Source organism: Gamsiella multidivaricata (assembly GCF_025024155.1).
Source record: "Gamsiella multidivaricata strain RSA 2152 chromosome Unknown BC939scaffold_60, whole genome shotgun sequence".
Taxonomy (NCBI): Eukaryota; Fungi; Mortierellomycota; class Mortierellomycetes; order Mortierellales; family Mortierellaceae; genus Gamsiella; species Gamsiella multidivaricata.
The window spans coordinates 1-124948 of record NW_026251768.1 but is presented as its reverse complement, the minus strand read 5'-3'; the positions used below and the strand labels follow the sequence as shown (position 1 = coordinate 124948).

The following is a 124948-nucleotide window of genomic DNA, read 5'->3' as shown; positions in this document are numbered from 1 at the left end:
CTGCACCAGGTGCAGTCGCAGAAACTTGGATATGAATGCTGCCGATCATCGATTCTGGCGAATTGGGCCAGAACCTCGCGCATGAATAGGATGCCACTCCAGGGATGTTAGTGAGCTATATAAGAAATAAGAAAAAACAATGGTCAGGATCATCTGTGTGTATCACAAGGATTGATGCATTACAACCTTGTACAACAACAACAACAACAACAACAACAACAACAATGACAGCAACAACAGCAAACTAACCTCCTGCAGAGCATGTTCAATGCTACCCAAGTTCGCGTCTGGGACCTCCAACATGAGCACCGCGGCCGAGTCCTTAATCAGGGGGATGACGCTCAAGAAGATCAAGATAGCGATGAACATGGACGCGATCGGATCAAATCCAGTCCACCCAAACCAATCAATCAAGAGCGTCGAGATAATGACACCGACCGATCCCAATGTATCGGCCATGATGTGCAAGAACACTCCCTGCATGTTCGCGTTGTGTCCATGTCCATGATCATGGCCATGATGATCATGTCCGTGTCCGTGCGAGTGTCCATGACCGTGCCCGTGATTGAAGGCAAAGATACCGACCATGTTGACAACAAAGCCCAGGAAACTGACCAATAACAATCGATGCGTGTTCATCTCCGGAGGGTGGACCAGTCGCTCGATGGCCTCGATGACGATGAAGATCGAGATCAGACTCAAAAAGATACCGTTCGAGAATCCTGAAAGGGTCTCGATCCTATTGTATCCGTAGGTGAAGGACTTGTTGGCGTTCCACTTGCTCATTACCGATGCAAACAATCCGACGCCCAAAGCCAGGCAGTCAAAAAACATATGAATTGCTAGAAAATATAATAATTCAAGAAGAAGATTAGAATACCGAGCAAAAAATTCAGATGATAACAGCAAAAAATAAAATAAAATAAAAAAACCTGTACCGAGAACATACAATCAGAAATGAGTCCCAAACTGTTGGTCCAAACACCATATAGCATCTGAACAAACATGAAGCTCAGGTTCAGCAACAAGAAGTAAAAGATCTGCTTTGAGTCCTGATCCGCCAGGATGGCCTTGACGTAAATGCCAATATCGCCCACGCCTCCGGATGAATACTGGCCACTGTGTCCTGAACGATCACCATGCGTCGGAAGGTCATTATGAAGTCGTCCCCCCTCCTCTGAATCAAACCTCGAATCCGACAACATAGCCTCCGTACTCAAGAGCTCATGGATGCCATAAAGCATGACGATCGCGATCAAAAGGTCCAGCAAATTGGCACCGACCGACTTTGTTAGCATCAATCCAGTGAAGCAAGAGCTGATGAGCACAATGGGCCATCCAGTCAAGACATGCCATAAAGGAACGACACGCTGGCTAATCGATTGGTTCACGTAAAAGTCGATGACAAACATGCCGATGCCCAGGAGCAGGTACGCGAACCATGAAGGGATGTGAGTATAGGCGCTGCCAGAATATGTCGAGACCATGCTCTGGAACAACGCTAACGGACAGATCACCACCGCCGCAACGGCCACGGCGACTGCGTTAAGCACCCTGTTGCTGCCCATCTCTGCTGAAAGTCGCCGTGCGACGCCTCGTTGGTAGATCGAAAGCTGAGTCGAGATCAAGAGCGCGATGTATCCTGAGATGATGAGAAGAAAGTTGGATCCTGCGGGCGCGTAGCAAATGTCCAGAATAAGACACGCCAAAAGTCCACCCAGCACCACAAACGAGTACTGACCCTACAGCCCCAAAGTATGAAGCGATTAGTCATAAAGAAGCTCAGAACCACGAAGGCATGAGCATGTGGATATTCAAAGGCTCTTTACCTGCGTTGACGAACGCTTGCCGACCAGGGCTGCTAGCACGGCTACCATCCAGATATTGGCGTACTGGGTCAGCATGAGAACCCTAGGGAGGTTCGATCCGTACAATAAGAATCAAAATTAGTATCCCAAGTCCTGATCGATTCCCTTTGCTGCTGTTGCCTCCAAAGACTTGGATTGCATCGTACCTGAGCGTCGAAAGTGTTGATAGACCCCACAGCCAAAGATACATCTGTCCTGCTAGTGCCGCACCGTACGCTGTAATTTTGTTCCACTGTCGTGTGATGTTGATGAAAGTAAGGACAGGCAGATATTAGCAAACAATATGGCGTAAAATGAAAGAAGTGCCTCTGGTCGAGACAACTCTCGAGAGCGTTCTTATTTATGTACCTTCCAGCTCCCCGTGGTTGGTCTTGACCATGGCCTTTCAATGACCAGCAAGACAGCGCTTCCTGCAAACAAGATCCACCAGAGAACAACTGCCAGAGGCTTGTGCTCCACTCGGATCCATTCCTTCAGAAAATGCGCGCAAGCAGCCTGGATCAGCTTGGCAATTCCAAGAAAGGCGATATGATTGAAGGGGATCCTGGTTAGCAGTTGGAAGGAAACAGTGTTAGATATCCAAGCTGCGACAAGAGCTCCAACAGCACGCCTTTCTGGACCACATGAGATGCAAGGCTGTAAAGATGAAGAAGCAAGTACCCTGATGGAGAGTGGTTCGTAATCTTGTCCAAGTTGATCATCCCTGGTTTGCGTCCAGAGGCTGTGTGTCCGTGGGTGTGAGGGTGTGGGTGTGCATGAGCGTGAACGTGTCCTTGTCCCTGTGCGAGCCCATAGTCCGTGGGTGGATGAGAGTGCTGGTGAGTATTGTACATAGTGACGGTGTTGCTGGCGATGGACCTGGTTCAGCAGTTTCCTTGGCTGGAGGATGAGGACCCTTCAGGAGGGAAAGAGAGGTATAGACGCTTGACAAGGATCGACAGCGCTTCTTCAATGACTGTACTGGGTGGCTGGCACAGACTCGGTCCAAGGCGGGGATAATGAAGAGGGAGTAAGGAGGAGGATGTGAAGGGGCGATGGGAACAGGGGATAATGATGATGCGAAAAGGGATCTATTAGCATCTGGAACCTTGAAACCTTGTTCTATGCATCCCTCCCCCTGCCGTTTTCCTTACTCCTTCCTATACATATGCACTTGTAGAAGCTATCCATATTCATAGTAAGCACTAGTCTACGCGTAACGACAACTGGCGCCGGCAAAAGACCTTGGGCTACATAAATCACACATCCAATCTTCCCATGTTCAGCACCACGTGCGGCACCCTGGCCCCGGCTGTGGGCGCCTTCGTCGAATAATCATTCACGTTTGCGCGTATGAATTTCTGAGCTCTCTTTTCTCGTTCCCTTCACGGAAACACTCTACAGAAGCAAGCGCCCGTGCTGTTTCCCTTTGGCTGATTCGCTTCCTGGAGAGAACACGTTTCCCTTATTTTGCTGCCAGGAACCAACAGGGAGAGGTAGCGCAACATGATTGGCCAGCAGTCCGTCAATTAAGATTGAATGCATCGTGCCACAAAGGCGGACAGCCTTCATTCTCTTGTGAACACACGCTTCACACCTCTGTCAATTGAAGTTCAAGGACGCCCTGAATTACACTTCCACTCTGGCCAATTAAGCTTGCATGGTGCCATGGTTTCTATGTGTGTCAATTATTTATTGTTTTTGGTGTTTGAAAACAAACAATGGGTTATCCTTTTTTTTTTTCCCTCTTGGTTCTTCCTGATCAAAGCAATTATAGTTAGTTTACAGTTCGTCGTGCTTGGTCTCAGTAGAGTCTTTCTCCTCCTTCTTGGTAGCCTTAGGCTCCTCCTTGACCTCTTCTCTGGTCTCCTCCTTGGCGACCTCCGGCTCGGCCTCCTTAGTCTCCTCCTTGGCGACTTCCGGTTCGGCCTCCTTAGTCTCCTCCTCGGCAACTTCAGGCTCACTTTCCTTGGCGGCCTCAGGCTCAGCCTTCTTGGCGACTGGCTCGTCGTCCTCATCGAGCTCGTCGTGCTTGTCCTTCTCAGAGGCTTCCTTAGCTGCCTTCTCCGCTGCCTTCTTAGCCTCTTCCTCCTCCTTCTTCTTCCGCTCATCCAAGGCAGCGACAATCTCCTTCTCCTTGGCAAAGTTCTCCTTCCACTGGTTCATGAACTTGTCAGCGACCTCAGCATCTGAGGTGACAACAACGTCATCAAAGATGCTGCCGCCCTTGACTTGCCAGAGATCAAAACCAATACCGCCGATCTTGTAGTGGGCCAGCTCGGGATCCTCCTTAAACTCTGGGTTGGGGATGTCCTTGGCCTTCCACTCGCCCTTATACTCGGGGTTGGGAATGTACTTGGGGCCCCACTCCTCAAAGTCGGGATTAGTGATCTCGGGTGCCTCCCAGTCGCCGTCAGCCTCAGAGTCCCAGTCCTCAGGCTGGGTGGCGTCAGGATCTGGAATGTAGCGTGGAATATTGTCATAGTTCTCGGGCTTGACGTGGGTGGGATCTTCGATCTGGTCCTCATCAACCCAGTCTGCAGGCTTCTTGTCGTCAGGGTCAGGGATGGTGCGAGGGGCATAGATCTCCCAGTGCTCCTCGAGCGAGACATGATCGGCCTGAGTCTCGCCATCGACCACGAGCGAGTACTTTTGATCGGGGTGGACAGTCAGGCGGTAGAAGTGGGTCTTGTTATCCCTGGGAACGGGATGGGTCTTCTTTGTGAGATAGTTCTTGCCCTTGTAGTTGAAGATGACATGGATGCGGTTCTCGGGACCGCAGACGTCGGGACCGAACATGATGGCGTATTCAGAATCGCCGTTGAAGGTCTTGGCGTCGTAACCTTCGGGAAGCAGCTTCAAGTATGATCCACCACACTCTTGGGCGACCTCTTGCTTGACAGTGTACTGGACAATGAGATCTTCCTTTGAATTGTCGGCGACGGTCGAGAAGGGAGCCGAGATGGAGTAGAAGCGGTGGTCCTCAGTGGTCTGCAATCCCTGGGCGTAATCCTTGTTAGGGTGGAAGGTCCCAGAGGAGAGCGCGAACTTGCCGAGGTTATCCTTTGATGAGGAAGTCGTCCAGCGCTGGGTTGCGAGGCAATTGAAGATGAAAAGTAAAGATTCAGGTCAGCAGAAGTTCAGAGAAACACATTTTAGAGCAGCAACACCAGCAGAAGAGCGAGGACGATGATGGAAATGACTTACATCCTCCCAGGAGTTATCGGAGAAGGTCTCCTCGAGGTAGGTCTGACCAGCAGCCGAGGCGACGGTGGCGATAGCGAGAGACGCGAGCAACAGTGTGGCCTTCATGGTGGAGATGATGCGATGTGTGTGTGGGATGTTTATGTGTGCGGGGGAGAAGAGGCAGGGAGCGAGGGGAGCGAGGGGAGCGAGGGGAGAAGGAAAGATGAAGAAGGAAGAAAAGAGATGAAGGATGAGGATGAGGATGAGGGAGGGCCAGAGGGGGACGTGTTATATGCGCGCTGGGTGTGGGTGGACAGGCTGTGTTGTCTCCAATGGGCAACGGGCGAATAGGAAACTCTAAAAACAGAGTTACCTTTCATTCCACTGGGCTTTTATTGTATTGGTATTTATATTCAAAGATCAATATCCGATGAGAATCTTCAGCAAATAGGAACAAGACATGTCAGTCGCCCCCCTCCCCTCCTCTTCTGGAAACCCACCGCGCGCCCCTTGCCAGAAGACTATATTCCGATCCTCAACCGTACGCGCCTCGCTCGATATTCCCTCCAGAGTATGATTTTCTACATATCCTTCCCCCCTTGGCTCTCTCCTGTTGGTTCAAGAAGAAATAAAAAGGAGGATGTACACGTATGTATTCTTGGAGCTGGGGAGGATCTTCAGCGCGCCAGGTCCAGACTGCTACTGGACCGTCCCTGTCCCTGTTTGAATTCCTTTTATCAAAGCCACCAGAGACTGGAAACGCGCACACGCCTCATTTGCCCCACGCTCTTCCCTCCAACGTATCAGGTCTAAAAGCAATATGGCATCGACCCCACCGACTCCACCAACACCTCCAACCCCACCGGAGCCAGCGTCTGCGGGATCAGTAGGCGGGTCAGTTCTGGGTTCGCAGAATGCACATGCGCATGGTAATGGTTCCAATACTGGACAATGGCAAAAGAAAACACCTCCACCAACCATGCTCTCAAAGGCCTGGGCAAACCGTGGCAAGATCACCTTTGGATTGTTTCTCATGTACAGCAGTGCCAACTTCTTCTAGTAAGTATTAAGTGCAGACGCCATATGTCTTATACAGTATGGGGCAAACCTATCAGATCAAACAGCGCCCGATCTACTATCTAACGTTATCAACCGCCTCTTTGTGCAACAGCAATTGGAGGTTGCAAAAGATCAGAGATACCATTCCACCAAACACAGTGCTCCATTGGAGGATCACGGACGGGTAAGACACAGCGCTCATGATTCGCTCTGTGCATCGATGGCTTTCATTTGCTCCGCTTCGCAGATCTAACAGTCTGATCATCGGCATTTCTTCATAGATCAATTGTAGAAACTGATACCGACAAGGGCGGCTACCAAAAGCTGCTCAGGGCTGCAGGAGGCGATTCGCCCTCACCAATTTCCTCCCTAATCGACGTTGTAACTGCGATCAAACATGCAAAGGATGACCCAAGGATCGTTGGCATCATGGCCAACTTTTCGACCGCAAACAACAAGACCCAGCAAGCCAAAGGTCTTGGACTTGCTCAAATACAGGAGCTCAGAAGTGCTATTCAGGAGTTCAAGGAAGCTAAGGCCAAGGCTCTCGGCGGCGAGGACAAGGTGTCGCTTATTGCCTACACTGACTCCTTTGGTATTGCACTCTTGCACTAAGAATTTGATCCGTACCACTATACTACGAAGACCTGAGGTGCTAACCTACCTCTATTGCATATAGACAACCAAACGCAATACTATTTGGCCTCTGTGTTCGACAAGGTGTATATGCAGCCTAGCGGAAGCATCCCCTTGGTCGGTCTGTCCTCCACTGTGCCTTTCTTTAAGACTTTGCTAGGTCGCTTTGGTATTCAAGGTAATGTAATACTGAGTTTTATATGCTCTACTATTTGCCATCAGAAGAAAACTATACTGTAATGTCATGCGACATCACTCTAATCGCTGTATCCGTAATTTCCCCTCGCAGTGCGCGCTGAGGCTCGTAGAGAATATAAAAGCATGGTCAGTCCGTTCACAGAGACGGAGCTCCCTCCACCGCAGAAGCAAAACCTGTTTGATCTCCTCAAGGGCCTGAACTCGCAGATCCTAGCCGATATTGCAAAATCGCGCCAAAAGACACTTGGAAGCGACCCCGTAGAAAAACTGAACCACCTTATCCAGATTGGACCATTTATGGGAGCTGAGGCCAAGGATGAGGGACTCGTGGATGGACTGCTTTACAAGCGAGATTGCGGAAAGATGGTTGAGGATAACGGCGCCTTCGGCATGGCCCACTACATCCGCGTCAAAGCCAAGGAGCACACGGACGCATTGGCCAAGACCGGTGAGCCCAGTCTTGTCGTTGGTATTGTCTATCTCGTCGGCGGTATCAAGAGGTAAATTCACCGTTGCAATCTCGGAAATTGTTGATGTCGCAGTTCATGCTAGTGGTTCCTGACCGAGTACTTCGTCTTATCTGTTTTTACAGGGGTGGCGGCCTTTTCGGAGCGAATACTATTGTCAAGGGCATTAGAGAGGCTGCAAACGACCCTACCGTGGATGCCGTTGTATTAAGAATCGATTCTGGTGGAGGTGATGTTGTTGCTAGCGACACGATAGGAGACGCCATTCGATGGTGTCAGGACGTCAAGAAGAAGCCTGTCGTCGTCAGCTTTGGAAACACTTCTGCCAGTGGAGGTTACTTTATCTCGACCCACGCTAAGGCCATTATGGCTCAACGTATGTTCCTCACCTTTGACTTTTGTCATTTTGAAAGAGCCCCGCTGTGTGATGCTGACCACGATAATACTTTATTTTTTGTCCAAAAAAAAAAAAAAAAAAAAAAAAATAGCAACGACTGTAACTGGAAGCATTGGAGTCGCTTCGTTAAGACCCTACTTTACACCAGAGTTCTTCAAAATGATTGGGGTTAGCATGGAGCAGTTCTTCACTGGTTCATCTGACACTTCTCTGTTGCATGACTTGGAGGGTGCTGCTTTGACACGCTATAAGCGACAGATTGACACGACCTATAACGATTTTATCAAGCGCGTTGCGGATGGCCGAAAGTTGACCATTGAGCAAGTCGAGAACGTCGCGGGAGGTCGCGTGATGAACGGAAGAGAAGCACTGAAAGGTAAGAAGTGCAAGTTCATTGACACCGGCACTGTATATTTGAGTCAGCTATAGGACAATTAACCGAAGTGTTATATTACGTTATAATCTTGCTGTAACTCTATAGCTGGATTGGTGGACAAGTTGGGTGGATTGTCCCAAGCTGTGCGTTTGGCTGGAGACTATGGCCTGGAGGCGCACAAGAATGCTGGCCGTCTACCCTCGGACATGCAGGTCGAGAATATTGTCGTCAAAACGTTCCCCAAGCCCAAGCCATGGGTACAGCAGATCGTAGAGTCAATGACGGGAGATGAAGCAGCTGATATGTATGCGAAGGAAAAGATTCGGGCGATGATGATGCGGGTCTGGAGTGGGGATATGATGGGTCTCATGTACGACTTGGGCCTGACTGAATCACCCTTCCAGCAGGGCCCTCACCAGCTTGAAATCGAGGAGCTGAAAGTTCAGTAGTGGTAGTAGCGGGGGAAACTACGTAGTCCGTGTTTTATACAAGCACTTACAAGCCATAAAAAAAAAAAGAGGACATAGACGATCGCGCGTTCGAGCCCTGAAAGCGTCATCCCAGGAATGGGCGTGATGGCCAAATGATCGATGGTATCATGGTATCCAGATTTGGACACCATCAAAAAATGGGCTGTTGCTCACAGCCTCTTCTCCACTCCTTCCTGACTGCGGGGCAAACAAAGAAGACTACAGGCAGTCAGCATACCTCACCAATGACACAGAAGAGAGCAGCAAAAGAGAAGGATAGTTGCTGGGAATGGAAATGAAGGGAGCAGCGGTAGCACTCATAGCACTGTGAGTGATCATTGCGTCTTGTTAATGAGGTGAAATGCAGGTATAGATATGAGTGTGGACATGAACGAGTATGAACGATGGATCCATGAGGTCCCATGGACCCTTTTCCCGTACACACAAGAACGACATAAAGCCTTCCCTTTCCTTTGTGTCCTTTTTTGAGGGAATAAGGTCCATCTGGGAGACAGTGCAGTGTTTACGGCGTGTATAGTGATGCACGGCATGGTTCCTCTTTTAGACCTCAAGAGAAATGCGTAATGGGGTGTAGACGGACAACCAAATTTCATTTAAACCCGCCTTTGTACCTTACTTTCTCACACCTTGCTTTCTTCACACATCTCTTCGCCTTTCTTTAACCTTTCTTCACTCTCCTTATTCTCTTCGTCAATTGCTTTGTATATATCTTCACCATCTCTAAATACCTACTTCCAAGCGCCTTCGCTTCACCACCACCACCGCCACCACTACCGCCACTACCCTCAGTCAGTGTCGCTTCAACAGTCTTCACTACTACTCAACTCTACACCGTACCAACATGAAGTTCTCCAAGACCCAGTCCTACTCCCTCTTCGCTGCCATGCTCGCTGTGGCCAGTGCCCACCGTGCTCGTGTTCTGCCCTTTGGCCCTGAACTGGCCCACCAAGAGTACCGCGCCCCCTCGACCGCCGCTGGATTCGCCGACAGCCACTCTTTCTTCACCGGTTCAAATCAGAACCCAAAAAAGGTTGCCACCGACTTTGTGGAGCAGCACTTGACCTCATCTGACTACATCGTCAAGAACGCATACACCTCCAAGCACAATGGCGTGACGCACGTCTACCTTCGCCAGGTCGTCAATGGTCTCGAGGTCGTTAATGGCGACATCAACATCAACGTCGACAAGCACGGCAACGTTATCTCTTATGGTGACTCGTTCTACAAGGCTCGCCAGGATACCGACTCGTTGTCGGTTCAGGACTGGATCAAGCAGGAGGCTGAGAACCTTGCAGAGCAGGGTCGCCAGCTGGCCTTTGGAGGCAGAAGACGCCGCGGTAGTCTTCATCTGGTAAGTAGTTTGTATATAGTAGCTGCTGCTCAACTGTTCTACATGAAAAAAAGAATGCCAAGACGGATATGGCGCAAATATACACTTCGGCCATAGGACCCCATGGCTGGCCAATTGTGTATGTGTCAGAAAGCATATGACGGACCACCAACCACGCTTCTGAGTACCAGCTGGGACCAGGATAGCGGCAACTGTAGTAGCTCCTTCCTATGTAGCATCTATATGATAGGATACGAAGAGGCACACGAACCTGGCTAGGGAGATTAGCATGACGAGCATAGACGGTCAAGCACAATACTGACCCTCATATGCGTGTTCCGCCATAATCTAATAGAAGCACATGTCGACCATCAAAGGCCCCGATGTTAAGGCCACTCTCTCGCCCCAAGATGCTCTCTTGTCGTTCGCAAAGTACCTCAATGTAAAGATCCCTCGCCCAGAGGACATGGATATCATTACGACCTACAATTTCAATTCAAACAAGGCAGAGGTTATCATGACCAACTGCCCACTTACTGCCAACGGCAAGGTCCCCGTCAATCAGGCCTACATTCAAACAGAGCAAGGCACCCTCGAGCTCGTTTATGGCTTCCAGGTCGAGATGAAGGATACTGACAACTGGTTCCATGTCCAGGTCAATGCTGAGACTGGAAACGTCATGCAAGTCGTCGACTGGGTTTCAGATGCCACCTACAACGTCTTCCCCATGGGCGTGAACGATCCCCTTGATGGCGAGCGCAAGTTGGTTGTCGATCCTGAACATTTGCCCGCCTCTCCTTTGGGATGGAACCGTCAGGGGCAGAACAAGAACTTTACGACCACGATCGGCAACAATGTCTACGCTGGCGAGAACCGCAGGAATGGAAACGACTGGCAGAACAACCCCAAGCCTGAAGGCAAGCTGAGCAAGGACGATCAACTCACGTTTGATTTCAAGATTGACTTTGAGAAAGATCCAGTGACCTATGTCGATGCAGCCATTACCAACTTGTTCTACTGGAATAACCAGGTCCATGATATCTTCTACCATTACGGATTCGACGAAGAGGCTGGCAACTTCCAGGAGAACAACTTTGGGCGCGGAGGATTGGGTAATGACGCTGTGATTGCCAATGCGCAGGATGGGTCGGGGTACAACAACGCCAACTTTGCTACACCTCCCGATGGTCAGCACGGTCAGATGCGTATGTATGTCTGGGATATCACTGAAGTAGCCCGCGATGGAGACCTCGAGAGTGGTATCATCATTCACGAATACGCCCACGGTATCTCGACCCGCTTAACCGGAGGCCCCGCCAACTCTGGATGTTTGGGATGGGGTGAGGCCGGTGGAATGGGTGAGGGATGGGGCGACTTTTTTGCGACGATGTTCCGCCAGAACGCTACCCACAATTATGAATCTGAGTTCGAAATGGGTTCCTATGCCAGCGGTGGTCGCGGTATCCGTCGCTTCCCATACTCGACCTCAATGAAGACCAACCCCGAAACGTTCAAAACCATGGACGGTCGTGCTTATTGGGGAGTCCATGCCAAGGGTGAAGTCTGGGCACAGATGCTGTTTGAGGTCTACCAAAACCTGCATCTCCGCCTTCCTTTCACTGACATCTGGTACACAAACGACAAGACCAGCTATGCCAATACGCTCGTCTTGCAGCTGGTTGTCGATGGCATGAAGTTGCAACCATGCATGCCTTCATTCATCCAGGCCCGCGATGCTATTTTGCAGGCCGAGAAGTTGTTGACAGAGGGCAAGTACCAGTGCGACATCTGGAAGGCATTCGCCAAGCGTGGTTTGGGCCCTAAGGCCAGGGTCATTGGTGCCAATTCTCCATTCGGAAGCATCCGCTCTGAGAGCTTTATCCTTCCTAACGGCTGCGATGCGTAAAAGACGACACCGCGTCTTTTGAGATACCACGTCTAACAATGATAATGACGAGTGCCGCTTCATTATTTATGTCCTTTTATCCAAGTGCGGGTCGCCCGGCACTCGCGGTATTGGCTCTGGTGCTGTTGTTTTCTGTGGGGTCTCTAGTCTATCTGTAACGTTATTATGAACTTATCGAATCGCCATTATTAAAGTTATGCTATTTCGATTCAAATCAAATGGTGCGGCATTTGTGTTTTGACATAACCCATGGGGTACACGCATCTCGCATCTCTGTGATCCTTTATCAAGAACAGCGTCTCCCACTCGATCCCCAACCCCAATTCCCCCTCTTCCGCTTTACCACACCCATGCACCCTACTTACCATTCCTCTGCGCCGCTCCAAATGGGTCAGCTCACAACAGAAAAATCTTCGTCGCTGCGACTCCCCAATGAACTGGTCCTCGATATACTCCTACACGTCGCTGGACGCCATCCTACAACCCTGCCAAAGCTCTATTCTGTCTGTCGAGATTGGCTTCGCATCATCAGGACATACGAGGATCTTCTCTGGCGACATGCTACTGTTGCTGCATTTCCTGGCTCTTTCTTCTCTCATTCGTTGGATGAACCATGGTATGACAGCAGCATTGTGTGCAAGCAACAACAAGACTGGAAGCACACCTTCAGCATCCATTCTGGATGGTTGAACAAGCAAGCGCAGGCTCTAGTTATCGAGCCTTATCGGGACACTAAAACTTTGACGCAGAACACAGACATTCCATCGTCACTTTCTTCTGAACAGAATCACGTTCAAGAAACCCTACACCACGAGTCCCATAATCATCAGCACCAGCATCATCTCCACGATCACGCCCTGCAGCCGCCTGTACTCGCTCGAGACGGCAGCTCCGTCCTAATTCTTGACTCGGCCATGGTGACATCTGCCATATCCAATACAAGCACGGACGCAAGTTCATCGCTGCCTTTTTTAATCTACCCTGTCGCTCATCACCGCCTCAAGTCTAAGTTGAAGGATACGATGAGCTGTAGTCTCTGCACCTACGCCGAGATCTGTATGATCCCTCAAGCCCGCGTGTGCGTGAGAACGCAACGCGACCGATCTCGTCCGTTGATCCAGGTCTTGGACTGGTCCATGCAGGAGTCAGTCGACATCGATGATTCCGTTAATAGTCATCAGGATCTGGTCTCGGGGATGGCGGTGAATCAACAAGGGACACTGCTGGTTACCTGTTCGATTGATGAAGCTATTAGGGTGTGGGATGTTCATCAAGGGTGGTGCTGTGCTGTGAATGGGGGTCAGATGGAGGAGTCCTTTAAGGACCTGGTGGCAAAATATGGATGTCCGATCCAGAGTCGGCGCGCATTGTTAGGGCATATCGGATGGGTCAACGGTAATTACTCGCCTAACATCCACTCTTTTATTTTTATTTTATTTATCGTTGTTACGTATTAACACTGCTCATCCTATTGAACTAATAGCGGTCGCTATCGAGAACACCACCGTGGTGAGTGGTGGGTCTGACCACACCGTCCGCGTATGGGATGCCATCTCTGGAACGCTCCTCCGTCTGATCCCGAACCTCTTTCTCTCCCGCGAGATTGGCCTTGGCGTCTATGCGGTCGCGATCCACGGATCGCTCATCGGCTCTGGATCCGTGATCGAGGGCTATCAGATCCATGACTTTACTACTGGAAAGCTTCTCATGGATCTGGACGAGCCTCTTCCGGCCAAAGATCACGTTCAATTCGAGTCTGTGTTATATCAGCAGTATGCATCTCGAATGGCGATTACGGATGCGGTCGTGGTTACGAACTCGAAGCTGGAGGGGATGTTGTGCGTGTGGAGCCGACAGACAGGACGGTTTCTGTACAGGATCCGTGTTTGTCCTCGAAGCAGGGTTCCTGCGGTGTCGACAGGATCGATGGATGGTGTTCAGCTAAGAGACATGGTAACCCATAATGCAAGCGAGCCAAGTGGAAGGGCGGGTATGGTCGTGACCGGAGTTGGAGCTGGAGACGATGATCGGGGCGAGAACACAGTGCATACATTTAAGGTGAACAGTTCTGGGTCTGTGCTGATGTGCACATTGTGCGACGGGCGCGTTTCGATGTTTGAATTTGGGATGATGCAATCGCAGGACCATGGGTGCTCGTGGGATGTAGAATCCTCGGTGCAGTCTGTAGACTCGGTCGATGCGGAGATATTGGATGAAGAGCATCAGGAACACCGATGTTCTGCGCTGGCGTGGATTTGGACGCGAGATACACAGGGCCACAATCGCCTCGTATCGGTGTAGAATTTTTTTTTATTTTTTTATTTATTTTTTATTAACATAAATCCCCATGAGCACGCGACGCATGGTCCGCAATCCTCGTATCGGTGTAGAAGGGACAGGGTCTGCAATAAAAAGACCTCATTCAGCCTGGGATCAACCCACTGCCTAGTACAGTAGCAATCCAGAAAAGATATCCTGCGGCTCTATGGTGTCGTGTTGATGGCATGACACGTAAAATCTGGATATAATTTGTGCAACTTGTACGTGGCTGGGATGCGCTCGGTTCAATACCTGCCCTTTTTCGAAGATAAAGATCATCTCTGGCATCATCTTGTTCGCACACCATCGACCTCATCTCACTTCCCATACTCTCTCTGCCTTACTTCAAATAACCACGACCATGAACTTCGAGGAAATCGAAGAGCAGGATGGAATCCGCTTCTCCTTCAACGCTTGGCCCTCATCGCGACTGGAGGCCACCAGGACAGTCGTCCCCGTCGCTGCCCTGTACACCCCGTTGAAGGAACGCGAAGATCTACCGCTGATCTATTACGAACCCGTCACCTGCAAGCAGCATACATGTGGTGCCATCCTCAACCCCTACTGGTAAAGTGCATCCATGGCACCCAAGGGGGCGCTAAGCGTGATCACGAGCGACGTAATCTGACCCTTTCCTATTATTATGATCTTTAGTCAAATCGATCCCCGAGGAAAGCTCTGGATTTGCCCCTTCTGCTTGCACCGCAACCAATTCCCTCCTCACTACCGTGACATCTCCAACACCAATCTTCCTGCAGAACTGCTCGCTAAGCACACGACTATCGAATATACACTCGCCAGGAGTGCCCAAGTCCCGCCGATCTTCCTTTACGTTGTAGATACGTGCATTGACGATGACGACCTCAAGGCCTTGAAGGACTCCTTAGTCGTCAGCTTGAGTTTGCTTCCTCCGCATGCTCTTGTTGGTCTGATCACCTACGGCACTATGGTACAGTACCACCTGCATGTTGTCGATGCTACGTCTACTCTCACAAGAGACGAGGGCTAATCAAATACATATGGCTCTCCAATCCATAGACCCAGGTCCACGAATTGGGGTACAGTGAATGTCCAAAGTCATATGTATTCCGCGGGAACAAGGACTATACCTCCAAGCAAATTCAGGAGATGCTTGGGCTAACCGCCCAGGCGATGCGCCCCCAGCAGCCGGTCAGACCTGGACAGCCAGCACCGTTTGTCCCCAGCGGCAACTCTCGCTTCTTGCTGCCCATTCAACAGTGTGAGTACACTCTGTCGTCAATTTTGGAGCAGCTCCAGCGTGATCCTTGGCCTGTAGCCACCGACAAGCGTCCTCAGCGCTGCACCGGTGTCGCTATGAGTGTTGCTGTTGGTTTGCTGGAGACCGCGTATCAAAATAACGGTGGCCGCGTGATGTTGTTTGTCGGCGGTGCGGGGACAGAGGGCCCTGGAATGGTCGTTGGACCAGACCTCAAGGAGCCTATTCGGTCTCACCATGATATTGAGAAGGAGAACGTCAAGCATTACAAAAAGGCTTCCAAGGTAGGCATGACGAATGATTGCCGTATAGTCCATCTGGCAACTGGCGGAATGATCATTGCTAATATTTTCTTGATGGCCTGTTCATCTGAACATAGTTTTATGAGGGACTTGCCACGAGAGCATCAACCAATGGACATGTCATTGATATTTTCGGAGGATGCTTGGATCAAATCGGACTCTTGGAAATGAAGGCGATGGTCAACTTTACTGGAGGCACCATGGTTCTTTCGGACTCCTTCACCACCGCTATTTTCAAGCAGAGCTTCCAGAAGATGTTTGAGAAGGACGGCGAAGGTCACCTGAAGATGGGCTTCAATGGCACATTAGCCGTACAAGTAAGTGCTCCTCGACAATCCCAACAGCTGCTTTTTGATGTTCGGAGGACGAGTCAACGATGCTGATAACTTTCTGTCTCTCTTTGAATAGACAACGAAGGAGCTGAAGATTTGTGGGCTGATTGGCCATGCAGTATCCGCCAACAAAAAGACAGCATCCGTGGGCGAAACTGAAATCGGAATCGGTAACACGTCAGCATGGAAGATGTGCGGTATCAATTCTAGGACGACAAACGCCATCTATTTTGAGGTGGTCAACCAGCAGGGGCAGTCCCTTCAGCCCGGCTCTCGCGGGCTCATCCAGTTCGTAACCCACTATCAGCATTCAAGCGGACACTTCAAGTTGCGCGTCACCACTGTCGCTCGCAGGTATGACTATGTTAATGAGGCATACAAAAAAAAACATCGACCAGTGCAAGTTAGGAAAGTATACTAATGCGGATACGATCTCGTCAATTACTTTTACGTGTAATAGTTGGGTAGAGGGAAATAGCCCCATCATTGGTCAGTCATTCGATCAAGAGACGGCAGCTGTTCTTATGGCCCGTATTGCTGTATTCAAAGCTGACATTGATGACGGCCCAGACGTGTTGCGCTGGTTGGACAGGATGCTGATCCGACTCTGCCAGAGGTTTGCAGATTACCGCAAGGAGGAACCCCAGTCGTTCCGGCTCTCTGAAAACTTCTCGATCTACCCGCAATTTATGTTCCATCTCCGCCGTTCACAGTTCCTGCAGGTCTTCAACAATTCACCTGACGAGACAGCCTACTACCGACACGTACTGAATCATGAGGATGTGAACAATTCTTTGATCATGATCCAGCCAACACTCATGTCGTATGGGTTCGAGGGCGAACCCGTACCAGTTCTGCTGGACAGTATATCCATTAAGCCTGACACTATCCTGCTGCTGGATACCTTCTTTTATATCCTTATTTTCCATGGAGAGACGATTGCGGCATGGAGAAAGGCTGGTTACCATGAACAGGCTGGATACGAGAACTTCAAGGAGCTCTTGGAATTACCAGTAGCAAATGCCCAGGAGCTGTTGGTCGATCGTTCTCCGATTCCACGATACATTGTGTGCGACCAAAATGGATCTCAAGCACGCTTCTTGTTGTCAAAGTTGAATCCATCGACAACACATGTCTCTGGAGGACAGTATGGTAGCGCACCGGCCGGTCAGGCTATTTTCACTGACGATGTGTCCCTCCAGGTCTTTATGGAGCACTTGAAGAAGTAAGTCTTTCTCGTATCTGTCTGATGCCTGGTATTATGCATTTCATCTTGATCGTTTTATTCACTCGAACGTGTTCTCTTCTGCTTCTTCCATATTAGGCTCGCTGTTGCCGGTACATCATAAGCCGTTTTTCTCGTCAGAAGTTTTCCCTACTGAGCCATTGCCAGCGCTAATTTAATAAACCTCTCCATTTTGATTGGGCGTGTCTATCCCACGAGGCTGTGCTAGTCTATAAGCTCGCCCCTGCAACCAGCGCCCCTGCAATCAGTGCCCCTACAACCAGTGTCCCTGCAACCGGTGCCCTTGCAACCGGTGCCCTTGCAACCCTCTTTTTATCTCTTGGGGCGCAAGTTCTATTGCTCATCACTCAGTCTATGATCGAGTGCTCGCATCAGGAACAGCAGCACCTGCACCTTGATCATCTCATCTTCCACATCACTGAATCCGCTCCAGCAAAGACTTTCGCTAGAACACATGGCCGGAACAGCTGCTCTTGTGGCATACCTCCTGTTCACAGCGATATATATATCATGTCTGCTCACAACAATCGCTGTGCCTGTCCGGGCTACGCCCCTCGCTTCTATGGGCCAATTCAACAGCAAGAGACAATACACAGACAATAATGATGTCGCTATCCATCGGGAGCATCTCTATTTGGCAAGCAAAGTCTTCAGTGACCTCGAAGATCTTCTCGACTCTCCAGAACTGGACTCTTGCCAGATGTGTCAGCAGGGTATGAGGATGGCCAAGACATTTTCATTAAAGGCACCAGAGATGGTTCCTGGAGTCCTTAGAGTTCTTTGTGCCAAGTACTCTTTCAAACGACTAGATGCCTGCGCAGGTAAGTACGGCCTTCGCTTCATGTTCCATCAGGAAGATTTTTAGAGACCATCCATCTTGTCTTACAGTTTTTTTTTTTTACTCTTGCAAAATCAAACAGGCCTGATGGAGCGACTGGGACCGCAGCTGGTCGGCATCTTTTCAGAGATGAATCTGGATGGATCTGATGGATATTACGCCTGCGCCTATTCCTTCCCCGGATCCTGTCCCGTCCCGCTTCACCGACCCAAGCCCATTGAATTCCCCAAACCAAAGCCAACGAATGCTCAGCAGCCTGCGCCCAGTGGCGAGACCATTCAGGTCCTACACTTTTCAGATTGGCATCTCGATCCGCTTTACAAACCAGGAACGGAAGCAAAGTGCAGCCATAATATCTGCTGTCGTGATTATGGGCGATGGAACGATCCAGGGCCTATAAAAAAGCCGGCATCGAAATGGGGCGATGGTAAATGTGATACGCCCATTGCGTTGGGGCTGAGTGCCTTAGAGGCCATCCCAAGGTTTGTTCCGAATGCGAGCTTCGGGCTGTTTACGGGTGATATCGCGAGTCATGATTCCTGGATGATCACGGAGAAATATATTGCAGACGAGGAGACGAGGAGTTACGAGTTATTCAAGCAATATCTTCAGGACTTGAAGCTGTATGTGGCCATGGGCAACCATGATTCCTATCCAAGTGACCAGGCGCCAGGTCGGATGCGGCCCAATTCGTACATCACCCATAAATGGTAAGTAGGCTAGACACTGGAACATGCCTGGCTGAACTCATTACAGGGTCAGTTAGAATACGAATCGTTGACCATATTCACAAACATCATATGTTATGGCTGCTGCGTAGGTTATACGATCATGTTGCAGGAATTTGGGAGAAGAACAACTGGATCACCTCTGTGGAAGCCGAGTATGCTCGCTCACACAACGCCATGTTCATGACGAGACCTATGCCTGGTCTCAAGCTGATTACCCTGAATACCGACCTGTACTATGTCCGTAACTTTTTCACCATGCTGGACACGGAGCAGGATGATCCCAGTGGGATGTTTCATGACCTGATCCTAGAGCTCCAGGATAGCGAGGATCGTAACGAGCGAGGTATAATAACGATCAATATCGGGGCTTTAGCCTTGCGGACCAAATTTTGGGATGATTTGTGCTGTATTTATTAACGCACTTATACGGTGTATAACAATAGTTTGGATCATGGGACACATGGCTCCGGTCACCAGAACTTTGCCCCGATCGTCTTTACTCTTCCAGAAGATCGTCGCCAGATATTCGCCACACGTTATCGCGGGGATCTTTACAGGCCATTATCACCAGGACAAGTTCATCGTCGTGCACGATCCAGACGCGGCTGAGCAGAATGAGGAGTCGGCTGTCAATGTCGTTTATCAGGGACCAAGTATCACACCGCTTGATAGATCGAACCCAGTGAGTTTCTATTCTCTATTTTTTTTTTTTTTTTTGTTCATACAAGTCCTTCATCTGCAAGGGATTCAATTACTTATGCTCGTTTTTCTTTTCTAGGCCATCCGGTGGTATGATATCGACGCAAAGACGTTTTCAGTGCTCAACACGCATACAGTGATTGCCGACATCATCAGCGAAGCAGCATATTGGGAGGCAAATGACATGAATCCTGAATGGAAACTGGAATACTCTGCTCGGGAAACATACAGCGATCCTGGTGCTCCCCTGGCTCCTGAAGAACCGCTATCACCTGCATTCTGGCACCGCGCTGTGGAGCGAATGAAGGACGATCGAGAGCTTTTTGAAACGTATCTTCAGTACGAGTCCAAGCTGTCTGAGGAAGCCAGGCCCTGCCATAAGGGATCTGCGTGTGAGACGGAGGCGCTTTGTCAGATGCAGGCCTCAACGGTGGTCCAGCACGAAGGATGCACTGCAGAGGCAGAGGCCTTGAGGGGGAGAAAGAAGAAGAAGAGGCCGAATAAGAAAGAGCCCTTTATGATCACTCGGGCTGGGCGAGAGGTGAACGTGGAGGATTATGACGAGCAACGAGGTTTTGTCCCGGGCCCGGGCATTGAGCGGCGGGAACTCCGGTCACCGGTCAAACGGAGGCTTGATATCGCGAAGGACGATCTTTGAAGATACACAATTGTTGCATTCATTCACTTATACATCATAGATACCAGTTAAATACCATCAAATGAATAAAGTATGCTTTCCAGCTTTTTTTTTTTACTAACTTGGACCAAAGGAGGTTGGGATAGAGACTGAGTGGCTTGGTTTTCGAGACATGGTCCTGGCGCGAGCAAACACACGAGAAACACGCACCTGGCACCCCTTCCCTCGTAAATACTTTTGCGACCTCTCGACCGTTCTTGCCAACCACCTGTGATTGCATCCATCCAGGACACCTCTCATCTGGACACCGACCTTTTGCGACTGGATTTCATTGGACTCGAGGAACGCCTCATACTGTCAACAGAGCGCTCACAGGAAGAACCAACAAAGCCTACGCAGGACCCTAACAGGATCGTCCTTGTTCTGAACTCAACTTTCGGGCAGCCCCCAGCAGGACCAGCACTAGCGCCAGCACCAGCACCAGTACCATACACTTTTCAACATGAGCTCGCATATAGCAGACGATGATGACGAGTTCTTGTATGGCTCGTCAGAACCCGCCACGAATGCCCCTACACAAGCAACCACAGGTATGTCATTGCACTCCCTCCCCCGCTGACAAAAAAAAAAAAAAGACAATGTCGATCGCGACGTTGCTTCACGCATACGACAAAAGGCAGTAGACTGCATGATATTCCTTTCACTTCATCTATAGTGCACTAAAACAATTTGATGCGTTTCTCTCTCTCTCTCCCTTCTAGGTCAAGATAGCGAATCGTTTGATCTCTATGGCGTAGGCGGTGAAGGAGGATCCTCGTAGGTGTTTGTATTCCATGTTCTTGGGGCTAGATACGAATTTGGATCCATAATGCTTATATCTTGTCTAATTGAATGATTCTCCTTGTTCGGGCTGCCCTTTTTTTTTCTTTTTTCTTTTTTTTTTGCTGGATTTTACACAGATCGACGGAGGTCAAGATCACATCAGGAACGACGAGTGCCACACAATCAGCAGAAGACAAAAAGAACAACGTCACTGGGGCCACGAATGCGAAAGAAGGTGCAAGCGGATCAGGTCAGGGAGATGGTGATGACGAAGAAGCAGAGGAAGAAGAAGAGGAAGAGGAAGACGAGTCTGAAGAAGAAGAGGATAGCGAGTCGGTAAGTAGCTTCCTACCAAGACGATCTCTTTGAGTACTTGGTACCAGATGGATGGTTTTAGGATCCTTGACTACCGATCGACTGATCGTTGTTGTCGTTGTTGTTTTGGATAGGATATTGAAATTGTCATGGATAACGAGGAGAACAGACAGGAATCAGCAGGGCCATCAAAGTACGTAGGGTTTCTTATTTTTCCGCCTCCATCGTACCAAAGCATTCCTTATTAATGGCGCATCCGGACCTTACCACATTCTAGACAAACGGTTGTGAATATCAAGACGAACACACCTGCGAAATCAGGGACGACAACAGTAACAAACGCCAATGGAACCGTGGATGTGATCCCGGCCACGAAACCTGGTGGGGTCGACATCAACGCTGTGGGCTCAATCGACGGCGTCGAATTGTACGATGTGGATCTAGATGGAGTCGAGGATAAACCCTGGAGGAAGCCCGGCGCGGATTTGACAGATTATTTCAACTATGGGTTCAACGAAAACATCTGGAGGGCATATTGCCATAAACAAAAGATGATGCGCGAGAATCCCTTTGCGGTAAGGCGCCATGTCGATAACAAACGTGAATGCTGGACACGATGCCGGAAGATAAACATGCGTTGGCTTGCTAATCTTGTAATATTTTATTTATCTCTAATCTGTATATCTAGGGCTTTGATATGGATCCCAAGCTACTGATGGACTTGCCTCCGGAACTCGGATTGGGTATGCCTATGCCAGGTATGCAGGGACTTCCTGGAATGATGTCTATGCCCGGAATGCCAGGGATGCCAGGGATGCCAGGAATGCCAGGAATGCCAGGGATGCCAGGAATGCCAGGGATGCCAGGGATGATGGGTCGTGGCATGCCTATGCCCGGTATGGGTATGCCTATGGGCAACATGATGAATGCGATGAACCAAAGAGGGGGCCCTGGTGGCGCTGGACGTGGCGGTCGGTTTATAGGGCCCGGTGGCCCTGGTGGCCCTAATGGTCCACCCGGAGGTCCTGCGAATGCTGGGCGTGGCCGTGGAAACGCAAATGAGGCTGGATCCGGTGCGGATCATGAAGGAGGCGGGGGGCGTAATGACAGAAGTCCGTCGTTTCAACGGAACAGCAGTGTGCCTGCTGGCGGCGACGATTCCCACGGCGACGGACCGAGCGGCGCATCATTCCAGAATGAATTCCAGCAGGGCGGAGTGCCTTTCTTTGGGGGTGATGGGTTCAACCAAGGTAACTTTAGAGGCAATGGGCGTGGAGCTGGTACACCTAATATGCGTGGGGGCATGATAGGTGGAGGAGGCATTGGCCGTGGAAGAGGAGGACCGACCATGGTTCAAGGACCCGATGGATTCAGACCACAGGCAGGCCGTGGAGGACCAGGCGGACCCAATATGAACCAGTGGGACGGTGCAAATAATTTTGGCGGTGGGCCTGGATTTCAGGGAGGCAGGGCTCCGTTCAACCAGGGCATGGGCTTTCAACAAGGACCTCCCTTTGGGGGACAGATGATGCCGTCCATGGGTCATCAGCAGGGAAAACAAAATGATCGTGACGATCATGACGACCGACGCAGTCAGAGCCCACGGCCGAGTAGTCTCGACCGCGACCAGAGGGACTCTCGGGAGGGCAGTAGTCGTGGAGACCATCGGGATCGCGATCGCAGCCGAGACCGTAACCGCGACCGCGACCGCAGCGACCATCGTGATAGCAATAGTCGCGTGTCAAGTAGAGAGGGGAGCGGAGGGGGCGGTAGTCGAGAGCGCAGCTCAAGGAGCGACCGCGACAAGGAGCGCAGTGACCGGGACCGTAGTGATCGCGACTACCATCGCTCAGACAGAGACCGGTCGGAGCGGTTTGACCGGTCGGACAGAGATGATCGTCGAGGTGGTAACGGCAGCAGCAGCAGTAAAGAGAAATCTCAGGCCGAAAAGGACAAGGTACATGCGACTGGTGGATATCGTTAGGATAATGAACGCGTACTCTTGCCTGCTCTTTTGTACTCCATCGATTCGTTTTATTCACACACACAAATATACCCGACAATGCGGATGTGCTTTAATCAATAGGAACGCTGGGATCGCGAAGATGAAGCAAACAGAAAAAGAAGCGCCCTTTCTAGCGGTCGTGAGGATGATCGCAAGCGAGGCCGTCATTAAGAGCGTGTGTGCGTTCACCAGACAACGTTGTAATAAAGTTGCATCTACAGAAACGAAGTGTTTTATTACAGAGAGATATCGATAGTCCGAGTCGCATTCAATCATCTTCATCGTCGTCATCTTCTGCTTCCCATTCTTCCGCGGATTCTGAGGATTCTGAAGACTCCAAGATGGCATCGATATCTTTGATGATCTTAGCCAGCTTTGAGTTCGTTGGGGCCTTCTTGGACCGAGTCCTATTGAAAAAAAAAAAAAAATGTGCGTTAATAAACAAGAACCTGTAATCGCATTGATTTGCTGGGTAAGCTTTTGCCACAACACCTACCTGCGACCTCTAGTGGTCGCGAGTGCTGGGATGACCTCGTCTGGTTCTACTCGGTGGAAGTGATAAAAACATGGGTTTGTCCCATTACAATTAGCGAATAACCCTCTAATAATAGTTTCAGACGTTCTGTTATCTGAAAGGCGAACAAGTAGGTACCTTCTGGCAATTCAAACTTGTCGACAAATGAGATTTCTTCTGTAAGTTCTACCAGTTTGTTCAACTCTGCATCATCCAGGGACTGGGGTGCATCCTCAAACATCTTCAAGATATTCTTCTCAACCGAGAGCAGGTACTTTTTGCTCATAGGTTCTGTAAAAGGACGTTTCTATAGAAACAATCAAAAGAAGTATGTGGTTTTAGCGCTCAATGGGATGGCCATCATCACGTCGATTTTGTGTTCGAAAAGATGTATGAACGCCCGAGTAGCCTACCGCTTTCAAGTTGCCCATGAGGAGCGTTAACTTTTTCAGGCGAATCTCGCCTGCATCCCCATCCAGTCGTGTCTTGTACAGGATGAGAGGCAGGTGCTTGCGAATATCTGTGCAACCAAACGAACAATGAAGTTGGTGATCATTAGTTCATATTTCAAGCTAAGAGCCTGCAGAGACCTGACCATTGCATTCCAATGCCTGGAACCTTACTGTTCGTTTCCGAGAACATAACCTTGACGATTTCGATCGCGATATTCGCTTGCAAGCCGAAATCGATCTTGCCATCAGCTGCTATATTTTCGTCGTCAGCTCTAAAATGGAGAAGATTTGCGCAAGTTTAGCTTCAAAGGCCGCTACACAGTTGGTGTGGTCGCTAAACCGTGGTTTTTAAAAACAGATGGCATACCCTAATACACGGCGGGGCTCACACCACTCCAACAACTGCTGTGCCATGATAGCCGGTACTGGCATTTCGTTTTTTGCCTCCTGCTGCATCTGAATAAGTTGAACCATGATCGGGACAAAAATTTCACTGAGCGTGACCTGATTGTCGTGAGATGAGTGAAAGTAAACCTGCAGAAAATAGTTGAGGCATTGGCGCAGGTGGTTGTTGCCAGCAGTCGTGGGATCAAAGTAAAGGATAATCAACTTGCGCAAGATCTATGGTAATGTCAGAGAGAAGAGAACAGAAGGACTCGTCAGAATACAAACTGTCCTATTAGTAAGGAAACGGGTTACAGTCGTCGCTGGACATACCTGCGCATTTTTCAGCAGTTTGGTGAGCATCAACTTGGCGATGCCCTCCGCGGCAACAGCCTGCAGTGTTGGTATAGGACTCTCCAAGCTCCTAGTCAGGTCCTGAATGATTCTTTCCTCCGTGACAAGAATGGACATGGCTGTTAATCCATAGGATAGGATTAGGTCAAACACGATCTATGGGCCATTCATCGACGGGGAGTATGGAATGTTAGCATTCTGGAAAGGGCACCGGGACCTAAATCTAGAAGCTGTCTTTAGATTAATACCTTGAGAGAAAGCACATGAATCTGAGCGTTTGCGTTCTCTGCAAAGATACACGTCAGAAACAGCTCCAAGTTGTTCTGGGCGAGGTTTTGATCCAGGACACAGATTAGGCCCAAGCATTGAAGACCAAGCTCCTGCATGACCTCTTCCTGCCTTGCCAGTGCGGGGATCACCAATTCGTTCAATAGTCCGTACATATACGAATTCTCCTTGAGTGGCTAAAGAAAACATACAAAAGAGCCATAAGTTGCTGAAAAGGACCTGTTTGATTTCATTTTGAGCCATTCAAGCTATAATCAATTACCTCTGTGCTTCGCTCCAGCATGAACTTTGTGATCGTTAGACACCGCAGCCTGATCAACATGGCATCAATCTCACTGGTGCTCTGCCCCATGTCTTCTACTGCAATCGAAGATCTTCTGCTTGGTGTCTTGTCTACTATGCTGCGCTTTCGTTTCCGTGGAGTGCTTGTCAGATCCATCGTCTGGTCATCAGGGGAGTCGTCGTCATCCTAGATAAAATGCAGTAGGGGGACTAAACATCAGCATTGGATTCATGTAAACTGTAAAAGATATCATTTTGTTAATAAAATAGCAACGCACATCAGATTTTTCGGGATTCCGAAGATACTCCTGCTCATCAATTCCGGTTCGGATATCGGAAATGATTTCGATAATAATGCGCGTGAAATCCTTTTCGTTAAGCGAAATCTTTCCCATTGTCTCCACGATGCAGTCCAGGTGCTTATCGGGGATATCGTCCAGCATCAACATCTCACCTAAAAAGCAAAAATATTGATCTTAGGCTGGTGGCAATAACACCGTCGGATTTTCGAAGTCGCTGCAAAAAAAAAAAGGTCGAGACTTACGAAGCAAATTGAACATTTTGCGGCGACCATTTTCGTCCGCATAATCCAGTAGCTTGGCAATCATTAGGAGTTGCGTTACAATGAACTCGGCTTCGGGCCGGTCGTCCTCGTCAGCTTCCTGCATGATGTTGCTGTATTTTTGAATGTAAAATGCATGGCGCGTCACCTCCGGTACCGCCTTCTCAAACTGAATGTCGTCGTCCTTGCTACGACAGAACTCTGCAAAGGCCCGCACTAAAAATGCGCTTTCCACCGTCAAGTTTACCCAGAATACATCTACAGGACATACAAGAAAAATTCGCATTAGAAACCACTGGTATTTGGTACATGAACAGTTATGTTCTTTCTAAACGCCCGTAGCATTGTCCGCAACATACCGTTGAACATCAAACCCCCAAGGATATCGGCACGGTAGCCAAAAAACGCCTTGAGCACATCATCTGCTACATTACTGCCCATCACATCCAGGCGCTCTAAAAACTCTAGAAGGTTATCGTCCGCCTGTTGAATCCACTTAGTGGCAAGCATTTTCGTGCATGCCTTCTTGACGCCCTCATCTCTATTTTCAGTATTTTTTTCAGACATGACATAGGTTAGGTTTCCAATAGTAATCTTTAGCACAACATCAAACATGTTTTTTTGTGCAGACAATGTACCTGTCTGAAAGACCATAGCGCAGCAATTTCTCCCTGTCGTCGATAGACAGAATACGGAAATCCGAGAGTTCCTCCATGGGCTTTGTGAAGACACCTCTCCTGTTGTATGCATCCGTGTCCCTGGCTCGCTCGAGAATGAAAGGCAGGGTGGTCTTTGTCTGTTCAATGTTGAAGAGTGCTGATCGACGGACATCGCTACATAGCAAAAAAAAAAAAAAAAGAGCTCAAGACGTCAGAAATAGTATACACAGGATCTATTGAGATCAAGGCAATATCCGCGATCAGAACTTACGCACTAGGGTCATACTGCATAAGATCCAAAAGCTTTTGAACCACAGTATCATCGTCATCGTTCTTGTCCTCGGTCTCTTCGCCGCCTCCTTGCAGTTTTGATAAAGCGAATACAGCCTGGACGCGAACGGCCGCTTCCTTGTCCCTGACTCGCTCCATCAGGCTGTCCTTGAGTTGTGTATACAAATCATCGCTACGGTCATGGGACGTATTGAATAACAGCGCCAGTATTAGATGTGTTTCTTTTTTGTTTCCAGCTCATGTATGACGAAATCAGTTCCTTGAGCTGTCAACATACTCCATGGCGCCCAGCGAGTTGGTACTCAGAGCAATAAGCTGGCATGATCTCAGGCGGACCTGCTTCTCCTTGACTCTGACGCCCTTTAGTAAATGATGCATCAGATACTCGACGAACCGCGATGAGATTCCCTCTGCGCCTTCCTCGTCGTCTTCTGTTGCCTCCTTCATATCTATGATTACGGACAAATGGGTGGGTTGTCTGTGTGAGATGTAGTACCTCATAAGGAAGAAAGAAAGAAAAGAAAAATCCTGCTTCGAGGTCTATTGGCATGCGTACGCACCCTTTTCTCGCGTGCAGAGAATAAAGGAGGACACGAACTGGATCACCCTGTCGGCGGCGGGCTCCTTCTTCTTGATAGCCAAGACGACGTTCAAGTTCCGAATGAATTCCTTGTTGAATGCCTCCTCGCCTTCCTCCCCAGCAATCTCGGCGCACTGCTCCTGAATCTTGCGAAGCATGATGGCGTTTTTGCGATGGTTGGCCGCTGTCTTTTGCGACTCCTGAAAAATGGTTGGCACAACGGTGCGAAGGGTGTCGATGGCGTTCTGCTTCCTGGGCTTTGTCGATGTGCTTGAGGACTTGCTGCCGCCGGTGCCCGCACCGCTGGTAGACTCGATTGTGGCCTGCTTCTTCGGCCTGGCCATGCTGTGTTTGTTTGGGTAGATGAGGGTTGTGGAACTGATTGAGTGCCTCGGGTGCCTGAAAAAAAAAAAAAAAAAAGAAAGGGCCCTTGAGCGCGTTTCTTGCAACACAAACGGGTCGGTCAATTTTGGTGGCAAGCCACTACTACAGAAACCAAGTTGAAGGAAGAAGCGCGCCTTTCGAACCCCCCGATTCCCTTTGGCGACACAGACGCGAACGCAACATGGACTCGGATCGATCAACACCAGGTTACGACAGCAGGAACTCGCCTGCAGCACAGGAGCGAGTCAAGACTGAGTCACAGCGTGGAGCGGTCAAAAGCATCGGCGTATGTGGCATCGTCCCATGGAGATCTACCATCCCACAACTCTATTCTTTGCCCGCCCTGTACAAACACAGGATCAACGACGCTAACTTCGGTTGTTATCCATTGCTGCAACATTGTAGGAGATATTGAATGCAGACCGCGAGGGTTCTACAGCATCCTCAGCAACAGGTGTTACAAATCCACTGGCGGGCCTATCTAAGGCAGAGCTCACCGCCATGCCTATCAGACCCTATCTAGACCAGACCGTACTACCTGTCCTACTAGAAGGAATGAAGCAATTAGCCAAAGAGAGGTACGGCAGCGACTCTCATGACACACGTCCCTGCCACTGCATCAATTACATACCAGGAAGGATGATATCAGAAGCGCTAATCAATACTCGTATGTTACTCGATTGTTATATAGGCCACAGAACCCGTTGGAATACCTCGGGCATTTTCTTTTGAACCACAGTGATACTATCGGTCGTTCTCCTGGACCATGATTAACCAATGTGCGACTCAACAACTGTAGACTATCCCTTCGCCCTTGTATATAAAAAAAGCAAAGCACCAGATCCAAATGTACATCCTGAACATGATATAAAAAGTCATCAAGAATGAGGTCTGCCTGCTTGAGATCCTGAAGAGTTTCGTTTTGGATACAATGGCATACTTTTTTTATATTTTTGGCATCGTTTTTATTCCTGTGCCCTCATTTTCCTTGCTTCTTTTTATTTATTTTCTACCACAATTCACGACGCTTCTGTCTCTGGACGACAATCTCCTGTGCTTTCCATCCCTTGCTTTCGAACGAACGTTGCTGAGCCTTGATCCTCGAAACCTGGACCTCTTTTGATGCTGGGATGTAACACTTGACAAACATATCGCTGACGTTGTATTTCTTGGCCAAATACGAGCGTGTGTATTTGGTGGGGTTCTCGAGTCGAAGCGCACGCATCTCTGCAATCTGTTCTGGGGTCAGATTTGCGAATTCTGGACGAGGTGCCTTGTGGGCGTTCAATGCTGGAGGGAGATCAGGATGTGAGACAGGGGTGGTCGTGGCGGATCCCGGTACCCTTGAAGAAACTGAGGCGGGGGAAGGGTTTGCGGAGGAGAGGATGGAAGTCGTTGGGCCGGCGGTGGGGCGACGAACGAACACCGAGCCATCCTTGAGAGGGGTCGCGTCGGACTCGTTCTGGATTTTGTGTCGAAGGCGGTAGTGTCGAGGGAACAATGTACGTGTCACATTGGTCGCATATCCACGGGCCAACGCCGGTGCAGACTGGGCGGCAGCTGATTTGAACATCGTGTGCAGTGCTTCCTGTGTATAAGACAATTAAAAAAAAAAAAAAAAAAAAAAGTTGATGGCGAAGGAGTTGAGGCCGTAGGTTTGGTGATCGGGTGAAGGCCACATATTGGGCATTGTTGTTTATGCTCGTGGCTTGTGAAGAACGGCAGTCCACTCTACTCCACGATCATTGGTTGACTGAAGTCGGGTCTCCAGTCGATTTTTTTTATTTGGTGGGCGAAGCCGTATCCGCTCCAGATTTCACGCGTCTTTCCAGTTTGGCGGCCGTTCAACCGGCGCCAAACGTGCAGAATGTATCTCACTTACCAACAACGGTAACGCTTGCCTTTTTTTTTTTTTTTTTTTTTTTGTTACTATACCCCCTTGCCCAACGGTTCGAAAGAATTAAAAGAAATTGGCCGGGGTCCAGACCAATGACTAGATAGGACATCAGCTGTTTAGACTCTTGAAGATAAGTCTATTAAAGGGGAGGGGGAGGAGGAAGAAGATGTACCAATCAGGCTTGTATGGACACGTTGATTATTAATTGAGATAATTGTCATGCGATACATCCAGCATGGGTACGGTCCCTGCAATGGCAAAGCTCGGCGCCAGAGGGCATTCTATGCAGGGGGTACTCAATTTGGATTGAGGCCCTCGGCCGCGCCGTAGTGGATAGCCCTCTTTTGTGTTTGTGCCATGCAGATGGGAGAGATTGTAATAATCAACACGAAAGCAACATGAATACAAACAAACGAAGAATATCTCGACTCTAGCAACCAGTTCAAGGAGTCTACCGAAAGGAGTGGCAAAGGCGGGGTGAGAGATATGCAAACAAAGGCAAAGGACAGGAGAGTCACCCCTTGGAGACCGCTGGACATTGGATGGTAAGCTACAACGGCAAGGGAACAGATGTAACGCGACGTTGAAGTCGACCTCGGCGTGTCGAAGGCTTTACTCGGCACCCGAGAAAGAGGAGGGGAGACAGACAGACGGCATTGTTTGTTACAATAATACGCTGTCGAGTCCAGGGACGGTAAACATGCGGGGGCTGTTTTCGTGTCGCATCTTTGAGGCGCTATGGCCGCAACGCAATTAAGCGCGCATCTTCTCGTTGGTCGTTGGTAGTTGATCGTTGTTGGTCTGTGTCCAAATTGTGCTTTGCATGCATAGTCACCCCATGTCCCTAAATCAACAAAAGGGCATTTGTTGCGATGATGAAAGGCGCGTTAGAATAGTCTATATGTGACGAAAGGCGATGCTCAAGAAGAAAGCCATGGAGGTGTAACGTTTGTGTGCATACCGCTCCATCTCAATGCGCCATTTATGGGCTAATTATTGACACTAACTCTATTATCGTACGAAACAGGGGCACCCTCATGCGTCTGCTATCTGTTGTTGCCACCATCTATACCTGTCCCATATTTCTGTTTGCGCTAGTTCGCGTTTTCTGGTACCCCAAAAATAAGAATTCGTGGCTATCCACGGTCACCATCCGTCGCCGGAGATTTCTGTCAGACGAATAGCGATCACTTACTTGCTGCCTCCTAGTCGACTAAACCTGGCAGCAAAGACTCGCAGAGGCTTGAAAAAAGCGCATGGGCCGCATCCGGGTCTTCGGGAGACTGGGAGATTGCAACGTTCGTACTACAACAAAAAAAATTGCAAGGGGCGAACTGAAGGGTGGGAGACAGCATAAACGACATGTAGATTAGTTTAGTATCGTTGTACATACCTTAAACGCACTAGGACTGAGATGATGAATCCCTGTAGACTAATCCGCAGTGGTGCATATACGACCTGCGTAGTTGTTCCGCCAAAAAGAAAGTACTGCCGAAAGGGAGGGGGGCTACATCAGGAGAACAGTATGCAGCCTGCAAGCAATCGAGGTGCCATTTGATAGAAGGCAAGGGCAAGGCGAGAATTGCTCCTCTCTGAACACCCATGTCTATGTGCAGCTCTCCCTTTGAAATGGCACTCATCCAAAGTCTCGGCACATATTTCTTGGAGCATGCCTTAATTCGAGGGGAACGAACTGGCCGCCAGGGGAAACGGCTTTCGAGGGCTGGAACCCTCACAGCCTTTTGGAGCACGGGGCATGTAGACGTTGGAGTATCCACGCATCTTTCAGATTCTCGATGCATTCTATTTTTGTGAGCTCTATGTTAGAGTAACGAGGAAGGTACTGTGTGCATAACAGAAAAAAAAAAAAGGGCGAACTTGGACTGGGTCATTCACTTCAGCGAATAACAGACAACGGGATCTGGGACATCAGCCTGGCTGCGGTGGAGAAAATCATGACCCTGCCAACGGACCGGGAAGATGCATCGTATCGTTTGCATGATCCACAGGACGCATCGCATGTATCCTATTAGGTACATTGCATTAGTCCCAACTCTGAGAGAAAAAAAAAAAAAAGATGACAGTTCAGCACTCAGTGTTACAGAAGGCACAATGAGACGCTTGGTTGGTGCACATCATCAACACTTGTTGGTCCATGCTCCGTTTGTTGCCCTGTCCCATAATTAGTCTGTCGATGCTTACTCCCCCCTCTTTTCAAATGTTTTTATTTTTTTTATTTTTTTTGCTTTGTTCCCTCCTGCTTCTTGCCCCTGAATTCTAGCAAGCCAGCCAAGGATCGCCATCCTGACGTCTCGCTAACCAAAACTCAGAGAACGATCCCAGTTTGTGATCATCAACCCAAGAGATCGAGCATGGGTAAATCAGTATATCCAGTTTTTTCAGGAATAGGTGTTTATAATACTGTTATTAGGAATGATATGCTATTATCTAAAGTGCTCTTCTTCGGTTGACAGGGCAGGATCTGAATAATTCCTTAAACAATCAGCCCACACTCCCTGCCAGATGTGCAAGGACGGGAGTTGCTCGATGCTGAGGGGTTAAAAAAAAAGACAGGAACAGGAGCAGGAACAGGAATTACGAGGGGAAAGAGGCCGATCTAGGAGAGGGTGGACAAGGCACGGCACGCGTGCCTCAGCCGTGTCCCGTTGCGAAGGGACGCGTTTGTTCGCGTCCCTTAACCCAGCTGGTGCCTGTGCGTTCTCCTTCCCTCGGCCCTCCCTGTCGTTTCCTCGTCCCTGCTCTGTATTTGGACGGGTGCATGGGAATGGGCCTTAGCCCTACCGGGAACATTTTCGCGTGCGACTGGGACAAATTCTTTTCCCATGTGCAAAATCTGGTGTTTTCTATATCGCTAAACAACCATTCATTCCTGAGGTCGTGATGCGACGTCAGATCGAACAACCATACTTCCAACCCCTCCTTCGTCATGGAGCAACAACCAGTCAGAGTGCTAGGGAAAATGATGACCGCGTTGCCGTAGACACAATGCAGCGAGTGTGAAAGGCACCAAGAGAAATGTGAACAGAGCAAAGCAAGAAGGCCCGCATAAAACTCAGTTAGGGATATAAGGAAATCGGAACCCGCACCAATGTTGCGGCTGGTATAGCTGCTGCAACATTTTCCCAACGAGATGGACTGGTCGACTGGAAATTTGTAATGGGGCTTTTTGTTCGCGCGACACGCAAAGCAGAAAGCGCCGAGATTTCTGCAGTGAGGCTGTGTAAGCAGCAATGACAGATCGCAACCCACCGATTAAATGCTGACGGGACGAAGAGAGGGAGAATGACAGTATCGCACCGCTTACCATCTTGCATTTTATGCTCCCTCACAGGATTCTATCCTCTGAAGATGATATTGCGCTTTGCGTGTAAAACTAAGGATGAGCAACAATCACCTACCACTACAATGGCCTGCGATCGGCGCAGTGATGATTCAATCACCTCTTTCTCTACAAGCACCCAGCATGGTTGCCGCGCCCAGCTGAGGCCAAGAGGTCTACGGCGCAAATGATGCAGAGCTGTGAAGACAAAGATCTACGCCGCTTCGCAGAGGGTCCTTCTTACCCTCCTGCTTTCTTATTATTGTTACTATTGTTCGAATACATTGCTGTGTGTGCATGAGTGTAGTCAGTCTACAATAGTGTGACGGACCATGTTCAGTGGGTGGTAGTTGTTAGAGATTCAGTAGTGCATTGAATTGTGCGACATGCAGAGTGAGAAGGACGATGGTATATAGACTCAGTAGTCAATGGTATAGAGTAAAGGTATTTTGTGCAACTTTCAAATAAAGGTTGGACATGTCTCTATGGACTCGTGTACGCATTCGAACATACCAACCAACCAACCTGCCAGCCAACCACCATACTCCTCCCCTTCCCTCTCCCTCCTTCCCTTCCTTCCCTTTCCCTTTCCCCTCCCTTCCCTCCCAATCCCTCAGTCCGTAAGGCCCATTGTAGACCAGGAAGAAGGGTATTCATACAGCAATTGTAGTCTATGTGTGTATAGTCTACATGTGTGTGGGTGTGTGTGCACATGTGTATGTGTGTATGTGTGTGTCCCTTGCTTCTGGGCGATTGCATTATACTTACAGAACGTACAGTAAAAAGAAAGCGCCGCCCGCCCGTTCATTCGGGTCATCGCCTCGTCCTTTCCCTTTAAATGGGATCCTCTTTTTCTTCTTCTTCCTCTCATTCCTCCGCCTTCGCTGTCTTCCTCTGTCTTCTCTTTTTCCTCTGTCTTCCTCTCTCTCTCTCTCATCCTTCACTGTCGTCGTCGTCGTCGAGTGTTCGTCCCTTCCTCTTCGCCCTCCCGCTTCCCCCTTCTGCCTCTGTCCACCGCTGCCCAGCGTCCCTCCTCCTCCCCCTCCCTGTCTCCATCATCCGCCCATTCCTCGCTCGGTCGCCGACCCTCTTCCTTTCAGTCGGTGCTGCTGTCGCCATCTCTTCATTTTCTACCTCTCTACCCTCCCTCGTTGGTGTGCCAAACACTCGCTCTGCTCTGTCTCCCGCCTCCTGCTCTCGGGACCTGCTCTTTCTTCTTGCACAGGTAAAGAACGTACTCTAATTATATCCCCTCCTCATCCTCGCACTGCTGCTGCTGCTGCTGCTGTGTGCGCCTTTTCCACTTGCCCATAGTCCCATCTCCCTTTTCCTTATTACTCCATCTTATTTTAAACTTGCGCCCTCTTATAAGCAAGCACCATTTCCCCCCTCTCCCTCGCCATCCTCACGCCTTTCGGTCGACTGTCTACGCCGGCTTTATTTCCCCTCAACTGTCCCTCTTCTTCACTCTCTTCCGTCCCCCCTCACGGCCGTTGTCCAACTGAATTTCCCTCCACTCTGCCTTTGGTAATACAACGCGGCCCTTGTGTACACCGTGCGCTGTGATTCCACACCGGCGGGTTACACCCTGCCCTGCCCTGTCCACGGCACACGGCACAGGCATTCGAGTGAGCTAGGACAGAATAACCTAACCTAACCTAACCTAACCATGCGCGTTTTTTCTTTGACTCTCAATCTCTCCGCATCTCGCCCCCCTCTCCCTCCTCTCCCCCTGCCTGCCCCATAGGAAGCACAAGGCCCTTATCCACATCACTCCCTGCATTTCCACCACTCCCCCTCGCTCCTCCTTCCACAACAACCGCACCCATCAGCCTCCTGGTCCCCTCCCCCAGCCCATCACCGATCCCTCTTCTTTCCTCCCTGGGATCCTCGGCTCCTGCTCCCTCCCCTCGGAAACTTCCAGAGTACACACGTTCCACACTCCTTGCCCCACCGCCCCACTATATAAACCATGTCCAGCCCCATGGATCCACCTTCCATCCACCCCAGCTTCGCGCCCTACCCCCCCTCCCCCTCCCCCTCCATTCGCTCATACACCACCGCACCACCGCCCAGGATGAACTTCCAGACCCGGTCCTACTCAACACCCTCGATCTCGCTCTCCTCGCGTCTCTCCTGCTCGTCGCTGCACAGCCAATACAGCTCCTCCTCCGACCGTTCCCTGTCCTGCTCGCCCGGACCATCGACGCCCCGCGACCTCATGAGCCGTTCCCCTTCATTCTCACACGAGCGTCTCCACAAGAGCACCCCCCAGAGGCTCCCGATGTCCATCCCTTTCTCCTCAGTCCTCCCCCAGCCAAAGGGCTTCTTCAGCCACTCGTCCCAGTATCAGGATAACCAATCAATCCATCCGTTCCAGCAACCCGTCCACACATCTGCGTCAATTCCACATCCCGCTACCGCCTCAAGGCAGCAGCAGTATCACGGTCAAACCATGCCCTCGCCCAGAGACCTCTTCCCATCCTTTTCCTCCGCATCGCGGGACCAGGTGGAGCACCATCACCGCGAGTCGCCCTATCATGCCCGAGGCGATCGTTCTCCCTACAATGGGCCTGGTGATTACTTTTCGAGACCCACCACTACGTCTTCTTATCACCATCACCTTCCCACCCCAACCACCCCAACCTCCATGGACTCCATCTCTTCCCGACTGCACTCAAACTCCCCCATGCCTCTAACTCCTCTCCAGGCCTCGACTCGATCTGTGCACTCGACCGCATATACCAATCCTCCCTCGGCTGGCGCTCGCATGGTAATGATGGACGAGGATTGCTCGCGTCCCATGTCACGCTCTCCCTCGCTGGCCTCGGACCACTCACACTTCTCGCCCGAGCTGTCGCCTTTCTCATCCGAGGGGTATTACATGGGACCCAGTCACGGCGGACTGGCCACGCCAGCGTTGACGCCCAGGGCCTCGATGTCCTCGCTGTCGTCCTCGCTATCGCGCAATAACTTATCCAGTGCCTCGTTGGCGTCGTCGACGACGAGCTCGAGCTCCACGGACCCGCAGCTGCTGATGTGTCCTGTCTGCAGCCGGACCTTCAAGCCGAGCAAGAACCAGAACTGCAACCTCCGACGGCACCTGAAGAACGTCCACAACATGTCACCGACGATCCACCCTCGCAAGTGCAAGTGGGACTCTCTGCCGGATGGCCGTGTGAAGGATGACAAGGACCGCAAGGAGCGAACCCGGAAGAGCAAGAGACTTTGGGCTCGCAAGTTCCGTCTGCGACGCAAGGTCGAAGAGGCAGCCGTGGTCCTGAGCATGCTTAGCCAGACCATGTAAAAAAAGAGGGATTTTTTTTATCGACCTTTGAGTTTAGGGAGGGTTCCTTGACTAGCCCGACCCTTATCGCCTCTTGTCCTCTTGTTTTTCTTTTTCTTTCCATCAATTTGTTTTGAGAATCACCCATACCAGTGTATCATACTTTTTGCTTTTCTTTCGTTCTGCAATGTATACTGCTCTCTATATACTACTGTACATACATAATAATCTTTTTCTGCTGTCTGTCCACGGCCTATTTTCCCTCCTGGACAAGCAAACAGTACATCCATAGGCTACATAGGCTCTTATACTACCACCGCTACCTCTCCTAATATACACCATATATTTTTTTCCTTTCTTTTCTTTTCTTCTTCAATAAAATATATAATAAAAAAAAAAAAAAAAGCATAGGCCCTGAACATCTCGGTGGTTTCACCAAACAATATAAACAAATAAAATTGAGAAACCACAAAAAGCCAGTCGAGCACAGCTGAGCAGAGCAGAGCACACAGCTCACGGCGCGCGCGCAAATTTTCTCGGGCGTGCTGTCTCAAACCCCCAGCGCACCGTCTCTCCCCTCCCCCATTGCGTTATATTGCATTCTGGAGAGGAAAGAAGCGAGCGTCGTTTCAAATCAAGAGCATTGAGAGGGGGAGTATTTTTTACCCTCTTGCCTGCCTTCCTCTTCACCTTCATCCTCATCTGTTCTCTCTTCCTTTTTCTCTGATGGTGATAGTGATGTTTTACTTCAATCAAAACCGCAGAAGGTTATGACTAAATCCAACACTTCTGGCGGTTTTAAACTAATGTTGAATACAACAATAATAATAACAATAATAACAACAATAATAATAACAATAATAATAACAATAACAATAATACATATCCGCATTGGACGACAGCTCACGCAGACGCGTTCAGCGATTTGAGGTCCAGCTCGGGTTTCGTTCCTTTCGTCCGCTTACTCTTCGCCCCAGCTGTACTGATATATCCACGGGCTCAGGCCCTGAGGCTGCAAATAATGACCCCCATGTTTATCCGACGCCTGCTTGCTCTTCCTCGCCCGCCTCTTCTCCTTCTCAAGCAACCTCTGCTGCCTCTGCACATCCTCGTCCCTCAGTGGCTCTATCAAGACATGTCTACCCCATCGCTCGCTCTTCCTCTCCTGATAATCCTTTTCCAACAAGCTGTCTTGCTCGCCCTTCCGCTCCTCGGCCAGAAACCTCCACCTTCCCATCCAGGCAAGCGTCCGTCGCTCCTTCGAGAGAGCCCTCCAAGTGTGCCATCGTTCGCGTACTTTAGTATAAATCTTCAATCGTTGCTGGAGCTTGTCTTGTGGAACGATTTCCGGGGCCGCGGTCGGAACGGACAACAAAAGGTTCTGCAACGGAGGTTCCTTGTCGTCCACGAGCTCCATGTTGGCTGCCTTCCGGTTTAAATGCTCGATCCTTGTGGCTTCTCCCTCCAAAGATGCTTTGAAATCCTTGCCCAGCGCGGCGATCCCCACGTCCCCACCGTATTCTTCCCTGGCGATCTTTCGGGCCACGCTAACAGGGTACTCGACCCACGTCTGACCTGCCTTCTTCCTGATCCTTCGGCCCAACACTCTCTGGCCGGTTCCTTTCCCGAGCCCAAACTTCGTCCCCATCTGTGAGAGGCTCAGGTATTCTTCCATCTCGGGCTTTTCGATTGGGGGCTCTGGGTGGATGGTGTAGTGTTCCTTTCGGCAAGTGAGGCACATTCGGACGGTCCACGGGTCCTCTGCCGCCTGGACTTGGTCCTCATCCGGCTCTTCGGATGATGACGATGATGATGACGACGATGACGACGACAATGGGAAAGATGAGGATGACTCGGTCGAGGACGGCATGATGACAGGCAAGGGGAACTGCATCAACGGTCCGTTATAATGCTTTCCCCTGTACAGGTACGTACATCTCTCACAAATCCTGAGGCTCCTCGCGTAGATGTACATCATATAGGCCGATGGATGCAAATCCGGCGGGTAAAAAGGGTTCGGGAGGAGACCGTCGAACCGACCGGTCTCGAGCAGGTTCCCGTACCAAAGACGCCACAGCGGCAGACGCGCCACCATGTCGTATAGAGCCGTACATGTTTGCGATAGCCTCGCTAACTGGGACGGGTAGAGATGGGATGCGATCAATTCCCATATCTCGACAGGGAACCGGTGCGGATACTGGGCTTTTGTGATGAGAGGTCCAGATGAGGCCGACTCGGTATTGCATAGGACTGCGGACGGAGTGCTCTCGAGTGCACGGATAGGGCTGTCTTGGGATGGGTGAGGAGTTGGCAGGACCTGCTCGGATGGATGGTCGTCGACCAGCGATAGCTGCTGTTGTGATAGAAAGCGGGAGGAGCAGGGTGCATCGACGCTCAGCTGTGATGTCGGCGTCATGGACAGGAGAGCTGTGACATCGTCGCCCGAAGGATCGTTACTATAGGCATGGACAGTCTGCAGATCGCTAGCCTGACTGGCCGTGCTGGACGTGGATAGTGAAGTGACAAGGGCGGGGACCGCGGCGTAGCTGTGGGATGGGGAGGATTGTTGTGGTGGGGATGGTGGCGCAGACAAAGACAGCCAATAGCTCGTGGCGGTGTTCGTGGTCTCGCTGTCGCGCACAGGCTCGGTGTCGATCTCCATATCTGTGGATGGCTCGGGCGTGCACGGATTTGTGGAGGCTCTTCTCTTGGACGGGTGGCCGTATTCGTCCAGGGCCGACTCTTCGTCGTCATCCCTGTCTCTCTTGGGGCTGTGTCTTACGCGGCAGTTTTGCGTGCTGCCATAGGCGTTGGTGGCGTTGTGGGAAAACATCGTTGGTAAGGAAAGTGGATGGCAGGTAGAATGCAGTGGTTATGAATGCAGCATGCAGCGAGAAATCAGCGATAGCAATAATCGTAGCAGTAGCAAGCAGAAGAAAAAGAAGGACAATGAGGGTGCTGAAAGAGAAAAGAAGAAAAGACAGAGAAGGCCCATTTTTGATTTTATACAAAACCTTCTTCCCGCACGCACCCCCTTCCTTTTCCTTTCACGGTACTGCGGGTAACCAGGCCCCGGTTCGCCCATGTGCCTGGGACCCACATCGTTGTCCACGCGTCACACTTTTCACCCCCTGGACCAGATGCGTCATCACCCACCACTCAGCACCAGGCCGTACAGTGGGAGGAGGAAACTGGGTCCGGCCATGATGCACCTCACCAGGTTAAAGAGCAGCAGCGACTGTTTCCAAGTCGGATTCCCTCATGTTTGTCCTTGTGGTGCATGATGATCACTGCTTCCCAAACCATGTAAACCTTTTATGGAAATAAGCGCGATAAACGATAAATTAAAACGTCCATAGTTTCAGCCCAAGACACCAACTACCAATACAGCTACACACTCAGTCCCCATCCCCCATAATAAGTTCATGCCCAGGAGCTTGCAACGTCTCTTCAATGCCGTCAAACGCGTTTATTATGGCAGTAGATTGTGCTGAATAGATTACAGGTGTGTATACATGGTAGTGGTATAAAGAAAGGGAAGAAGGTAGATGCAGTCGACACCATGAAGTATACAGGAAAAATAAACAGGGGAGGGCCAAGGACTCTACATAAGAATGCATGTAGTATCCGGAACCTCTGACCACCGTTGTCCCGTAAATGCCTCCATTTCCTCCTTGGCCTGTTCGCGACCGGATTCCTTACGCTTCTCCTTGATCTCCTTTGGAAAGTACATCTCCATAAAGTTCATCATCGACACGTCCAAGTTGCTGGCGTCCGCCTCGAGCACAGAGTTGGTCTGTCGACACACCGGACAGTTGATCATCCTCTTCCGTTGGGCCTTGATTAGGCACCTCACACAGAAAACGTGTTTGCATCGCAGTCGAATCGGCTTCCATGCCACAGCTTAATGTAGTCAAGTTAATAATGATGGAAAGGGAGGAGAAGAGAACAAAAGAAAAAAAAACCATACATGTTAGCAATCCGGAGTTGACAACACCATCGTCGTAGAATTCATCGTCAGCTGCCAGAAATTGACAAAGTTGCAGATAACGTACACATGCAGATGGGACACGAATAATCGTCCGGTTGAGGGATGATCGACACCAATTGGTTCCCAATCGTGTAGGTGAGCGATTTTGAGATGTTATCGGTGTAGAACGGTTCGTTCTGGAGATGCTTTGGAAAACCAGAGCTCGCGCTACTCATCGTGTTTAGTTAAAGAGAAAAAAAAATCAGTATATACTATCTTCCCCTCACACAATTGAACGCGTTTACATGTTACACGAGGAACAAAAAACAACAGAAAATTGCACAGCACACAAACACGAAAAATGAGCCCCTCCCTCCCCTCCAACTCAGCCTAACCCATCCCAACCACTTACGTAAGATTAGTCCGCTTGTCGTGTTTCTTGAGAATCTTTGTCATTGCCATCTGGTTCAGTTCCCTGAACTGCTTCATCGTGATCAGTTCCGAATTCAACTGAAAGAAGGCGTTGAACGCGATCTTGGATTTCGATTGCTTGAATTTCTGAACCAGTTTGCTGCGATCCATCTCCGTCAAGAACCACTGGAGCTGCTGCTGTGCCTTTTCGGATGATCGTGTGGAACGGTCCGCCTCGTTGCCGCCGACAAAGACCTGGGCATCCAAATAGACCTTGAGGATCTCTCTCCATGTGTACATGTCCTTGTTCTGTGGCGAAGACACAACAGTCAGGATCTTGCTGAGATCTTCGACTTTGGATTCAAACTCCTGTTTATTGGCCTGCTGCAGCTTGCTGAGCTGTGAAACCTCCTCTCCCAGTTGATCGAAAAACGCCGTGTCTGCTGTGAGCTCAATAACGAGAACCCTAACGTGAGTTGGGTCAAAGAGAAAAGTAGGCACAATGTTAGTACAAACGTCCCCTTCCATCAAAAGAAACCAGGTTCGCCAGAATATTCGAGGCTGCTCTGACATACTTTTTGCCGTCCTCTTCTGTTGTCAAGATTCTCGACCGACCGACGTGAGGCTGATTATGAGTTGTCCTCCCGTGCATAGCACCAGGAGTGATGAGGGTCTCCATGGATATTGCCTCTGAAGCGACCGTGGACGACGGCGATGACGGCCCTGGCGATGTGGATGCTGAAGAAGGTAAGGGTGGCTCTGCTGTTGGTACGGGTGAGGATGGTGCTGAGGTAGGCTGTTCGTGCGGGTTGTCTTGGATGTCGCCAGCCTGGATGGGAGGTTGAGAGAGCGGCGAAAGGACATCGGCAAGGGATGTGCCTGAAATGGGTCCGTGCGGGCGATCTTTCATTTTTGGCGCACTGCTGTTTTCGACTGTTCCTGCAGTTGTAGCAATGGAATTATTGGCTGCAGACATATGGTCATCTGCTTCGCCCTTAACCCCTGCGCTGTTTTCGTCACTGACTGAAGAGTTCTCAGGCGCCTCTGAGTTGGCTGTAACATCGTCCAAAGGGTCCTCTGCGCTATCGTTGGGGGCGCGGTCCAGTCCTTCATGCAGGTCGCTCGAGGAGGACGAGGCTGAGGAGTTGAGAAAAGCGAGTTCATGGGCAAAGAATTTCGAAAGGTGCCCTTCCTGTGTTGCAGGTGGTGGTCCAAACGCACTTGCACCGATTGTTCCTGGCCCAATAACGACCTTGATACAGGTCTTGAGATGTTCCTTGTCCTCTAAAGCGGTTCGCAAGCGACAAAGGAGGAGTGAGAAACACCGGGCGAATGAATGGGGGCCCGTTGATAGGCACGTCAACAAGAAGAAGAGGACCTACCGTCAAAGGAATACTCGAGTCTATGCATATCTCCCGACATGGACTGAGAGAGTAGGTCCTTGATAATGGGCGAAGGCAATCCCCGGTCATCGAGCTCCTTGACGATGGCGTTAATCTTTTTCTTGAGTGATTTGTACTGGATAAGATAGGGACGCCATTCCTCGGGCATGGTCTCTGCGTTCGTCTCGAGTGCCTTGCCGAACTTCATGGTGAATAAGGGTGTGTCTGTATGGATGGATCAAGTGGAAGGAGATGCGAATGGAGAAAGAAGGCGATGTAGGGATGTGGGAAAGATCGTCTTTGTTTCCCCGCCAAGGCTCACAACCTCAGATCTTATTTCGTTTTCTTCTGGTTATGGTCTAGTGGGTTCCAATGGATGTATGTCAGCAAGGATGGTGGGGTCCCGTCATTGGGGGCGGAGGAGGAGCTAGACTCCGCTAGGATCTGACATCCCCATGTCTTCATCCTCCAATGCCGTAGCACTCGACTGATACTCAGCGTTGACCCCTTCTGGGCAGTGGACGCCTTTTGTTGTTGGTGCTGCTGGACCGGTACCGCTACGGTCAACGATGGCCAACCCCTGAAAAAGATCTCTTCCCTTAAGGGTCCCAGGGGAGGGGCACCACGCTGAATCTTCGCCACGTTTCATGTCTGTAGCGCGAGATGTCTCAAATGCGTGTTGGTCCCTTGATACGCGCCCGTCCAGAGGATTGAGCAACTGAGCCTCCACATATGGCTGCTGTGCATTTGCGAACATACGCATCCCTTGCAGATCTCGAATTAATAATCGATGACCAGCATGATAGACCATGACCTCGGAAGGAGTCAGTGTCGTCGCATTATAAAGATAAACTGCTCCGGGGGAACCATAGTCGCTAACAAGGTATCTCATCCTGCCAAAGACTACGACAGCTGGACTTTCTAGACTATCCATATAAAAAATCTTTGCCGGCGACGCTGTCATCCCAGAGGTCGTTGAACCAAAAGCCGAACCAGGGCTCGCCGATCCATTCCAGGAAGACAAAGACCCTGGACCTGTGGATGAAAAACTGGCTCCTTCCCGGCTGCATCTCCCACATCCGACCATGTCATCTTCGTGTCCTCAAGATCCTGGACTAACAGCAACAACTCCACCGCCAAAGCGACGCCCAATTAGAGGAAGGACATGGCTCCAGTCCAGAGCTAGCCACGGAAGCCTGTTCGTATTCATCCTCGGATGGACTATCATCCCTGCCACAGACACCCCTGCAACGCATCTTTGAACTCATTTCAAAGACCGATGCTGCCGCCATCTTGTTCTGCAACGGAACAAAGTCGGTGGTTATGGGCATCCTACTGATCAAGATCCTCTACGCCAATAACCCGAGCTCCTCCTTGGCCGGACTGCTGGCCACCCCGCTGTTGATCTATCACGTCGAGCAGCCGTTCAGTGGTGCGTTCATGGTAGGCTGGCTCAAACAATGGGTCGAAACCAAGGGCCAAAACGCACCACCAAAAGGCCAAGATCAACATGACCAACATTCTATCGTCTCTCTGTCCGAAAAGGACAACGACACGGCGACTTCAAAAGGCATGGTATCCGCTATACACCAATACTAAAACTATTACGTGTCGATGCACACACATGCATTGGCTATGATATTTTTTGTTTTTATATTTGCTCTGTGAATTATGAGACCTGAAAGCACTGCTACTTCAAGACCTAATGTTGTTTTTAAAATCGAAAAAGAAAAACATACTCAACCACGTATCGTTCCTGCCCTCTTGTCTCCCTTCCATCCACTTAGGCAATGGCACCAATCAAGATCTGGCTGACATCGCCGTTGGCGGAGCGGATCGCCAACTGCAGGGTCACTCCCGTTGCCGAGTCATATGTCATGCGGCAGCGGGCCAACACACGGATGCCGCCAATAAAGATACCAGACAGAATCATCGTATGCACGTTCGAGCCCTGAACAGTTCCAGTATTCTCAAGTGCCTGCATGCCCAAAAGTGCAACCAAGTCACGGCACGCCTCCTGGAGACCTGGTGAGGTCGTCAGTGCCAAGGTCTCGACAACCTCATAATCAATGCCGAGCTCCTCCCAAGCCTTGTTGAAGCTAGGGATGTATGAGGGCAACACAAAGTCGGCAATCGCCAGCGACACCTCCTCAACCTGGTAGTCATCCTCGAATCCTTCCTCGTCTGGCTCGCCCGTCTGTGGATCACAGTCCTTGACAATGAACTTGAGCTCGTTCGAGAACGTGCCTGTCAAAATAAAAATAAAAATAAAAATAGAAGAGTCAGATTACTGTCGCCATGAAGGAACTACGAGGCAAATGCATTGCTTTGACTCCAATCAGCTTACATTCGGGATACTCCTCCAATAATGTTCTCTCGAACGCGACGTATGCGACGCCAGGAACGTCGTAGACCAACTGAGGAGCAGGGATCAGCACCTTCTCAAGCAACGACACCTCATCGTTATCGGGTGTCATCAGCACGTTCACATCCTCCAGTACACTATCGTTCAACGTGTTCCTGATGTTGAACTATTTCATAGCCGATTCAAAATATTGGTTAGCAAATGAATCTACATAAAGTTCATATGTGACACCAATAGCGAACGGTGACGGTACCTGGAAGACGACGTGGTGCGCAAAGACATGCTTGACGCAGGTAACAACGTATTCTGTCTCGGATTCGGTCAACTCCACAGGCTTAGCAGTCGACTTGAACAATGGTCCAAATGAAGCAAATTCGGGAATCTCTGCCAACTTTTGGGAATAGATAGCTTGCTGATCCAGAGACGGGGCCGTGGAAATCGCTGGTCTTGCTCCCGCCCCGTTGGAAGCGCTGCCCGAATGAGGCGGCGAGATTTTTCCACCAAGACTCTGGATGGCGCTTGCCTGCTCTTGCATTCCTCTGGATTCCTGTTCCTCCTGTCGTGAGATCTTGGGAACCGCCGAAAGGTCGAAGGGTGTATCAGCCAGTTCAGGGTTTGAAACGTAGTTGAGGAGTTGACGTTCAAGGTACGCAAGTGCATAAGTCGAATCTACAAAGACCAAGAAAAGCTATGGGTTAGTTGTTGCGGGAAAGAGGATATTCCAAGGAACGATATACTTTCGCCTCTTAGCTGCGGTGCGGGAACATACCATCCTTGACATATCCTTGATCGTCACCAGTCTTGATGACCTTCAGGTACATCGTAGCTCTATCGCGAACCTCGTCATCTGCATCATCCAAGCAGCGGCTCAACAGGACCTTGACGCTCTGCTTGACCTCCTCGTCCTCCACGTTGACACCAAACTTGGCCAAGGCGCTCACTGCAGCACCACGGACAACTGCATTTTCGAGAATGACGCGGTTGTAGATGTAGCGGATATATTTCGTGGGCTGCGGGCACTTGGGTCCCTCGACTCCGAGCAAGTGTAAAATCTTGACCGACAACTTAGAGTACTCGCAATCCTCGATAATCTCGCAAAGATGAGACAGAGCTGCCTCCTTGGACTCGGGAATGTACTTGACAAAGTTGAAGATGGCCTCCACAACAGCGCGCTTAAAATCGTAGCCGCCATCGTCGCGAAGAGCGCCGCTCAAGAAACTCAGCATAACATGGTGCTTGGCAGGGAACTTGATGCAGAGCGAGCCGACAGCCTCGACAACCAACACCTTGGATTCATCCGTGATTTCTGACATGAATCCGCTGATCTGTTTCATCAAGCGCTCCACCGAAGCCTCGTTTCCAGTCTTCAATAGAGTGGTGATAGCAAAGGTCGAGATGCTCCTGTTCTGGTCCGTGATCATGTTTTCCATGTCGATGTTGCAGGGTGCGACGGCCGCAGGCTGGGTCATAGCCAGCTTGTTCAGGGCACGAATGGCTGCGAATTTAATGCTGGGCTTGCCTGAGGACAAGAAGTTCTGAAGGGTGGTAACAGCAGGGAACAGTTCCTTGATGGTGGCATCCTTCATCTCGCAAATGGCCTTGGCTGCCTCTAGGTTGACCATCTCGCTCTTGTGACGCAACCAACCCTCCAACAATTCATAAACAGCGCGGGTGGAGCTACAGAATCAAGATGAAAAGCAGGCGATCAGTATGTAGCTTAAAGGGATGGCAAAGTTATCAAACTCATAAGCACATATCCATTCATGATCATCATTTCTCACCTTGGATCCTCCTCCATGACTTTGCACGCATAGCGGACCAAAAGACACTGAGCAAATGGAGAACGGAGAACAGAGCCGCTTAAACCGCTCTTGGCAGCATAGTTCTGAACCAACTTGGACACTGCCATGCGATCCTTCTGGCGAATGGCGTAAAGAAGACCGAGGGCGTGGTACTGCACAATGTTGGAGTTGGAAACAGCTGTGTAGGTCTGAGGGACATTGCCGAAGGATGTCACATAGGAGGTAGCGGCCGAGACAGCCGACTGGGGTTTGGCGTTGATGGCCTCCTGCGCTTCGTTAGCCCAACGCTTGACAACATCACGAGCGATGGCATACAGGTGGTAGGAAGAGACCAGCGCAGCCGAGGAAACCTTCGCGTTCTTGTCCACAATAGCCGCCTTCAAGAATCGCTCCAATCCTTGCAACATTGACGCCTAAAGATCAGGAGATATCAAGAATCCAGCATTGAATATCAACGATCCTGTCTGGTCGACACCATGATCCCACTGAACTTGTCTGTTCAAAATAGCGCGCGCGATCGCCCAGGCACAAAAAGTCGACTTACGTCCGTAATCTTGCGAAGGACTCTGATAGCATTAGCGCGATACATGACCTCAGATGTGGGCTGCATGTCCTTCATCAAACTGCTGGTGACCATGATGACATCCTCAGCGACCGTCGAGAGTTCCTTGATCACCAAATAGACCATCTGACGCAGGGCAGACTAAAAGAGAGTGAAGACGAAGGGCGAACACGCGCGAGAAGAAGTTCAGGGATAATTGTAAGCGCATGGATCAGCAAATGGCCGATGGATTGCTCGTGGGCGATCGTGATATGGCGAACGTACGTCTTTGGACTGGAACAGCTTTGTGACGCTGAAAAACAGCTCGGTCGCCTCCGTGGTGCCAAAGGTCTCTCCCAACGAGATGAGATAGAGGATCTTTGTCAGAAGGGCGCGGCATTTGCGGGCATTGATAGGCGACTCGTTGAAGACGCGTGCCTCCTGCAGCACGGTGGTCTTGTCGAAGTAGTGGTGGTAGCCTATCCTGCCTGGAAGATTGCATCACCAAGCGAGAGAAGGATAGATGGTTCAGATGAGTAACAGGGGTTACCATCAGAAACATGTTCATGTTCCTGTGAAAAAAAAGTGGAGCGGGTAGAGGGAGCACATTGAGCAAAGGCGGGCTGTTCGTGATTACCAGAGTCCTCATCTCTCTTGGAATAACTCATCATGAAAACCAATCACTCGAAATAGAAGCGGTGGTGGTGTGGGTCGTGGTTGGGGCGAGATGAGGCTGATCGAGGATCGAGGAGAGGGATTATTGGCCGGAAAAGCAGACGGTCGCGTGCAAGCGTTGATAGAAAGAGGGAGAGAGATAGAAGAGAGAGATGAGAGGTGCGGAAGGATGCAGGGTGCAGGCGAGAGGTGATGGCAAAAGGATGGATTGAGAAAAAGGACAAACTAACTGGACCTGGGATGATGACACGTCGCGGGTGGATGCCTGGCTAACCTGTGTATCCTGAAATGGCTTGAAATAGAGGGATTCTCCTCTCTCATCCTCTACATTTCATTCTATGTAGGTCAAGCTAATGCCATGCGCTTGCTTGTGTGCACTGCCAAGCTCGGTCCTCGTGTTCGACCTCGACCTTTGCACATTCCTCTTTTCCATCCTCCTTTCTCGCTTTCATCCACACAGCACCCTCTTCCGTCTCTTCCTTCTTTACTTCCTCCTTCTTCTTTCCCTATCTCTCTCGTCCTCATTCTTCACACATATTCACTATGAGCGACTATCAGCCCATCGACGACTCTCAGTCCTGGAGCTCGCATGACGTGCTCTTCCTGGGCTCAAGTGACCAGGTACCGCCCGTGAAAGTGGGGCAAGGTGGTCGCGCTCCATATGAAGCCCTCTGGAACTCAACATTCGACATAGTTTTTCAAGGGATACGGCTTCAGGAAAACAACATGGATATCAACTCAGGAATGCAATGACTTTAGTTCGGGCAGTCATATCAATCTTCTTCCCGCCAAATGTCAAGCCAACATAGCAAAGACAAACACCGGCATGTGAATTAGGCAGGATATGGATCTCTGACCTCTCTTTACCGCCTTTTCTTGCCACGTTTGCTTCATGATGCGATAAAGGAGCGGATGATCGAACAAGGAGCAGGTAACGTTTTCTAGCCCGGAGCTTCGGATCAGATGATGCAGGCATGCATCAATACAGCCCTACATCGTATCTAACCAACTCGCTGCCAACCTTTTTGGACTTATTAGGGGTCACTGTGCTGGTGTTTGTCTCGCTGACGCTCCTCTTCTCGATCATCAACACACATAAATCGGGAGCACATCTCATGCTGGGCTTTATCATCACTGGATTCGCACTTTGTCTGGGACACCTGGTACGTTTACGTTCACGGATCGAATGGACACATCGCTGTTCAGGAGCCTATGCAATATGTCTGTGTACTGGATCTAACGCGTTGTTATACCCTATTGGGGCTTCCTTGGTGCAATGGATAGCTCAGGGCATGGAGAAATGGCGATTTGGGTAAGTCGTCGTTACACTGCTGCTGCGCTAGGATTTGCACATGACATCTAACCATGCCCCTCTTTTTTTTTTTTTTTTTTTTTTTTTTTTTTTTTTTTTTTTTTCACTCGAATAGATCCAAAGTTCAAGTACTTTGTAATGAACTCGTTTGAATGTCAGCATAGGATCGAGGGACATTGTTACAATTGGAGCACACTGGACTGACGACCCATCTTCAAATGTGTTATACCTCTTAGATCCTCACCCAGACCGTCCTTCTCACGCTCCTCTGCATCATCGCAAACATTTACTTTTGGCAGTAGAGACCCTACACTTAGACCACAGTACGAAAAACGACAACAGAAAATATGCAATAACCAATACAACTTCATATATAACTGTGCCAATCCTATATATAATACACACGCCATGGTTGTTTTTATCACGATGAACAAAAAGAAAAAGAAGAAAAAAAAAAAAAAAAAGCGCGCATCAAGATATGCTCCTATGGCTCGCTTGCTGCTGTGAATCTGTTCACAGATCAAAAGAGCGGTCTGTCCTTTTACCACTTGACAACCTCGGACAAAGGAATGTCTCTTTCACCACGACGTCCACGCTTGCCATCTTCACCTCTGGACCGACCTGGGTTTTCCTTCCAGCTCTTTGTCATCTTGCCCTTGACATCATCCCATGAAAGCTCCTCCGCATCCTTGAGTTTTAATGGGTTCTTGACCGAGGCCCACAACCCCTCCAAATCCCTTTCCTTTCTTGCCTCGGGTGTCATGAAGTGAATAACAACGGATCCTGCATCGATTACGACCCAATCCGAGGTATCGCGACCTTCCATGACTGGGGGACTAGTGTGGGGTGAGCTCTTCTTCAGCTATACAGAGGACCAAGAGCGAGCAAAGGATTGTGAGAACATGATTTCATCTCAAACTCTCCATAAAAGATCCCGTCCGAGCCCACATCAGGAAGAAGAAAAAAAACTTACTGCGCTATAGACCTGATCTGCAACATTTCCAAGGTGTCTCTCGCTCAATCCTTCTGCAATGACCATCCAGTCGGTCCAGTCGCACTTATCGCGCATATCAATGACCTTGATATTCCTTGCCCGCTCCGACTCCATTAACTTGACCAATCCTGAAATGGAGTCCGCATGGTGTTCCTCCACATGATCATCCTTGTGTCCATCAACTGCCTCGCCGGGTGATCGCTGAGCATTCTTCTGCCAGAGTGGTACGAAATCGGATGTCGAGCCCGCCTGCGGTTGCTGTCCTGCGGCCTTGTCCGGAAAGGAATCGTCCACGAACCATGAGAACTCTTCCTCCGAGCGATCCTTGTCTGACAAGAGGACCGATGCTGATTTGGTTGTCTCAGATTCGGGTTCGCTGTCCGAATCATAACCCTGACGGATTCCCTCGATATCCTCCTCGCCTGGGTAGAGCTCTGGAAAGTCCTTGGGATCGATGGCCTCGATGCCTTCGTTACCAACCATGAGATCGTCGACATCTGAGAGCAACCTATCATCATCGCGATCCTCGGACTTGGCGTCAGTATCCAAGGCGGGCGAGGACGCGGCCTTGTTGATGTTGGGATGGTTGTGGTGGTCCTCGAACTTTCGGAACAGGGCTGGGGTGGTGCTGTAGCGAACGCGGCGGGAGATGCTTGGGCCGATCACGAGAGCACGTTGTCGCGGTTGGGTCTGGGACAGGAGCTGAGAGGACCTTGGACAGACCGCGCGACGAGCGGCCGCTGCCCAGAACTGTCTTCCTGGCCGGGCTAATTGTGTGCTGAACATGTACTGGGTTGTGGTTGGAGTATCGAGGCTCCTGTTGGCTGGGCGGGTGTTGTTTTGGTGGCGCGAATGTGGGCTGAACGGACGGATATGTCGGGTGTTCGAAGGTGCAGGCAGGATGGGGTTTCCCAACGATGACAGAAGAAAAAATACGGTTTTTTAGCCCTCGTGTTCTCAGAAAGGCATTTTGCAACAAAACAACAAGCCCTTAATTGCAGCAGGTTATATAAAGCAGCACGCAACAGCATCGACTGATCTCTCACCATCCTGTCCCCTTGATGCTGTACTATGATCATCTTCACTGGATCACTGTCGCTCGGCTGGTAGGGTGTTGTTCCCGCAAGGGACACACCCGCCGGACATTGTTGGGATCTGGTAGATCAAACCATGCCAGGCTATGAGTCCGACCCGGTTGCAATTTTCACAACAGCTGGATTGGAATTTAGCATTTTGGCACATCCTTCTATCCTTACTCGTAAACCAAACAATTACAACCAACGGGGCAGCAGTTGCATCCATATTGGATACAGCACGATGCGACCAGGAGAAGCATTACGCAGTTGCTTCTTCAAGATAGAAGAGGCAACGCGGTAGCTGAAAGTGCAGATGTGCTTCAAGAGAACCAATTCTTTTTATTACAATGTTTATTTACAAATAAAAGGATGTGCTATTGCGATAAGAGTATAGCCCAATTGATGCCCCGTATGCCTTCCTGTTGTCAAGTGGAAAAAAAAAAGTGCCTTTAAGCCTTGAGCAACTTCTCGACATCCTTGGCAATGGACTCGGGGGCGGTGGTAGAAGCGTAACGCTCATACACGGTGCCATCCTTGGCGATCAAGAACTTTTCAAAGTTCCACTTGATGCGAGCCATCATGAGGCTCTTCTTCTGCGACTTCAAGTAGGTATAGACGGGATCCTCATTGTCGCCGTTAACATCAACCTTGTCCATCAAGGGGAAAGTCACTCCGAAGTTGACCTGGCAGAACGATTCGATCTCTGAGATACAAAGAAAAAAAAATGCGCATGAGTACTTTTGGTCTCATTTGGTGCACTGCCAACTTATCAACTTGTCCATTATGTCAAATAAAGGAATCCTGTTGTGTTGGCTTACCGTCATTGTCCCCGGGTTCCTAAATTGAGCCAAACCCATTGCACAAGAAAAGTAAGACCAAGAGAGAATGCTTGTTAGCAAGATGTAACCGCCTGTAACGAAGAGGAAGCAGTGTGAAGTTCAGACTGCGACCGGCGAGAAAGTGCAGCAGCATCAATAGCATTGAAAAAACAAGTAGTAAAAAGAGGAGGAATGTATCGTACCTGACCACCGAACTGGTTGCAGGGGAATCCAATGATGACAAAGCCCTGGTCCTTATACTTCTTGTAGAGCTCCTCGAGACCAGCGTACTGCTTGGTGAAGCCGCACTTGGACGCGACGTTGACGACGAGGACGACCTTGCCCTCGAACTGCTTCATCGAGATCTCCTCGTGCTTCTTGTCCTTGGCGCTAAGAGCGAAAAAGTTGGGGGTAGCCATTGTTACTGTTGGTTGTTGGTTGTTGGTGGTTGGTGGTTGTTGGTGGTTGGTGGTTGGTGGTAGTTGGCTGAGTTGGTTGAGTTGGCCTGGTTAAAAATGAATGTAAAGTTCGAAAGGATGGAGAGAAGGAATGGTGCCTTTTTGTATTCGTCAAGAGACAAACGGACGGTGACATAACGACGTACAGGGACCGGAAACAGCCCCGTGCAACCGAATACGTGGTCGATCGTCTTTTTTATCATTATTAAGGCGGCAGAGCGTCATATCATATGCCGAATGAAAATGAACGGACCCGCTCGTTTCCTCACTCACACACTTTCGCACTCGCGCACAACACCAGACAACGCACTTTTCGCCCTTTTCCATTCAAACCCACACAATTCAGTCGATTATTCATCCATACAACACTCGTTTACATCCACACCTCCCGTCAAAATGTCTGTGGGTGATCGCGCGAATAGAATTGTGCATCGCATACACCTTCCCCTCCGATCGGAGAGCACCCGCGTAAACAGCCAACAATATTAGTGAGGTGCAAGGGATGGCCGTTGAACGGCTGCCTTGTCCAATGTACATCATCCCACTCATTCCCCGACCACCGATGACGATAATTTGCGCTACCCGCAAATAAAAAAAAAAAAAATCAGTCCTCGTTCTCGAATAGTTCATGCTTGCGGCTGATTGAAAATACCAACTGGCATGCTGTCCAAGTGATCGGAGCAAAGAACACTTTGTTCACCAAAAATGGCAGTTGAGTTCCCATGAACTTTCTGCGCTTAAAAAAAAAAAAAAAAGTCGCCCGTGCCTGGTTGGTCAGCAATCAAAGACACATATTGTTCTCTTATCTAACCTCTCCCCATTCTTTCTCTCCTTCATATATCAATCCACAGATGCATTAGTAAAAGAATAATTATATTTTGTATATAATATCACAATCCATCTTCTATGTGCAATGGGGGATCAAGGCCGCAAGAGCTCGATCAATGGACCCATGCCATCGACCCAGCCCATCTTCATCGAAATCGCACCGCCGACAACCGTCGCAAAGAACAGCGCAAGTGTGAAAAGCACAATGTTGTACACGATCGCAGAAACATCCCGCTCCGGTTTCACGGGTGCATATCTCGACCGTGTGCCCAACCGTGACAGGCCCCGCTTGAGAGGACGCCCTTCCGAATCATCCTCGTCCTCTGAATCCATCTGCGGCTTTGCCGTTGTTCCTGTAAACGAAGAATGATGTGGCAGACGCTGCAACAGCTCTGGAAGGTCTGTGCCCAATGCCTAGATGAACGTTAGAACAATACAACGCGTTAGAGATTGCATCAAACAACAACTTTTCTTTTTCTTTTTTTTCTATTCCAAAACAGAAGCATCTTTTACCTCATCAGAAGCCAGGAGCAGCTTCTCATTCAGGGCGCCAAACTGTTCGAACTTCATGCCAATAAGCCCCTCCCTGAACTTTTCAATATCCGGAAAGTCGCCCATGGGGAGACGGTACTTTTTGGACACGATCTTAAACTCCTGTGGCAGGTTCTCGGAAAGTTGTTTCAATGCCGCAGCCTTGCCATAGAACGATGGCATCTGCTCACGCAAGTGGGCCACAATCAATGCGTGCACTCGAGCAAGACGGGCTCGCTTCACGATCTCGTTCACTTTGCGGATGGCGGCGTTGATGGGCAGCTGCTGTAGATCCTGCAGCAGATCGTTCTTTTCAGAGTCAAGCAGTGCTCGGCAGTCGTCAAAGGCATTCGCGGGCTTCTCCAGCCAGATCGAGACAAGGTACACGCGCATCACCTCGGGTGAGTGGACGACCTTGCCGAGTGACCACATCAATGCGCCATACCTGTGCAGGGAAAATAATAAAAATATTTGAGTCGAGGCAATGGTATCTAATTTCCAAGAGATAAAGTGATATTGAATAGACGATCCCTTGCCCATGAACAAACTTACACCCTCATCAACTGCTGCTGGTTAACCATGTCGGACTTATTAAGGACCACCCGGACCTTCTCCTCATGTCCCTTGAGTGCATGGATCGCAGCCTTGAGCTCGTTCGAGATATCCAATTTGTGTGAGTCAAAGAGCAAGAGGACAAGGTCCGCGCGTTCTGCAAACCATTCGATTACAGATGTGTAGTCGTATCCACGGTCGCGCTGCTTGTCTCCGGAAAGAATACCCGGGGTGTCGACAATAGTAAAGTTCTGCAGGACTGGGGACGGCGTCTGCGAGACCTGGAAGCGGGACAGGAATGCCTGTCCAAACTTGTCGAGACCCTTGAAGGGCAAGGCTGAACTAACTGCCGCTGCGTTTCCTGGGATAACTCTCTCCGTCGGGTTGTCCATGACCGCCACAAATCGGTCCGTCTGCAGTGTCGCCATGTTGTAGTTGTTGGATAAAATGTTGATTACAACCCCATTGTTTGTGTTGTGGTTCATGCAGTTGAGTAGTATAGGTTAGATGCTGCCAAGATGTTGTCTTCATTGGACATGGTGAGAGCAAGCAATTGAAGGCGAGAAAGATGGAGCTGGACGTACCGTTGGCTCGACTCCGATGTGTGAGCTGGGATACGACTTCTTCAGGAGCGAGTTGATAAACGTCGTTTTACCCTATTGCAAAAAGCGATGTCAAAGGAAAATGGGTCAGATTCGCAAGCAATGCATCTGCTCCTATTCCAATTGAGGTGGTAAATGCTTACAGCCGGTAGCAAAAGAGACTAATTAAAGTGATAATACTCGTTGCCAGAGGAAGCAATTGAAGCAGCACTGCTTGTTGCTAATAGCAATTGAGACCAATTGAGGAGTCATACCGTGCTGTACTGTCCGATCAGGAGGACCATGGGCTTGGCAGCAATGTCGTCGTTACCCAGGGGTGCCGAGGACGAGAAGTGCTCATAGTTGTAGGCCTTCTCGAGCGGACGGATTTTATGAGAGTACACATCCTGGAGGTCGTCAATAACCCGGTCAAACTTCCTCACATAGTCGGGGTTCTTGAGCGAGGCGACCTCAAAGTCCGAGGAGATTGAGGTGGCCTTGGTGTCGCTGGGATCCATTGGTGATGCTGTGGTGTAGGTGCTGAATGAGATGTAGAATTGGAATGAGGGCGATGATGAATTTTTTTTTCTGTTCACAGGGCCAAGTGAGAGCAGTTATGAGCAGGTTTGTCGACCCTCAGTCTGCCACGCACCAGCTTAACGGTGCCCTTGCATGTTTGTGCCGGCCAATCAGACCCCCCGTTTCCCCTTTTTTTCAGCTTCATTGGGGAAAATCTAAAAAACACATGGTGCGAAACTGACACACTCAAGGTGCATTTAACCCTCCACATGGGTTTTTCAATTCCATTTAGAAATATATACCTATCCAAATGCCTGTTAAACATCGCCGGTTTTTTTCATTTGCAGATGGACAATATATTACGGCACTACGAGTAACTACTAAGCACGCTTAAAGACAATCCTGGGGCGGCCGTTTCGAACTTTGCGCAAGTCCTAAGATGGTCAAGAAGAATTGACGGTCAGTATGCAGACAGATGTCGTCGTTCAGTCGAGTCCAGGCCCTCATTACAGGACTGAAGTGTACTTTCCCCCTCGATTGACGACGATAGATGATATTCGCCACGGTCCCTCTCTCCAGATGACTGACGTACATTCCCTTTAATGCTCTAAATTCTTCTTGCGTCGCGCTCTAACGCAGAAAGCGACGTCGACACTGTGAGTGATCATGAGTGCCAACAGCAATGGTTCGTGTGTTCTGAACAGAACAGAAGTCTCCAGACATCAGCGAACAATGCAGAGTGCAGAATGATGCAGGGCGCAGTACCGGACAATGTCCCTTGGGGTATCAGACAAAAGACGCGACCAAGTCGCTTTATCCTGACAATAATCAATGGCGATTTTTCTGGACTTGCAAGGAAGGAGGACGAGAAGAGGCTGAGCCCTTTGTCTGTTGTGTTGACGCCAAAGTCAATAAAAAAAAAAGCATTTACTATTGAAGATGTCTCGGATGACATGCATGCATGCATACATCGCGATCTAGTAACGTGCCGCGAGTGAACTGCAGGCATTACTTTATAGAAAAGTGAATTACGGCGCGTGTGCGTCTTAGGGGTTTGGAGCAGTTTACCCACAAGAGTGAGCAAGAGTGGATCGTTTACTGAGGACCGATAACGGCCATTGGCCCTGAATGTTCCTGAATTGGCATGCGAAATAACTGGCGGATAGTCATCTCATGTTCAATCTATGTTATATACCGTCTAGTCTGTAATATATTGCTATGTTTGTCATGCGGCGCCTCTGTCTTTATCGACTGCCGTACGCTGCTTTGTTACGATCCTGTCCAAGGGTCTCCATGGCTGGTGTAGTTGTCGTGGAAGCCATATCCTTGACCACTTCCACAAAATCGTCAACTGCCTGCTTAGAGATCTGCCAGTGTAGGACCAATCTGACCTGTGTCTGGGTCTCTGGGGCATTACTATTGCCGATCTTGATTCCCTTCTCGGCCTCTAGCCGCCTACTCAGCTCGCTCAGCCGAATTCCTGAGCCAGCCAGATCCAGGAACACCATGTTGGTCTCCACAGGGATGTAGACCTTGGCCCCACGCCCCTCTCGTTCGAGTCCCTCTGCCAGATGTTTCGCCAATGTATGTGTTTCCTTCATGGTGGGCCAGACATTTTCAATGCACCAATGTGCTGCAGCGGCCAGTCCACCGGCCTGTCTCCATCCACCGCCAAACATCTTTCGAAAGTGTCGTGCCTTCTTGATCAATCCCTTGTCGCCGACCAGGACACTGCCGATGGGTGCACCAATGCCCTTGGAGACACAGAGAGAGACAGTGTCAAACTCGCTGGTGATATCCTTAAGTCTGCATCCCTCTGCTACGGCTGCATTCCATACTCGGGCGCCATCCAGATGCAGACGCACATTCCGTTCCTTGGCGAACCGACGGATGTTCTGGATCTCTTGCAGAGGCATGACTGTTCCACTCAGTGTGTTTTCGAGCGAGATCAAGCGTGTTGGAGCCATGTGAACGTCTTCATCGTCGGATATGAATTCGCGTTCGAGGTCCTGGACTGTGAGGTGGTGTCCCTGCGTGGCAATGGCCTCTACAGGATAGACAGTCGCGCTCGAATGGGACGCGAGCCCACCGGCCTCGTATCTGAACACGTGCGATCGGGTGTCACACAGGATCGATGCAGGCGGGGTGAGGAGTGAGGCACGGAAGGCAAGCTGGTTGGTCATGGTCCCGGAGGCACAGAAGAGTCCGGCCTCGTGTCCTGTGAGATTGGCAACATGAGCTTCGAGCGATTGGACAGAATCGTCTTCCTCGTAGACGTCGTCGCCACGCGAGGCCCCCTGCATGACCGCAAACATTTCGTCGGTTGGGCGCGTTACTGTCGACGAAAAAGAAGGGGTAGTGAGGCTATTAGTTCACAGAATTCAGTGAATTCAGTGTATGCTAGCAGTCGTTTGATTTAGGCACTTGCGAGTATCGCTTCGGAAGTCAGCTACTGTTCTTTGAGAAGAAGGAGAAGAGGATAGGGTAGAAAACGAAGGGGCGGGGGTGGCACATGGGGTATTAAGGACGGAGTGTAGAGAACAAGAGGCCAGGATGTGTGCAACCCTTGTGCGAGAGGGCACGAGGAAAGAGCGCCTTGTAAAGACGGGACTGAAGCGAGTGGGGATGTGCATGGTCATCGTGATGAGTACGGTCGACAAGTGATGCCGATGATGGATGATGGGGAGGAGTTTAATTGCAGAAGCATTAGATCGGGGCAGGGACCAACTGGGCTTATTCGGGCTTGCATTTTTCACATTTCAGTCCGACAGCAGACTGCTGTGGACTGGCACTGTTCTGGGTCCCCTTTGTCGTTCTCGTTGCCATGGTTCTTCATGCCGGCGGTGCATCCCTTTGGTGCTATCATCCACCATGGCACATTTCACAGCAACCACCGCGGCGAAGTATAGCAGGATTGGGACATTCGTCCGTTTCCTGGCTGAAACGAGCATGTGAGAGGACATACGAAAACATCACATAGGGACAACACACGGCCAACAGGAGCACGCACATGGTCTGCTGGACGAAGGCGTGTCTATTGTACCCAGCCACGTGACCGGTGACAGCCCAGAGACCCTGGGGATCCCGGGGAGATCCCTGGGCCCCCGGTGAAATAGGTACCCAAATGTGCAGATGTCGGTGGGCCAAGGGGCTGGCCACTCCCATTTATTCATTCACTCATTCATGTGGATATCGCTTTGTCGCTCGTCATTCTGTTTGCAGCTTTCGTTTTTCTGCCGCTCACATTTGTATTCTTTATCTTCTCCTCCCCTCCTTCCTCTCCCATCGCCCTTCTTCTTCCACCGGTCCTTCTTTCCTTCTTCTTTTCCCTCCTCCCCCCTCCTCTCCCGCCAACTCGTTTTAGTGTTCATTATCGCACTCGCTCTTGTCCATCTCCGCAGCATGGGAAATACCACCACAAAGGAAAAGGCCGACCACATCGATGGAGGCGCACTGCTGCCCCACGGCGTCTACTCTGGCCCACAAGACTATGACTTCCGGATTGTGCAACGACTTATTCTACAGCGCAAGCTGGCCCCCTTCTACAAGGGCCTCGATGACTGGGACGATAGCGAGGATGCTCAGGAGGAAAAGGAGAAGCAGCAACAGCAGCAGCTCAACAGAGCTAGCAACACTACTACCACTCCAATCCTCAACACGAACACAGCAACGGCAACAACGACAGCAGGCACTGCTCCTCATCACCATCCCCACCACCACCAACAACATCGCATGTCAGAAGCAGAGCGTGAAATGAGGCGACTTTACCAAGGCGCGATCGAATGTCCCATTTGTTTCTTGGTAAGAAAACTTTTTCTTCCACACTTCATGCCGAAATAATCATAGCCTTCTTCCTCTTACTGTGGACACTCGTGGACCTGCGTCGTATCATCTGCCCATTATATGTTTTGATACTTTAAATCCCTTCGGCCCTGCTGCCTTTTTTTTTTTTTCCGCTGTGCCGACGTCTTTATCGTCAGCCCTTTTTTTTTTTTACATATATAAAGATATTTCTTTTGGCACTTGCGTGCGTGGGGCGGGTGCACGTTTGAGAGCACAATGACCTCAACACCGTGAGCACCCATCATGTATCATTGAACCATGGGGCTCTCAGCAAAGCCATTTTGTTTCGTGTTGCTTGACTGGTTCACCCACCCGGTCTGTCTAAATGGCCTCGCCCCTGACGGACAGAGGGTGACAGACGATGTGCTGACTGACTGACTGACTGACTGACTGACTGACTAATTTGACTGACTTGGCTGGTGATTGTTGTAGTACTATCCCCGCAACATCAACCGCACGCGGTGTTGCGACAAGCCCATGTGCACCGAGTGCTTCGTACAAATCAAGCGCCTGGAGAGCGCACCGACCGAATCCCCCGCCTGCCCTTACTGTGTCGAACCCAACTTTGGCGTCATCTATTCCCTAGCCCTCCTGCCCAGCGGCCTCCTTTCCTCGCCTCCCGCATCCTCGTCGTCCTCGGCTGGCCAAACGGTAAATGACTCTTTTTGCTTAGTGACTTGCCTCTGACCCTTTTTGTGTGTGTCTTTCCCTTCTCCTCTGTCACTTTTGTGGCACTAGCAGTTGTTGATGTTGTTGTCATACTGTAATTGCTGTTACTGAAATGGCCCTGGGTGCTATTTAAAGCGGACAGACCAAAGGGCCAGGCAATGAAGAAAGAACGACGCATGCACCATGCACTAGAAGCGGATTATCAAATGCTAACGTGCCTTTAACGTTCTCTCCGGTAATTGTTCCTGTGCGCTTTTCCTCCTCGTTCGTCCCAAAAAGACGGTCGGGGGTACCTCCATGTCTAACTCATCCTCAAGCAACTCTATCGAAAGGACGCCAGAGATCCAAAGCCCATCGTCACCATCGGTCCGTCGCAGAAGCACTAGCCACAAGAGTTCCGAAGTGGTGACTGCAGGTAAACCAATGTCACCATGTTGTGCTGCCGGTTATCAATTTTCTCTTGATTCCGAAAGACGATTGACTGACGTCCTTTTTTTTTTTTTTTTTTTTTTTTTCATTGTTACTCGTTATTGCAGATGAACTTCGTCCAGACTGGAATCGCAGGATTTTGGCAGCAGCACAGCGACAGCCAGGATCACGACGTGCTTCAACATCGTCCACAATGAACGCGACGTTTGCACTGGGTCGACGCCTCGCTGTGGGCAGACAGGGAACCACCTCGAGGAGATCCAACTCATCTGCGGCCGCCGCAGATTACAATGGCTATTTGACAGTGATGAGAAACATGGGCACCGACCTGGAAGAACTGATGATCATGGAAGCGATGCGACAGAGTCTCCAGGATGAACATGATCGACTGGCTAGAGAGGCTGCAGCAGCGTCTGCAACTAATGCAGGAGCTGCGAGCGGGAATGCGGCTGGAAATGCGAATGCCCTGTCACCTGGTCTGGGCTCTCGATCCGGCGGCACAGAGAGAGCACAGACCACGATCACCAGGTCTCCGCTGTCGTCTCCGCTTGCGCCACCCTCAACATCCTTCTCGACCCCGACGACAGCCCAAGGCGGACCGCGGGGCACGAGAGCGAGAAGGGACGGGGATGGGCACGACGACAGTTCGAGCAGCAGTAGGAGTGAGAACGAGAGTGGGTCTGAGAGTGACCAGGACAGACCAGAGCTATTGCATAACCGTGCGATTCGATTTGCGGCTGTCCCTATACCACGACCGACTGCAGTCGAGACTACTGGGGGGCCCAAGCATCGGCCACAGGAGGAAGCGACGAATTCGCCTGAAACTGTTTGAAAAGGATGGTTGGATCGATGAAGAGGAAAGAATGAGATAGATGCCCTTGTACAGTCCCTTTGGCATTCGTACCATCACCATTCACTGAAGTGAGAGAAATAAGAAAAAAGAGAAAAAGGAAAAAAAAAAAGGAAAAAAAAGCGCAGCAGTCGACAGCACCACCAAAAATGCACAGGCAGAAGAGGGGGGAGGGGGAAAGCGATCAGACATGACACAATTCACACAATAAAGTAAACCATTTTCGCCATGGCAATTTATTCATTCACTCGAACATGATTGTATTGAATCATTTGGGATTGCAGAAAGAGAGGCGTGTGGCCTGATCCGGTTAGCCGGTTAGCAGAACTGGCAGAGGGCGTGGGATATTATGTGAATACAAGTATGTATATATTTATACACATTTACATTTGTTTAAAAGAGAGGGGAGAGAGAAATCGTTGGTTGTCGGTGCAGTACTTCTTTTTTTCTATGCCTGCACCTCGGACTCTACAAGCTTAGGGGAGGTCTTTGCTTGGGTCAGTTGCTCCGTGATCTCGGAGACAGGGACCTTGGGGGCGATAAAGAGGGCGGTAGCATCGGCCAAAAGGGTGCCCTCGATGGTCTTTAAGGTGGCCTTCACAAAGGCCTTACGACCCTCGACCGAGGTGACCTCAGAATGAGCAACGATGAACTGGTCCGCAATGCATGGGTGGCGATAGTTGATGTTCAGGTTCGCGGTGAAGCCAGTCTTTCCGGGGAGATTGGGGATGGCCTAGAAAAGAAGAAAAGAAGAGAAAAGAGTGAGGTTCAAAATCGGTGTGTTCGTTCAGTAAAGTAACGTGGGCGGAGAGATCGGTCGGATCGAGGGGAATTGTTCCTGTCACACATATTCACATATTGTCGTGTTCAATGTTCCTGATTACCGATCAATGAGAAAGAAAGGAGCAGAGAGGCACTTACAGTCATGGCAGTGATTTCACTAAAAGAGAACAAAGAAAGGAAATGCAGCAAACGTCGAGTTTAGAATAAGAAAGAATCTGGATCCATGTGTTTGCATATGCAGATACAGCTGAACAAAGAGGATGACAGAGAATGAATTGAGTATTGGGCACTTACTCGAGCATAGTTGCCAAAAGCCCTCCATGGACGATATTAGGGTGTCCACAGAGGGACTTGCCAACATGGAGAACAGAGATAACGTGGCGCTCGTCCTTGGACTGGAACAGTGCGGGCGAGACCCCGAGCTTGCCGTCTCCACGGAGGGTTCCAGCGGTGAGATGATGGATCCTGTAATCGTCCGTGACAAGAGAGTAGGCGGTACGGCGCTTCCAGTGCTCGGTGTCTGCGGCGTGGGCCTGGACGATCTCGAGGGCCTCGAGGTGTTGCTGGAGTTGCTGTTCCTGTGCGCTGGGTTCAGGCGTGGCAGTCGTGAGGGGGGTGGCGACGGAGTCTTCCCTGGAGATGGCCTCGACGAGGGTCTTGATGGAGGCGGAAGGCGCGAGGGCGGTTTCGGTTGCGAGGGCAGAGATGGGCATGGTGAATGAGAGATGAGCAAGGGATGCAAAGGTATTCAAAGAGTGGGGAGTGAGGGGGGGCGTGACTGTGGAATGAGAAGAGAGAAAGAGAGAGAAGAAAGAAAAGAAGAAGAAGAGTGAAGAAGAGGAAGAGGGAAGAGAGAGAGAGAGAGAGAGAGAGAGAGAGAGAGAGAGAGAGAGAGAGAGAGAGAGAGAGAGAGAGAGAGAGAGAAAGAGAAAGGCGGAAAAACTGTTGCTGCCCCTCACTCTGCCTCTGCCTCTGGGACCATGTCTTCACTCTCGAAAACGTGTCTCCGTGGGGGCAAAATAATCATCCACGCCACAGCAAAAAACGCAAAACGAACAAAAAAGAGTCTATTTTCAGACGACCCTCCTGCCCCGCAGCCCGGTACCGACCCTCGATCATTTCCGAGGATACAACACCCCCAAAAAAAGGGACACTGTTCTCTCCCCGATCTACTTTGCTTACTTTGCTTACTTTGCTTACTTTGCTTTGCCGATCGACCCCTGGATTACCTTGCTACTGAAAAGGGACCCCTCATTTTCCCTTTGTCATGTCTATTACCAATCTTGACCCCTCCCTCTTCTCTGCTGCCCCAACAATGCCCCTCTTATTCTCCTTCCACTGCGCTTTCCTCCTCTATGACCCCGGCTTATGGGTGGACCATATGCTCATCTGCCTGAATACATATAAATAATATGCGGCATGCTCCATGCTACCTACGTAGACTAGATGAATGCGTGTGTGTGTGCGTGTGTGTGTGCGTGTGTGTGCATAGTTGTGTCCAACTCGATTGTTGTGCATGCTTCTTTGGATCCCAACACGATCAACACGTGGCGCAACATTCACTCTGTTTGCTGTGTGCTGCACCCCCTCCTCCTCTTTAACACAAGTCCATGGTCAATAAGGCTCAACCCTAACGCCTTTTTATTTCTTAAAAATAAAAAAGCAAGGATTATTATTATAGAGATAGAGACATTCCTCGCTCTTGTGCTAACTTTATTACAACAACAGCAACAACAACAATAACACGGATAGAAAAGGCGTTTGAAATGAGAGAGATGAAAGGAACGAAGGAGGAAGGAGGAGAAAGAAGAGTAGTGCAAGCGAAATAAACATCAGCTTGTTCATGAAGAAAAAAAAAGGTGGCACTAGACGTTTAACCTGATCACCATGACGCTAATGTTGTCCGTGGTAAACTTTTGCAATGCGTGCTCTAGTAGGACTCGGCTGGCTTTTGTGGGGCACACCACATCCTTGATCAGTTCCACCGCCTCCTGATCGCTACATACATCCCACAACTAATCAACGCGAGCAGTAATGTATAGATGTATTGGTTAGAAAGGCCTTCTTTTTACTATACATACGCATTTCCGTATTCCTGATCATAAGGAAAGGGTTATCGACTTACTCCATCGCATGCCAGAATGAGATACGGATTATCCGTCCCGATCTCTGTCCTTGTTGTGTATGGTGATCCAATAATGAACTCCTTCATCGAGCTGTCTCCCAACGCTCGTGTCACAGCCAGCACGCCTATTGTGTGTTACAACAGTAAATATTAGTCAGATCAAACCGCGGCGATGCATTCTGCATTCGGTAGAGATAACGCTGTGATGCTGCAAAGTCGTACCATTGACACGGTTATTCATGACAAATCCTCCGACATCCAGAATTCGCTGCGCCTCAGTGTGATCACTACCCTTATGATCGTATGAGAGTCGCACTGCTTTGTTTTTGTGACACAACACTGCTCTCGCATCCCCTACGTTTCCAGTGTAAAGAACCCGCTATCCAATGTAATTGTTACGGACGTCAGTACAAGTATTAACGAATCCCGAAACAAACGATCGCTGATGTGTGAACGAGTCCAGGTTGAAGGAAATCCATTAACTCAACATACTTTATCGCCCTCCTTTCGGATGTAGGCCATGATGGCAGTACAGCCGCTGGATCGTCCTTGTTGAAGAGCCTCTGCGAGCTCCTGATCCACTGCCAAGAATGCATCATTAACAAGCTCCTGGAAGTCCACGCCTGGTTGATCCGCCTTTTCGTCCAGAATGCGGTTAAACACCTATAACAAAAGATGCAAAGAACAATATACTCCATCAGAACCAATACTAGCACGGGTCGAGTGATATGCCACAAACCACACGGAACCATAGAAATTCAACACAAGGACAACTGAAAAAAAAGCTCTCAAAGTTAAAGTCTAAAAACGAGAAACACACAACAACACCTCAGCCTGCGCCCATGTTGGCCACTCGTCCATCATTCATCGTCCTGTCCTGTCTGATCATGTAAGCAATACATTTTACTTGAGTCAGGTCCAATTCAGTCCAACCTAGCCCTTGCTATCCATGGTGTCGAGACCGGCTGTCCAAAGTTTGTCCTGTCCAAGAATACATGGTAGAACAGGTGCCATGTCCATTCCACAGAATAACGCAAGGATAAATATAGGCGATTGATGTGTGAATGCGACAGGTTACCTCGTGGAAATGTAGGCCACACCAGTCCGCTGCAGCCTTGCCTGCGTGTCCATCAAAGATAGCAAAGAAGCCGTGTCCGGTAATTCCCTCATAATTGTAAATGAACGCATGGGTATCCTAGTAAAAAAAAAAAAAAAAAGATTATGCAATTGCAAGGAAAAATTAGTCCCGTGTTCAGCCATGACGAGGGAAGAAGGGGGATATCGCCAGAATAGCAACACATAAAAAAGACACGCATAAAACTCATGTAGCAATGTATACTGGGCCGGCGACATGAATAGGGATAGGGGATAGGGAATAGAAGACGGGAAAACAGGACAGGATTCTGTGCAGTGCTCTGCTCATCAGCGTAATATACCTCCATTGTTCGCCTACATCGCCTGTTCCTGTCCTCTGAAACTCCTACAACAAACTCAAACTCTTCCAGGTCCTTCATCACGCATTGTAATTCGTTTGCATTGGTGCCGCTGCTGTTGGGAGCTGTGTCTGTTTCAAACGGGGTTGAACCCTCGATCGAGCTGGTATCGTCTGGACTGTCGCACTTTTCAATGACAGAGCTAGTAATGGCTGTCGCCAAAATGGGATCGTGTCTTTCTGAGGTAGAGCTTGGTCTCTGCCGAAGGTTATGATGGTGGTGATGATGATGGTGCTGCTGTTGCTGCTGCTGTTGCTGCTGCTGTTGCTGATTGTGGTCCTGGTGGTGGTGGTGGTGATGGTGGTGGTGCGCGTCTCCTGTAGCAGTGGTAGCAGTGGAGGGAGCTTTGTCGACTTCACTGCTATGGCGGGTCATACTCTTTGCTGCTCCTATTATTGAATGCTACGTTAAAAATAAATATAAAAATGAAAAAAGAGGTGGGGAAGATGAAAGATGAAAGATGAAAAGATGAAAGGATGAAAGGATGAGAGGCGATAGAAAGAGAAGTAGTGGAGTAAGGGGTCAGGTTCAAGAAAGCTACGAAACGCATGATAGACTAGCCTGCCTGCGCTAATAATACAACAACAAAAAAAAAAATACATGCTACATGCGAACGCGAGAAAATGTCTCATTTCACACGCGTGTGCTCATCTCTCAGCCGCACCATGCTGCGCACCATGCAGTCTGTCTGCTGCATCCCTCCATGAGCCCTCCTGCGCTCCTGCGCTCCTGCGCTCGTTCGTTGCTCATTCGCATGCGGACTTTTTTTCCGTCTTTGAGGGAAGCGAAACGGATGCGGCCCTCTTCACGTACACATTATGCCAAAAAAGGAATATTCCATTCTGAAGTCACAATCGAGCATCCAGTTAGCAGTCAATGTTTTTCCTTGTTCCAGCCTGGGAGGGCCTAATCTGCAATGTGCTCGTGTGTGGGCGGAAGGAGGACTTTCGCTGTTGTTTACTTTTCTTTTTCTTTTTCTCCCCTTTACTCCTCCTCCTCGTCCCATCCTCCTACACGGACACACACTCTCTTTGTCCGCCGCTACAACGTCTCTCCTCTGCGGTGCAGCCATATCTCCTTCTTGTCCTGCGTCTTTCCTTTCCTTCCACTCCACCCGTGTCCTTGTCCACTCGCACTCTGGGGGGAACCCATCCTTTCTTGATTCTACTCTGGGTGTAACAGCTTCAAGGAGGTAGGTGTGCACATTCATTCCACCCTGTGTTTGTCCTCGAATCAACCCACACAGGCCCGGCCCTAATCTTTTTTCTTTTCTTTCTTTTTTTTCTTTTCTTTTCGGTTGCTGCAACTCGCTTCAGACTGTTCATATAGTCGTATATTGATCATATCGTGCCGTGCCTGATCCGAACCACAGAAGGTCTCTTTTCCCACAAAAATGCTGTCTGTTGCTTCGACTCTCAGGAGTAACAGGGCCACCCTGGCGTGCGCTCGCTTGAGTTCTTCACGGAACCAGCCAGCCTTGCCTATTTCGCTGAAACATCGTCCTCGATTCCGATTCCATTCCACTGCTGCTGTCCAGGAAAGCACCCAACCCCTGCCCCATGTCCATCCCGTCCCCAGCGTCGCCGCCCGAGCAGAAGCCGACCATGCCCTCCATTCATACACATCTATTTCCGGAAAACTGGATCCCATCCGTATTGTCCGCCTGCCAGAAGTAAAAGCCAATGAACCCAGAGAATCCGGCAAGTTCGCAGACCACCAGCTGCCGGAACAGATGGCCGTCATGTACGCTTGTTTGAACACTGGGGACATGGAACGAGCTCGCCGTATCTTCCTCACACTCCACAAGAACAACCCCGACGATATGCTGGTCCTCGGCGACATCAGGATGCATAACAGCTTCATCGAGAGCTATATGAACGCCAGCCCGAGCCCGAGAACCAAGGAGGCCCTCAAATGGTTCGAGTCACTTTCAAAATACAGGGTCAAGCCCGATCTGACAAGTTTTGCCATCCTTATCAGAGGATTTATCAAGTAAGGAGCGGCTGCCATCAAGACACGCAACGGAACACCAATTTTTTTCTCATGAAGCATACTGATCGCACCTCATGTTTAATGTCTTCGCATCGACCAATAGCATGGACAGCATGCACACTGCCAAGGTTATGCTAATGGAAATGCAAAAAGCCGGCTTCACAATTAACGACCTAAGGCAGTGCCCGAACTTGCAAGCAGAGGATGTGGAAAGGATTGATAGTGTTGCCAAGATGCTTAAACCCGTCTCCGCCCGCATAGCACCATTGATGCCTGAGACCCCAGTAGTCACAGAAGTAGCCTCCGAGTACGCCGAAGTTAATCCTGTGAAGAATTCCAAGAACGAGACCGTTATTGGCGTTAAACTCATGCGCAACACCCTAGATGCTCTCTCGCTCAAGGAGCTCAACCGATTTGATCGACAGATGAAGCTAGAGGAACGTTCGTACCAGGCTGCCATCGACAGGATGGAGCACGACAAGGAGAGTATACCAGAACAGCTCAACGTCAGACCTCTTAGTAGTTATCTTTGGCAATGGCATCAATCACTTAAGGAGGGCATCAAGGCTGAAATCAAGCGCATCGATGCTGTTCTAGAGCGCCGATCCATCTCGGACGATGCTGCGCTGGATAAGGACCGCATGCTTTACGGCCCCTTCTTGAAGTTACTCTCGCCCGACAAACTATCCATTATCACGATTCTCGAGCTACTACGCCTGAACAATTCTGGAGGCATCATGGAGGGCATGAAGTCTGCCCGCGCCTTGATCAGTATCGGAAAGGCGGTCGAGTCAGAGTACAACGCCGAACAGATGACGAAAAAATCCAATAAGGCTCTGGTAAAGGAACTATCTTTTCGCTGTCTGCACCACGTCTGGTGCAATTTAACAGATCCTTACAACACGCTCGGTGACCTGACCAATTTGCTATTTTGTTTTTATTTTCTTCTTTTTTGCCCTAGTTTGATCAACGATTCAGTGTCCACCAACTTTATGGAAACGGGCGACTTTTCAACATGGCTGTCCGAAAGGTCGAGACCAAGAGATCGGAGGCTATGCATCCAACAGACTGGACGCCAGTGTGGCCAGAGAGTACACGAGCCAAGGTGGGCTCTGTTCTTACGACACTCTTAATGGACTGCGCCAAGGTTCAAACCCCCAGTTTCAACCCAGAGACGAACCAGAAGATTGTGGAGGAGATTCCGGCATTCTATCACTCATATCAGTACAACAAAGGACAGCGCATTGGAGTCATCAGGGTCCATAACCATATCACGGAAATCCTCTCGAAGGAGCCCGTTGGTAACCTGATCCATCCAAGTTTGCTTCCCATGTTGGTTCATCCTCGTCCCTGGCTCTCATACAACAGTGGCGGTTACTTGAGTACGGAATCGATGATCATGCGCATTCGCCATTGCCCTCAGCAGTACGAATATCTTCGGAAGGCACACGAGGAAGGCCTTTTATACCGCATCTACAATGGCCTTGATGTCTTGGGCAAGACGCAATGGGCGGTCAACAAGAGGGTACTGTCGACAGTGCTGGAGGCATGGAACAGTGGCAAGGAATTTGCCAAGATTCCTGCCGCTGCAGGCGAGATCGAGGATTTGCCCAAACCAGACGATTTTGAGACAAGCACCAAGGCCAAGGCCAAGTGGCTCGCAGAAAATCGCAAGATGAAATTGGAGGCCAAGAACCACCACAGTTTGCGTTGCGATGTTAATTATAAAGTTGAAATTGCTAGAGCTGTAAGTACTCTGTTAGTTTTCAACCCATTTTGATGTATGCCGGATTTTATTCACTTTCCTAACAACACTTTCTTGGCTTATTGTTTTGCGATCTCATTAGTTTGCTGACGAGCCTATGTACTTCCCCCACAACCTGGACTTCCGTGGGCGTGCATATCCCATTCCTCCATTGTTCAACCATCTTGGAAACGATCTTTGTCGTGGTCTGCTTATGTTTGGTACGGCCAAGCCTTTGGGTCCAAAGGGCTTCACGTGGCTAAAGATTCACTTGGCCAACTTGGCAGGTTTCGACAAACACTCGCTTTCGGCTCGAGCTCAGTTCACGATGGACAATTTGGAGAACATTTTCGACAGTGCCGACAAACCTATGGAGGGCCATCGCTGGTGGCTCAAAGCAGAGGATCCTTGGCAGTGTCTTGCCACCTGTATTGAGATCACCGAAGCCGTGCGCAGCGGAGATCCCGAGACGTATATGAGCAGGATCCCAGTGCATCAGGACGGTACTTGTAACGGTTTGCAGCATTATGCTGCGCTGGGAGGAGACATGGCAGGTGCACAGCAGGTCAATTTGGTGCCCTCTGACCGTCCCCAAGATGTGTACTCTGGTGTGGCAGCGTCTGTGGAGCGTCTTCTCGAGAAGCAGGCGGCCGAGGGCGTCGAATATGCCAAGATCTTGAGCGGCAGGATTTCACGAAAGATTGTGAAACAGACAGTTATGACGAACGTGTATGGAGTGACATTTGTTGGTGCGCGCGCCCAGATCGAGAACAGGCTGAAGGAGACTGAGGGTATTCCAGAGGACCAGGTTCACGCACTCAGCACGTATTTGACCCAGCAGGTGTTTGCATCAATCGGAGAGATGTTCACGGGTGCGCGTGCGATTCAGGACTGGCTGGCAGAGAGTGCCCGTCGCATCGCCAAGAGTGTTCCAAAGAGCGTGGTCAATCCCGAAACGGATGAGATCCAGGAAAGCCTCACGGGCAAAGGACGCAAGAAGAAGACATCCAGACAGGCAATTGCAGATCAGCAAATGACCAGCGTCATCTGGACTACACCACTCAATCTCCCTATCGTCCAGCCCTATCGCAAGATGGAACACAAACAGGTAAAACTGGCGTTGCATTGTTTCATTGCTCTCGATGTTATGTATTGGAGACCATGTAGGGAATGCTAAGCTTTAATATCATTATTTTTATTATATTGCTGTATAGGTTCGCACCAACCTTCAGTCGCTGACGATCAAAGATCCAAGCCAAGCTAGCCCAGTCAACGTACAGAAGCAGAGAACGGCCTTCCCGCCAAATTTTATTCATTCGCTGGATGCTACTCATATGTTGATGTCCGCTGCAGGATGTGTTGAGGCAGGTCTGACGTTCGCATCGGTCCACGACTCGTACTGGACACACGCCTGCGATGTCGAGGTAATGAACGAGGTGTTGAGAAAGCAGTTCATCCTTCTGCATAGCAACAATATTATGAAGAATCTGGAGGCCGAGTTCATGGAGCGTTACAGAGACTTTCTGTACCCTGTTTCACTGGTGATCGCCAATCCTGGGGAGCCCGTGGGCGAGGGTATGATTGCATGGGACGACGAGCGTGTCCGTCGCAAGAGTGCCAGGATCGAGAGCAGCTCAGGATCAAGCAAGAGCGAGTTTGTGCCTGATCTAGAGATTCCAGAGGATGAGTTGATGACGAGCGAGACGGCATCATCATCGTCATTGTCACCAACGAAGGCCAAGGACGAGAACATGTTCCATTTTGGGGACGACGAAGATGATGAGCATGATTTGTCGAGTGTGATTATTGAGGAGGACGAGGCGGAGTTGGAGGCAGAGGCAAAGGCGATGGGTAAAGCACTCCGCAAGCGGACGAAAAAGAAGGTGGCCAACAAGCTGTTCCACTCCTGGGACCCGATCTCGTTCCCACCACTGCCAGACCGTGGCGAGTTTGATGTGCGCAATGTGGCCGAGTCCGACTACTTCTTCTCATAAGTCGTCGCTGTCATTATCATAACCATTATCACCTTCATCATTAGTATTATCATTATCATTACCATTGTCATCATCCTCATCCTCATCCTCATCCCCATCCTCATCCTCATCTCCATCCTCATCCTCATCCCTATCACTATCTTCATCATCTTCATCTTCATCCTCACCTTGTATTTTTATCTAACGCGAAATAAAATATCTGATCCACTTGAAAGCAGGTCGTACAAACCAAATTGACGTGACAAGTGAGACCACACAAGGGCCTCGTTCTATAATAGCCTTGTTTAGAAGCTATTGCATGTCATGACCTTCCACGTCGTCTCCATGTTATGACCACCTTCGGGTTCTGGATTCCGCGAGCACCATAAAGATCAGCAGCACCCGCACGACCACACGACCACACGACCACGCGACTACACGCACACGCACACATACACACATACACACGTACACAACAATCACGGACATACACCGCCCCATTCGATTTTTCGTTTTTTGGTTCTTGATGCACGCGTGCCGCCATCGTTCTTCGTTTACTCCTGCTCTGCTCTGTCCCTACACTCAGATAACCGTCATCCCAGCGGCTAGCCAACCTCCCACTCGATACCTAGCACTGATACCAGCACCACCAGCAGTGCCTGGACGCTCTCTTTGACATGTACAGCCACCAACCACAACAGCAGAGCAACCTCTCAAAGTCACTGCCACCGACGCCCAGTCAGCTCCACCCGTCGGCCCTACAGGAGTGCGAAGATGTGCCAGACGACTACTTTGGCGAGTCCGAGGACGTGCCCTTGCCCTTCCCTATCAAGACCATCGTCGCTGATCCTCAGACCGGACTTAGTCTGACCCTTATCTCCGCCCTCGGTGCTGGCTCATATGCAGTCGTCTATCTTGCCAAGGAGGTGGCCTCCGGTACCCTGTACGCGCTCAAGTGTCTGGGCAAGAACAAACTAACAGAGGAAGAGGTCGCCATTCAACGAAACGAGGCAAGTTATCGATCCGCATTGTATAATCGCTAGACTTTACTATGAACAATGAAGATAAACTAAGAGTCATCCATATCTGACCGGTTTTGTTTCGCCTCCTTTTCTCCTAACCAAATCCTGCCATGATATACATAGGTTGTCATCCATACGTCCTTGCCAAAGCATCGGAACATCATTCATCTGTTTAACATGTTTGAAACCACCGATCATCTCTTCCTACTGCTCGAATACTCTTCAGGAATGGACATGTATCAATGGATCAGCATGCGCTCAGATAGGACGGACCCAGTCTCTGGCGAGCCTTACTCTTTCAAGTCACGCTTCGTTGTCATTAAAACCATCTTTGATCAAGTCTTGGAGGGCGTCGGTCAGGTTCACTTGTGCGGCGTCGCTCATCGAGACCTTAAGCCGGAGAACTTTCTGATAGAGTTTGCAGATGGTCAATACACGGTCAAGCTTACGGACTTTGGTCTGGCAACAACCGACAAGGAGAGCGATGAATTTGAGTGCGGTAGCAAACCGTACATGAGCTTCGGTAAGTCGATAGTATTCAAGGTGGCGTTTGATGAGGTATATATCACTGGGCTTCCTTCATTTGCTCTAGTGACTCATCACATTCACGATATTCACCCCTTCCCTAAATCAAACTACCTAGAGTGCCGTAATGGCGTGGATACGATGTACGATGTTCAGATGGCAGATCTTTGGTCGCTTGGAATTATCCTCATCAACCTTCTGTATCACCGATGTCCTTGGTCTGACCCATGTCCCCAAGAGTCCGTTGCGTTTTCAGAATTCTTGAGGAGCCGAGTCGACTTTTTGCAGCGACGGTTCGAGGATATGCCTGGGCCGGTGGCACGATGGCTCGCTCTGCGAGTGTTTGCATTCGTCGGAGCACACAGGTTTAAAAGACAGCGCTCCCGACCAGGAATCAGCGAGTGGAAATCATGGATGGTCGATTTTGTTCCCAGGATGCTGGGCCAGATTGAGTCGGATGTCGAGGAAGAGGAAGAGTATGACGACCGGGAAGAGTACCGAGAGTATCTGGACTTGTACGAAAACGACTCTCTTGGCCAGGAAGTGGAGGGCGACGAGATATTGGACGACAGCGACGACGATGACAATCAGGTTGTGCCAATTGTGATCCAGTCATCATCGCTCAAGGACAAACAGCACCTTCACCTGGATCCTGGACGCGCCTATGCATCGTATCACGTTCCTGTCGATGGAAGGATTCACAGCTCATTCACTTCGTCGTCGATGCCCAAGTTTGATCCCTCAGCATTTTATCAGCCGGCGCGACTTCGACAAGAGTCTTGGTCGGACGCGATTGATATGGAAGGAACTGAGGACGCCGAAATGGACTTTTCAGCGCCAATCCTTTTTGAAGAATCCGATGACGAGGGCCAAATCAACACCCCAGAAATCGACTATGGGGATGACTCTAGCGGACTTGCTGTGGCTCTTCCAGACGACTTTATTGATCCACTACCGGAGCCGAGCGCAGCCTCTTCGGGACGACAAACGCCCTCGACGCCAAGCATGACACATCTGATGTTCAACTCGGAAAAGAGGCAGCTCCCTGCGCATTTTCGACTCGATCTGGATTTGTCTAGCCAGCATTCGTCACAGGATTCCTCAAAGCGCAGCGCGGGTCGTGGATCACCAGGGCTCGAGTCGAACGATCAAATCAATACTTTGGTATTTATTGAACCGGATGTTTCAAGGGCATCTATTGATGACAATCAAAATGCAGCTGTAGCTGGCGGTCATGCGATCGCATCATCTTTACCCTCGACCAGCCATATGGAGGCGGCTTTAGGTCCAGGATCTGCTCTCAATAAGGAGAGAGTTCTGTTGAAACAGCAAATGCGCAAGCCGGCCCGCAATCTACAGGATGTTAAAGCTGTGCCCTTCGTCTTTCCGCCGCTTAAGAATCCGGCTATATCGGGCAACCCGATCACTGACAGTATTCAGAACTTGACACCATCACTTCAGCCCAAAAAGAAATCCAGTATGTCGCAGTTGCTTGCAAAATCCGACTACAAAGGACCTGGACTAAACGAACCTCATATGGCCCCTCCGACCAAATCTGGCGTCTATGTTATACCCAAGCGGTCTCAACTTGGGCCCTGGCCAGGCCCATCTGCAGAATCTGGCACGTCGCGCCCGATCGAGGCAGATGTAACTGCTGAGCGTAGCTCAAATTGGAGAAAGAGTCACCATCGTGGAGGGAGCTGGACATCCATTGATGATACCTGGCCTGGGCGTAAGGATTCTTCAGCGCGTGGAGCCAACAATGGAGGAAGGATCGGCTCAGGAATGCGGCGTGGACGCGACGACAAAGAAGATGGTCATGCAGGCTTACCGCCTCGAGTGGAGAACAAGTTCCGACCACGATACCGTCAGGGACAGGGACGCCGAATGCCGCCGAATGCTAATACGTCGGGTCTCCCTCCAGCGCCGCCAATCACTCAAACTGGATTCAATCCTTCTCGCTTGCGCCATCAGAGCCGATCTGGGACTGTTTTCGACAACAACTTGCCATCAATTGGATCTGGAGCACCAGGGAGCGAAATTGAACCACACAGGTCTGACCTAAGGAACGTAAACAGGGATCACCAGCCTCAGCATCAGTCTCAGCATCAGTCTCAGCACCAGCCGAAATATGAGAACAGCCAACTTCGGATGCACAGCAAATCGAGTTCAGGAAGCACTGCCTCGAAGCTCGATGGTCAGCGTAACAAGAGTCTAGTGGACTTGCGTGCCATGGATGCCGCCAGTCAACCTTGGCGGCAACCAGCCCCTGCGACTACTGTGAATTTAAATGCCACTTCTTCAACCGCATCAGCTATGGGCAAAGCGAAATCCCAGGCGGGAGCAGGTGATTCCAGCCAGCGGAAGGGCTCTCAAGGAAATCCGGCTGTGGATCAAGGCATCTCTAGTCTACTCAAGAAGAATCGTATGGCAGAAAAGATGCCATTGACAGAAGGAGATGCGCCCAAGGACAATGTGTACCATCCGCCTCACTGGCATGAAAGAAATAACTCGAGTTCATCCAACCCCTCGCGGAGGCCCTCGAGTGGCTATGAGTCTGACATTACTGGGTGGCAGAAACAGGACGGTGGGGCGCCTCTCAGCTTTTCACCCAAAAATCGGAGCGCCTCGAAGGGACGTCTAGGAGGAGGGGGACATCCTGTAGGACATAGCATCGCATCGCCACCGGTAGAACGTAAACAAGCACAGGGACGGACAGCGGACTCGACAAGCAACTGGCGGGCTGGAGATACTGGCGACAATGTCGTACAGACGGACGCACAGCCCTCTGTCTCATCGATGTTGGCGATCAAGAACGAGGACATGAGGCGATCGCCTTTGATTATGACCCTGATCCCGCCAACCCCGAATGTGATCGACAAACCTGAGTTCCTTATGGATACGCCGGCTAATGTTTCAAAAGCCTCGGAACCTTCACGCGAGCAGGATGCAGTCGAACCCAAGAAGATTGTCAAACCTGGAACCATGACAGGTCTCGGGAACATGCTGCGCGGACTTGTGGCCTACAACAAGAACATCAAGGTCGGAGGCGAAGGACTGACGGCTTCAGAACCAAATTCTCCAACATCGCCCGAACGCCTTCGGAATCCGAGAGGCGGTGCTCTACAAGGAAGCACGACTCTGCCCACATCTCGCTCCACGGATGAGAAGGACGCCTTGGAGTTGTAGGCGACTCTTCCCTCGTCCTTTTTTTTTTCTTCTTTTTTCTTTTTTTCTTTTTCTTTTTCTTTTTCTTCTTTTTTTTTTACTTTTTTCTTTTTTTTTTTTTTTTTTTTTTTCTCCTCGTTCGCCAAAGTTCTGCTCCCACGACCCTTGCACATGTATATTTACCCGCAATAAAGCAGCGAACAACCGCAGGGTGCTGAGATTTTCACAAGAACCAAGTCCATGTATCGCGTACAGAAAAGAAATAAAGGACTTTATTGCTGGGGTGATAGGGATGATGTTGAGGACGCGTACAAATGTGGTCGAGCGTTTTACTTGATCTTGGCGCCAACAACAGAAGGAACGGTGCAGTCGCCGTGCTCGGTGTGCAAGACATGAACCTCGCCCTCGTCCGACTTCCAGGCTGCACGGCACTCGGGTGTGGTGTGAAGTCCAGGCTGGATAGTCTCCCAGATCTTCTTCTTTGGATTCATAACTTCCTCGGGCTTCTCATCTATTTGGTGTCCAGAGAGCAAGGAGACAAAAGAACGGTCTTAGTCAAGGTCGAGCACATTTCAAAAGACGAAGAAGACAATAAAGACTAAAAAAAAAAAAAAAAGCTACATTCAGCGTAATTTACCTTTCCAGTTGCCGAAGTAGCATTTGTCACCAGGCTTAGAGCCCTTGGGGGGGTCCACCAACTCCAACTTGCCGGTATCATCCGTAGCAGCGAGAACCATGGCAAAGGACTTGACACCCCTCATGGCCGCGGGTTTCAGATTGCAGACACAGACCAACCAACGGTTCTCCATCTCCTCGATCGGGATATGCTTGACCAACCCACTGACGACAGTCCTGGGCTCAGCTTCGCCAACATCAACGGTCTCGACATACAATGAATCCGCATCTGGATGCTTTTCAACCTTCAGGATCTTGCCAACCCGGAGATCAATCTGCCAAGGCTGAGGGGTCGTGGGCCCTGCAGGCGCTACTGGAGCTTTGGGGGCCTTGGGCTTCTTTTCCTTCTTCTGGGTGTTGTTGCGCTCAGGAGCTGCAGCTGCTCCAGAGCCCTCTGCTGGGGTAACGACAGCTGCTTCGGCGGTGGGGGTGGGAGTTGCAGCAGTAGCAGCAGAATTGGCTTCTTTCTTCGCCTTCTTTTCCTCGGCTTTAGCGTCCTTCTTAAGGTTCTTCTTGGCCTTCTTCTCGTCTGCAGTGCTTCCTGCGGGAGCTGTGGGGGCTTTTTCCTTGGACACAATCTTCAACTCGGGAGCCTCGAGATCAATGGCGACAGGAACCAAGTGACCCAAGTCCTGGGTCTGCTCCTGAATCAGATCGAACCATCTGGTCAAGTGGGGACGCTTCAATTGACCGTCTCTGGACAAACCGCTCTATGCGTAAGGGCATACGAAAAATCGATGTTAATGGTATTTTTTTTTTGGCTGACGTAGAACGGATCCTATGGATTCCTGTGACATATGAGACATACAATCTGCTCGTGGAGTTTGACAAAGGACCAGAGGTCTGCATTGGTGATAGAGTGACCGACGATATAGGTGCGGGTCTCGAGATGGTCGTTCAATGCCTAGAGAGTTATTTCAACAAGCACAGCAAAAAAAAAAAAAAAAAAAAAAAAAAAAAAAGAGGCAAGGTGAGAAAGATAGAGCTCATTCACGTCATGTACAGAATAAATGAAAAAAAAACTCGAGCATGCAGCAAAAGACGTACCTTGGCAAGAGGAGTGATATCCCTCTCGAAGCGATCGATCCAGTCCTTGACCTAACATTGCGATGATACGACCCAGAGGATGTAAGTTTCTTGCTGCAATAGAACAATAAAAAAAAATGTCTCTTTTGAATCGACTATGAGTCACAGGTCGTGGGCGTGTTGCTGAGAGTAATTGAAGGTTTCCTTGTCTTTAGCTGAAAGAGAAAGCGACGAGATGATGACTGCGGCTCAGAAGGTGAGTTGTCCATTTGCTTTGATATGTCCCGCATGTTATATATGTCGAGTAGTGGTAATGACGCCTGTTCCTCACAACTTTGCTGTTTCGACTGGCGCGACTCCAAGTCAACGTTTGAGACTTCTTTTTTTTTTTTACCTCCTTGCGGTCAGCATCGGTCCTGCCCTCCACAACTTCGGCTCCCCCGAGGGTTCCCTGGCAGGCGTTCAAGAAAGCGGTAGTTACAGAGTCGGACATTGTGGGAATGGTTTGTGTTTGAAAAAAAAAAAATGGGTGATCAGCAATGACAGGTAAAAAAAAAAAGAAAAAGACGCGGCAGTGCAAAGCCACCAAGGAAGGTAGCGCGCAAGAAATTAGTGGCGCGAAAAAGAAATTCGTGGGACTCCGGAGTCTCTTTTTTCTCAGAGCAGTAACGATGCTTCATCTGAAGGAAGCACTGGATAGGACGGAAAGAGTGGAAAGAAAGAAGCGATGACAGACCGCCTATTAATGCCGTCATGCCTGACCTCCTTTTTTTCCAGCAGGAGGCAGTGAGGTCAAGTCTTCATCTTCAAACAGTAAGGGCCGCAGGCGAAAGATAGAACCCCCTTGTTCTTACTTGTCATTCTCGGAAAATAAATAACATTGGAGTCTTGAAACTCCAGTAGTAACATCAAATTACCGGATCCTTCTCAAGACTCTTACAAATCAGCATGATATTATTACATTGATGCAAGGTAACAATGGCCAAGAGCTTTTTCTTTTCCCTTTTTTTAATATTATATGTTCTTATGAGAGCGAGGGATTCTCGGCTCATCACCAGCCTTTACCCCAAGCTCCGCCTTTTTTGTCATTCGGTCAGATATGAGAACTATTTTTTTAACAGGCGTCATCCTATGAACGGCCTTGAATAGACTGGAAACCGTATCCACAACAAGGAAGAATTCATGCCATTGAGCTGGCAGATAGGTACCAGGAGGATTGAGCAACTCAAGAAAAAGAACCTGAGCAAGGAGCCGACTGTCAATTAACGCATCCTCTGGAACCTGGGGCATCACTCGCTACACGCATTCTAGACCGTAGACGGGCTCACGAACGTACATCATACTCAAAGTCAAAAGGAGGGGCATTCACGCGAAGGGTCATCGTTTTTGACGGATCCGACGATAAGAATGGCAGTTGCTAGGGCCTTGAACACGGAGTTTATTAAACACTCCACGTTAAAACTCCTGTTTCCAGGTGCTGTCGCTAGATGAAATAACTTTTTCGCTGTTCGGCCCTATCAATCTCAAACGTGCGTGCAGGAAAGATCTGACAAGCGCTATTCAATTGAGCAGACGTACCGTATAAGGCGATTTACTTTAACGAAAAATACCGTGGTAGAGATTACTTCCACTGCGGCGTGCAAGGTCATATCGAAGATCACACCAAGAACGATGCATTCCTGAAATTCTAGCAGCTTCGAAACGTCTTCGGACGTCGCCCTTCGCGTATGTCCTTTGGACCTTGGAAACTTTGACGTTTGAGCAATTGGAGAAAAATGCGGACCTCGGAGGACCGACCGGTCGAGGAAAAAAGAAAGAGCACTAAAGGGTGCACAAAGGGGACAGAGCGGATCTAGTAGGTCCTCTGTTTTTTATCTGGTACTTGTTCATAGAGCCGGCCTGATACCATCGTCCGTTCTTGTTTTCCCGCTCTAACTCCACTTCACCCTTTCACTCGCTTTCTCACCCTCTCTCTGTCTCTTTTCCTTTTTACCTCCGCCTTTTATTAATTTAACTGGAGAGTCGATCTCTAATCCAGGAACCCTGCTCCCTGTCACCCTCTTCTTTCTCTCTCACCCGTTCTCACTTTCTCTCTGTTCTCCCTCTCTGCTTTGATTTCTACGTCTCTCTGTTGCTCGACCTGATCCAGACTTATACAGGTACGAAAAATGCGTTGCGGTCCAAGACCAGACAATGCTTACAGTAATGAGCGTGGCTTCGAGATCAACCCTTACGTGGGTGCAATATGACTACATTCCTCCACTGTCAAACAACTTTGCAATCGTTATCAATGCCTCATATCCCCATGCTTGCTGCTTGCTATTGTCGGTGTCTTCAGCGCTTGGATCGAACGCTATCAAACAACAACTTTTATTCAAAAAATCCTTGGAATAGAAATATATATTCCAAACCTACCGCTTTGTCTTCAGTATGAAACAGAAAAGATGACTCTAGCGATCATTTTGCAATTGCCATTGATCCTCACGAGTCTCTATGTATAATAACACACATTCTACGATTGAATAGAGACATCGCAAGCATTCAATCTGACACTACAATTCGGAGTAGACACATAGCCGTCGCATCCAATCTGGTACGTGATTACAATCCATGTAAGATCCTCTAAGGCTGCCTAGGTTGCCTAGGTACAAGGCGCGTGGAAAAAGAGACCCACGGAATGAAAAGAGTGATCTGTTCAAGGTGTCCTTGTAATATTTGGGAAAGTATGGCGGGATATTTTTTATTTGGCGCGTGATAAGCCCTCGCCAATTGGACTGGCCTAGGCGCACCCTGTTTGCAGGCTGTGCATTGACCATTTGGCGATCATCTGTAGGCTTTGTGGTTGGGCCACCAACGCGCATGCATATCTTTTGATGACGTTCCGGACATGTGAATACTCGTCTTATAATTTTATAATACGCCACGCAGATAGTATATGGCACCGAGTTTCTGTGGCGGCTTCATTTCCCCAGTTCCCCCTCTCCCTGCCGCCCTCTTGTCCTCTCATCCGCCAATTCAATCGCCACGCACCCCGTTTTTGTGGGCTTACTCACACCCAGCTGAACAAATACAGACACGCATAAACAACAAACAAAGCGAACGGACCAATGGACAAACAGATGCTGAGGCTCTGTTGCATGGCCTCGCGCGTCATGTCCACCCTTGATTCGCCCTCCGAAATGCTCAGACAAGGCTCTTGCGCTGCACTATAACTCCTATATGTACTATCTGTGACCCCAACCTACTTGGCCGTCGTGAAATCTGTCTCAATTGAACTGGACGTGCACGCGCCTCGTCACTTCGCCTTTTCCATCTCAACCCCCTGCCTTCCCCTCGTAGTCTGATCTGGCGCTCGGGGTTTCATGGTTCAATTCATTCGAGTTGTCCTCCCTGGAACCTAGAGCGCACCATAACGCGAGCGCGGCTCAAGGATGTCTGCATGCTTACCTCCTGATTGGCTCTCCCATTTTTTTTTTTTTTTTTTTTTGTGCTTAAGCACGACTTGTTTGACAAGCTCCAAAGTGCCACACAGTAAGTGGTTCCCCTTTTTTCATCCTGCATCTTTGTTGTTTCCTCCTCCCTTTGCGGATTCTTTCCCCTCAAGGGCTCACCTTTTTTTTTTCTGAATCTGTATCTCCTGCCGATGCAGCAGAGAGTCTGCCCGGAGTGCTAGTGCAGCTCTCGCGTTTGTGCGTCAGTAGTGGCCCAGTCTGTACTCTGAGGCCACAGTTCCTTTGTCATGGCTTTCAAAGCCGAGCCTTCTCATGATCATACAGTTTCGTGTTTTCCAGCGTCTGGAATTGCCCTTCCAATCTTCCTGGTTTTTTCTATATTGCCCTTGCCCACTTTCTAGTCCTTTTATTCATCGATTACGACGCGTGTCTAGCCCAAAGGCTCAAGGTGGTTTAGTCACTACACTTTAGCGGTACTTGATGTGTGGTCAGATACCCATTCCAAACTGACCCCTTGCTCTACAACCCTCGCACCCTTTCAGCCTGCTAGTTTCTTCTTTCATTTTTTTATATTATTTTTTACACGTATAATCTCCACCACTCCTGCTTAACGTACCTGAATTACAGGACATAACGGCAGAGTCTCCTAATCCTTTGCATGCACCTTTCATTCATCTTCTATGGGCCTCAGCGTGCAATCCAAGAACTTTCGTTAATCATTTTCTGTCGTGTCCTCCCTCGAATCAAGATCGCACAGGACGGTTATGCTCCACGCCAAGGTAATAGGAAACGTTGTGTGTTGTGCGTCTGTGAGAGTATATGTGGCATGTGCATGGGGAGTACGGCTCAAGTGTACAAGCGCCGATCCATTCCCAAACCACGGTACTTCATGCTTCGGATACCTGCATGCTCGGTTCTGTTTCCACTTCTCTGGATCAGCAGCTGATGACTCCGCTATTGACTGTGTTCGATACCCCTTTACCTCGACAATCCCATTTTGAATGCTGACAATATTGCGCGCTTAGCTCATCCTCGTAGAGCATTGGCATGCCTTCGAGGTCCCCGACCTGAGGTCTTCATGTTCCACTTTTTTTTATGCCTGTTTCCCCTCTTTTATGTTTCTCTTCTTAAACTTTGCTGAGACGCCTCGTTGCCACCATTCTAGGAAACAACACGTCCTAATCAGTTCTTGCTGCTATTTATACGCTATTTTTATTTGCTTGAATTCGTCCTGTAGCCGAGTGGTCCAGGCATCATGTCCGCCAGTATCCATGAACCATTCTTTCACACCTCGACCGCAATCACAACAAACCCACTGGCTTCATCCACTACACCTACTGCGGAGATCTGGGATGACCTTAGTACCAGCGAGCAGCCTCAGCTAAAGGTTGAGCCCATGTCACCTTTTGGCGGATCATCCTTGACCTTGAACCTATCTCAGTCTCAATTGTATTCAGGTCCTCAAACAGAAACATCGCAACCTCATTCTCTTCCTTTGTCCATGCCTTCGGCGCATAGTCAGGTCCAGAATCCTTCACAACTCCAGCCCCATACTCCATCCCTGACAATGCCACCATCCTCCATCGCGTCGTTAAAGGCACCCTTGCATACCTCACAGCTGCCTCCGGTGCCGCCGTCGCTCTCTATGCCGCAACATCAGCAACTGTACCCATCCAGAAGTCTGCTTCAACCACAAAGTCGTTTGAACAATTCGTCGTCAGCGCTCCCTCAACACCAGCAATTTGGCCTCGCCCACCTGAGCGAAATTATGGCTGGGGGTTTAATGGTTAACAAGTCCTCTACATCCATCCACCTCGGCGGCTCCAGCCATAGACCACCTCCACTGCCGTCCTTACCAGGCCAGGCCATGTTTCAAGATCAAGCCTCCTCGCTCATGTCTATGCACCCACAATCGCAGTCGCAGCCGTCGTCCTCCCACTCTACGCATGATCCGTTTTCATATGACCAGTCCGCAACCCCAATTTATCCTTCTCCGCAAGATCAGCAGCAACGCCAAGCTGCCTTCCTCATGAGTCGCGGATCGTCTTCCTCGTCTACTTGCTCGACGTCCTCGAGCGCGACTTACCAGCTAAACAACAATGTCGGTAGTAATGGGTTTTCAGGGGTCCCTATGATAGCCTCCAGTTCGACGGGATCGACAACCAGCTTCACCACAACCGATTCTGATACCAACTCTGGATCAACAACCATTGTGAAGGTATTTTTTTTTCTTTCAATGCGTTTTTATTTTTATTTTTATTTTAATTATTACTGCTATATCTTCCTATGGTTATCTTTTGCGTTTCTGTTTTTTCTCTTTTCTCTTCTCTTTTTATTTTTTATTTTTTTAAGATTGAAATGCTTTAAGCATGAAGGAGCGTGCATGACACAGGGATCGGCGAGGTTTAGGTGAGGTCTCTGATGTTGGTCGGAAGAACCGACAGGAGATCTTAGCCAAAATGCAAAAATAGGGGAAGAATGGCGGGAAAGTCCATACACAAAAGACAACGAGCCTGGACAGCCGATCGTGAAGAGCATCCTTTTTTTTTTTTTACAAAGTTGTGTATTAATAATGTCCTTACTATCTGGCGCTCTGGTCAAGGGCTTGGAAAAAGAATAGGGGTAGGAGAAAACTCAACTTCGCCATTTTTTTTATTTTTTATTTTGGCGGGATAATTTCTTTTTATTTTTTCTCTTCAAAGACATCGTTTCCCCTTTCTGCGAAACGGGCCTTGTCGCGGTTACTGCGGTGAGACCGATGACCCATGGTCATCTTGCCGTCTTCCCCGCCCGTTGTGTTAGTCCTTTGACAAAAGTGATCTTTTTTTCGGTGAAGTTTTCCGCCCCCTGAGGACACAGGTTACCATTGTATTCATGCAAGGCGTCTGATTTGGCACACTATTCATTTCTCTGGTTGTGTGGGCACCCTTTTGACGCGGCAAGATCGTACATCAACATTCATGTATATCGGGACTAGTATTTGGACGAGGTCTGGTTTGTTTTGTATTTTTTTTTTTTTTTTTTGAGGGGAGGGGAAGAGAGGGGAGGAGGGAGGAATGGGAAGTGGGAGGAGAGTTGGGTGCACAGTATAAAGAAAGCGAGCGAAACATACTGACACAGAAATGCGGGAAGAAAGCGCAGAGTTCAGTTGTGATGGTTACCCATATGGCAAAATCAAGGTTGGGAGAGTAGCGTCCACTGTTTTGTCCATGGCCTCGACGGTCTTTTTGTTTTTTGTCTCCCCTGTCCTGCAATGCAGCAGATGGACACACACACATACACACACATAAAAAAAGGTGCGATGTGTGCCGGTGGCTGTTACATACTTTGTGCTGCAGATGCTTGTCCCTCCATCGTCCCTCCAGCGTCTGCTCAGACCTTTTATTTTTTATTTTGTTCGCATCTTCCCGCGGTTTTCCTTTTCGCTTCAATTACCCATTTTTACTTCTCATATGCTCCATTCCCATTCACTCCCACTCCCACCGATACTCAGGCAAGAGCCATTTATGCATGCCATGACCGTCCCTCAGATCCATCACGGCACACTTTCTTCTCCCGCCGTTGTATATGTACACGTACGTTGATTTTGTAGATCGGAGGACGGGGTATTATGTTTTTCCTCTGCTGGGAAGGTGAACTGGTTGTGGGTACACAAAAACAAAAAAAAAAGAAAAAAAAAAAAGGGACAGAAAAGAAAAGACAGAGGAGGGAGCGCTGATCACGCTGCTGGATGTCGGGCGAAATTCTTGAGGGACGATTCGAACCTTGAAGGGACAAAAAAAAAAACTACAGAAAACCGGCATTTTTCATGACGACTACAAAAAAAAATCAGGGGCACAGAGCCAGATGTGCCCTGCGCGCACTGAATATCAAAGTTTGTTTGTATACAAATATGTAGCTATGTGTGCATTTATGGATGTGTTGTGTATGGCCTGAAGAGGAGAGGAGAGGAAATGGAAGGATAAGAAGAATATATGACAAGGATAGGAGATGATCGAGGGTGCAGGCAGGGTGGGTGGGGTGCAACAGCAGGCCATCATCGTGCCTCGAGTCGAGTGCCCGATCGGGATTTGTATTGTGTCTGGTGCAACGCGCAGAAGACTTTTTGTGATTTGTGTTTATCATTATTGTTATTATTATTATTATTATTATTATTTTCGCGCCATTTTTATTTTCTCCTTCTGACAGAGTGTATTTGGGACGGATGAACGGGCGAAAGCGTGGGTGAATGCGATGGCGTTAAAGTGATCAACGTCCATGTGTGTCTGTAAGCGTCCGTAAACTGCCCCCTTGGACATTTTGCACGGCCACCTTCCTGCCCTCTTCTATCAGTCAACCCCATCTTATCCCATCCCATCCCACCCATGATCGGCACTTGAAGCAGGACACGTCAGTAAAGTCCTCATTTTTTTCCATTTTATTTCTTGAGTGCGGATCCCACACAAGATCTTTGCTTTCTCTTCTTTTTACTTTCTGTCGTCGATCGTTTTGGTTGTTTATCCCTCTTGACCTTGTCACTCAATATCCTTGTGTGGTGACATCTGCCACTGCCCTTGTTGTTGATGGGTCCTTTCCTTTGTTGTTGTTTTTAGTTTACCATGCCGGTAAATGAATACCCATTTCTTTGGTTTGTGCTTCCCCCTAGAGCTGTATTGCACCTGATACTCTTCCCCCGCCCTTGACACAACCCGGACGAAGGAAGGGATGCAGTTAATGGAAGGGAAAGGTAGAAAACAACGGGCACTGCAGTACTGCGGTGGCAGTGACAGTGACAGTGACAGTGGCAGTGGTAGCGCAAACTAAGGACTATTGGATGGAGGTGGTAGGCGGTCTTTTGTTGGTTGGTCACCAGTTCCTTCCTTCCTTGTGTCCTACTCGTCTTCCATCTCATCCTCTGTTTTTTCTTTTATTTTTATCGTCATTCTTATTGTTATTATTGCTTCTCTCTATCTTATCATCCGTCGTTCGTCAGCAATCATTGTTACATGTCTGTCTATGCGATTTGCCTATATGTGTGTACTTGTATGTGTGTATGTGTGTATGCATGTGTGCGTGTGCGTGCGTGTGTGTGTGTGTGTTTTGAGCGTATGAGTGTACGTTTGTTCTGCTCTTTCCCGCCCTTTGCTCCTTCGTGCCAAGACCCCTGCACCTTCCCCCCCCTCTCTCCATCTCTCTTTCTTTCTTTCTTCTCTTTCTTTCTTTCTCTTCGTGTGTGTATGTGTGTCCGCCCGATTCCCCTGTCGAAAAAAAAGAAGAAAAACGCGGGTCTTGAGTTGAATGTGATCGGCCATCTCTCTCTCTTGCCTTCTTGCCCTCTTGCCTTCCTCGCTTTCTTTTCCTTCTTTTCCCTCTTTCTCTCCTCTCCCTTTTACTTCTTCCTGCTTTCCTTTTTCTTCTTCTTTCTTCTCTCTCCTCCCCCTCTCTCCTTCTCCTCTTTGTTCTTTTTCGCGCCCTTTTTTTGGATTTCTCAATTGGGTTTCTGCTCTCCTTTACTGCTCAACTGTACCTCATACCTTAATACCTCCCGCCAGTGCTTAGTCTCGTCCTCACTCTCCGTCTCCGTGCCCTGTGTTCTGTTGACTGCACTCATTCATCTCTGCATCCGCATTCACCTCCACTCATTCCCCTCGGGTGGTGATCCCGCATTCCCACCTGATCCCCTTCTTCCTTCCGCCTTCTTCTCCTCCTCTGTGGTTAGACCTGGCCTATTGTATTTCTTTATATGTTTAGAATTGCCAGGGACCCTTTTAATCTTTTCCTCTGGTCACACACACATACGCACAAACACACACAACCACAACAACTTGCGCGCGCTTTTCCTTTCTCTCTTTTTTCTTTCTCTCTTTACGTCTTTGCATAATCTACAAATACCATCCGCTGTCTGTTCCTGTTCCTTATCCTTCAACCTTATTACCCCTTGGATCTGATCCTAGATGGACGACTTCTATGACCGACTCCTGAGCTTGTCCTTCGAGCAATCCAGTGATGCTATCACAAAGTGTCGCGACTTGGCTCGAGAGCATGGTTTTACAGTCAAGCAGGAGACTAGCTCCAACAAGGTACGCAAACAATCGCATGCTCTTCCACATATTTAGTAACTGGGGTTGTTGTGCAAAAAGAGAGCACTGGATTCTCTCTATGCTTGAATTCAATTTTTTATTTCTTTTTATTTTTCGGTCCTGCATAATCTCAACTCGTCTGTCTGTCTGTCTGGGCCCCTTCGTTCGTTCAGTGTGTCATCCTGTACTCCTTTACTAGTGCTTTTTTTTTTTTTACCCCTTTCGCCTACTGTTTAAGAGCAGTAATTTCAAAAGGCCAGTTCATCCTTTCTAATTGCCCTCATACCTTGAGGCAATTGTGCCAAGGAAGGCGAGGTGTGGAAAAAAAGAAGATCGAGCACAAGAATGGGTGTGTAACGGCTGCAGCATGCAGCCAGACAAACCGGAGGAGTGGTCCTGTCTCCGAGGAGCGCTGCTTTTTATACTTTCCAGCTCTTGTATATCCCACCATTTTTTCGTTGCACAGCGCCATGTACTATGGTCACAAAACAAGGAATACTCCTATTCAATCGGATTAAAAGAAAAAAAAAATAGCGGGCACAGGATGGTGTTTAATAGCCCCGAATGCCAATGGTCTATGGTCTATACGAATCTGGGGTGACAAAAGCCCCACACTTTCTTCTTTGATACGTGCGCACCTGTTTGCATTTTATTCCCATTAGTGTTGTTGCTATTGTTGACATTAATGCAGCATGGCATGATGCAACTGTGCAACACAAACATGTTATCTTCCTATCCTTGTTTGCTCTCCGTCAACATATCACTAGTTAGCATCGGTCTAGCCGTTATCTACCTTTTAGAAAGATGCAATGGTGCAACAGTATATCAGTGCAAATGTCTCCCTATTAACTATTAACCATTCTTTCATTGACAATACTTCTTTTATTCTAGAATGTCTACCTGTACTGTTCGCGCGAGGGCGTCCCTGATTCTGTCAAAAACAACAAGGAAATTAAACGGAAGCGATTGTCGATGAGGTGCGACTGCAAGTGGCGTATTACCCTGTTCCAGCAAGAATCCAAACTCTGGGTCTTTCGAAAAGCCATGAACCCAGCCTCAATGGTCCATAACCACCCGTTAATCTCGCCAGATGACATTCGACAGCCCTGGCCACCGGCTGTCTTTGATCGGATTGCCTACTACGCCAACCAACGCATCCTCTCGACAGCAGAGACCCGCGAGCGCATCAAGGAGGATTTTCCAGAACTAGTCTGGGATGAACGACGGTTCTACAATCGACTGACGGAGGAGCGGAAGCAGATCCGCCTTCGCGACTCTGAGACCCGTGTTTTTTCCACGATGGAGCTGGCAGCCAAGGTCGCCAGTCTAGCAAGTGGCGACCCAAATCTGTCGTATAAGGTGCATTCTAGTCTGGAGAACGTCCTTGCCGAACTTTGCGAACAGCTTCACATCGACCCAGCAGGCGCCAACTCACGTGTCATGACGTCTCCACCCCCCTCCGCTGGCGGAGGAGGGCTTGGGGGTGCCAGCTCCATAAACATGACCTCGCCTACTAACACAAGTCCTAACTTCGGCCCCTCATCCTCCTCCTCGAACTCCCCTCCAAGCACATCCGATTATGTTGTCACTTATCCAGGATGCATCATCTCTGTGAAAAGCACCCCGAACCAGAAAGGACGGCCGTCCTCCATACCCTCTCCTCTAGTGGACTCCAGCTACGGGCTCGGCCTGGGGATGTCGCCAGTGAATGACCGCAAACGCTCCCTCAGTGAAGAGTGCTTTTCTCGGCATGGAATCTGCGGGGGCTCTTCCGCGGCTGCTCCTTCGTTTGGTGCAGCAATGAGCGCTACACAGATGATGAACCATCTGGACATGTCTACGGCAGCAGCAGCTGCTGCAGGGGCTGTCGGACCTCTGCAGAACACGCTTCCTGGCTTGGATCCGTCCGTGATGCCTGGTAGCTCGACCATGCTAATGATGCAAAGCGGAGGATACCCTCCTCATTCAGGAACAAACCACGCTCATCAACAACATCATCAACAACAGCAGCAACAGCAGCAACATCATCATCAACAACAACAACAACAACAACAGCAGCAGCAGCAACACCAACAACTGCAGTATCATCCGCAGGAGCAGCAATCGCATCATGTCAACCACCACATGCCTTCTGGAATGGCCTCAGCATTCCGCCATAACTCATTTTCGCAACCATCCTCGCAGTCCCACCACCACCCACATCCGTCCAACCATCAGCACCATCACCATCAGCAGCAGCACCACCCGGGTACTCTGAGTCAGGAAGATTTATCGTCTTCTGAACTATCATTCGATCTAGATCCCTCCGAGTCTTCGCGACAAGAGCCAGCGCCTACGATCAAACGAACCCACTCGGTCGACATAAAGCAAGAGATCCAGTCATTCTACCAGCCCATGCTCTCTGCTCAACAGCTCGCTTCGACAACGCAGCCTCCAAGGCGAACCGGAGGCTCTCCTGGTCCAGGCGGATCGGCCAGACTATATTCTCATTTATACCCAACAGGATCGGTGCCGCATTCTGCGCCGACTTCTCAACCGATGACGGGTCTGTCTTCCCATCCAGGCTTCCATTCGAATCAGCTCCTCGGAGGTGAGTCTGAGGACGTCTTCTCCAATTCGGTGGCGTTCTCTAATACGGCGAATCACTATCATTACAGCACCGCGTCTGCCAACAGTGGTGGCAACAGCTACTTGCATGCGGGGTATGCAAGCACGAATCAGCCACCCGGTGGAAGTCCTACAATCAGCACACAGTCTTCGGCTCTGGGCCCGCATGACAGAGTAAGGGCAACCCCTCAAGGAGGATGACCTGTATGCATGCATGAATGCACGCCTACGAGTCTGTTATTAACGAACATCAATTTCCTCATCGTTTTAGTGAGCATTTGTACCCCCCGTCTCAGCTGTCTTGTGCATTGGCCACTTTGTGTAAGGGGCCGTAAGAGAAACATTGTTCACTCCAGTGGCGTCGACCATGTTTAGTTCATTTCCGTACATACACCATAGCATTCCCCTCCATCCCCCATTCTAGTTGATTATTCTGTAAATATAATGGTTTCATCTTTATTTTATTGACAAAATGAAATGTTCCAGCGAGTCTGGACAGGGTCCGTCCATTAGTCCATGCCGTATATGGGATTGTGAATTGACACAGGGGACACGCTCGTTTGACAACATGCTATTTTATTCACTGGCGATTGCGCTCTGCCCCAACAGCGTTAATTCTCTGGACATCTAGCATTGTGTTCTTCAGTCCTACCATCACGCTTTGAAAATACTGTGGAGAATAACAATGATCAAAGTGGAATTTGCTTGTATATTGCGCGTTGAGACGTATGTTGGTCCCCTGCATGCCTACGTTTGCGAGTACTTTTCCATCATCAATCATCCCAGCAACCATGTTCTTTGCAACTTCGAATGTCAACTCCATCGCCTTGGTTCTTCTTTTCCCGCCGTAATCAGAGAGCGCTAAGAACTGCAATCCTTGATTGATCATAAAGTGACTCTAAAATCCCTGTCAACCACTCCTTGCAGAAGGACGACCAGATGATCGGGGCGCATGTCGCGTCCAGTTCCTAAATGTTGCTTCTTCAAAGTCCTGTGCCAGCTCTCCACCAGGTTACTGGTGTCGACATGCTGGTAATCCCGTTAACGAGAGAGAGAGAGAGAGAGAGAGAGAGAGAGAATTATGAATGAGCAAGCGCTTCTTTTTTTTTCTTTTTTTTAAGGGGTCCCGCTCCATCCACTTCTTGAGATGGACAGCATGCGGAAACGTGCTCTTAAAGGTGTTCCACGCTGTTATCAGCTTCTCATGAGACTCTGCCTTTCGGATGTTATTCAAGTGACGACGCATGGCTCTTCTATCTACAGATTATACATACTAAAATGGATTTCACAGTGTTCCTGAGCCCCTTTGCATCCTCAATTCTAGACAGCACATACTCATGAACCACCTTGCTTCTTGCCCTCGCACCCTCATACCGTCATGGTATTCTTATTCCATGACAATGGAGCCCCTTCATGTATTGCACTATGAATCGACACTTTGGGGGTGTAATGATTATATACACCAGAGCGTCTTTCTATCATACATATGAGGCTAGCTATTGCTGGGAGATGCTGGAGTGGTGAGAAAAAATGAGGAAGTAGATTTCTCAGGTCTTTCCTTCGCATTTGATGAGAGTCCATTCCACGTTACACGAGGGCGAGAGCTTGAAAGCATGAGTCTGTTTACCAATACAACAACGATGGATGTGTCTCGAAGCGCTCATTCTTTATTTCTGCGCCCTCTTTCTCCCCTCCGCTCTTCTCGTTTTCCTTTCTTCCCAACTACACCCTCCCTCAATTCATCAGGAACTGTCTTCTTTCTCATCTCTTCTCTCTCTTCTATCTGTCTCTCGTATGTCTCTGCTCGATCTCAATAAGCACACTCAAGCAGTGACTCGTTGGCAAAACATGTGCAATGGATATTAACCCCTTCTTGTATGATGACAAGCGTCTCTGCTAGAAGTGACGAGAAAAGCGTTTTTCGTGCGCGGACAGTCCTGAACAAAGAATTGAGGAAGAGAAAATTGCACAGGGACGGATCATCTCCTTTAGCTGATGAAAAGAATACCTCTGCATCCAGTCAAAGGAAACAAGAGTCGTATAGGAACACTTCCGAGGTAGGGCCCCATCAGTTGTGCAGGGTAGTCACATATGATAAAGTCCATGCAGCTGCCACCACGTCCGCTGTTTCACAGGGCATTGCCTATTGTATCCCCATTGGATTACTGCAGTGTATACCAAGTGTAAGTACGTACGTTGACTACGCACGCAAGTATATTAATCGACAGCAAGTTCACTAACATCGCCGTCATCTGCTCTGTGATAGATAACAGGAAAAGCAAATCTCAGAAGCGGTATGTTAGGTAGTGCTTTTTCGTCATCGCGAAGCGCTCTCTCGCCACAAAAGGAGCTGGAGATCGTCGACATCTTTCTGGAGAATGCGCGCCAAAACAAGGATCGAGAAATTGCTTTAGCGCTGTGCGACGACGCGGTAGCCGCATTATCCCGAGTGAAGAGAGCTACGAAAAAGACTCTTACGCCTCCCTTGTCCGTCGAGGGTCAAACCCTGCGTGATGGAATCGCTACCGCTTATTTTGAACATGGCGAACTGCAGGACAGCTTGGGGAATAGAGAATTGGCACAGGTCAGTTACAAGAAGGCAGAAAGGTGGGGGTAAGTGACAGGCAGTTGCTCTCTAATTATTCGTTTTTAGCCCATAGTTTTATACGCCGATAAAAAAGTATTAAGGCGTCTCGAACCTTTCACTTTACTCTGACTTCAACAGTCATCTGCATCCTACAAAAGGCCCATGTCCAGGTCCCACATTTTCGTCTGCCGCTCACAGCTCAGGCCGCGAGACTGCATCGCTCCCAAAGCACATTTTCCCTGATGACTTACGCCAGTCCGTCGTCAAGTGCAAGTTACCAGACGCAGATGAGCGACTCAGTGACACTTCCCAACTCGCTTACTGCCTTGGTCTCCTGCAAGCAACGCCGTCGCCCGAAGAGGCATTTGAACCGGCCGCAGGCGAGTGGGTGAAAGCCACAAAAAAGAACGCAGAGGAGAAGGAGAGGCTCAAAACGATGGGTACGGATGTTATACGGGCATTCACTCGGGATGAGCTCAAGAATGCCAAGGTCGTCGCAGAAGTCGTGTGCCTGGCTCCGGTCCTCGAGAAGGACGATTTTCAATCCTTGCTCTCATTATTCGTCCATGGAATCGAGAGGCCCGGCTTGCTGGATGTTCATTCTCTCGATGGCCTGGCGCAACTGATGCAAGGCGCTTCCCCGAGATACCTCGACGCCGACGACCTGGTCATGATCCTAAGCGTCCTCAACGCACGCTTACAAGATACTCACAAACAATCTCCGGATAAAATCCATCGTCTGACGCTTGCGGTTTCAAACGTCCTGGACGCCATGGCCGATATCAAGGTCTCAGGCTTAAAGCGTGTGGAGCTGCACGAGCCCCTCTCTGTCTATTTGAATGGGTTGCATGCCAGCAGCGACCCTTACTTGGTGTACCAGGCTGCCTACGCCTTTCAAGCACTGCAGTGCGTCCCAGACAACGAATCACCCCGGCAAGCAACAATTCGGCGCGCAGGAATCGTATTGAAGGGCGTTTCGGGACTGGTGAGCGCGGTAAAAGGTCTGGATGTCGATGGCTTTATCACAGGACTCGGGCATCTTCAGGAAGGACTGGGAGAGGTGATCCAGGTAGCGAAAATCGGTTATGAAAGCGTGAGCGCACTCGTCGAAGGTGGCCAAGGACTTGTGGACCCTCTCAGAGACGGTCTCAGTTTCAATCAGAAACGCGTCTGGTATACAGCACTGCGCGGGACAGACACGCTGCTTCGAGACGGTCAACTCGCCAAGTTCAAGGCTCTGGTCTGTGAAGCGCCTTGCCGGCGTGATCTAGCCTTTCAACTGGGAGTATGCCAGCGGTTGGGGGACCTTGCAGCCAACCCACTGTGGGATGCTGAGTCTCGCCAAGGCGCTGTTGCATTCCTAGGTGAGATCTACCGAAACGATGCAGTCTGGGCAAGCAGACCCTCGTCAAGCAATGGATCCTCAACATCCTTATGGAGTTGGATTCAACTTTTGGCTCAGCTATGCCAGGTATGTATGATGAACGGATACATGAGAGGCTCTCGTCGTATTATGATCTATGGAGTTCACGGCCTAGCAGGTACTGATAGCTGTACTATATTCTATTATGGTCTACGCGATACATGGTGTAGGTGTCGAATCTTTGCTGCAAGAGCTGGAATCGAATGGGGATGAGACGAAAAGGATTCTTTATCAGGATTTCCGAAAGGGAAATCGAAGCTTGCATCCGCTGCAGGTCGCTTTACCGACCGTCGCGTCTCCATCATTGCTTGATCTTGTTCAGAGCAAGCCTGATGTTGAAGCCGACCTGAGACGACTGAGAAAGCAACGATTGAAGGAATGAGGCGAAGTCGTTTACATCCCCCCTCAAGCCAAGGCTAACCTGCAAGCGTCCGATGACAACCTGTTCGGCTTGACAAAAGAAGTTGAGGGCTTCCTGAGCAGTGACCGTAAGGTGATGCTCCTACTGGGCGATTCGGGTGGAGGCAAGTCGACCTTCAACCGGCAGCTCGAGTGCGACTTGTGGGATGCCTACAAGAAAAAGGAAGGCAGGATTCCGCTCTTTATCAGCTTGCCTGCAATCGACAAGCCAGAACAGGATCTGATCGCCAAACATCTACGCAGGGCAGAGTTTACCGAGCCCCAGATTCGAGAGCTGAAAGACTACCGCGAATTCATCTTGATTTGTGATGGGTATGATGAGAGCCAGCAGACGCACAACCTGTACACAAGCAACCGACTGAATCAAGTGGGGGGATGGAGTGCTCAGATGGTCATTAGCTGCCGCAGCGAGTACCTTGGCCTCGATTATCGGGATCGGTTCCAACCAGCAGATCGCAATCATCAAGTAGAGCCAGCATTTCAAGAGGCGGTCATTGCGCCATTCTCTATGCATCAAATTCAAGAATACATAAGGAAATATGTGTCCGCGACGAGACCGCTCTGGCAGGCGACGGACTACTTGAAGGCCCTGGATCTGATTCCCAGCCTGCAAGAACTGGTCAAGAACCCCTTTATGTTAACGCTGTCCTTGGAGGTACTGCCGCGCATGGTGGATCCAGGACAAGACCTCTTGGCCGTCCGGGTCACTAGAGTCGCATTGTATGATCAGTTCATGGAACAGTGGCTAGAGCGTGGCAAGAAGCGGCTTGGGAACAAAGACTTGAGCCATCAAGCGAGGACGGACTTTGAGAGGCTGAACGACGAAGGCTTTACTCAGAACGGTATCGATTTTCTCAAGGATTTGGCTAGTGCAATTTACAAGCATCAGGCTGGTAATCCGGTGGTGGCCTATTCGCACAAACGAGACAAAGGGACGTGGAAGGAACAGTTTTTCTCCCGAGAAGACGAGAACCAGCTCCTGCTGGAAGCCTGTCCTCTGACGCGCAGCGGCAATCAGTACCGGTTTATCCATAGATCGCTACTGGAATACTGCATAGCCCGCGCAGTGTTTGAACCGCAAGAGGGCAAGAAGAACTTGGGTGGAGTACTCACCCCGGCCCGTCGAGGGAGCGCGGGTTCTGTTTGGAGCTTTGAGATCCAAGGTGGTTTAGAGAATGTGACCGCCGCTGCCGAAGAGCCACAGCCTGTTGACCTCACCTCGCCATTGGTCTGGAGGAATTTCGTGAGCGAGCCTTCTGTTCTGCAATTTCTGGAAGAGCGCATTCAACAGGAGCCCTTATTCAAAAAACAACTGCATGCCTTCATCGAACACTCGAAAACCGACAAGGGGTGGCGTGTTGCAGCCGCCAATGCGATCACGATATTGGTCAGAGCCGGAATACGGTTTATTGGGGCGGATTTGAAGGGCATCCAGATTCCAGGGGCAGGCCTGAGCTTTGGCCAATTCGATTCTGCTCAGCTGCAAGAGGCGGATTTGAGAAAGGCCAATCTTCGTAATATTTGGCTGCGTGAGGCCGATTTGAGCGGTGCGCAAATGGCAGGCGCACAGTTTGGCGAATGGCCGTATCTAAAAGAAGATGACGAGGTACAATGCTGCGCATATTCTCCGGATGGGGATATCTATGCTGTGGGCATTCGTGACGGCACAATCAGCGTGTATGACACCTCGACTTGGGCAAAAACCCACACCTTACGCGGCCATACCGCCTCTGTCATTAGCGTGGTGTACTCGCCCAGCGGCCAACAGATCGCCTCGGGCAGTGGCGATAACACGGCGCGGCTGTGGGACGCGCGAACCGGTGCACCTGGTCCCATCTTAAGCGGCCATATCCGCTCTGTCAGTAGCGTGGTGTACTCGCCCTGCGGCCAGCAGATCGCCTCGAGCAGTGAAGACTACACGGTGCGGTTGTGGGAAGCAAAAACCGGTGCACCTGGCCCAACCTTAAGCGGTCATATCCTCACTGTCATTAGCGTGGTGTACTCGCCCAGCGGCCACCAGATCGCCTCAGGCAGTTACGACGAGACGGTGCGACTGTGGGACGCACAAACCGGTGCACCTGGTCCCATCTTAAGCGGTCATACCAACCTTGTCACTAGTGTGGTATACTCGCCCACCGGCCAGCAGATTGCCTCGGGCAGTCGCGACAACACAGTGCGGCTGTGGGATGCACAAACTGGTACGCCTGGTCTCATCTTAAGCGGTCATACTAGCTCTGTCGATAATGTGGTGTACTCGCGCAGCGGCCACCAGATTGCCTCGGGCAGTTTCGACAACACAGTGCGGCTGTGGGATGTGAATTTGGGTCAGTGTTTAGCGGTTGCCAAAGGTTTCCACGGACATATCACAAGTATTGCCTGGAATACGACTCTCAATGGTACCTATTTCGCAACCGGCTGTGAGGATAAGTCTGTACGCGTGTGGGAGGTCATAGAAGAGGGTGATCACTGCCAGGTGCTCCTACATTGGAGTACAATGCATGACTCACTCTATGTCTCGAATACTGTTATCCAGAATGTCCGAGGCTTGAGCAGGATAAATATGCGACTATTGGAACAGCGCGGCGCTGTGGGTGTGCCGATTCCACCTTCGAGCTTCCGCGAGACAGGCAAGAAGCTAATCAGCATGGCATCCGTGGTATCCAAACTAAAGATGCCATCAAATCACAGTATGTTGGATACCTCCTCCATGGCTAGTTCTCCTGCTGCATATTCAGCGAAACCAGTCGATTCGGCGAATGTTTCTCCGTTTGGTTGATATAAATGTGATGCAATTAGGAGTGCGCTACATTGCTCTATAAAGCATGGATTAAGAGTTAACATCCCATTCATCTGTGTAGGCGCCACAGACAGGGTATAATGACTGTGTAATAACCTGATGGCCATGGTGGTACAACAAGGGATGGGGGTCCATCATCGATGGAAAATTAGTTAATGAAGGTTCCAGGGGGAAGCGTTGTTGAGATCAAAGTGGGAAATGAATGGAGGGATGGCCCCTCTTCACCAATGATGGGTCGAAAATGGACAAAGGTGAATGTTCTGGTGAGTATCCCGGTTAACGAGTAAACCATTTTGGCAGCGGTCGAGAATGGATCAAGTCGAAGATGTCTGATATGTATTTCATAAGTAGCTAGTAGCTGTTTTCATTAAATGTAAATGGCTCTTCCTATCATACTGAAGCAGAGCTCAGTAAGCGTTGGATTGTTCACCCACTGTTTGGGAGCGTGAGCTGGGTTTAGACCATCGAGAGATAGGTTAGTTTTACCCTATTGATAAAATGTGGTTACAATAGCAACTGAATTTAGTACGAGAGGAACCGTTCATTTGGATAGTTGATATTTGGGCCTGCCTGAGCAGGCAATGGCCCGAAGTTATCATCTGTTGGATCATGGCTGAACGCTTCTAAGTCAGGATCCGTGCTAGAATGCGACGATTACCACCTTTCGATTTCTAGTTGAATACGAAAGGGGTCCTCAGATCCCTGAATCATGCTATGTGGGGTAATCTGGTAGAGTGAAAAGGCTTCGTGAGGCTCCCACCAATGTTAATTGCAAATATTGAAAGGTACAAATCCACTGCAGACGACTTTTAAGCAACGGTGTACTGTAAGCGGTCGAGTAACCTTGCAGTTACGAGTCACTGAGGTTAAGTTGCAAGCCATATATATATTCTTTTGGTACGTCCCCTCCACAAAGCATTTCGTCTTTTTTTTATGAATTCGCGCTCGAGGGGCATGGGATCATTCCTTATTTCCAGCCATACCACTATGGCATTCGCCATTATTCTGCGCGGCTGCATCACCGCAGTTTCTTATAAGACTCCCTTGATTCATGAGTCCATGTTCTTGGCCGTACTCCTTTGGCCTTTGAATTTCGTAACCGGGAGTCTTACATATGACCGAACGTTACTACAAAGCAGCATATCCGATATTTCTGCCTATAATCGTATATAATGAAAAGAAGGGAATAAAGAGATAGAGAGAGAGTGAAAGAGAGTGAGAGAGAGTGAGAGAGAGCGAGAGAGAGGGGAGAGAAAGAGAGAGACAGGAGGCTAGAATCATTTGTCGTTGCGAGTCTTTACAGAATTCTATGCTAGCAGTAGGATTTTATCCGCACTTGCCCGGTCCTTTAGTCTTGAAGTAAACATGTTGGCGGGGACAGAGGACGCTGTTGTGCGGTCCAGGCTGATAGTTCTCGATTACAAATTTAAGATGGCGTTTGCTTTGGTTCTCTGCTTGAATTCGCCGATTTTTTTAGCATCATTTCCAGGAAAAAATAAAATAACACAATTGTCTGTCCCCATCGCTTTCATCCCATTGCTGACTCTACATCTCTTCTAAACATCATTAACAAGTATAAAAGCAATATCAGACGTGATGGTATAGAGAAAACAAAGAAGTAACTACAGTTCGGAAAACTTTAATATCATACATACTCTGAGCACTGACTCTGATACAAAACGAGAGAAGGGCAGCGGAGGAGTCGAGGAGGTAGGGCGGGCGAAAGGAGCAAAGAGCTAAGAAAAAAAATTAGGACGAGATGGTCTTTGGTAAGTTCCACCACAAAAAAAGACTAACAGGTTTCTTTAATTGCGAGATGTTTGCTCCATCATATGGGGGGGATAGAGGTGTGCGCCGGAGTGCGCTGTGCTGTGCTGTGCTGTGCTGTAGTTTGTTTCAGACGCGTAAACAATCGTAATTTAAACGTCAGCGATTGGTCGAACGCGCCAAACTACTCTTTATCTTCATCCTTTGCCGATATTGATTGATTTCACATAGAATAATACAGTTTATTTATTTTTCATGTCCATTATAGAACCTCCCAACCCCTCCAGACGACCCTAATTGATCTTCAAGCTACTCTCGACTCTTCGTCAAGTGCCCTCCTCGGATGCTGTCAATGGGCGCATATAGTCCCCTTCCACACACACCTTTTTTTTTCTTTTTTTTCTTTTTTCCAAAGTATCCACCGTGAACATAGAGAGATGTCTTCGCCAGTTGACGGCCGTAATTATCGTCACAAACGAGTGAACGACAATCTCAGCTGCTGTCTACTCGTCGATCTCTTTATATAGGTACCGCCTGTCCGTATTGTCATAGTATTATTCATCTTCCGAAATGCGCGCTTCCTGCATTTTTCTTGGTTGAAGCATCATTGTACGTGTTGATCCAAAGCAATGTGATTCCAAGGGTCTAGGAATAAATAACTCCAAAAATTCGTCTTCAGAGAAGGCGGTGGAAGTTGGCTTAACATAGCCCCGATGTTTTTAAGTAAGAAATCCGTCGTCAACATGCAGAAAAAAAAAAAAAACTGAAAACTGGAAACTGAAAACTGAAAACTGAAAACTGAAAACTGAAAACCTTTCCTTCTGGGTATTGGAGTGATGAGTATAAAACGCCTAGGCAAAAAGGCGTCATTAACTGAAAAAAAGGAGATCGGGGAACTACGAAGATGCTTTCTTCGTCTGATTTGACGCGCCATACTGTAACCAGCATCAAATATGAGGAGCATAGCAAGTTCGATCTGCTTTCGCTTTGCCGACTATCGATACTACTGGTTTATTGCTTTTTATCTGATATTCGCATGCCTTCAATGTTAGCCATGGTGTACTGAAGGAGACACAGTATCGTGAGGCAATAAGAGTGGGAGATGGACCATTCTGCATGCCAGAGACGAGCATGGATGAATCAGAGAGTTCTCTGTTAGGAAGGCCAAGAGTAACTCGACAGACTATCATGATAAAATGAACGCAAGGACTCTTGGAGAATATGTAAAAAGAACCAATGTCAGTGATGCGGATGCAATGGGAAGAGGAATGTGATGTTTTGTTATAGACAATACCAAGTGCCATCGCCACCGAAAGAGTTCTGTTCAGAGATTCTGCATCTGCATAATCGGGTGCGTTACCACCTTCGTTTTAAAAGTTGATCGATCAACCCCTTTATCTGGGGAAGAAGAAGACGGGACCTTGAGAAGAGGATGAGGATATCGGAGAGAAAGAAAGGGTGATCAACGAGAAGGAGATGGCCTTCAAGCAAAAGAAAAAAAAGAGAGACTTTTACGCGTCAGTCAAACAGCCAGGGAACGCTTTCCCTTTAACCGCGGAAAAGATCGTCAAAAGGTACTTAGTTTTATTGTTTTCGGCCTGTCTAATGCTTCGTTTTTCAAGCTACTAGTCCTACTCTGATTCAATACAGGTTCATCAACACTTATCCTTCTTACTATCCTGATCTAAATTTTATCGAGGAAGCCCTGAGTGTGTTGAAAGTTTATGTAGCCTTTTAGGAAAACAGATGCAACATCCAGATTCAACATCCAGATTGCTAACAAGCTGATTTTGAGAGATTTGAAGGGAGTAGGCCTGAAATGATCTGCCCTGATAACATGGGCTCGCAGGGAAGCGGCTGGCATGGATCATCATTCAGCATCTCCATTTATGATCGATATGGAAAAAGTAAGTAAGGCGAGGAAGAGACTATAGTTGAGGACGTGGATATGGATCTTTTGGAAAGCGAGCTTTATTTGAAGAGTGAAAACAGGTTTTATGCAACATTCAGACTAGAGTTTGGAAAACTACACCATCATTTATGTATTTTTTTTTTGTTGTGCTGATAATAGATCAGAGCTCCTTGGTCAAGGATGGGTACTTGGCGATACAAGGATTGGAGTGGGGGGAGGGGTAGCTACCGAGTAGCCGTGTATGAGAGCATGGAAGGCACCATATGCAACGTGTATATGACCGTAGAAAGAAAAGAAGAAAAAGGCCAGCCGGAGATAGAGATGTCGACTGCTGCGGGTATGAAGCAATAAGGGGCGGGGGGGAAAGAACCAGACGATCCCTTTCCTCAGATGTCATGAATGCCAGATCCCTGAGTGTTCAAACTCGTCGCTGCTTGTGTCGCTGCTGCTCGCCTATCCAGCTCCCGTCGAACATGATTCATGCCCAGTTCATCTCCTAATGTCATCGATCCGGTCTCCCCAGAAGACTTCCGGCTGTTAGCGTTACTCGCTCCATTGGCATAAGCTGCCAGGTTGCTGCTACTGCCATGGCTCGACAGATAGCTTCCTACTGTACGTGATTCACCATTGGCGGACGAAAATCGAGAGTGTCGTCCACCAAATTGACCGGTCGAGTTCGTAGCGGTCGTCATGCCGGACGATGGTCCACGGTGTACAAACGCTGAGCGCGCACGGTTTCTTTGCTGCTGAATCGTCGGACCCGAGAATCGACGCCTGCTTCGATTCCATTGCCTTGACCGTGAAAAGAGCGGCTTCAGATATCTGTCGTCAAATGAGAGGAACCAATGCGTATCATCTGGGTGGTTCGCAGACGCCACCGGTAATGGCAAAATTGTGTTATCGCGATGACCGCGGGACTCTGTGGATGATCCTGATCCAGACCCTGCCGACCCCACATAGTCTTCATCCGAGGGCCGTGATTGAAGTGACAGTTCCGAATTTGAGTAAGAGGTCTGCTGGTAGAGTGCCTGGTTGTCTGTTCCACGACCATAGATATCCTCTGTCAAATACATCTCCCTGTCGCGATCATACTCCTCATATCCCTCATCGTCCTCGCTCTCGCCCTCCGAGTCAACACAGCCGATTTTGACGCCAAGGATGGCAAGCATCCTCGCAGTTGTTCCTCCAAAAACAATCACTGACAACACGACCACGACCAGAATAGTCGTCTTCAATGCCGCTGCTTCATTCACGCCATCCAGACTGGCCGCCAATGCAAATGCAACGGCTCCGCGGAGTCCGGCCCAGAAGAGCATGACCTGATGGGGTCGCGAGAGCGTGTCTGATCTCTTGAGAACATACACCGATACCATGTTGATTAAGGACGATAGCGGGAATACCGCCGAGTACCTTGAGATGCAAATGAACACCTGTGCGAGAGAAAAATTAAACAGGCATTAAGAAAATAGGTGAAGGCCTCTCATACGCAGTGTCACAGAGCAAAGCCAAAGATCACTTACGAAGGTGAAGAGGATGAACAAAGGCTTGTAATCCAAATCGGTCTCTGTGAACAGCGTCAGTCCCAAGTAGATGAAGATGAAGTTCTCTGACAGTTGCGCCAGCACTTGGAATAGGGACTTTGTTGTCTTCTTGGACCGAAGGGACATGCTTTCGTAAGCGTAGTGCTTAAGCGTAATACCGCAAAACAGCAGCGAGACGATGCCTAAATAACAAGTGAGTTGCAGAATTAACGTTAAGACAATGGTCGACCCCATATGATAAATACGCAAGGCATCCTTGCATTTAAAAACGACATACCAGAGAGATGAACGCTGTTTGAGAAAAAGTATGAGGCATAGGCCATGAGAGCAATCAAACACGACTCGAGACCAGGGTAGAGATGAATGTTGGTCCGTTTCAGCGCCAGGGCGGCGATCAATCCGATTATAGCTCCGATCATCAGCGAGACAGAGAACACGAAAAAGAAGGTCGATGCTCCGTGAAGCACATTGCCGAGATGAAAGTCCTCTCCTCGGTATTTTTTCAGCGTTCTAGAATGAAAGCAAGAAAGATAAAAATAAAACAAAATTCTAGTTAGCCATCCAAGTACGGTGCTGATTGGTGATGCGCATCCCTCCGCTCCTAATAATTTGTTCCATGATAGCGTATCGCCTTACTCGAACATGACAATCGACACAGCATCATTGAGGATGCTCTCGCCGAAGATTACAGAATATAACTTCGGGTCGACCTTGAGCTGATTGAAGATGGCGAGGATCGTCACTGGATCTGTTGCGGACAAAACCGAGCCAAAGATCATCGAATCCAAGAAGCTGAGCTGAAGTGACTCAAGTCCTGTCAATGAAAGTAGGTAGACCAGAATTCTACACGCCATCAAGAAAGTTGTCCAAGTTAGAGAACAAACTCCAATCAGATCTCTTTTTTTGTTTGTCACCAGTACCCGAGTGTCCTTACCCAACCACCAGGGCAGAGATGAATGTGCCTACAAAGGCAAAGGTCAAGATACTGCCCAGGTTGCGGAAGAAGCGAGCCTGCTTCATCTCGTATCCAGAATTCAGAATGATGGGTGGTAGCAGCAGGTTGAAGAAATATGTGTGTTTGAAGGTGACCATGTCCTGAACCATACGTCCTGGCGCAATGCGAATGATAAATCCAACGACCATCCCTACGTTGAGGTTTTATTAGTGAGCTGCTTATCCTTCAACAGAAAATTCATTGGTTGCTGTGGCCTACCACTGCAGAGAGAGTGCTTAGCACTGAGGGAATGAATACTCTGCCACACAATGCTTATCACAGGTGGCGGTGGTGGTGGTGGTGTAACATTGTGGCCCGCCCCACTTACCGGTCATAATAGAGATCACGGTCTCATGGATGGCAGTGATCTTGCGGACCTGAAGATAGTAGGATGTCCACATGGCGCCAATCAAAAGAACTGTCAAGATGAGAAGTGCCCAACTTGAGTAGAGCTCCTCGACATCGGCGGGCGGCGGTGTCCCCTCGGCATAGTCCAGGTCCATGATACAAGAACAAGCGTGACAAAAAAATGAAAAAGGCGTTGACTTGGAGGCGATGTAGAGAGGCGAGATGGGGATGGAAAGCAAAGTATGGAGGTTGGATTAATTGGGGTTCGATGGACAACACAGATGAGGAAAGGGAATGGAATGACGACCAACCAGGTACAGCAATGCTTAATAGACATTGTGGCTCAAGCGCCTGAGTGGTCGGAGCTATTTTCAAAGATGTTCGTTGTGGTGTACATTGGTCAAGTTCTTTACTCGAGTACAAGCTATGCTTTATCGACCCCTTCCCGTATCACTCCCATCGCGACTTCTTACTCCGCCTTATATCCTCGTCTTGGCTTTGTGGATGATATCCTGAGGCCACTGCTCCTGTGCCTACAGCTGAAGACATACCCTGCTGGTTATAGGCCTCGCTGTTCGCTTCCTGTTCCGAACCCTGTCCAAACTCTCGCTTCCCTGGCCATGTCGACCCTGCTCCCAGTACCCCACCTTGAGGACGGTTCGGGAGCGGATGCGACCGCTGCTGTGAATGGTCTTCCAATCCTCGACCACGACTAGCACCACCCACACCACGGCTTCTAAACATGTCCGAAAACTCCTGTTGCTGATCCACTGAAACATGACCACGACCTCGCCCTCGGCCACGGACCTCTCCAAATCCACTACCACCACGCCCTCCTCGACCTACACCACCCCCTGTTGCCCCTGCACCGCCAAATCCTTTAGCTTTCCTCGGTAATGCCTCACGGCCATCGGGACCGACAGTCTCAATGTTCGGCTCCAGGATAACAACGCCTCCCCGGATGGGCTCATGAGGACCAAATCCACCTACCACACTGTTACTGAGCCAGCGTTTGTCCGTGTCCGTCAATCGTTCAAGCGGAATAACACTTGATCCAGCAGTGTAATCAAAGCAGTCTCTCGGTCCAAACCCACAGCCCCATCCCACCTTCATGACTTCTCCCTGCACGCTTGTGCGATCAAGCTCAGCCTTGCATCTCTCCGCTTGCATACGGTCTGCCATCTTGATAAAGGCATTAAACTTTGCATGGTTGACCATCAGTGTGGCGATCCTACCCTTGGTTGCAAAGATGGCCTCGAGCTCTGGCTCAGAGATAGTGGGAACAAATGAACCTCCCACCCAAAGAGTTCGACTGATCACTGAAAGGAAAGAAAAAGAAGGAACATAAATGATTAGTAGACCGTTGCCTGCGGAGCCGGTACTGCGAGCCTTTGCAGCCTACATACCTCGAATCTTATCTGAATCGACCGTTGGATCATCGTTGACCATAGTGGAAGAAGGAGCAGGCTGAATTTGCCCTCTTGCCTGAGAATGACCACTGTTGCTGTTGTTGTTGTTGTTGTTGTTGTTGTTGTTGTTGTTGTTGTTGTTGTTGTTGGTATCGTTGTGATGCGGCGCATATGGCTCTTGCACCATCCATGGCCGACCTGGTTGGCTGGGTGAGCTTCCTTGGTATTGTTTGTCGTTCAAAGAGCCTTGTCCAGCTCCTTCTTGTAGCCCTCGAATGGACTGGACCATAAGGAACGGTGCAGGTGATGTTGGCAGAGAGGCCGAATCCGATGGCAAGTATGATGAGATTTGTCCATTCTTGGGGGGATTCAAGAGCGATGCCAGGTGGGCCATGGCCTGACCATCGAAACTGAGCCCCAGAGAATTGGGTGCGCTTGAAGCTGTCGCAGTTGGTGGCAACAAGGAAGAGTGCGCGGCCAAGCCAAACATGGGTGTCGGTATCTGCGAGAGTGGCTGTGCGCTTGCGCTTGCGAGGGGCTGTGTTCTTGGGGGCTGTGCGGACTCGTGAGCGTTCTGCTGGTTAAAGGCCAGACGCGGATCCACGCGTGCCTGATCTACACGTGGATCCCGCAGAATCGAACCCCCATTCGCACCGCTTCCATTTCCATTGTTGAAGCCGCCCGCTTGGTGGTTATCAGTATGCAGAAAAGGAGACGCAACAGTGCTTGAAACCATGGTATTATTATTAGGGAGAAATGCCCCGTTCTGATTGCTATTCGATAACACCCCATGGAGTTGCTGCAGCACCGGAGGCAGCGCATGCGAAGGCGCCTGGAACGATGGTGCCTGCGCGGAGACTGACGACGAGGGCAAAGATGGATACGCTTGGAACAGACCTCCTATACCTCCTGCTGCGGGTCTTGTAGATGAGGCTGCCGCTGCTTTGACCTGCGAGACAGTTGCCAGCAGCGTTTGTAGAGCGAGTGCTGATGACGGATCAGAAATTCCTGCGAGAAGTGTGTTACCCTGATGACCGTTATGAGTAGGATTTATGGGCTGGTACCGCGTGGCGTTCTCCTGTTCTGGAACTGCCGCTACAGATAGCGGTGTCGATGAATTCGATGATGATGTGGATGATGAGGGCGCTGCCGTTACCGTTGCCGGAGAGTTGATGTGATTGTTTGATTGTTGTGCCAAAGATGCAGCCAAAGAGGAGATCAAAGATGCAGTTTGGTTCCCTGCATTTCCGTTAGTTGCTTCCGTTGCTATTATTGGTGGTAGGTCAAGCAGTAAAAGCATATTAGTAACACTCCATACTGGTGAAATCCTTGACACATATTGTACATATTATGTACATAAGGCTTTCAGACATAGATATGTCATAAAGGCTGCATTATTTACCAGAAAGCTGTATAGTTGATGAGGACGAAGGCGGCGTATCCGTGTGAGCCTTTGCTGTATCCAAAAGTGGAAAATACTTCTTCCTGATGTTCTCCGTTACTGACGGCGTAAACGTTCCTGAACGCTCCCAAATCTCAACCACTCGCTTTACTTTCTCCTACAGGGCGGAGCAATTTATTTTGGAAAGAAAGTATAATAAGACAAGGACGTGGGATTGAGATAGTCAGAAAAGCATACCAGTAAAGTGAATGGATGTAAGCGATTGTCGAATTGTCGAAACGGTGCGGCGCACGAAAGAATGGTGAAAGAGTGGATGTAATAGAAAAAATGGGCAGTGACAACGGTGAAGGGAAACAACATAGAGGAAGAGAGAGAGATAAGTATAAGTTTTAGCATTCCTAGAAGCATGCTTGACAAGCCCAGCTTTGATCACAGTAGTAAAATACATGGGAAAGCCATTCCTGCTGGACTTTATTGGTGTGTGTTGCCACGGCTGAACGATACTACATGACCGGGGCCCTGGCGTCCAAGTGCAAAAGCTAGCGAAAACCGTATGTCCATGATCATTCCAGTGTTGCCGAAACTCCTTGCCCTGTTTTAGACATATTCTCTCCCTTGGCTAGGTGTCTGTTGCTCTTTTGTCATCGTGGTTACCCATTCCGTGCGCTTGACAACATATACTGCCATACCGTCCGCCCTCCTTAAAGGGTCACTCAAGCTGCAATGCCTTAGCTACTGAGAGATATTCATCTTTGAAGCCTCCTTATGTTGATGTTGAAGACGATCCAGCGACAATAAGATAATCTGAGCGCCTCGATCCTTATTTCCTCGTAAAAATCCAGTGTTGTCCTGCAATCCATGATCTGGTACGTCCTTGGTAGGGCTCCAGCTGCAATATCAGGTGTGGTGCACAAGGCAATACAGTGCCATATCCGGCGTAGAAATACCACGCAAACGTACCTTTTCTTTGTCCTCTTGCACCTTGCAAAACTCAGCGAATAAAGCTTCGATGTTCCGCTCAATCCGCCCAACATATTCTGATCCTGAAAACGATCCTGATGAAGACTTGATTTTGATAGATTGCGATGCCCGGCAGATGGAGTCCAGCACGTAGAGACCCGTCAACTTGTACTCAGGAACACATCGTGTGATGAACTTTTCCAGATGATAGACAATATTCTTGTAGTACTATTTGAAATGATACAAAACATGTGCAAAACAATAAGTCAATAAGGTTAGTAACAGCAAAGAAAAATCAACTCGGCTACTGGGTGCACAAGCAGACTTCAGGACACGATGTTTGCGATGAATGAATTTTATATCTGCCTTACTCTAGCCGACTTGATGGCCATCTTTGTTAAGCGATCGATCTTGGATGCCGATGCAGTGCGGGAGTCGAAGAGGCCATAAAGCTCCTTGTGGAACTCGGCCACTTCTGGCGGATCCTGCTTGTGTGGCTCTTTACCGGACATGGTGACCTTGTCCTAGTTTGTTGCACGGTTTGTTGGGTAATCGTTGATAATCGTCTTCGGGACAGAGAAAGAGAGAAGGAATGAATGCTTCGTACGTGTGTAGAACGAGGGGAAAGGGTTGTTTGGTGGCTTTGCACTTTTGCAGTGCCACTACTCCAACGGCACCCAGCAATGCTGGTTATGTTCTTAACCTCGCAGCACTACAAACAAAGCTCATCAGCAACCAGCAACCTTGCAATCAACGACAATCACCAGCTGTCTACCGACTTTTACATCGGACACTTCCAGGATGAGTGACAACGAACGAGGAAATGACGACGAACTGTCACTACCAAAAGGCAAGAACTCCGCGCAGTCGTTTTTCCAGAGGTACAGGGGGGGCCAAAGGAGTATGGACTCTTGCTCTGGACCGGACTAATCATAGTGTTCGATTCCTTTTTAAAATCAAATAGCGACGGTACAGAAACTTATAAACGAAATGATGCCGGACGATATTGCCTGTGCTAAGGACACGCGCGACCTTCTTATCGAATGTTGCGTCGGTATGGGTGACCTATATAACGTTATCCACCCTTAACAAATGCGATATAGAGCAGGACCGGAACTGACCGATGGGTTTGCCATTCTTTACGGAGCGTAGAGTTCATCCACTTGCTGGCATCGGAAGCAAACGAGATCTGCGAGAAGGAAACAAAGAAGACAATCGCAGCGGAACATGTTATCGCAGCACTCAAGGTAAGAAATGCTGTCTAGCACGATACACAACAAAGTAATGGCAGTACTGTCCAGTTGTGTATGACACTGAACGGATGTACATTGCCTCAATTCCGAAAATATATAAACTCAGGCACTGGGCTTCGACGGATATCTGCCAGAAGTCGAAGTTGTATTGCAGGATCACAAGACACAGCAAAAGGTCAAGGTAAAGGATTGGTTAATCATCAGACATTGTCTATATAATTGCAGATGTCTACAAGAGTATGTGCGAAGGCAACGACTGACTGAACGACTGACCGCTTGATTGATTGAATATTAGGATAAGGACAAAAAGTCGGGAAGGCTAGAGAATTCTGGCAAGACGGAAGAGGAACTTTTGATGGAACAAACAAGGCTGTTTGCTGAAGCAAAGGAGAGGCACCAAACCCAACATCATTAGTACCCATGGATTAGAAACACACCCGAGGCCTCTTGGGCGTCATCATTCTTCCAAAGATATATGGCTTTACAGGATCTGCACCTCTCTCTCGAACAGGACATCAGAATCGACACCATCCATTGAAAATACGGCTGCCAGCAGCCATATCGTGTCGTAGCTCTAGGCAACCACTACCAATGTATAAAAACTTATTATCTTTAATCATCGCAACTATTTTAACAAGCAATAAACGTTTTATTACGACTGGTGATAATGATGAGAAACAATGCTTAGGCTGTTGTTAAGTTATTATGTCGTCCGTCTGGTCCAAAGAAATATGTATATGAGATATGTGAGAATGAAAAAATGAGCTTGTTTATCGAGATGCAACGGAGGCAGTGGACATCGGCCGCTTCGACGCCGCGCCTGCAGCAGATGTAGGCGAAGCTAGTGGCATGTCGACGGAATGTCTGTCGCGACGAGGGAGTTCGCGCTGCACATCAGACTGACGATGTGATGGATCTTGTAGTCGCGGCGGAGCCGATGGATAGTTTTGCGAAGCACGGAATGAATTTGGTCTACCAGGCTCGCCAAAGTAGCCGCCCTGGTCCTCGCGAGAAATTGGCGACATCACCAATCTTTCCTCGTGCCGAAATGATCGAGAGGACATTTTCACTGTCTCCTCGCGACTGTACTGCTCTGATCGATCTGTAGGATAAGAATACCGTGGATTTCCTTCATAAGGTCTTCCTGGGTCCACCCCCACGTGACGATGAGGGGGCACTGGAGACATGGACCGCCTTTGTTCCCGCGGCAACGGCTTTGGCTCCCCCGAGTATCGTTGCTGTCGGTGATAGGCGTCTCGGTCAGATTCGTACTCCATAGTGCTGTGAGGTCGAGTCGGTCGATAATCACGGGCTATGGCATCATTCGAGTTTACTACTGCATCCCTTGAAACATTCCTGTCATGATAGCGAGCGCCCTGAGGATGCATCCTCTCCACTCCAACCACTCCACTATAAGAATGAGACCGTTCGGGGGCCGGAGGGGGTCCATCTACGGCAGATGCTCGGCCGACTGGGGCACCATCCCACCCATGCTGAGGACTGTTTGGATGCTGTTCATATCTGGATCTGGGGTCAACATTTGTATCTAGCTCATGGTATGACCGCGATCGCTGCTCGCTCCATGCTGCACCTGGTCCACGAATGCGATCAATCTCCGTCATGGATCGTTGACGAGGATCACGTTCCTGTTCTGGACGGCGAAAGGGTTCCGTTGGTCGCGCCATTGGTTGGGTGGGTCCTGGTAAGGGTCGCGGGTGATTATCTGAAGCAGGTTCCTCGGCGTAAGGAGTGTTGGAGTAACTCGATGAGGATCGTGGAGGCATACGGCCAGAGCTGGGGCCTTCCCTAGCGTCCCGCGAGATGACGTCTTCTCGTGAAGGGCCTTTCTGCCATGAATCCATAGTTGAGGCACGAAGTGGCGGTGGCATGGAGGAAGGATGAGCGACTTGTTCCTGAGGAAGCTGTGGTGGCGCTGGACCCTTGATGGACGACGAAGATGACCAAGTAGATTGGCGATGTCTTGCCTCAGATGCCCGATGTTCCCAGCTCCATGATCTGGTGCCTTCTTGAGCAGCCCATTCAGAAGAGTGTGCTGGAGGTGAATGATGCTTTGTATCATGGGGCGAGGATGGATATTCCGGTGGTAGTGCGACTGTGACCGTTCGCTGGCGGTCATACTCTGGGCCATAAGGCCCCTCATGACGACTTATGCCAGGACCTGAAGGGGGTGGGCGAGACGACGGCGGATTCTGATCATAATATCCTGCTGAGGCGCCAGCTTCGTGTCCCTGTGCAGGCCAAGGACCCCCATTTCTTGTGTTTGTGGGAGGGTTCCTCCTTTCCAGGCTCGACATGCCGTTAGACAATGGTGGGCCTGACGACTGAGATGTTGGAGGAGTCCCAGACATTGCTGAAGCGGAGGCTGTCGCTTGGGCATGAGTGAAGGAAGAATGAGAATACGAGCGCGAATGCTGCGAAAGGAACGCAGGGTTGTCTTTGGCCTGAGGCGGTGTCACTGCCCTGCGCTCTACGGGTGCACTCCGATGGACAAAGCTGATGGGTGCGCTGGCGCTTGGATACCTTGTGTGTGGCGCTGCATCGCGACGTGGAACCGGTTCACGTTCCTCCACAGGTTCTGGTCCAGCCTGAACCGTCTCGGGGCCCAAGGTGGACTTGGGGGGCATACGAGAGTCGCGAGCCGGCATGACGGGCGCAACAGGACGATGGGTGTCAATATCCTGGTTATCGGGGCGTGGGGCGCGGTGAACATGTCCTCCAGGGGATGGAAGGGAAGGAGACGTGGGAGAGGTAGTTGTTGCGTACGAGGGACCAGCCTTGGCTGCAGCGCTACCACCATCCATTCTTGTTGGTCCAGAGTAGGAATGTCCTGGGGTGTCTGTCGAAGAGTCGCCCATGGCGTCGTCTGCGCTCTCATCCGTTTTGTCCTGGTTGGAGGAACCCCCTGGTAATGGGCCAGGGTATCCGCTGCATCGGTTGTGGCCAAAGTCCAATCGTAGATGTCGCGTCAATGCATCCTGTCTGACAAAATTGCGATGGCATTCAGGACAGCTGTAAGGCTTGATTCTCCAGTGCGTGCGCATGTGCCGATTACAGTCGTGCAGTCTCGAGAATGCTCTAGCGCTGTTAAAAGGATATTGTAAAGTAATCAAGTGGTTAGAATCTAGTGCGTTTGCCTGCTTGTTTGCGTACCCTAATGCTGTATCTTCAACTGCCATTCGACCATCTGCAACCTTGCTTTTCTCTTTTTCTCTCCTCGATAGCTGAAGATGCTGCATACATCTCCAACTAAAACATAATCTTTTTTTCAAAGCGGAATGGGGGCTCTCATACACGTTTCCCAAACTCCTGTTCTACCATCCAGCCATGAACCCGTCAAGCACGCCTCAAACATCGATTGGCAGTCAACAATTCGAATGAGGCAAGGCTGCATGAAAGAGCACAGAAGTACAAACATATCTGTGCATGAAGAGTAAACAAAAAAACACGCAAAATTGCGATGCACAATCACCACTACCACGCAATAGTTTCCGTAAACACATCCTTTGCTGCCCGTGCTCCTCACCCACCATCTCTCCGCCATTCGCTCCCCAACGGCTGTGCCCATCTCCCCCATTTTTTTTTTCAATCGGTCTCTGCACTGTGCGCGGTCAAAAATGTCTATACTCACAAGTACACAGCAAGAAGAGAGAAGGGAGAGGGCACTTACCAGTGTGCAAAGGAACAAACAAATGGACGTTCCTGTGTGTGTGTTCGCTGATGAGATTTCAAATTGAAGGGTCGAGTAAAGTACTTGTCGCATTGAGGGCACTTGTGCTTCGCAGGGGTCGTCCTCTTTTTGCTGCTGCCATTGTTGACAATGACACTGTGGAAGGCGGCGCTTGGAGCATTTGCCGAGGATGCTCCGTTGCTTGGACTCGTGCCGTTGCTGTTATTGTCCTCGTAATTCGGGTCAGATGCGCCGCCCATCTCCGCTCCTAGGGCCGGTCGAGCTTGAAGCGGTCGGTTGTTGCGAGGGGCACCTTGGCGAGGAGCGTTAGCGTCCCAAACGGACATGGAAGAGTGCCTTTGCTCGTCTGGATGGTCACGTTCATGACTTGCTCCGTCGTAAAGATAATCAGAACCTCCTTCTGCTTGATCTTTGCCTGATCCCGGACGTGGCAAAATGTTGGGCAATGATCGGGATCCATGTCCAGACGCCTGCTGCTGTTGTTGTTGCTGAGAATACGGCTGATCCTGGTAGCCCCTCTGCTGGTGAGAATCAGGACGGGAATAGAACGACGATTCCTCGGCCTCTTCAAGCTCGGCCTCATCCATGAGCTCGTCGATGTTCTCTTCTGAGTCATAGCGATCAGCGTCCTCATTTTCCTCCATCTCTTCATCTTGATCGTGGTCCGTCTCGTTCTGTGACCCCCCGCGCATGCCTCTGTCCTGATGTGAATCTGACTTGCGAGCGAGTATGGGTCCTGGGCCGTCAGGATTTTGGGGCGCGCTCTGTTGAGTCGGCTTACTTCTCACGGGACCATGATTCTCGTTGGCGCCCATTGGTCCCATGGCAGACGAGTGGGTTCTCTGATGGTGTTCTCCTTCGGCAGCAGATCTTTTAGGAGGTGCGGTCTGCGCGGATGCGTTGTGCGAAGGGCTGGTGGAATAAGATCCTGATGCCCTGAATTCCGTAGATTCTGACGTTGGCCTCACTTGTGGGGAATGGTTAGCTGCTAGAACATGATCCACATCATTTCATGTTATCGAAACACGACCGTGAGAAGAGGTTATAGAAAAGCGCAAAGGAAGGGAGATGTGGTCAGTAGACATCGCCATTTGTTTCATGCTGGTTTGCTTTTTTCATATCGTGAACAGACAGCAAAGAATGAAGGCAAGGAAATGCTAGTTGTTTGCTTACCTATGATATTTGTTGAGGACTGCATAAGTGTGTACCTTCGCGCTCAAACCGATTCTGTCTTCTTGAAGTACTTCGTGCTTCTTTTTCCTTGACCTTGGCTCTGTCTTTGTGTTTTTGTACTGGCCCCTGGTGGTTGTCAATTGGTCTTGATTATATTGTTGATGAATGCAGATGAGACTAGAGCAGGGACCACTATTCCTGTTCCTGTCAAGACTGGCGCAACAGCGGATGTGGTAGTGGTGGCGTTCTTGGCAGAATGCTCAAAAGCTGGGTTTATTATTTCCCTCGGATGACAGTCAAGTGGGTTGGCTAGACCTGGCTGTCACGCACAGCCGCAGCGGTGGCGAAAAAGTAAGAGATGAGTAAAAGAGAGAGGAAAGCGTGGATGTGAGCAGATGAAGGCTGCGATGAGGGACAACAGACTCAATGACGATCAAAAACAGGTTTGTTTTAATAAAAAAACAAACGGAACACAAAAAAAGAGAGAAAGAAAAGGTTGCGCCGGCAGGGGAAGGCAGGGAAGAAGAAAAGAGATCGGATGGAACAAGGCTGTTGCGGAGATCTTGTTGAAGGCGGTGAAGTGGAGCGAGCTGCGACAGCAACACTAATGACGTGCTCTGTATTTTCCACCTGCTTACTCTTTGATGATGATCAGACCGAGCGAGAGCAGCGAATGGACAGCGAATGGATGGGCGAGGGAGGATGGAAATAGATGGGGACACGCGTGGGTGAAAGAGAGAAGAAAGAGAAAAGAAAAAGAAAAAAAATAGGGCGTCCAACCACTGCGCTTTGTTTTGAGAGGAAGGGAGGGAGGGTTGGGGTATTGCCAATGCAGCTCTTTTATATATATTTTTTCGTATTATAAAAAAAAAAAAAAAAAAAAAAGAGCGATGCGCTTTTCCTGAAGGCGATGCGTGACGAGAGGATGTGAGGGAAGACGACAAAAAAGGGATGTCGATGGAATGAAAAAAGGGAAAGGGGACGATTGCGCCCGTGCGATCAGCCAGTGATGGAAGGTAGTGGAAGTCAAGGCTGCTGCCGAGGAGATTGTCTTTTGCCAGACTCACCCTAAGGCTGTGAAAATGAACCCTCTACTGTCAGACAGGCAGACCTGTAGGGGGGGAGGAGACAACAATGGGAACAGATGGGGCTGTGTGGGACTGGGGTGGAGGGTGGGCAATGGGGAGGGGACTGGGGGAAGTGGGGGGAAGTGAGTCCCGCTGTGTGTGGGTGGGGAGGGAAGAGAGAGAAAGGGAAGAGAGAGAGGAGTGTGAGAGCGTGAGGGGTGGGGGGGGGGGGGGAAGGGAGAACGAGAGGGAGAAAAGTTCCAGGGGTATGAACGTGTTGTATGCGCGTACTGAATGGACTATATACTCTGGTGAATCAAATCAAAAGCACTCTGTGATGTGCTCTCTCTGTTCTGTCTGGACAACGGGGTAATTCTCCCTCTCTCCTCTCTCCTCTCTGTTCTCTCTCTCTCTCTCTCTCTCTCTCTCTTTCTCTCTCAAAGGTTGTCTGTTCTTTGTATTTGACTGGATGCATACGGACAAACAAGCCTACAGCCAACATACAGTAGCAGGTTTACTATATTACGTCTACTATAATGTGTGTGCTGTGTGCGGGTGGGGTAGTAGAGGAGGAGGAAGGTGCAATGCAGTGCGGTGCGGTGCGGAAAACGAGATAAAGGAACAGGGAAAGAGATTCCTCGAGGGAAAAAAAGAAAGCAAAAAAAGGATGCAACAAGGGGTAAAGCAAACATCTTCTTTTTGGTTGGTTTGCCCTTGCTTTGTTGCAGCTGCATGTGTCCCAAGAGGTACCGCTTCCCTTTCTTTCCTTACTTTTTATTTTTTTATTGATTTTTATTTTTTTTTTAATTTGTGATGGTATTGAAGGTGCCGAGGATGTCGAAGATATCAAGGGACGAGGGCGAGGATGATGCCAAGTAGGAGACTGGTAGGGTTGAGGAGGGTTTTGGAAAAGCAAGATGGAGGAAAGGAACAAAGAGCACCGCAAACTATTACTCAAAAGAATAATGAATCCCAACACATTTCACACCCAGGTTTCCCTGCTAGCCAAGCAAGCCAAGCAAATAAGTATAGGATCGACCTAAAGAAGGGTTGTATTCAATTGCGCGACTACTTGTACATGTATGTGTTTACACGTTAATGTCAATTTATTATTTACTACTGTGCCGCTGCTCCTACTGTTGTGGTTACCTCAAAGAGCCCTGTCTCTGGAATGGCTGGATTGCAAGAAGGCTGCGCCTGGATGGTGTGGGTGTCCCAATAAGGTCTGACCGGTCTAAGGAGGATGGGAAAGGGAACAAACACAAGGGTGGGATAGAAGGTGTTTCTTCTCTGGCTATGCTCAAAGCTAATTATTTTCTTCACATTCAATCGTCGTCTTCATTCAATTTAACTTGGCGAGCGACTACTGTGCATTGAACAATATGTATCTGTCTGTGTGTGTATGTGTGCGTGTGCATGCATCGAATGGGGGCCAAACAGCTAAAAAGAACGAGGAGGAAAATAAAACATGCATTGCTGTCTGGGTCAACAACTTTCGTTTATGGCTGCGCGTCCCGAAACATCCGAGAAGAATCATTCTTGTGCTATGTTTATCACTTAGACTGCCAGATAGACACGGTGCAATGAATACATTGAACTCAATGCTGTTGCCGTATGTACTCCTGTGAATACTCAGTCAATTGGACAGAATCACAATACGGACCGCCGCTGTGCTGTATTTGTCGAGCGGTCACTGGATGCTATGCTGTCCAGAAGGCTCGATAAGGATGCGCATATGGATTTGCAGACAAAATCAAGCAAGCACACACCACTCAATCAACCGGGGAATAAAAGACTTGGTCGTTTCATATTGATTTTAGTGTTGCTCGTGGAGGTGGGTTTGTATGTGCGTGCGTGTGGTGGTGGCTGTGAGCGCGCGCATACATGATTCAAAGATCTCTCTCATATGATGCGCGGTGAGGTACATGCCATGAGTGCTTCCGAAAAACAAAACAATGGCTATTAAATAGGACAGAGTAAGGTCCAGGGTGAGGTATATATAATACAAATAGGAGTGCTAAGCACAGGCGTGGGTAAGACAGACCAGTCTAGCGAGGGATTGGGGGAGGGGGATGGTTTATGGGCCGTGGCAATCGAGGGCCTGGGCCTTCAGCCTGCAAGGGTACTTCTATAGACTTGTTAAAAAAAATATACGGCAGGTATGTTTACGCTGACTTGGTCCATATGCATGTGTCCATAAAGCGGTGTGTGTTGTCAGCACAGGCTTGACTTGGCTCCTTCCTTTAGCCGTAGACGCCCGTCATATCGATGGTCTCCTTTTCAAGCGCAGAGGGAAAAAAAACACGCATCCAGGCTCTCATCAAAAAAGAAAGTGTTGTGTATAGCTGAGCAACAGCGCAACTCGTGCTGTTAGCAATCTTTTCAAGCATGGATTATTGCCAATTCATGTCATCCAATGTTACACCACACCAAAGCCGAACCTTGTGTCCATGACCCAGAACAGTAGACTATCTCATATTATTTTATTATGCACGCTATTTCAATAATACAGTCGGAACACACGATGCAGAGCATCCCAGAGCACTTTCCCCCCACCCTTCACTTTCCGCCGTAGAACTCTCCGCAAACAAAGCGGCAATGCAAGAAGCAGAACGATCTTCGCTCCTCATTTTTCTCCTCGTTCATGTTGCTGTCCTACAATTGCATTAATTCCAACAAGGACACACTCTGCGGGCTCCAACTCTGCTGTGTCCGATCCAGCCTAGTTAATGGAGGATAGGGGAAGAATTTTTAATCGATTCGGACGCTGTGTAATTAGTTTAGAGCTCGGAGTTGATCGAGCATGAACTTTCAGCGCTCCCTAATAATCCGGCGTGGCATCACTTTTTTCTCCCTGCAGCCGGGATAGACTAATGCACCCAAGTGAACACATGCAACTCTGTATGTCGTCCAGATTGCATGTTTCAATGTGTTTTATACGAAAGAAGGAAACAATTGCTTTCTCAATTTGCTGCGCTGTGCTTCAAGCGATGCTTGTCAACGCGCAACAGATTCACAGTAGCGACAAAACTCCGTTCGGTCCTCTCAGCTGTCTCTTGTGCGTCAAGCATTCACTCTCTTGGTAACTCGCTCCGCCTCGTAAATAAGAAACACATATCTGGCGTAAGGCGTACTTTTCCCCCCGCAGCCATGTATCAAATAGACTAATGCAGTAGGGTGAGTATCCAGCAGCGTAGATTTTGATTGATTGAGATAACACCATCTCTATACGTGGATTTCCCAGTTGACAACAACAACAACAACAACAACAAGGGAACGTATACACACAAACAAACGTCGTCGGTTGGGGGGGAATTGCATGCTCCTCTAGCCAGCGGCGTTTCTTACTCTTTCTTCCACTTTTTTTTTGTCCACCGCATAGTTCTTGATTTACGCCAATGCATGTGTAGAATGACTGGCGTAAAAACCGAGCTGTAAGTATTTACACATGAACAGACCTAGTAACCTAGTAACGATGTAGCCATGCAGCTCTACAGTCATATATTAGCCGAGAGCATTGTTCTTATTCGCCTTTAATTTGCGGATCAAACTTCTCTTTTGTCCAGGCCCAGGGCCTACTTGTAAGCGCTCACACACAAACAATCGATTAAAATGCTCCGCCAGATCGTGCTTTTTAATATGACTCTGTGGCTGTGTTTAGCAAAATCTAGATTGAGCTTGATTGGCTGGTGAGAGCATTTCTCCGGAACAGGCACGGAGTAGTGGACTGCAGTAATGCCAGTCAGTAAACATCCCCGTTACCAAGGCACTAGTATATGCGGGATCCCGAGCCTCCTTTCCTGTTTTTCTGTGGCTCCTGCCCTCGAACGGGCAACGACTAGCTGCATGAAGTAGGATAACGGAAGGGGGGTGTTCGTGGCATGGCGCCATCACCATTGGGTACAACTACATCTCCCCCTCGCATTGCCAGCCCCTCGTTCCTCCCTCTCTCCCCCTCGCCTGGTATCTCCCTCGCGTACTTTCTCGTCCGCTTCCTTTGAGCTCCTTCTTTTCGTCTCTTGGCCTCTTGCATCTGTCTCCTGAGATAAGAGCTGTACTACCCGGCACTGTTGGAACTGACTGTGGAGCCCCCGAATGCCCCCCCCCCTCTTCAAGACAAGGCTCTCCTGTACACTAAGGGATCGCTATCGGTCCTTGCCTTGGCGACCACCCATCAACACCTGCCTGTAGCCTCGTCATGGAGCATTATCAGCCGTTAGTTAGTCGTTCAGAATAAAAGCAACCTTATCTTTGAGCCCCATTCAGACCCACCCCGGGCCTGGCCATTCTGCCCATCCCTCCATATGCACGCGAGCTCTGGCCCTAGCGCGCTCGAAAATACAATACTGCTATCCTTGGCTCCATTCAGGCACCCCGCATTCAGTAATCTTTAAGAACAAAAGTGCCAGACGTCCCTTCACGCGCTTGCTCATTCCTCCTCTCATTCACATTCATTCTCTCATCGCCCATCGCTAATCGCCATGCGTCTGCTCGCTGCCACGTCTCTCGCCTCGCTCCTCGCCCTCGCATCCACAATCCAGGCCCAGGATGCCAATTGTACGGCTGTCTATGGCGACTACGCGCCCTCAGTCCATGGCAACGGCGTCTTTCAGAAATGTTACACAGATCAGGCCTACAACGCCGCGCTCGTCTCCCAAGGCGCGACTCCGAACTACCGACAGGTCCTCAACCAGGTCTGCTCCCCACCCCTCTCACCAACCTGCTCGCGTTCGAGCCTCCTCTCGGGCACCGTCAAATTCATGGCCGCCTGTAACGCCTCTATTGATGCAGAAGCCGCCAACGGCAACATTCTCCAGACGGGTAAGATCGCGCTCGAGATCTTCTTTGCAGAACCCATCCACATCATGTATTGTGCCCTTGACCCCAACGCGATCGAGCTGCCCCCACCGGCCGTCAACCCACCTGCCTACTGTCTTGCCAACCCAGTCGTAGGGAGTCCCAACAGTCGCTTTATCACCAACCTGGCTCTCTATTTGACCTCAGGAACGATTCGTGCCTCCCAGCGGCCTTTCTTCGAGAGTCTAGATCGCACGGACACTTGTTCGATCTGCTCCCAACGCGCCTTGAACGCCACAGTCGGCTACCTGGCCACGAACTTGATGCCTAGAATTGCGTCCTTTTACACTTCCGAGTTCGTTCAGTACTGGACAAACCTTGTCCCGGTCTACAATGCCCTGTGCAAGACCTCCATCATCCAGACATGGCCCAAGGGAACTTTAAACGAATCTGTCACCACTGTATCAACGGGCTCACTTCCTGCACCTGCAGCTCCACAACCGACTATCGGGGGCTCTGAACCAATTGCGTCTGTCGCACACAGCACATCCAATGGAGCCACAAGTCTATCTGCGAGTACAGTAGCAATATTCGCCGTCACCCATGTGTTGGCCGTCACTGGGCTATCGCTCCTAGACCTTTAGTAGCACCGCTCGATACCGATGCTTTATTCGTACTTGAACCCTCGTAATTAGCATGACTGAGCAAAGTAATAATAATAATAATAATAAAAGCAATCCAGGGATGCATTCAAGGGGAAGAAGACCTACCGACAGGCAAATATGCAATGCGCCCCTGTCGCGTATCGCGCGAGTTTTACAACCGATCCAAACAGTTACAAACAAATGGTCTCCGTGTAAACTGTGACCATGGTCATGGTCAAAGAATGGTCAAGAAAAGAATACAATTTTTATTTTGTGTGTATGCCTCAGTCGTTCTTTTTGGATGATAATGCGAATGCAGTCGAGGGCCCCAAGCCCGACCTAACTGGGGTATCTACCGCAGATCTTAGCTCCGGAACCGTTTTGATCATCTCAGCACTGCCCTTCTCTTGCTCCCGTACGTCTGCCTCCAGGCTCTCCAACAGCTCCCTGTCCTCGATATCCCACTCCAAGGCTTCCTCTTCGTCCTGAGCCAGACCAGCGGCGATGGTCGATCCCAGCTTGCTCTTGGGCCCTTCTTGGATCGAAGACTGGCTAATAGATCTGGACAGCGAGTCCTTTTCCGTCTCTTGTTGTTCCGTTGTCAGATTGTCAGCTTTGTTTTGATTTGAGTTCATCTCAAGATCGGTTTTACGACTGGTCCGTCGCTTCAAACTAGGCGAACGAGCTACGCCTGCAGGGTCTGATGATGATCCGCCCTGCTCACCCTCCTGTAGTCTTCGCTCCTTTTCTTTCTCGCGCTCCTTCTGACGCTCTCTCCTTCGCCGTTCCTTGGCCTGCTGTTGCTGCTGCTGGTGCCGTTGCTGCTGCTCCTCTACCGACAATGCCTCCTCTTCCTCCTCGTCCAGCAGCCGCAATCGTTGGTGATGATAGTAGATATCGTCGTGACTCGGCAGTGGCAACGCATCCGCTGCCGTTTGTGCCAATCCCGACACCATATCAATTGTTCGTTGCCTGGAATGCTGGAATCTATTTATGCGCAAAGAATGAAGTATGTAGCAAACAATAAATAAAGGGTTCGTGACAACGAAAGCATCGTTTTGGGGATTCATCCATCTGTCTTTCGAGTGTATGTGCTGTCCTATGCTTGCATCACGCATACCTATCGGACTCTGCGACATCGGTGACAACTGTTCGAATACCCCCTAGCAAAGAGCCGAACCCCTTGAAAAGAGCACGGCCTGTATTGACTAAGACCTCCTCTGCCTCCGAGGGAATGAACAGCCCACTTGATTCCCTCTTCATCTTTCTCGAGTCGCGATGTTCTTTGTGCAGCTGCATCTGCAGCGAACTTGGATCTGGATGTCCTGCGCTGCTAAAGCTGCTCTGGCTAGAATGGCCCGCCTCGAACGCTATTGGGCCATCGCCAGCGTTTGATTGAGATGAGGAACATGTCGAAAGCGAAGACATTGATGTCCTGTCTCCTTTCTTGATAGATGCAGAGCCCAGGCTACCATTCTGTCCAACAGGCGAGACCGGACTGCTGAGACCATTGAGAGTAGAATAGTTGCTGAGATATGCCGGCAAGGGACTTGTAGGCCGACTTTCGCCCTTTGTCGGGTTGCTGCTGGTGCTGCTTCGACCACTGACAATACCATTTGGACTGCCCATCGTTGAGTGAGGTGATTGGTATTGTTGCTGCTGGTGGAGGGCATTGATGTTGTGAAGACTGATGCCACCGCTAACACCACTGATGCCACTGACGCTGCCGACAACGGTGCCCCAAATGCCTGCTCCTGTGGTCGACAATCGATGTGATACCGAAAGCGAGCTGCTATGACCATAAAGCTGTCTCTCCTGCTCTTGGATCGAGGCAGAGGCTTCGGCCTGCTGACGATTACGCTCCTCGATCATCATCTGGGACCAGCGCTCCTTGAGCTGGGTCAGCTCAGCCAAGTTCGTCTCTAGATCCTCGCGTAGCTGAGCAATCCTGGCTTCCTTTTGAGCGATCACCGAGAGGAGAGAATCACTGTTTTGCTGAGGGGACTCGCTGTCTGTGGGTGAGCTGACCATGGCGAGATTACTACTGAGTGTTTGGATACTCCTCGACTCGATCAGGGATACTGAACTCTAGCATGCACCCAAAAAATAGAACAGTTGACAGTGTCAATAATGCAACAAGTTACGACTGGAGTCTTGGTCTGGAACGAAAAGGGAAGAAAGATCGAATAGAGTCCTTACCCGACTCAGTCTGTTACTCCGACCAGACAGACTCTTGTCCCGTTCCTTGTCGCTGACCCCGATTCCCATTGTGCTTGACCCGAGAGATGAGATGGACGTGGGTGTTCCAGGCATCAGATCCTCACCGACTTCAGAGACATCCTCGCCACCCATGTCTTCCTGTCGCTGCTGTTGCTGTTGCTGAAGGCGGATCTGAAAGTCCTGCGAGACGCTTCGACGGTTCAACATGAAATGCTTCTGGGGCCGATGGGTCGACGAGGGCGAGGCAGGCACGGCCTGTTCACGATCGTTATTGCCATGTTTCTTGGACAGAGACGAGTGGCGGCTGAGATTAAGGGAGAGCGAGGACTTTCGGCTAAGTGTGCCTGCGACGGCAGTACCCTCTGCTGGCGGGACAGAGGTCTCAGATCCTGGTCCTGCTGCAGACTCAATGGAGGGTGAGGCTGGCGACTTGAGGCGCTGGAGGCTTGAGGCGCGATGGATGCTGGTGCCCGTTGAAGGGCTTGTTGGTGGCGAGACTGGGATGGAGGCAGAGGTAGGAAGGGCTGCCTTGAGAGGCGATTCGTCCGTCTCGGGCATGGACGCAGAGGTCAAGGATGGCGAGGCAGGCACTCGGGAGGCAGGCACGGACTTGCGATTGTCAGCGCTGTAGGCGTGGCTCTTTGTGCCGATGGTGTAGGTCGGTCGCGGGGGGAAGGTGGTGGGTAGGGTTGCGGAGGGAAGGGTGACAGAGGGTCGGGGGGAGGAGGGTTCTGGTCCAGTAGCAGGGAAGAAGGAAGGAGTCTTTGGTGAGATGGGTGATGCTACGATGGAGAAGGAGGAGGAAGTAGGTTGTGCACAGGAGGTATTACCGTTGGTGGTGGTGGTCGGTGCCTGGATCCTGTGTTCCTCGCCCTGGCTCATTGAGGATGGTTTTTTTTCTTCTTTCTTTCTTCTTTTTTTTTGGTTGATATGTGTACCTGGCACGGAAAGGAGAGCAAGAAGTGGGGATGAAAAAGAAAAAAAGAAAAAAAGAAAAAAAGAAAAAAAAAAGAACGGAGAAGAGTGGGGATGAAGAAGAGGGATGGATGGGAATGAAGAAGGACGGGCCTGAGGATGATGATGAAGGAAAAGAAGGGCTCAAAACGTGGCCCTTGAGAGGGGTGAGGCGGTGTAGGCAGCAAGTAGTCCCAATTGACCATGGGGCATACACATTGAGTGACCACCAATGGGTAGGTTAGAACGACATGGCCTTGGGAGTGAACAACCCCCGACCATATCAACCCACCTTTTCTGCGCTAGCAAAAAACAATCCGCAGATCGATTGCGCTTCAGGCGGCATTATTCATCCAGCATCGACATGCAGGTCCTCTCCTGCGAAACATCGCCCATGTTCCTGAAGGCTCCACAGCGCCCTGAAGAAATCCTCGTGAAATTCAGGCGTGAAGAGGGGCTGTATCCGCCAGCGATATCGGTGGACCTGCACAAACATAAGACGCTCATGAACACTACGCCATCCTCTGTATCATTAACGGACTCACCATCTCGGGATCCTGCTACTACTAAGTCTTTTTTTAAACGTGCCTCTTTGTATCGAAACACCCAAGTAGTACCCAGCCCGACTTGATTATTGCACCTCACAATCGTACACGCGCTCTCAACTTTTTTTTCTTTATTTTTTTTTTTGCATGGGTCCCTTGCCATATTCCTCATTGGCTTAGTCTACCGCACTTTGGGCTATTCCCTTTTACTACAACAGTGCGCACCCGCTTACAAAAAAAATACGCCCAGGGTCCACCTTGCACATCATGTGCCAGCCAATCAAGTGTTGGCATCAATCTGCCACAGCTGCGAACGGCCTTTGGTCAACCTGAACACTTCAAAAGCAAGGTTTCTTACACATAATGTCACCATGATGCCGCCTGAAGACCCTCCTCCGGCACTCAGCCGTGCTGCGTGGTATTATTTTGCTCGTCCAATCGCCATAGACGCGAGTGCATTACCATCATCATTCCACCAATAAAATGTTCCATTTTCTTTGGACTGGTCGAGTTGATCGACGCGTTGCCGCAGCGGCTCAATCCTTCAGCTGAGTACAGTACACCGACAAGAGTTGTGTTACAAAGACTTGGGGCCTAAAGATGCTACACTAGCACACTACATTTACACTCTTCTCTATCCACAAAGAAAGAAAGCCTCCATTACTATAACTAATGATTAATCTCAGTTACAAGTCGTTATATCACCTCTCACACACAAAGTAGACCATACCCAGGAGTCCAGAAAGATACGTCCGTATTCTTCAACACCAGATTATTAGTCTGGAAGGTACGCCAAAAACTAGCATCAGAATTTAAACATCCTCATCACTTTGCTCGTCTTCAGAGACAGCATGTGAACTCACACTTATATACTCTCTACCAAAGATACTACAAAAGAGAGCGCGCGTGGAGCCACACAAAGGTGAATTGCCTTTAGGCCTATTGCCGCGATGGAGGAGCGACACCATGCTTTTTGCGCAATAATCCTGGACGGTAGACTTTCAAGCTAAAGTGATAAAGTGCTCTGCTTGGTATTGTCGTTGAAACCCTTTCTGAGTTCTTCGATGCTTTGGGTTAACCAAGATCTGAGCCATGCATTTGCCTACGATCGGTCGGTTCGATATGAC

At 49.5% G+C, this 124948-nt stretch overlaps 44 protein-coding genes across 44 annotated transcripts in view; 24 read left to right on the top strand and 20 right to left on the bottom strand.

Annotated features, from left to right (window-relative positions):
• The window catches only part of BC939DRAFT_400334 (cation efflux family-domain-containing protein), a gene marked incomplete at both ends in the record, with an annotated part of 1420 nt that extends 215 nt beyond the window's left edge, over positions 1-1205 (bottom strand). The window contains 3 exons of the mRNA XM_051552536.1: positions 1-115; positions 250-842; positions 950-1205. The exon at positions 1-115 is cut by the window's left edge and continues 215 nt beyond it. Of these exons, the coding sequence (XP_051409399.1) occupies positions 1-115; positions 250-842; positions 950-1205 (964 nt within the window). The remainder of the gene's footprint in view (positions 116-249; positions 843-949) is intronic.
• Positions 1206-3629: 2424 nt separating this feature from the next.
• Positions 3630-5159, bottom strand: BC939DRAFT_505678 (Calreticulin family-domain-containing protein; the record flags this gene model as incomplete). Its single annotated transcript, XM_051560694.1, has 2 exons — positions 3630-4934; positions 5055-5159. 2 exons carry the CDS (start codon positions 5157-5159, stop codon positions 3630-3632), a joined length of 1410 nt encoding a protein of 469 aa, XP_051409398.1.
• Positions 5160-5522: 363 nt separating this feature from the next.
• On the top strand, positions 5523-8697 carry BC939DRAFT_262280 (peptidase family S49-domain-containing protein). The gene is made up of 8 exons (XM_051551072.1): positions 5523-6092; positions 6205-6276; positions 6374-6687; positions 6772-6906; positions 7018-7426; positions 7519-7769; positions 7882-8166; positions 8272-8697. Exons 1-8 carry the CDS (start codon positions 5854-5856, stop codon positions 8613-8615), a joined length of 2049 nt encoding a protein of 682 aa, XP_051409397.1. The 5' UTR covers positions 5523-5853; the 3' UTR covers positions 8616-8697.
• Positions 8698-9255: 558 nt separating this feature from the next.
• On the top strand, positions 9256-12107 carry BC939DRAFT_459981 (Fungalysin metallopeptidase-domain-containing protein). The gene is made up of 2 exons (XM_051556805.1): positions 9256-10008; positions 10343-12107. The coding sequence occupies exons 1-2, from the start codon at positions 9499-9501 to the stop codon at positions 11891-11893; spliced, it is 2061 nt and encodes a 686-aa protein (XP_051409396.1). The 5' UTR covers positions 9256-9498; the 3' UTR covers positions 11894-12107.
• A 111-nt stretch (positions 12108-12218) lies between these two features.
• On the top strand, positions 12219-14293 carry BC939DRAFT_459979 (WD40-repeat-containing domain protein). The gene is made up of 2 exons (XM_051556804.1): positions 12219-13288; positions 13377-14293. Exons 1-2 carry the CDS (start codon positions 12244-12246, stop codon positions 14192-14194), a joined length of 1863 nt encoding a protein of 620 aa, XP_051409395.1. The 5' UTR covers positions 12219-12243; the 3' UTR covers positions 14195-14293.
• A 280-nt stretch (positions 14294-14573) lies between these two features.
• Positions 14574-17432, top strand: BC939DRAFT_505675 (uncharacterized protein; the record flags this gene model as incomplete). Its single annotated transcript, XM_051560693.1, has 7 exons — positions 14574-14779; positions 14867-15161; positions 15251-15733; positions 15829-16068; positions 16160-16437; positions 16544-17308; positions 17408-17432. The coding sequence occupies 7 exons, from the start codon at positions 14574-14576 to the stop codon at positions 17430-17432; spliced, it is 2292 nt and encodes a 763-aa protein (XP_051409394.1).
• A 459-nt stretch (positions 17433-17891) lies between these two features.
• Positions 17892-20255, top strand: BC939DRAFT_505674 (Metallo-dependent phosphatase-like protein; the record flags this gene model as incomplete). The annotated part of the gene is made up of 5 exons (XM_051560692.1): positions 17892-18150; positions 18250-18877; positions 18988-19241; positions 19342-19580; positions 19677-20255. 5 exons carry the CDS (start codon positions 17892-17894, stop codon positions 20253-20255), a joined length of 1959 nt encoding a protein of 652 aa, XP_051409393.1.
• Positions 20256-20355: 100 nt separating this feature from the next.
• On the top strand, positions 20356-23355 carry BC939DRAFT_531209 (uncharacterized protein; the record flags this gene model as incomplete). Its single annotated transcript, XM_051561603.1, has 6 exons — positions 20356-20824; positions 20996-21050; positions 21194-21392; positions 21506-21564; positions 21649-21946; positions 22060-23355. The coding sequence occupies exons 1-6, from the start codon at positions 20737-20739 to the stop codon at positions 23353-23355; spliced, it is 1995 nt and encodes a 664-aa protein (XP_051409392.1). The 5' UTR covers positions 20356-20736.
• Positions 23356-23644: 289 nt separating this feature from the next.
• Positions 23645-28086, bottom strand: BC939DRAFT_505672 (nuclear condensing complex subunit; the record flags this gene model as incomplete). Its single annotated transcript, XM_051560691.1, has 16 exons — positions 23645-23783; positions 23873-23918; positions 24029-24197; positions 24304-24410; positions 24514-24614; positions 24710-24963; positions 25060-25236; positions 25329-25544; positions 25631-25837; positions 25929-26104; positions 26195-26470; positions 26572-26753; positions 26851-27045; positions 27143-27334; positions 27440-27611; positions 27723-28086. The coding sequence occupies 16 exons, from the start codon at positions 28084-28086 to the stop codon at positions 23645-23647; spliced, it is 2973 nt and encodes a 990-aa protein (XP_051409391.1).
• Positions 28087-28136: 50 nt separating this feature from the next.
• BC939DRAFT_459969 (Dpy-30 motif-domain-containing protein) lies at positions 28137-29046 on the top strand. Its single transcript, XM_051556803.1, has 3 exons — positions 28137-28412; positions 28532-28704; positions 28818-29046. Exons 1-3 carry the CDS (start codon positions 28308-28310, stop codon positions 28894-28896), a joined length of 357 nt encoding a protein of 118 aa, XP_051409390.1. The 5' UTR covers positions 28137-28307; the 3' UTR covers positions 28897-29046.
• Positions 29047-29081: 35 nt separating this feature from the next.
• On the bottom strand, positions 29082-29740 carry BC939DRAFT_459967 (mitochondrial ribosomal protein subunit L20-domain-containing protein). The gene has a single exon (XM_051556802.1). The coding sequence runs from the start codon at positions 29697-29699 to the stop codon at positions 29136-29138; it is 564 nt and encodes a 187-aa protein (XP_051409389.1). The 5' UTR covers positions 29700-29740; the 3' UTR covers positions 29082-29135.
• Positions 29741-33883: 4143 nt separating this feature from the next.
• On the top strand, positions 33884-35116 carry BC939DRAFT_262200 (uncharacterized protein). The gene is made up of 2 exons (XM_051551071.1): positions 33884-34890; positions 35111-35116. The coding sequence occupies exon 1, from the start codon at positions 34054-34056 to the stop codon at positions 34675-34677; it is 624 nt and encodes a 207-aa protein (XP_051409388.1). The 5' UTR covers positions 33884-34053; the 3' UTR covers positions 34678-34890; positions 35111-35116.
• Positions 35117-35401: 285 nt separating this feature from the next.
• Positions 35402-37058, top strand: BC939DRAFT_459962 (uncharacterized protein). The gene has a single exon (XM_051556801.1). The coding sequence runs from the start codon at positions 35441-35443 to the stop codon at positions 36668-36670; it is 1230 nt and encodes a 409-aa protein (XP_051409387.1). The 5' UTR covers positions 35402-35440; the 3' UTR covers positions 36671-37058.
• Positions 37059-37610: 552 nt separating this feature from the next.
• Positions 37611-39482, bottom strand: BC939DRAFT_505668 (uncharacterized protein; the record flags this gene model as incomplete). The annotated part of the gene is made up of 1 exon (XM_051560690.1): positions 37611-39482. One exon carries the CDS (start codon positions 39480-39482, stop codon positions 37611-37613), a length of 1872 nt encoding a protein of 623 aa, XP_051409386.1.
• A 613-nt stretch (positions 39483-40095) lies between these two features.
• On the bottom strand, positions 40096-42811 carry BC939DRAFT_459957 (SPX domain-containing protein). The gene is made up of 5 exons (XM_051556800.1): positions 42413-42811; positions 41606-42314; positions 41032-41496; positions 40705-40847; positions 40096-40552 (listed from the first exon to the last, which is right to left on the bottom strand). The coding sequence occupies exons 1-5, from the start codon at positions 42618-42620 to the stop codon at positions 40254-40256; spliced, it is 1824 nt and encodes a 607-aa protein (XP_051409385.1). The 5' UTR covers positions 42621-42811; the 3' UTR covers positions 40096-40253.
• A 56-nt stretch (positions 42812-42867) lies between these two features.
• On the top strand, positions 42868-44011 carry BC939DRAFT_531202 (uncharacterized protein; the record flags this gene model as incomplete). The annotated part of the gene is made up of 2 exons (XM_051561602.1): positions 42868-42888; positions 43535-44011. The coding sequence occupies 2 exons, from the start codon at positions 42868-42870 to the stop codon at positions 44009-44011; spliced, it is 498 nt and encodes a 165-aa protein (XP_051409384.1).
• A 7-nt stretch (positions 44012-44018) lies between these two features.
• BC939DRAFT_426753 (adaptin N terminal region-domain-containing protein) lies at positions 44019-48052 on the bottom strand. Its single transcript, XM_051553178.1, has 8 exons — positions 47758-48052; positions 47406-47608; positions 47124-47282; positions 46559-46992; positions 45547-46454; positions 45031-45446; positions 44760-44943; positions 44019-44659 (listed from the first exon to the last, which is right to left on the bottom strand). The coding sequence occupies exons 1-8, from the start codon at positions 47789-47791 to the stop codon at positions 44196-44198; spliced, it is 2802 nt and encodes a 933-aa protein (XP_051409383.1). The 5' UTR covers positions 47792-48052; the 3' UTR covers positions 44019-44195.
• Positions 48053-48198: 146 nt separating this feature from the next.
• On the top strand, positions 48199-49490 carry BC939DRAFT_459953 (uncharacterized protein). Its single transcript, XM_051556799.1, has 6 exons — positions 48199-48416; positions 48702-48726; positions 48834-48958; positions 49080-49107; positions 49223-49242; positions 49344-49490. Exons 1-6 carry the CDS (start codon positions 48339-48341, stop codon positions 49407-49409), a joined length of 342 nt encoding a protein of 113 aa, XP_051409382.1. The 5' UTR covers positions 48199-48338; the 3' UTR covers positions 49410-49490.
• A 64-nt stretch (positions 49491-49554) lies between these two features.
• BC939DRAFT_413981 (Oligomerization domain-containing protein) lies at positions 49555-50572 on the bottom strand. Its single transcript, XM_051552970.1, has 3 exons — positions 50500-50572; positions 50081-50409; positions 49555-49969 (listed from the first exon to the last, which is right to left on the bottom strand). Exons 2-3 carry the CDS (start codon positions 50213-50215, stop codon positions 49649-49651), a joined length of 456 nt encoding a protein of 151 aa, XP_051409381.1. The 5' UTR covers positions 50216-50409; positions 50500-50572; the 3' UTR covers positions 49555-49648.
• A 940-nt stretch (positions 50573-51512) lies between these two features.
• Positions 51513-52607, bottom strand: BC939DRAFT_459949 (thioredoxin-like protein). Its single transcript, XM_051556798.1, has 3 exons — positions 52199-52607; positions 51996-52014; positions 51513-51880 (listed from the first exon to the last, which is right to left on the bottom strand). Exons 1-3 carry the CDS (start codon positions 52412-52414, stop codon positions 51627-51629), a joined length of 489 nt encoding a protein of 162 aa, XP_051409380.1. The 5' UTR covers positions 52415-52607; the 3' UTR covers positions 51513-51626.
• A 621-nt stretch (positions 52608-53228) lies between these two features.
• Positions 53229-55516, bottom strand: BC939DRAFT_459946 (P-loop containing nucleoside triphosphate hydrolase protein). The gene is made up of 5 exons (XM_051556797.1): positions 55221-55516; positions 54949-55020; positions 54365-54777; positions 53780-54257; positions 53229-53678 (listed from the first exon to the last, which is right to left on the bottom strand). The coding sequence occupies exons 1-5, from the start codon at positions 55461-55463 to the stop codon at positions 53592-53594; spliced, it is 1293 nt and encodes a 430-aa protein (XP_051409379.1). The 5' UTR covers positions 55464-55516; the 3' UTR covers positions 53229-53591.
• A 1192-nt stretch (positions 55517-56708) lies between these two features.
• BC939DRAFT_479516 (pyridoxal phosphate-dependent transferase) lies at positions 56709-57779 on the bottom strand (the record flags this gene model as incomplete). Its single annotated transcript, XM_051558860.1, has 1 exon — positions 56709-57779. One exon carries the CDS (start codon positions 57777-57779, stop codon positions 56709-56711), a length of 1071 nt encoding a protein of 356 aa, XP_051409378.1.
• A 734-nt stretch (positions 57780-58513) lies between these two features.
• Positions 58514-59420, top strand: BC939DRAFT_459943 (uncharacterized protein). The gene has a single exon (XM_051556796.1). It carries the CDS (start codon positions 58597-58599, stop codon positions 59302-59304), a length of 708 nt encoding a protein of 235 aa, XP_051409377.1. The 5' UTR covers positions 58514-58596; the 3' UTR covers positions 59305-59420.
• Positions 59421-59459: 39 nt separating this feature from the next.
• On the bottom strand, positions 59460-60475 carry BC939DRAFT_459941 (uncharacterized protein). The gene has a single exon (XM_051556795.1). The coding sequence runs from the start codon at positions 60152-60154 to the stop codon at positions 59879-59881; it is 276 nt and encodes a 91-aa protein (XP_051409376.1). The 5' UTR covers positions 60155-60475; the 3' UTR covers positions 59460-59878.
• On the top strand, positions 60191-61466 carry BC939DRAFT_262011 (uncharacterized protein). Its single transcript, XM_051551070.1, has 2 exons — positions 60191-60391; positions 60513-61466. The coding sequence occupies exons 1-2, from the start codon at positions 60274-60276 to the stop codon at positions 61235-61237; spliced, it is 843 nt and encodes a 280-aa protein (XP_051409375.1). The 5' UTR covers positions 60191-60273; the 3' UTR covers positions 61238-61466.
• Positions 61467-61470: 4 nt separating this feature from the next.
• BC939DRAFT_459937 (HotDog domain-containing protein) lies at positions 61471-62910 on the bottom strand. The gene is made up of 3 exons (XM_051556794.1): positions 62333-62910; positions 62177-62195; positions 61471-61988 (listed from the first exon to the last, which is right to left on the bottom strand). The coding sequence occupies exons 1-3, from the start codon at positions 62749-62751 to the stop codon at positions 61704-61706; spliced, it is 723 nt and encodes a 240-aa protein (XP_051409374.1). The 5' UTR covers positions 62752-62910; the 3' UTR covers positions 61471-61703.
• Positions 62911-63441: 531 nt separating this feature from the next.
• On the top strand, positions 63442-63788 carry BC939DRAFT_459936 (uncharacterized protein). Its single transcript, XM_051556793.1, has one exon. It carries the CDS (start codon positions 63485-63487, stop codon positions 63779-63781), a length of 297 nt encoding a protein of 98 aa, XP_051409373.1. The 5' UTR covers positions 63442-63484; the 3' UTR covers positions 63782-63788.
• Positions 63700-65912, bottom strand: BC939DRAFT_459934 (phosphatase 2C-like domain-containing protein). Its single transcript, XM_051556792.1, has 6 exons — positions 65600-65912; positions 65242-65358; positions 64656-64826; positions 64386-64542; positions 64164-64288; positions 63700-64053 (listed from the first exon to the last, which is right to left on the bottom strand). The coding sequence occupies exons 1-6, from the start codon at positions 65675-65677 to the stop codon at positions 63904-63906; spliced, it is 798 nt and encodes a 265-aa protein (XP_051409372.1). The 5' UTR covers positions 65678-65912; the 3' UTR covers positions 63700-63903.
• A 677-nt stretch (positions 65913-66589) lies between these two features.
• BC939DRAFT_459933 (uncharacterized protein) lies at positions 66590-71541 on the top strand. Its single transcript, XM_051556791.1, has 6 exons — positions 66590-66848; positions 66973-67648; positions 67752-68487; positions 68610-69395; positions 69496-70500; positions 70607-71541. The coding sequence occupies exons 2-6, from the start codon at positions 67050-67052 to the stop codon at positions 71384-71386; spliced, it is 3906 nt and encodes a 1301-aa protein (XP_051409371.1). The 5' UTR covers positions 66590-66848; positions 66973-67049; the 3' UTR covers positions 71387-71541.
• Positions 71542-72042: 501 nt separating this feature from the next.
• Positions 72043-72918, top strand: BC939DRAFT_400291 (kinase-like domain-containing protein; the record flags this gene model as incomplete). Its single annotated transcript, XM_051552533.1, has 2 exons — positions 72043-72354; positions 72511-72918. Coding segments are annotated over 2 exons (720 nt in total), but the record flags the coding sequence as incomplete, so codon positions are not given.
• A 26-nt stretch (positions 72919-72944) lies between these two features.
• BC939DRAFT_459931 (uncharacterized protein) lies at positions 72945-76119 on the top strand. Its single transcript, XM_051556790.1, has one exon. The coding sequence runs from the start codon at positions 73054-73056 to the stop codon at positions 76099-76101; it is 3048 nt and encodes a 1015-aa protein (XP_051409369.1). The 5' UTR covers positions 72945-73053; the 3' UTR covers positions 76102-76119.
• Positions 76120-76226: 107 nt separating this feature from the next.
• On the bottom strand, positions 76227-78346 carry BC939DRAFT_459929 (uncharacterized protein). The gene is made up of 5 exons (XM_051556789.1): positions 78176-78346; positions 77803-77853; positions 77564-77659; positions 76718-77465; positions 76227-76591 (listed from the first exon to the last, which is right to left on the bottom strand). The coding sequence occupies exons 1-5, from the start codon at positions 78272-78274 to the stop codon at positions 76410-76412; spliced, it is 1176 nt and encodes a 391-aa protein (XP_051409368.1). The 5' UTR covers positions 78275-78346; the 3' UTR covers positions 76227-76409.
• A 4033-nt stretch (positions 78347-82379) lies between these two features.
• On the top strand, positions 82380-83794 carry BC939DRAFT_459926 (uncharacterized protein; the record flags this gene model as incomplete). Its single annotated transcript, XM_051556788.1, has 1 exon — positions 82380-83794. A coding segment is annotated over exon 1 (1154 nt), but the record flags the coding sequence as incomplete, so codon positions are not given.
• A 1994-nt stretch (positions 83795-85788) lies between these two features.
• On the top strand, positions 85789-87366 carry BC939DRAFT_261805 (uncharacterized protein). Its single transcript, XM_051551069.1, has one exon. It carries the CDS (start codon positions 86219-86221, stop codon positions 87158-87160), a length of 942 nt encoding a protein of 313 aa, XP_051409366.1. The 5' UTR covers positions 85789-86218; the 3' UTR covers positions 87161-87366.
• Positions 87167-90100, top strand: BC939DRAFT_479507 (uncharacterized protein; the record flags this gene model as incomplete). The annotated part of the gene is made up of 2 exons (XM_051558859.1): positions 87167-87292; positions 88184-90100. 2 exons carry the CDS (start codon positions 87167-87169, stop codon positions 90098-90100), a joined length of 2043 nt encoding a protein of 680 aa, XP_051409365.1.
• A 1073-nt stretch (positions 90101-91173) lies between these two features.
• On the top strand, positions 91174-92307 carry BC939DRAFT_261785 (uncharacterized protein). The gene is made up of 3 exons (XM_051551068.1): positions 91174-91691; positions 91800-92082; positions 92173-92307. Exons 1-3 carry the CDS (start codon positions 91513-91515, stop codon positions 92200-92202), a joined length of 492 nt encoding a protein of 163 aa, XP_051409364.1. The 5' UTR covers positions 91174-91512; the 3' UTR covers positions 92203-92307.
• An 8884-nt stretch (positions 92308-101191) lies between these two features.
• On the bottom strand, positions 101192-103843 carry BC939DRAFT_479505 (Sodium/hydrogen exchanger family-domain-containing protein; the record flags this gene model as incomplete). Its single annotated transcript, XM_051558858.1, has 6 exons — positions 101192-102235; positions 102326-102528; positions 102624-102856; positions 102983-103189; positions 103281-103491; positions 103669-103843. The coding sequence occupies 6 exons, from the start codon at positions 103841-103843 to the stop codon at positions 101192-101194; spliced, it is 2073 nt and encodes a 690-aa protein (XP_051409363.1).
• A 243-nt stretch (positions 103844-104086) lies between these two features.
• Positions 104087-108156, bottom strand: BC939DRAFT_459877 (uncharacterized protein). Its single transcript, XM_051556787.1, has 5 exons — positions 107831-108156; positions 107460-107687; positions 106500-106656; positions 105095-106363; positions 104087-105007 (listed from the first exon to the last, which is right to left on the bottom strand). Exons 1-5 carry the CDS (start codon positions 107969-107971, stop codon positions 104139-104141), a joined length of 2664 nt encoding a protein of 887 aa, XP_051409362.1. The 5' UTR covers positions 107972-108156; the 3' UTR covers positions 104087-104138.
• Positions 108157-109378, top strand: BC939DRAFT_459873 (histone-fold-containing protein). The gene is made up of 5 exons (XM_051556786.1): positions 108157-108309; positions 108424-108513; positions 108612-108706; positions 108819-108893; positions 109008-109378. The coding sequence occupies exons 1-5, from the start codon at positions 108261-108263 to the stop codon at positions 109125-109127; spliced, it is 429 nt and encodes a 142-aa protein (XP_051409361.1). The 5' UTR covers positions 108157-108260; the 3' UTR covers positions 109128-109378.
• BC939DRAFT_261504 (uncharacterized protein) lies at positions 109238-112183 on the bottom strand. The gene has a single exon (XM_051551066.1). The coding sequence runs from the start codon at positions 111967-111969 to the stop codon at positions 109483-109485; it is 2487 nt and encodes an 828-aa protein (XP_051409360.1). The 5' UTR covers positions 111970-112183; the 3' UTR covers positions 109238-109482.
• BC939DRAFT_261669 (uncharacterized protein) lies at positions 112183-113813 on the bottom strand. The gene is made up of 2 exons (XM_051551067.1): positions 113595-113813; positions 112183-113406 (listed from the first exon to the last, which is right to left on the bottom strand). Exons 1-2 carry the CDS (start codon positions 113617-113619, stop codon positions 112397-112399), a joined length of 1035 nt encoding a protein of 344 aa, XP_051409359.1. The 5' UTR covers positions 113620-113813; the 3' UTR covers positions 112183-112396.
• A 1249-nt stretch (positions 113814-115062) lies between these two features.
• On the top strand, positions 115063-115731 carry BC939DRAFT_459869 (uncharacterized protein). Its single transcript, XM_051556785.1, has 2 exons — positions 115063-115547; positions 115654-115731. Exon 1 carries the CDS (start codon positions 115131-115133, stop codon positions 115473-115475), a length of 345 nt encoding a protein of 114 aa, XP_051409358.1. The 5' UTR covers positions 115063-115130; the 3' UTR covers positions 115476-115547; positions 115654-115731.
• Positions 115732-118999: 3268 nt separating this feature from the next.
• On the top strand, positions 119000-120234 carry BC939DRAFT_459862 (uncharacterized protein). Its single transcript, XM_051556784.1, has one exon. It carries the CDS (start codon positions 119143-119145, stop codon positions 120100-120102), a length of 960 nt encoding a protein of 319 aa, XP_051409357.1. The 5' UTR covers positions 119000-119142; the 3' UTR covers positions 120103-120234.
• Positions 120235-120347: 113 nt separating this feature from the next.
• Positions 120348-123330, bottom strand: BC939DRAFT_459860 (uncharacterized protein). Its single transcript, XM_051556783.1, has 3 exons — positions 122302-123330; positions 121223-122190; positions 120348-121089 (listed from the first exon to the last, which is right to left on the bottom strand). Exons 1-3 carry the CDS (start codon positions 123202-123204, stop codon positions 120387-120389), a joined length of 2574 nt encoding a protein of 857 aa, XP_051409356.1. The 5' UTR covers positions 123205-123330; the 3' UTR covers positions 120348-120386.
• Between the last annotated feature and the right edge of the window lie 1618 nt (positions 123331-124948).

Coding starts and splice junctions, on each gene's coding strand:
- BC939DRAFT_262280 (XM_051551072.1), top strand. CDS start 5,854: ATGGCATCGACCCCACCGACTCCACCAACACCTCCAACCCCACCGGAG. Junction 6,277..6,373: donor CATTGGAGGATCACGGACGG/GTAAGACACAGC, acceptor ATTTCTTCATAG/ATCAATTGTAGAAACTGATA. Junction 6,907..7,017: donor AGGTCGCTTTGGTATTCAAG/GTAATGTAATAC, acceptor TTCCCCTCGCAG/TGCGCGCTGAGGCTCGTAGA.
- BC939DRAFT_459981 (XM_051556805.1), top strand. CDS start 9,499: ATGAAGTTCTCCAAGACCCAGTCCTACTCCCTCTTCGCTGCCATGCTC. Junction 10,009..10,342: donor GCCGCGGTAGTCTTCATCTG/GTAAGTAGTTTG, acceptor ATAATCTAATAG/AAGCACATGTCGACCATCAA.
- BC939DRAFT_459979 (XM_051556804.1), top strand. CDS start 12,244: ATGCACCCTACTTACCATTCCTCTGCGCCGCTCCAAATGGGTCAGCTC. Junction 13,289..13,376: donor GCATATCGGATGGGTCAACG/GTAATTACTCGC, acceptor TTGAACTAATAG/CGGTCGCTATCGAGAACACC.
- BC939DRAFT_459969 (XM_051556803.1), top strand. CDS start 28,308: ATGGACTCGGATCGATCAACACCAGGTTACGACAGCAGGAACTCGCCT. Junction 28,413..28,531: donor GAGCGGTCAAAAGCATCGGC/GTATGTGGCATC, acceptor GCAACATTGTAG/GAGATATTGAATGCAGACCG. Junction 28,705..28,817: donor AAGCAATTAGCCAAAGAGAG/GTACGGCAGCGA, acceptor ATTGTTATATAG/GCCACAGAACCCGTTGGAAT.
- BC939DRAFT_459967 (XM_051556802.1), bottom strand. CDS start 29,699: ATGTTCAAATCAGCTGCCGCCCAGTCTGCACCGGCGTTGGCCCGTGGA.
- BC939DRAFT_262200 (XM_051551071.1), top strand. CDS start 34,054: ATGTGTGTGGGTGTGTGTGCACATGTGTATGTGTGTATGTGTGTGTCC.
- BC939DRAFT_459962 (XM_051556801.1), top strand. CDS start 35,441: ATGAACTTCCAGACCCGGTCCTACTCAACACCCTCGATCTCGCTCTCC.
- BC939DRAFT_459957 (XM_051556800.1), bottom strand. CDS start 42,620: ATGAAGTTCGGCAAGGCACTCGAGACGAACGCAGAGACCATGCCCGAG. Junction 40,848..41,031: donor GACAAGCGGACTAATCTTAC/GTAAGTGGTTGG, acceptor CACGATGAGTAG/CGCGAGCTCTGGTTTTCCAA. Junction 40,553..40,704: donor TTCGTGTCCCATCTGCATGT/GTACGTTATCTG, acceptor GACTACATTAAG/CTGTGGCATGGAAGCCGATT.
- BC939DRAFT_426753 (XM_051553178.1), bottom strand. CDS start 47,791: ATGATGAGTTATTCCAAGAGAGATGAGGACTCTG. Junction 47,609..47,757: donor CAAGAGAGATGAGGACTCTG/GTAATCACGAAC, acceptor GCAATCTTCCAG/GCAGGATAGGCTACCACCAC. Junction 44,944..45,030: donor CGCACCACGTCGTCTTCCAG/GTACCGTCACCG, acceptor GCTATGAAATAG/TTCAACATCAGGAACACGTT.
- BC939DRAFT_459953 (XM_051556799.1), top strand. CDS start 48,339: ATGAGCGACTATCAGCCCATCGACGACTCTCAGTCCTGGAGCTCGCAT. Junction 48,417..48,701: donor TCCTGGGCTCAAGTGACCAG/GTACCGCCCGTG, acceptor GATGCGATAAAG/GAGCGGATGATCGAACAAGG. Junction 48,727..48,833: donor GATGATCGAACAAGGAGCAG/GTAACGTTTTCT, acceptor TGGACTTATTAG/GGGTCACTGTGCTGGTGTTT.
- BC939DRAFT_413981 (XM_051552970.1), bottom strand. CDS start 50,215: ATGGAGTCGGAGCGGGCAAGGAATATCAAGGTCATTGATATGCGCGAT. Junction 49,970..50,080: donor CAGATCAGGTCTATAGCGCA/GTAAGTTTTTTT, acceptor TCCTCTGTATAG/CTGAAGAAGAGCTCACCCCA.
- BC939DRAFT_459949 (XM_051556798.1), bottom strand. CDS start 52,414: ATGGCTACCCCCAACTTTTTCGCTCTTAGCGCCAAGGACAAGAAGCAC.
- BC939DRAFT_459946 (XM_051556797.1), bottom strand. CDS start 55,463: ATGGATCCCAGCGACACCAAGGCCACCTCAATCTCCTCGGACTTTGAG. Junction 54,778..54,948: donor ACATCGGAGTCGAGCCAACG/GTACGTCCAGCT, acceptor GCGACACTGCAG/ACGGACCGATTTGTGGCGGT. Junction 53,679..53,779: donor ATGAGGTAAAAGATGCTTCT/GTTTTGGAATAG, acceptor GGGCACAGACCT/TCCAGAGCTGTTGCAGCGTC.
- BC939DRAFT_459943 (XM_051556796.1), top strand. CDS start 58,597: ATGTCGGTGGGCCAAGGGGCTGGCCACTCCCATTTATTCATTCACTCA.
- BC939DRAFT_459941 (XM_051556795.1), bottom strand. CDS start 60,154: ATGCGTCGTTCTTTCTTCATTGCCTGGCCCTTTGGTCTGTCCGCTTTA.
- BC939DRAFT_262011 (XM_051551070.1), top strand. CDS start 60,274: ATGTCTAACTCATCCTCAAGCAACTCTATCGAAAGGACGCCAGAGATC. Junction 60,392..60,512: donor TTCCGAAGTGGTGACTGCAG/GTAAACCAATGT, acceptor TCGTTATTGCAG/ATGAACTTCGTCCAGACTGG.
- BC939DRAFT_459937 (XM_051556794.1), bottom strand. CDS start 62,751: ATGCCCATCTCTGCCCTCGCAACCGAAACCGCCCTCGCGCCTTCCGCC.
- BC939DRAFT_459936 (XM_051556793.1), top strand. CDS start 63,485: ATGAATGCGTGTGTGTGTGCGTGTGTGTGTGCGTGTGTGTGCATAGTT.
- BC939DRAFT_459934 (XM_051556792.1), bottom strand. CDS start 65,677: ATGAAGGACCTGGAAGAGTTTGAGTTTGTTGTAGGAGTTTCAGAGGAC. Junction 64,543..64,655: donor TCCGAAAGGAGGGCGATAAA/GTATGTTGAGTT, acceptor TACATTGGATAG/CGGGTTCTTTACACTGGAAA. Junction 64,289..64,385: donor CATGAATAACCGTGTCAATG/GTACGACTTTGC, acceptor AACACACAATAG/GCGTGCTGGCTGTGACACGA.
- BC939DRAFT_459933 (XM_051556791.1), top strand. CDS start 67,050: ATGCTGTCTGTTGCTTCGACTCTCAGGAGTAACAGGGCCACCCTGGCG. Junction 67,649..67,751: donor CTTATCAGAGGATTTATCAA/GTAAGGAGCGGC, acceptor ATCGACCAATAG/CATGGACAGCATGCACACTG. Junction 70,501..70,606: donor GCAAGATGGAACACAAACAG/GTAAAACTGGCG, acceptor ATTGCTGTATAG/GTTCGCACCAACCTTCAGTC.
- BC939DRAFT_459931 (XM_051556790.1), top strand. CDS start 73,054: ATGTACGATGTTCAGATGGCAGATCTTTGGTCGCTTGGAATTATCCTC.
- BC939DRAFT_459929 (XM_051556789.1), bottom strand. CDS start 78,274: ATGTCCGACTCTGTAACTACCGCTTTCTTGAACGCCTGCCAGGGAACC. Junction 77,660..77,802: donor ATATCACTCCTCTTGCCAAG/GTACGTCTTTTG, acceptor ATAACTCTCTAG/GCATTGAACGACCATCTCGA. Junction 77,466..77,563: donor TCAAACTCCACGAGCAGATT/GTATGTCTCATA, acceptor CCTTACGCATAG/AGCGGTTTGTCCAGAGACGG.
- BC939DRAFT_261805 (XM_051551069.1), top strand. CDS start 86,219: ATGTCTGTCTATGCGATTTGCCTATATGTGTGTACTTGTATGTGTGTA.
- BC939DRAFT_261785 (XM_051551068.1), top strand. CDS start 91,513: ATGAGTCTGTTTACCAATACAACAACGATGGATGTGTCTCGAAGCGCT. Junction 91,692..91,799: donor CTCTCTTCTATCTGTCTCTC/GTATGTCTCTGC, acceptor CGTCTCTGCTAG/AAGTGACGAGAAAAGCGTTT. Junction 92,083..92,172: donor TACTGCAGTGTATACCAAGT/GTAAGTACGTAC, acceptor GATAGATAACAG/GAAAAGCAAATCTCAGAAGC.
- BC939DRAFT_459877 (XM_051556787.1), bottom strand. CDS start 107,971: ATGTCCGGTAAAGAGCCACACAAGCAGGATCCGCCAGAAGTGGCCGAG. Junction 106,657..107,459: donor TGCAAGAGGACAAAGAAAAG/GTACGTTTGCGT, acceptor TCCGCCCTGTAG/GAGAAAGTAAAGCGAGTGGT. Junction 106,364..106,499: donor ATCAACTATACAGCTTTCTG/GTAAATAATGCA, acceptor CACCAATAATAG/CAACGGAAGCAACTAACGGA.
- BC939DRAFT_459873 (XM_051556786.1), top strand. CDS start 108,261: ATGAGTGACAACGAACGAGGAAATGACGACGAACTGTCACTACCAAAA. Junction 108,707..108,818: donor ATGTTATCGCAGCACTCAAG/GTAAGAAATGCT, acceptor ATATAAACTCAG/GCACTGGGCTTCGACGGATA. Junction 108,894..109,007: donor AGACACAGCAAAAGGTCAAG/GTAAAGGATTGG, acceptor ATTGAATATTAG/GATAAGGACAAAAAGTCGGG.
- BC939DRAFT_261504 (XM_051551066.1), bottom strand. CDS start 111,969: ATGCAGCATCTTCAGCTATCGAGGAGAGAAAAAGAGAAAAGCAAGGTT.
- BC939DRAFT_261669 (XM_051551067.1), bottom strand. CDS start 113,619: ATGCAGTCCTCAACAAATATCATAG. Junction 113,407..113,594: donor GTCCTCAACAAATATCATAG/GTAAGCAAACAA, acceptor ATGTTCTAGCAG/CTAACCATTCCCCACAAGTG.
- BC939DRAFT_459869 (XM_051556785.1), top strand. CDS start 115,131: ATGCATACGGACAAACAAGCCTACAGCCAACATACAGTAGCAGGTTTA.
- BC939DRAFT_459862 (XM_051556784.1), top strand. CDS start 119,143: ATGCGTCTGCTCGCTGCCACGTCTCTCGCCTCGCTCCTCGCCCTCGCA.
- BC939DRAFT_459860 (XM_051556783.1), bottom strand. CDS start 123,204: ATGAGCCAGGGCGAGGAACACAGGATCCAGGCACCGACCACCACCACC. Junction 122,191..122,301: donor GGAGTAACAGACTGAGTCGG/GTAAGGACTCTA, acceptor GGTGCATGCTAG/AGTTCAGTATCCCTGATCGA. Junction 121,090..121,222: donor GATGTCGCAGAGTCCGATAG/GTATGCGTGATG, acceptor GCGCATAAATAG/ATTCCAGCATTCCAGGCAAC.